The following is a 144,179-nucleotide window of genomic DNA, read 5'->3' on the forward strand; positions in this document are numbered from 1 at the left end:
GCCCAGAATTTTTTAAATTCTGGCACATTGATGGGGGCCCATTGCTGCTTTGCCAAATATTTCAGGCTTTGCAGCACGGTACTGATGGGCATATAAATTAGTTTGGGCGACAATGTTCCCCAATACATCATCACCCAGAAACACCTCCAGAAACTGTTGGGGGCTAAAACCTGCCACATCTATATTTATGCCAGCATTTGCTGTGAAGGGTGGGATATCTGGCCTCTGGAGATGAGGCGTTACCCACTCTTCAGCGGCAATGGCAGCAACACGCCTCCTTCTAGCAGGGGGGCTGGCAGGGGGGCTAGCAGCCACAGATACATCACTATCAGTTGAGACTGCATCTAATGATGTATCTGAGCATATGGCAGGGTCAAAATTGGGGTCTGAGTCAGACATAGAGGCATCTGACTCTGACGCAAGGATGGCATACGCCTCCTCAACACTATATCTTTTCTGTGACATTTTTGTATCTGTCACAGAAAACCAAAATTAATTAATTAACTAAATGGCCTTTGGGTTTTTTTTAAAAAAAGTACAGCTATGCTAATGCCAGTGATTTATAGCGATCACTGGCAAGCTAGGGGTTAAATACTCTTTAAATTAAATTAACTAAATGGCCTTTGGGTTTTTTTTAAAAAAAGTACAGCTATGCTAATGCCAGTGATTTATAGCGATCACTGGCAAGCTAGGGGTTAAATACTCTTTAAATTAAATTAACTAAATGGCCTTTGGGTTTTTTTTAAAAAAAGTACAGCTATGCTAATGCCAGTGATTTATAGCGATCACTGGCAAGCTAGGGGTTAAATACTCTTTAAATTAAATTAACTAAATGGCCTTTGGGTTTTTTTTTAAAAAAGTACAGCTATGCTAATGCCAGTGATTTATAGCGATCACTGGCAAGCTAGGGGTTAAATACTCTTTAAATCAAATTAAATTAGCTAAATGGCTCTGAAAGGAGCGTTTAGGTTTTTAAAAAATTACAACAACAAAAATTAACCCCTAAAAAAATGCACAGACAGCAAAAATGTAGAGCTATGCTAATGCCAGTGATTTATAGCGATCACTGGCAAGCTAGGGGTTAAATACTCTTTAAATTAAATTAGCTAAATGGCTCTGAAAGGAGCCTTTGGTTTTTTTAAAAATTACAACAACACAAATTAACCCCTAAAAAAATTCACAGACAGCAAAAATGTACAGCTATGCTAATGCCAGTGATGTATAGCGATCACTGGCAAGCTAGGGGTTAAATACTATTTAAATTAAATTAAATTAGCTAAATGGCTCTGAAAGGAGCGTTTAGGTTTTTAAAAAATTACAACAACAAAAATTAACCCCTAAAAAATGCACAGACAGCAAAAAATTACAGCTATGCTAATGCCAGTGATGTATAGCGATCACTGGCAAGCTAGGGGTTAAATAGTCTTTAAATTAAATTAAATTAGCTAAATGGCTCTGAAAGGAGCCTTTGAGTTTTTAAAAAAAAATACAACAACAAAAATTAACCCCTAAAAAAATGCACAGACAGCAAAAAAAAGTGCAGCTGTGCTACTGCCAGTGATTTATAGTGATCACTGGCAAGCTAGGGGTTAATGGCTCTGAAAAGAGCCTTTGGATTTTAAATTTTTCAACAAATAAAAGAAATAAATCTCTCTCTGCTAAAATACAGGTCTCTCTCTTTCTCCAACAAAATGGCAAGTGAGGAGAGGGAGGGAGATCCACACTGATCAGAGTCAATATTTACAAATATTGACATGATCAGACAAATGGGGTATTTTATTATTATTTTTTTTTTTTCTAAGAAGGCTCAGATTGGGTGACCCTAGCTTGCCCCTATGGTGAGACAGGCTAGGGACACCCCCAGATGCCCCATGATGCACCGGGCATCGCCATTTTGGAAGCCTCATGGGGGAGGGGGGGGGCGCTATATGTGGGCTTTATTATTTTATATATTATATTTTTTTTTTACATTTTTACTTTGATTTATATACTAAGTGCCTCGACCCACCGAGGCACTTAGCACACTAGCAGAGCATCGGAAGCGTGTCCGATCGCTTCCGATGCTCTGCTGCACTGCCGGGCTCCACGTGGAGCAAAACCGGAAGTGATCACTCAAGGGGGAGTGATCGCTCCGGTCCCGGCACTCCGTAACAGCACTGCAGGGATGCCCAGACATCGAGGCATCCCTGCAGTACTGTAATAGTGCCTGGAAGCGATCTTGATCGCTTCCAGCACTCACTTTAGCCGAGGACGTGCAGGGTACGTCGTCAGGCGTTAACTGCCTTTTTTTTTCAGACGTACCCTGCACGTCCTCGGTCACTAAGGGGTTAAAGGGACACTAAACCCAATTTTTTTCCTTTCATGATTCAGATAGAGCATGTCATTTTAAGCAACTTTCTAATTTACTCCTATTATCAATTTTTCTTCGTTCTCTTGCTATCTTTGTTTAAAAAGCAGAAAAGTAAAGCTTAGGAGCTGATCCATTTTAGGTTCAGCATCCAGGATAGTGCTTGCTTATTGGTGATTACATTTAACCACCAAACAGCAAGTGGTACCCATGTTCAGAACCAAAAATGGGCCGACTCTTAAGCTTTACATTCCTGCTTTTTAAATAAAGATAGCAAGAGAACGAATAAAAATTAATAATGGGAGTAAATTAGAAAGCTGCTTAAAATTGCACGTTCTATATGAATCATGAGAGAAAGAATTATGTGGGTTTATTATCCGTTTAAGACATTATTCCTGAATATATAATAAATGGTTATTTATTAGGCTTAAACACGTCTTTTGTTTTTTTTTTAGTAAATGGTAGCTCAAAAGATGGGGGAAGGTTGACATTACAACATCATGCTAATACAACAGTTGCTGCCCGTGTATATAAAGATAAAATAAGAAAAAAAATCAAAGAAAAGAAAAATAGAACAAACCCATCATCAACACAAATCCTTTATATAACAGTCTCTTGTCTTTAATTTTATGAAAACTCTTAATAATTGCTTTGCATTGACCAATTGATTACTCCCACTTGGTCCCATTGTAATTAATATCCCTGAGTACTATTTGGTTCCCAACGCTATAATCTAGTGCTTTTACTCTATATGTGCTAGGTGGTAAGTGTGTTATTCATGATCCATTAGAACCAGATTTTCTCAAATGACTCCCTAGTATTCATGATCCATGAAGCAGATTCATACATTCTAAACGTGTGGTTTATCTTATTCCTTATTTCCAACCATGATGGAACCCCCGTTTTCCAATGGTAAGCTATAGCTGTCCTAGTGATTGCACACATTATTCTAATGAAAGTGTTAATATGTTTGTTATATTTTTCATCACCTATGTGTAACAAAGCCTGTGATATGTTGAGCTCTATCTCCTCATCTAGTATCGTGCTAAGTAGTATTGAGAGGGAATGCCAGATCTGTTTGACCCCCTCACATATGCTTAAAAGGTACCTACATTCCCACATCCCCTGTAAAATAGGCTTGATTTGGCTAATGACATGTGTGAGGTTATGACTGGTATAAGATACCAGCGAAATGCTGTTTAAGGGAATTTTCACGTAGATCTGCGCTAATCAGACCTTTGCTAATCAAGCTAAATATGTTCTCCCATGTGCATTTGTCATAAGTGATGTTGATGTCTTCTTCCCACTTAAGCATCAGAGATGACTTTGGGGAATCGTTGTCCTGAATAGGTATTTATAAGATTGATATTGTGCGTTTAGGTCTAGATGCAAAGGAGTACATTTTTTCCAGTGCTGTGGGGGGGGGGGGGGGGGTGGATCCTAGTGTCGCCTATATATTTCCGTATGGATGAGGATAGCTGTAGGTATTGAAACGACCTTATCTCTATTGGTGTCAGTTTGTCCTGAATCTGAGTATAAGTCATAAGTTTGTTGTTAAGTAGAACATCCGCTACTCTGTACAGCCCTTTATTGGCCCATTTGTCTATAGTAACATGAAGTTCTCTAGGTAAAAAATTTCTAAGTGGGATCATCACTGTTTGTAGAGGTAGTACTTTGTCGTGTGTCATTATCCATTTCTTAACTTGTCTGGTGGATGCATATGTTGGAGATCTGTATGTAAGTGTACAATCTGTTTGATCACTCCACAAGATGTCATCCACCTGTGGCAGACCCTCTATCTCCGCCTCCACTTTAGGCCAGAGTATATCCCCCTGTCTTCTCCCTATCAGCATTGTTTGGGATATTCTTGCTGATTTATAATAATGTAACAGGTTTGGGATGCCCACTCCCCCCAGAGTTTTATGTGTCAGTGTATTTGATGGAATTCTCGTTTTTTTGCTACCTCTGACATAAGCTATTAGTTCTTTCTGCAGTGTGGACAATTCCAGGGTTGGGATTGGTATGGACAAAGTTCGAAATAAGTAAAGTAGTCGTGGTAAAATGTTCTTGTGCCCGTAGTACCCTGCGAACTCGTCAACTATCTCTTGAGAGGTTATTGTATTACCGTCTGCCTGTTGGATGAGAGGGATAGCCATGGCTTTATTTCTCTCGTATTTTGTGTGCTAAATATCTATCTGGCTTGTTAGCAAATATGAAGTATTGTACTTTCAATTTATGCAGTGTTCTAGTGGCATTCGTAGTCAATAAACTAGAGAACGCTGTTCTCTTCGATTATAAAGTCCGCAAGGTGCCAGTATTGTGTGTGAATCTATGTACCTTCTCTAAGTTGGCTATCTCCTGATGGAGTTCAGATATCTGTTGTTGTTTTTGTCTAGTATGTGCCACCTTTACCTGAATTAGTAAGCCCCTCAAATATGCTTTATAAGCTGCCCACGTGTATAGGGGGTTAGAAGTGGTGTTTACATTTATGTCCCAATATTCTCTAAGATGTTTTAGGATGTGTTCCTGGGCTAAGGGTTGATTGAAATATTGTGGGTCATAAGTCCACGATTTTTCTCGTTTAGTATCTTGTACCCCATCTAATAGTAGTATTATGGATCTCAGAGAATAGAAAGACTGGATGAAAAACTTGGCTGGCATAAAAATAATCAATCCTTGTGTAGATTTTATGGGCGGCAGAGTAATAGGTAGTGTCAGTTGTGGTACCATATAAGGCCTGCCAAGTGTCTATAAGAGTGTGGGATGTAAGGTGTTCTTGTATACAGGGAGTGCAGAATTATTAGGCAAGTTGTATTTTTGAGGATTAATTTTATTATTGAACAACAACCAATGAACCCAAAAAACTCATTAATATCAAAGCTGAATAGTTTTGGAAGTAGTTTTTAGTTATAGCTATTTTACTGTGCATAATTATTAGGCAACTTAACAAAAAACAAATACATACCCATTTCAATTATTTATTTTTTACCAGTGAAACCAATATAACATCTCAACATTCACAAATATACATTTCTGACATTCAAAAACAAAACAAAAACAAATCAGTGACCAATATAGCCACCTTTCTTTGCAAGGACACTCAAAAGCCTGCCATCCATGGATTCTGTCAGTGTTTTGATCTGTTCACCATCAACATTGCGTGCAACAGCAACCACAGCCTCCCAGACACTGTTCAGAGAGGTGTACTGTTTTCCCTCCTTGTAAATCTCACATTTGATGATGGACCACAGGTTCTCAATGGGGTTCAGATCAGGTGAACAAGGAGGCCATGTCATTAGATTTTCTTCTTTTATACCCTTTCTTGCCAGCCACGCTGTGGAGTACTTGGACGCGTGTGATGGAGCATTGTCCTGCATGAAAATCATGTTTTTCTTGAAGGATGCAGACTTCTTCCTGTACCACTGCTTGAAGAAGGTGTCTTCCAGAAACTGGCAGTAGGACTGGGAGTTGAGCTTGACTCCATCCTCAACCCGAAAAGGCCCCACAAGCTCATCTTTGATGATACCAGCCCAAACCAGTACTCCACCTCCACCTTGCTGGCGTCTGAGTCGGACTGGAGCTCTCTACCCTTTACCAATCCAGCCACGGCCCATCCATCTGGCCCATCAAGACTCACTCTCATTTCATCAGTCCATAAAACCTTAGAAAAATCAGTCTTGAGATATTTCTTGGCCCAGTCTTGACGTTTCAGCTTGTGTGTCTTGTTCAGTGGTGGTCGTCTTTCAGCCTTTCTTACCTTGGCCATGTCTCTGAGTATTGCACACCTTGTGCTTTTGGGCACTCCAGTGATGTTGCAGCTCTGAAATATGGCCAAACTGGTGGCAAGTGGCATCTTGGCAGCTGCACGCTTGACTTTTCTCAGTTCATGGGCAGTTATTTTGCGCCTTGGTTTTTCCACACGCTTCTTGTGACCCTGTTGACTATTTTGAATGAAACGCTTGATTGTTCGATGATCACGCTTCAGAAGCTTTGCAATTTTAAGAGTGCTGCATCCCTCTGCAAGATATCTCACTATTTTTGACTTTTCTGAGCCTGTCAAGTCCTTCTTTTGACCCATTTTGCCAAAGGAAAGGAAGTTGCCTAATAATTATGCACACCTGATATAGGGTGTTGATGTCATTAGACCACACCCCTTCTCATTACAGAGATGCACATCACCTAATATGCTTAATTGGTAGTAGGCTTTCGAGCCTATACAGCTTGGAGTAAGACAACATGCATAAAGAGGATGTGGTCAAAATACTCATTTGCCTAATAATTCTGCACTCCCTGTATATTTAACATCACGGTTAAGTTGTTGTTTCTTGTGAGATAAAGCCTCCCGATTGGGTGCTGTGATTGGAGACAGGTCAATGTTAAAATCCCCAGCCATAATGATCCTATTCTGAGACCATTGAGTCAGGAGATAAGATATCTGGGAAAAGAATTCTGCTTGTTTTTCGTTGGGTGCGTATATATTACAAAGCACTATATCGGTGTTGTCAATTTGACCGTTAACTATTAGATATCTCCCTTCCTCATCTATGATTGTGTATTCATGTATAAAGTTAAGGGTCAAATGGATTAAAATGGATACTCCCCTTTTTTTAGTAGAGGCAGTTGCATGAAAATGTTGTTGAAAGTGTCTGGACCAGTATTTAGTAACTTGATGTCTAAGAAAATGGGTCTCCTGTAAGAAAAGGATGTTAGCCTTAATATTTATATATTGGTTCATAGCCACTCGTCTTTTAACATCCGTGTTCAGACCTCTTTCATTGTGAGGAATCAGTTTAATTGTTGGGGCCATCAGGGTAAGTATTGTTTGGAGCTATAGAGCAGCTAAATAGTATCTTTATAATGCTATTACACCAGGTATCTTTCTGGCGGGAAGCATCTGCTAACCAATCAGGATCTGTGGGGAACACATGGCATGTATCAGTGACTTGTGGGTCCAAGCAGAGAATATGTTTGGTTGTGTGGGTATAGTAACAAAGTAACAAACTAACCATAACAAAAACATAGTAATTCCCCCGCGAGAGGGTTAAGTAATAGAACAGATAACATTGAAATATTAAAATAAATGTGCAAGTGCTATATCAGAAACGAACAATAACGGGTGAAACCCCCTCCATAGGCATATATCGTCTGCAGTAGACACCCATCCTACCTCTGGGTTGCCCATGAACCTGCATATATCATCATCAATAATCTGGTAGCCCATAAAGGAAGTCCCACAATGCAAATGTTCATTACAACTGTAGAACGTCTTATAGCTAACAACTCTCCAGTACAGCTCAGTGGAGAATCTCAAAAAAGGATACTCTGTTCGAGATGGTTAGGCCCTCCAAACATCTTTGGGCCTTCTTCTGTCATCTCCTCACCTTTAGAAGATTTCTGGGACATAAATCTGTATTTCATTTAATTTTGGGACGTCTTTTGCCTGTTGTTTTCCATTTGGGTAGAGTGCATGATTTCAGCTGTGCTTGAGGTTCCAGTTGCAATACTGAAACCGGCGATTCAGGCATTTTTGGTGTCTCTAGTCCCAATCTTTGACACAGATCCGGAATGTCAGTTGCCTCCTTAATGGTTATGGTCAGGTTGTCCTTTAGGATATAAAGAGCAAAGGGGAACCCCCACTTGTATTGAATCTGTTGCTTTCTCAATAATTGCGTGAGAGGGCCCAGAGAGTTCCGTCTTTGTAAAGTCCTAATGGACAGGTCTTAGTAAAATTGAACAACCGACCCTTGGAATTTGAAGGTGGGGGTATTTCTGGATGCCGAGAGTATCTTTTCCTTATCCTGGAAATGTAGTATTTTCCCTTTTATATCGCGTGGTGGAGCCTCACCCCTGGGTTTAGCTTTCAGGGCCCTGTGGGCCCTTTCCATGGTGAATTCCATATCTCCTTTGTTTCCCGTTATGCTTCTGAAGAGCTCTTGCAGGTAGGTGGGCAGGTCTTTACCGGCTACTGTCTCCAGTATACCTTTAAATCTTAGATTACTTCTTCTGCTCCTGTTCTCCAGGTCCTCTAGTTTATCTTGCATCTCTGTGAACAGGTGGTTGATGTGAGGATACAGTTTGTGAAACTCCAGCTATATCCTCAGTGATTGCTTCCGTGTGCTCTTCGAGTGTATCTATTCTGCCTCCCAGTTCAGCTATATCTGATCTGATTTCTGTCAGGCTGGTAGTGACTGCCGTGTGCATGGAGTCGATTTTGTCCCATAACTTGTCAAAGCTGGTAGAGATATATTGTTTTGAAACTAGGAATTTTAGATCTGCTGTAGTCACAGGAGTCTTGTCTGCAGAAATATCCATTTCTTCTTCCACTTCCATATCTGGTTGATCAGTCTGTTTCAATGGTTTAGACGATTTAAAATAGGTGTTCAAGGATGAAGTCTTGCTTCAAATTTTTTTTTTTAAATTCTTTTTATTAGATACAAGAAGCACATGCAAGCATACAGATAACAGAGACTTATGTTCTCCAACTCAACAATAGGAGATGTGGCATAAATACATGAGAAATGTGCACATTCATAAACAGTAAGAGATATGTCTACTAGATCATGTGTCTCCTTCCATCATTTTCATTTTTTTTAGCTTAATATTTACATTTATCAAACATTTATACTAACAATAACAAAACAAGATTGGATAAACGTGTTTCTAGCTAGTTTTTTTACCAAGTAACTGGCCCATGTCTCCCACCAAGAAGCACATGAAGGGGGTTAATGTATATTACTCCACTCGCCTCTAAGCGTTGCCTCAATAAACACCTCACTTATTTTTGTTGACTAAGAGGGAGGCTCAATATATAACTTGCCATTTACGCAAACAGTGTCTCAGCCTACGTCTGGTGTCTAGAGTAGCATCAAATTGCTCTATATACATTTGCCGCAGTATCTTATGTTTGAATTGGGTTAATGTGGGTGTGTTTTTGGAGGTCCACTGTTCTAATATACATTGTCGGGCCTGTAAGGTGCTAAGAGTAAGCATGGAATATAGTGACTTGTGTTGCCCTTCCCACAAAAATTGATTTAGAGTCAAAAAGGAGGTCAATATTGAATGTTTTCGTAACCCAGTATTGTAAGTGTCTCCAGAATTGATTTACATAAGGACATTCAAAGAAGTAATGTTTAAGTGTAGGCTCTTATAATGAGCACTTAATACATTGGTTTGGCAGGTCTTTGTTCCAGTGAAATCTACGCATTCTAATCTGCATTTCCCTAATATGTACTGCTAAGCTAGCTGTCCTTGTTCTTTCCAGGCTGGTAAATATGTCTCTAAGGGATTTGTCCCCCAATTCTTCTCTTTGTAATTTAGTCAGCATATTTCCCATGACATCCTTGGAAGCATGTGCGAGTAAAAGGCGGTAATATAGGCGATATGGAAAAATTGCCCAATTTGAATGCAACACGGATATGAGCCCAGGGAGAGGGTTGCCAGAAATCCTCAAGCGTGACATCAGTGTGTTAGTATAGTGTCGGGCCTGAAGGTATGCATAGAAGTGTGAATTTGGTAGATGGTACTGGTTCTTAAGGTCCTGATAAGTCCTGACCGTGTGCGACAAGGGGTCCAAGAGATCACCCACAGATTTGATCCCCTGTAGTTTCCAAACATGGAAGGGGGCTGTTTCATTCCCAGCTGGGAAATCCACATTTTCCATCAGTGGAATATATTTAGGAGTGGGGGATCTGTTCCCCAAGTATCTAAATGCTAGTCTCCATGCTCTCAAGGCATCTCTGTACATAAAATTATTCTTAATGTCAACGGGCAAATTTGTAAAGGGCATATATGGTAGGTAGGCTAAAGAATGTGGAGCGATAATTGCTGCTTCCAAGGACGGTTCCTGGAAATTTGTAATTTCAAGCTGCCAATCCATTACAAGCCTGAGTGGTGATGCCCAGTTGTAGAGTTTAAGATTGGGTAGCACTAGCCCCCATTAAGATATGGTTGCTGTAAGGTCGCAGCTGCTATGCGCATTTTTCTACCTCCCCAAATGAAGGTTTGAATAGCTTTGTTTAGATTGGTCATGTCTGCTTTAGTAAGCAAAAAGGGCAGCATCAAAAGCGGGTAGAGGAGCTTAGGCAAGATTGTCATTTTAAGCAGATTTATCCTACCCGTAAGACCCAGGGGTAGCTTAGCCCAGGTCTTCAGCTGGAGCTGCAACTGTGTACATTGTTTGGCAATATTAAGATCATATAGTTTTTGTGGGTTCCTGTGTAGGATGATACCTAGATATGTGAGTGTATGAGGTTGTATGGTAAAGGGGTAGCTACCTTTCTCTATGTTGTGATCAGTAAGCCACAATATCTCAGACTTGGCCATGTTTATTTTGTACCCTGAGAAATCTCTGAAGGTTTGTAAAGTATCAAAAAGTCTAGGGACATATCGGGAGGGGTTACTCACAAAGAGCAGGATCATCTGCGTATAGTGCCATGTGGAGAGTGGAATTTCCAATAGTAATACCCGGTAAGATTTGTTTCAGTTTCAGGGCAAGTGGCTCTAAGGCTAAGTCAAATAATAGGGGGACCACTCAACTCTATCGAAGGCCTTCTCTGCGTCCAATGACCGCAGGAAGGCCTCCTGAGCCCCATTTTTGGGCTTGCTAGAAGGTCTGGTCCAGAAGTGATTGAGGGCATGAAGTACCCTTCTCAAGTTGACCACAGAGGATCTGCCCTGTACAAAGCCCGATTGATCGAGGTGAACCAATAAGGGGAGGAACCCCTTTAATCGATTCGCCAGAATTTTCATCAGTATTTTGTAGTCCGTGTTTAATAAGGATATGGGACAGTATGCTTTAGGAAGTGTGTGGTCCTTACCTGGTTTTGGAATCAGGGTGATATGGGCCGTTGTGAAAGATCTCGATGGCTGCTCCTCTCTGGTAAACATATCATTAAATAGGTTGAATAAGGTTGGTGAGACCTGAGGTAGCAGTAGTCAATAAAACTCGGTAGGGAGTCCATCCAGGCCCGGTACTTTCCCCAGGGACAGGGACTTAATAGTATATTGGATTTCCTCCAGGGTGATTGGGGCGTTCAGTGTGTCTAACTGATCCTGAGTAAGGTGGGGAAGTGTGAGTGACTGCCAGAAGGTGTGAAAGGAGTCTGGGGTCTTTGGTTGTTGTTTTTTTTTTATAAAGGTTAGAAAAGTAATCTGCCAAACAGCCGGCTACCTCTAAGGGAGTCCGGAAAACCTTCCCCTCATGTTTCAAAGCGGCAATGTCTTTCTTGGCTGATCTTGCTTTTACAAGTGTGGCTAGAAGACGCCCAGACTTTCCACCGAATTGGTAAAATCAGCCTGCTGATTTGAGAAGGCCAGTGGCAGCTTGCTGTTGGACAAATGTGTCCAATTCCGTTTTAGCAGCAATATAACTGTCATATGCTGGGCGAGATTTTAAGGTGCAGTATGACAGGTACGTTTGTCCTAAGCTGGCTTGTAGGGTATTATATCTATGTTGGATTTTACGTTTTAAATTAAAATGTATGAGATAATATGTCCCGTTAGGACTGCTTCAGCAGTCTCCCAGAATAATTGTGGGTCAGAAGAATGTGAGTAATTGCCAGTATAAAAATCATTCCAAGCATGGATCAGGTATTTTTGGAAATATTCAGATGTGAGAAGGTAGGAAGGGAAACGTAGTGTGTTTCTATTGGGTTTATTCGGAAAAACACCCACTGTGAGTTCCACGGGTGCATGATCAGAAATTACAATGTTATTAATTTTATCAGACTGAACCTGGGAGACTAGGGAGTCTGAAATAAGGAAGAGGTCTAATCTAGAGAGGGATGAATTAGACTTGGAGAGACATGTAAAATCCCTATCATCAGGGTGTCATCTACGCCAAATATTGCACACAGCCAGGTTATCAGAGAGCAGGTTAAACACCCTAAGTTCAAATCTTCCCTTATAGCAGAGGATACGTTTGTTAGTCAGATCCTCTGTAGGCCATGCTCTATCCAATGTTGGGTGTGGAGTTAAATTAAAATCTCCCCCCAGAATAAGTTTGGTGCCTATGAAAGGGGATAAAGCCTGAACTAGCGATTTCCAGAAAAGTAGGGAGTTAGTGTTGGGGGCATAGATGTTGCAGAAGGTGTAGTTAACTACCTGCAGCCTACGACCTAACAAGACAGCTATTTCCCTACTACTACTCTGATATGATAAGTAAACTACGTGACCCATGCGATGTCTGCATTAAGCCTGCGGATGTGTGTTAAAATAGATTTCCTCTTAACCGGGGAGTTAATGCCTCCTACATTCCAAGTAATTAATTTAAGAGCCATTATGTTACATTATAGAGATTCAGGCATGTCAGGGGCTGAGTGATTGTTTTGAGATAGGGGAGAGTAGAGCAGAAAGAGGGGAACTTATGTGGCTTCCCTTTATATGTGAGGTAAAATATCTGCAAAGGGCTTACTGGCATGTCCCCCATGGGGTGGGGGTAGCGGAAAAATTAGGATTGCAGATCCCGGTGGAGAGATGCACCAGCCAGAGACCCTGTCAAATTAGCCCATGGTATGGTCGTGTATGAAATACTCAGACAGCTTCAAGAACAACAAAAACATAATAAATATGAATACCACAAATAACATTTTAAATATTGATATTAGATTGACATAAATGTATGAGGCATGTAAGTCCTGTACAATTTAGGGCACACATCAGCAGCAAGAGTACCTGTTGGGATAAAGATAGCACATAATTCCGTACATACAGTAAGTTATAACCAATTAGTGTGAGTGGGTGCAAGTATCCCAACCACATATAGGCCAGCTGTAGGTCTGGCCTGGGAGAGAAGGGCCAACCAAATATTTGTGTGTCAGTATCAAAATGAAATAAGAGGCCACTGGGAGCAGTAACATTTTAAGTAACAACAACATTTTAAACCTTGATACTAGATTGACATAAATATGTGTGAAACATGTAAGGCCTATATAGTCTAAGGCACATGTCAATAACGGGAGTACCCATTGGGATAAATATAGTATATCATTCCATAAATATAGTTACTTCAAACCGAATAGTGTGAGTGTATGCAAATATCCCGCCAACATGCAGATTATGTGTAGGTCCGGCATAAGAGAAAGGGACCAGTCAGTGACCAGTCCCGTTATCCACCGAGGAACCCTTAGTAGGATAGTCTAATAAGCTACAGTGCCCTCAAATTTTTTTATGTCAGCATCAGAATTAGATGAAAGGCATCCAATAAACAATAATAACAGCAACAATAACATTCTAAACATTAATACAGGAAGAGCTGGGTTACATACCATGCAACCAGTGCCAGTATAGTATTGTGTCTACCCCATTGCATCACAGAGCCTAACGTGGAAGCAGGTCCCTATCCCTTTATAGGTCAGAGGCATAAGAGATGTGCTTAATGTTGGTGAGTAAAAACTACCCATAACAAGAATGAGAGTGTAAGATGGCAGGGATGGATTATGTGTTGTTCGTGCAAGACAAATAGGCACAGATAACGCTGCAGACAGTAGTGTGACAGACCCTTCTGTCAGGACTGAAAGAGTTAACTGTGTTTAGCTTTAAGAATCTAATTTATAAAGACAGGTTTTCTGGCCTCAGCTATTGTGTGCTATAATTACATTTAAGTAATAAACAGGCCATTGTTTAATCACCCTCAGAGAACAGAGGCTAGGTGATAAGACAAGCCAAATGTGTTTAAGTTGTTATCTGCCTAAGTAAAGTATTTAAGTAATATAATTCTATTGTATCATGTCAAGGGCGCTTCTCCCTTTTATCTAATGTACAACATTCTTTCAACCCCCATCTGAGGGGGGGTCAAAAACCTGTATAAATCTGTGTGCTGCCTTTTAATAAATGTCATTCTGTTTTAAACCTGAAACTGGCTGGGTTGTGAATTGCTGATTGTCTATGCAGGACATTGTTCATCTGGGGTTAACCCTTGGTACACAGTTGGTACCGTAACATTGGTGGCAAGCGACGGAATGAACCTTATCGCCCAGAAGAGCAACTACACAAGCCAGTAACCTCAGGAAGAGGGGGATTATTACAATACTGACTAAGATGGAAAGAGTACCAGGGACAGAAGGAACCAATGGGCCCAGCATATCAGACAGAACCCCTGAAGAAGCAAGCTTTGATCGGGCGGTTAAAATAAGACTGGCATATTATGGCCCCAACCCATCTGCCGAAATTATCGACCGGGTCATAGCAGCTGTGGAGGCCAACCTACTTCGCCAAAGCGGCGCTGCAGCAGCCCAAGTGGAAAAGGGAAAAGTAAATTTTGCAGCTTTTAAAAACTTCCTGGAAACAGAAGGAGAGATTGATGGGTACCTTGCGGATTTTGAGAGGCAATGTGCACTACACAAGGTACCCGCAGAGGACTGGGTCACGATATTATCCGGAAAATTATCCGGCCGGGCCAGTGAGGCTTTTCGGGCCATTCCAGATGAGGAAGTCGGGGATTATAATACTGTAAAAGAGGCTCTGCTCTCCAGGTATGCGGTTACACCGGAGGCATACCGGAGGCGGTTCAGAGACACTGTTAAATTGGCTGGTGATTCCTACCTTGAGTGGGCATGTAAGGTGCACCGCACAGCAGCTCACTGGATAGCGGGGTGCCAAGCCGTATCTGGGGAAGAGGTGCTGCAGCTATTCCTGTTGGAACATTGCTTCGACAAGTTACCCGCAGGAGTTCGAGAGTGGGTTCGGGACCGTAAACCCTCCACCCTGCATGAAGCGGCTCGCTTGGCAGATGAGTATACGGATGCCCGCAAACTGGACACTGCTACCACTAAGCCCCCTGCCAGAGTGGAGTACAGACCCCCAGTCACCCCAGCACCTGCCAGTTACCAACCCCCAGCACACCGCTATACCACACGGTCTCGGGCCACGAACTACCCTCAGAGAGCCTGGTCCAATTCGCGGGGCTACTCGCAACCTATTCGGTGCTTTGGATGTAAGCAACTAGGGCACAAAAGACCAGAGTGTCCCCTAAACGCAGCGAACCAAGCACAGTCCTGGAGAAGACCCGCTAGCGGAATCCCACGTAATCCTCAGCCTGCGGCCCGCTATGTAGAGGCGCAAGAATGCTGGGGCATCCTACATGAGGCAGACCTTGTGCAAGCTGCCCACCGGAATAACCGGCAACTGGTTAAAGTGAATGGGAAGGAGGTCAGTGGTCTACGGGATACTGGTGCTACCATGACCTTGCTTCGAAAGAACTTGGTGTCTGAGAAACAGCACACAGGAGACACTGTGGCTGTGAGGGTAGCAGGGGGCACTGTGTTCCGCCTACCTGTTGCCAGGGTGCATTTGGATTGGGGAGGGGGCGCTAGACCTGTGAATGTGGGGGTCATGAAGGATTTACCAGCTGATGTTCTCCTTGGAAATACCTTGGTCCCCCTTGTTTCTGCCTATGCTCCCATGGGTCCCGCTGATGTTAACCCTGTGACTACCCGTGCTCAGATCCGTGCAGCAGAGACTGACCCCCCTGCTGCTAAGCCCCAGGACGCTATTGATATGTGGGAGTCACGTTACAATGCGCTGATGAAGGAGAAGAGTCACGTAGAGGATAAAATGGTCACGTTAAATAATCATGTAACAGTGCTAGCGGGAGAGAAGAGGAGTGCAGAGGAAAAAGCACGTTTAGAACAGGAATCTCTGCTAGACAAGCTGCACCGACAGACTGCAGAAAACACCAGCTTGAGAGTGGAACATGAAACATTAAGGACAAACTTAGTGACACTGGAGGAGAAGCTGACGCTGGCTCATAGGGAGGTGCAGCAACTCAAGGGCACCCTATGTCAGTATGAAGGGATTGTGGATACCTATAAAGAGCAGGTACAAAAACCACGTAAAGAAGCCGATGATATTTTGAAGGACTGTTTAGCCCTAGTCGGGGCACTGAAGAGGTTGAACCCTTATTTATACAGACAGGGATTCTCTCTCATAACGGGAATACAGATGGATTGTCCCAGCAAACTGACATGCCTACCACCTCCTAGTCCGGTCATCCCCAGGTTGACCCGCAAAAGGGTCAAGCCGGGTCTGCCGGAGTGTTCCACAAGGGGGGAGCTATGTGACAGACCCTTCTGTCAGGACTGAAAGAGTTAACTGTGTTTAGCTTTAAGAATCTAATTTATAAAGACAGGTTTTCTGGCCTCAGCTATTGTGTGCTATAATTACATTTAAGTAATAAACAGGCCATTGTTTAATCACCCTCAGAGAACAGAGGCTAGGTGATAAGACAAGCCAAATGTGTTTAAGTTGTTATCTGCCTAAGTAAAGTATTTAAGTAATATAATTCTATTGTATCATGTCAAGGGCGCTTCTCCCTTTTATCTAATGTACAACATTCTTTCAACCCCCATCTGAGGGGGGGTCAAAAACCTGTATAAATCTGTGTGCTGCCTTTTAATAAATGTCATTCTGTTTTAAACCTGAAACTGGCTGGGTTGTGAATTGCTGATTGTCTATGCAGGACATTGTTCATCTGGGGTTAACCCTTGGTACACAGTTGGTACCGTAACAAGTAGCATATAAATTAAGCATAGAAAACAAAATTAAACATATATAGCGTGTATACATTACATGTCTTCGTCTGAGATGAGACAACATTTGTGCCAGGGTACAGTCAACTAAAGCTATGAAGTTAGGCTCTCAGGGTGCATCAGCGCACTTTTCTGTGGCCAAGTACGATTCCAAGGCCTGCGGGGAATGAAAAATCTTGGGGCCGGAGGGGGGAGTCAGCTGCAATTTTGCAGGGTATAATAGGGCCACTTGCCTACCCTGCTCATGGAGTTTAGAGCAATGCGGGGCAAAATCCCTTCTTTGTTTGGTGATCTCAGCAGAGTAGTCCTGGAACATTAGCAGCCGATGATCTTCAAAAAGGATCTCTTTCTGCGATCTATATGCCCTGAGGAGGGCCACCTTCTTCCGGAGACATTTAAAAATCACTTGTCGTGGTTTATTCCGTTGGTCTGAAAGATTGTCAGGGAACACTCGGTGAGCTCTCTCTACATCAATAGGAAGATGTTCAGCTTGTATGCCTTATAATTTTGGGAAGGTAGATGCAACAAATTCCATCAAGACTTTGCCTTTAATTGACTCGGCACCCCCACATTACGGAGGTTGTTGCGGCAGCTTCTGTTCTCAAGGTCCTTGACCCGGTCCAGGAGATATTGGTTTTGCTTCGGGATTTTTTTTGAGTGAGACATCCATGTTAGCTTGTCTGTCCTCCGTATCAGAGATGCGTGTTTCTGCCGCATTTAAGCGTGTGGAAAACTGTCGCACCTCACTTGTTAGATTATCCATTTCTGCTTGAAGTGAGTCAATCTTTGGTAGAAAAAAGGATTTTAAATCCTGCATCAAGGCAGTGCCCCCCTGAGTGTGATTGTGACAGCGAATGATCAGCAATAGGTGGGTTGTTTGTATGTATCAGCCGTTTTTGATCTGCCACTCATATCTTCTGGTAAGCAGGTTGAGATCTTGGAGAAGTACTTGTCGACTTTCATGAGAGTGTTATGAGAAGAGGGGCTAATATACAGTATGTGGATAAGCTATTCACTAGTCTTGAACTGTGCTACCCTCTCAAGTTTAGTAACCAGGAGTATGCTCTTGTCATTAATAAGAAACAAAAGGTATGGGCACTGGGTAATAAAGCACAGAGTCTTTTGCAATGGTTGTATGGTTTCCCTTGTCAAAAGCAACCTTAGGGAGTCTGCAGGGTACACTTGGCTTTAATATTCAGCAGCAATCACTTTTATCTAAGTATCTGCATGGCTGTTTGTGGGGCCCCAAAGCTACGTGTGGTCTAAGCCCATAAAACTCCTTAATATGTACGTGGCATTCTTATGTCTATTCTTGGCTCAACAGTCACGTATTTCCCTGTTTGGCAGGTATCTTGTGTAGAGGAGGTATTTATAATAAGGTCCTTAGGTAGATTCAGATACTTGGCCCAGTATGATTGTTAACTGCCACGAGGTATAAATTATGCAATAGTGTTGGTGCTGTTTATACTCACGACACCATGCAGTGTCTTGCGGGCTCTTTCCTGCGTGTTTTTGTGACCCCCACTGTGTTTCTCACTTGCACGCTGCCAATATGTGCTCGATGTTCAGGAGAGGTGCGTTGCTGTATTTACACCTTCACTTTCTCCCCTCAGGCAAACTCTTGCTTCAAATTTTAGTTTTAAAGGGACATTTTTCACCAAACTACTCACTTCAGTAAGTTTCGCTTTGTGATTAATACTCTTCCCAACATAAGAACTATGTATATAATAAATATCTTTATTTTATTAATATCTCACAAAGATGACTGAACATTATGGGAGTTGATAGAAATCCTTTAGAAAAATGTATCTAATGATTTTCTATAGAAAATATTTATTAAAGTCTTTGTGGATTTTTTAAAGGATTGTGTTACCCCTATGTTTTATAAGGATCAGATGCTCTCCACCTTCTCAGCAGGAACACCATTTCTAGTCACTAGAGAGTAATGTCAGATTATAAAACACAACTTTATTTTATGAACTGACATCTCAGCAACAAAGGCAAAGCATAACAAATAAGTTGAATTATTGATTTTCTAAAAGAATCCAGTCACAATACCAGGTTTCCTGCACCAAAGAAGACACTCAAAAATAATGGCTGAGCAAATCATCCGCTGGGCATTGCTGAGGGGGGAACGTAAGGCCCAGTTGTGTCATCCTTGAGTACCATCAAAAATGTTGTATGGCACTTTTAAAGACTGTCAATTTTCTGGAAACTGAATTTATTATTTGTAGGGTCTTGTATTAATACACTGCACAAAAACTTACTGTGACCACCCTCCACAGCTGTGATGTAGTAATCTAGTCATTAAAGGGACACTGTACTGAATTGTTTTCTGTCATTGATATGAAAGTGCGTCTTTAAACATATACACATTTTCTTGAATGAAGGAAAAATAAAGTAAGTTTTCATTTTAATGTAAACTAACTTACTAGTATCAGTTGTGCAATATAGGTACTTGCTACCAATGTTCAGTAAGCAACTATCCACCAATAAGCATGAACAGAAAGTGCACCACTTATACCGGTATATCAGCCAATGAGCTTAGGAGGTAGATAACTGATACAGCTTTAAAAAAAACATGTTTTTCTGCTTTTTCATATGGTTAGCAGATATATTTTGAGTACAGTGTCTCTTTAAAGACCTTCTCAGGAAAAAGGAACTTAGCAAGGATACTGATTCATGGGAGGATAAAGGATCACTGTAGATGAACTATGAAGACTGTCGAAATCTCTAAAGGCAATTTTTACCTTGAGAACAGAGTGCCTCACATAGGGGCTTTGTTTGTAAGGCAATTTATACATTCCAATAGGATGCACAAAAAATCTTAATTTAAAATTTGTATAAAGTGAATAAATGAGATACTAAAATAAAAATGCACAGTAAAAAATGGTATTGTTTAATTACATTAAAAATTGCAGCAAGAGACAACACGATTGATGATTACCCCCTTAAATAGCGTGGTCTGTTTGAATACCTGGCATGGTGCAGTCCTGGGAGATCTACACACCCCTTGTACCAATCCCATCTGGATATTCTCCATAGTTTTCCTTGTTTTGAACTTAACCCTCTTATCTATTTTTCTCCTCTCTGAGCTAGGGACAGGGAATGTTTAAAAGGACAGTATACACCAATTTTTATATAAACTGCATGTAATAAACACTACTATAAAAAATACAATGCACAGGTACTGATATAAAAATCCAGTATAAAACTGTTTAGCTCTGTTTAAAAGGTTACTGGAACACCCACTGCAAGTGGGAAATAGCAGACCCCCCCCCCCCTTCATTTGCATACGAAAAGACCCTTTACACAAACAGAAGCAAGCTGGAGTAGGTATACGTCGGTATTCTCCTAAAACTTTGGGGCTTGGTTAGGAGTCTGAAAATCAGAGCAATGTTATTTACAAATAAGCAAAACTATAAATTTAAAAAAACAACTTTATGGGCTATATAAATATATAAGATATACAGCGCTAAAATCCAAGAAGATACCTTTGCCACTCTCCAACTATCTCCCCCAAATAGATAATATATCAAACTAATACTCTAATGAGAGGGCGCTAAAGCTAAAGTAACTTGACACACCTAATCATATGAATAATACATACAATGGAGGTTAAGAATAATCAATTTTACTCAGTATTTTAAAAGATAACAGGGACGTCTCCCTAATAAAGATACATTTCTCAATACAAAATAAAAAACAATAAAAATCGATCAAAATAACAATATTACAAAATATCTATAAGGAATACCACCCTATTAAAAATATTGCGCAAAAAATATCAAAAAATATAAAAAATAAAGATGTCAAAAAATAAAGATGTGTTCAAAAACTTGTTAAAAAATAAAATACGGGTTTGCAAGTTCCGATCATTACATATATCTTATGGTGAATCTTCAACTTATAATGTCCAGATATACGGGTGAAACGCGTAGAAGGAGGAAGTTGCTCACCTGCCAAGAACCCACTACACTAGGTACCTAGTTTTAGCCCGCGCGTGTAAAACGCTAAGAGCGGGTGTTTGCTCAAACCATTCATTCATTTGAACCGGGACACAGCGGATCATTCACACGCAAGAAACGGCCCATCCCAGGGGCCGTCAGCCGGGATCCAGCAGGACTCTCATACGCAAGGAGCGGTGAGTCTTTTTTACGGAGGACGAAAAGCCTAAGGTTGACAAGCCTCACATATGCAAAGAGCGGCGTGCTAAAGGCAATCAGACCGACACCAGCAGCAATCTGACCGTAGCTGCTGCAACATTACGTGAGTCACTGTTATAACTGTCCACATTCAGAGGTGATATACGGATACAAAAGACATAAAATAATACACTTTGGTGTACTTAAACAGATTCTGTTATATACATATAACAAATGGAACATTGTTACATATTACGGCTATAGAGTGAAAGTTACACTTACAAAATTACAAGCAAAGCTATATCGAACTAACACCTGTTGTATTATCAGAAAGGTCCATTGGACTAACTCCGGATAAAGGGACATTATAAGTTGAAGATTCACCATAAGATATATGTAATGATCGGAACTTGCAAACCCGTATTTTATTTTTTAACAAGTTTTTGAACACATCTTTATTTTTTGACATCTTTATTTTTTATATTTTTTGATATTTTTTGCGCAATATTTTTAATAGGGTGGTATTCCTTATAGATATTTTGTAATATTGTTATTTTGATCGATTTTTATTGTTTTTTATTTTGTATTGAGAAATGTATCTTTATTAGGGAGACGTCCCTGTTATCTTTTAAAATACTGAGTAAAATTGATTATTCTTAACCTCCATTGTATGTATTATTCATATGATTAGGTGTGTCAAGTTACTTTAGCTTTAGCACCCTCTCATTAGAGTATTAGTTCTATATAAATATATAATCTACAAAACATTTATTCAAAGAAAAAACAAGTGTATAATGTCCCTTTAAGTCTAGAAATCTTTGGGTTTATATGACATGCCATAAGAAAATGAGAGATAACACTATAAAAACTAAAGGAGGGTCCTAGAGACTTAACAGAGACAAAAAGTAAGCTGAAAAGAAAGCCTAAACAATTATATTGTTTGTTAGAATGGTGGCAGTCAGTGCAAATATTGGCAGGGTTTTTCCATTTCTGGCCAGGGGAAGTTTTAAACATTTACCCTTACTCTCTCTTCTCTTCATGAACTCACCAATTTTTTTAACCAAATTTTCGCCTAACACTACCATTAGTTTTTTCTGTCTTTTGTTTTTTCCCTCCTCACTTCGGGCCTGATTTTATAAAGTCCTCCACTCAGGAAATATTCTCTGAAAATTAATTAGTGATATAAGGGTCTATTACATAATTCTGTAATAGCAAGTTTTACTTTGACAGCTGGGAAAGGGGCTTAGCCTACATTTCTGTATGCAAAGGCGAAACACATACATTATAGCATAGTGCTCAATAAAATTGTCAGTTTAAAAAAACCTGATGAAAGAACGATGTAAAAATTGTATTCAAAGTGCATAAAATTGTATTAATAATACATATTGAATTTATTTTTTAAATGCACCAAATATGAATTTACAAAGTAAATTTAATTTTCACAGTAAAAATCATATATATCTAAATGTAAATATAATTTACAAAAAAAGGTAAAAGTACACAAAAAGTCAAAAATTCAAAGTGTACACACAGCCTTGTTGAGTGGGCTGAACCTAGGGTTCCTTGAGTGTGCCTGAAGTTCTCTCACAGGTTTGATCATATTCTGTAAGCATGTGACATCTGCAGTGCTTGCTGTATCTTAGGTAATGAAAGCTGGCAATTTTGTTTCAAAATATACAATGTACTGATTTATTGACAGATTGTAAGGGAATGCAAAGTAAAGTACACTGAAAACAGTGTAATTTGATTTGTATGTGCTTAAAAAAAAATGTTGCTATTAATGCCCGGTATCCCTGACCCATTTCCTCTCCCCTGTGGGATTCTGCATTCCAGATAGCTTCATTACTTTCTATAGGAAACAGCTTGCCACCCTTTGTTAGAGAATAAAGTCAAGTCTGCCCAGGCAATAGTTAGTGTGATATTAGATAATCTAGCCCTTGAAGAGAAAACATTTTTTTTATTGAAGTAAAGAGTATCATCAACAAAACAGAAAATATGTCCAGATACAAAGCAGACTTGATAAAAACATCTATACATTTCTCAACAGACTTTATCAAAAACATTAGGGTGCCAATATTGTGGTTATAATTACCATGTCTAAACTGCAGTGATACAAACTACGTACAGGTGAGGGCTTTTACTATATAATATGGCAAAATCACTAGTAGGAGAATAGTGTCTGGAATGGTTTATAAGAGTTTATATATAGATCATAATATGTGTGAACTAGTGTGTGACATTTATGAGTAGCTGGAACATATAATGGTAAAACCTCATTTTTTTTTTAAATTTAGGGGAAGGGGAAGACAGCGGGCCAGTAATATTGTTATTTTGATCGATTTTTATTGTTTTTTATTTTGTATTGAGAAATGTATCTTTATTAGGGAGACGTCCCTGTTATCTTTTAAAATACTGAGTAAAATTGATTATTCTTAACCTCCATTGTATGTATTATTCATATGATTAGGTGTGTCAAGTTACTTTAGCTTTAGCACCCTCTCATTAGAGTATTAGATCTATATAAATATATAATCTACAAAACATTTATTCAAAGAAAAAACAAGTGTATAATGTCCCTTTAAGTCTAGAAATCTTTGGGTTTATATGACATGCCATAAGAAAATGAGAGATAACACTATAAAAACTAAAGGAGGGTCCTAGAGACTTAACAGAGACAAAAAGTAAGCTGAAAAGAAAGCCTAAACAATTATATTGTTTGTTAGAATGGTGGCAGTCAGTGCAAATATTGGCAGGGTTTTTCCATTTCTGGCCAGGGGAAGTTTTAAACATTTACCCTTACTCTCTCTTCTCTTCATGAACTCACCAATTTTTTTAACCAAATTTTTGCCTAACACTACCATTAGTTTTTTCTGTCTTTTGTTTTTTCCCTCCTCACTTCGGGCCTGATTTTATAAAGTCCTCCACTCAGGAAATATTCTCTGAAAATTAATTAGTGATATAAGGGTCTATTACATAATTCTGTAATAGCAAGTTTTACTTTGACAGCTGGGAAAGGGGCTTAGCCTACATTTCTGTATGCAAAGGCGAAACACATACATTATAGCATAGTGCTCAATAAAATTGTCAGTTTAAAAAAACATGATGAAAGAACGATGTAAAAATTGTATTCAAAGTGCATAAAATTGTATTAATAATACATATTGAATTTATTTTTTAAATGCACCAAATATGAATTTACAAAGTAAATTTAATTTTCACAGTAAAAATCATATATCTCTAAATGTAAATATAATTTACAAAAAAAGGTAAAAGTACACAAAAAGTCAAAAATTCAAAGTGTACACACAGCCTTGTTGAGTGGGCTGAACCTAGGGTTCCTTGAGTGTGCCTGAAGTTCTCTCACAGGTTTGATTATATTCTGTAAGCATGTGACATCTGCAGTGCTTGCTGTATCTTAGGTAATGAAAGCTGGCAATTTTGTTTCAAAATATACAATGTACTGATTTATTGACAGATTGTAAGGGAATGCAAAGTAAAGTACACTGAAAACAGTGTAATTTGATTTGTATGTGCTTAAAAAAAAATGTTGCTATTAATGCCCGGTATCCCTGACCCATTTCCTCTCCCCTGTGGGATTCTGCATTCCAGATAGCTTCATTACTTTCTATAGGAAACAGCTTGCCACCCTTTGTTAGAGAATAAAGTCAAGTCTGCCCAGGCAATAGTTAGTGTGATATTAGATAATCTAGCCCTTGAAGAGAAAACATTTTTTTTATTGAAGTAAAGAGTATCATCAACAAAACAGAAAATATGTCCAGATACAAAGCAGACTTGATAAAAACATCTATACATTTCTCAACAGACTTTATCAAAAACATTAGGGTGCCAATATTGTGGTTATAATTACCATGTCTAAACTGCAGTGATACAAACTACGTACAGGTGAGGGCTTTTACTATATAATATGGCAAAATCACTAGTAGGAGAATAGTGTCTGGAATGGTTTATAAGAGTTTATATATAGATCATAATATGTGTGAACTAGTGTGTGACATTTATGAGTAGCTGGATCATATAATGGTAAAACCTCATTTTTTTTTTAAATTTAGGGGAAGGGGAAGACAGCGGGCCAGAGCCGCTTTAGATGAAAGGAGAGGGGGGCGGAGGGAATCAGGGTATTAGTCTAGGGTGGGGCTTGGGTCTCTGAGTATAGTACAAATTTATAGTCTAGTACGGTATAGAATACAACAGGTAATAAGAGATATGTCTATAAGAGATAGCCATTAATGCGCTTAAATACTCCATGAGGGAGGATATATATATTATTATGTGGAGTCTAACGCCTAGATTTAGAGTTTTGCGGCCAAAGGGGTGCGTTAGCTACTCATGCTTTTTTCTGGCCGCACCTTTTAAATACCGCTGGTATTTAGAGTTCACAGAATGGCTGCGTTAGGCTCCAAAAAAGGAGTGTATAGCATATTTACCGCAACTTCAACTCTCGATACCAGCGGTGCTTACGGACGCGGCCAGCTTCAAAAACGTGCTCGTGCACGATTCCCCCATAGGAAACAATGGGGCAGTTTGAGCTGAAAAAAAACCTAACACCTGCAAAAAAGCAGCGTTCAGCTCCTAACGCAGCCCCATTGTTTGCTATGCGGAAACACCTCCTAAGTCTGCACCTAACACCCTAACATGAACCCTGAGTCTAAACACCCCTAACCTTACACTTATTAACTCCTAATCTGCCGCCCCCGCTATCGCTGACCCCTGCATATTATTATTAACCCCTAATCTGCCGCTCCGTACACCGCTGCCACCTACATTATAGCTATGTACCCCTAATCTGCTGCGCCTAACACCGCCGACCCCTATATTATATTTATTAAACCCTAATCTGCCCCCCCAACGTCGCCACCACCTACCTACACTTATTAACCCCTAATCTGCCGAGCGGACTGCACCGCTACTATAATAAAGTTATTAACCCCTAATCCGCCTCACTCCCGCCTCAATAACCCTATAATAAATAGTATTAACCCCTAATCTGCCCTCCCTAACATCGCCGACACCTAACTTCAATTATTAACCCCTAATCTGCCGACAGAATCTCGCCGCTACTGTAATAAATGGATTAACCCCTAAAGCTAAGTCTAACCCTAACACTAACACCCCCCTAAGTTAAATATAATTTAAATCTAACGAAATAAATTAACTCTTATTAAATAAATTATTCCTATTTAAAGCTAAATACTTACCTGTAAAATAAACCCTAATATAGCTACAATATAAATTATAATTATATTATAGCTATTTTAGGATTTATATTTATTTTACAGGTAACTTTGTATTTATTTTAACCAGGTACAATAGCTATTAAATAGTTAATAACTATTTAATAGCTAAAATAGTTAAAATAATTACAAAATTACCTGTAAAATAAATCCTAACCTAAGTTACAATTAAACCTAACACTACACTATCAATAAATTAAATAAAATACCCACAATTATCTACAATTAAACCTAACACTACACTATCAATAAATTAATTAAATACAATATCTACAAATAAATACAATGAAATAAACTAACTAAAGTACAAAAAATAAAAAAGAACTAAGTTACAAAAAATAATTTACAAACATTAGAAAAATATTACAACAATTTTAAACTAATTACACCTACTCTAAGCCCCCTAATAAAATAACAAAGACCCCCAAAATAAAAAAATGCCCTACCCTATTCTAAATTAAAAAAGTTCAAAGCTCTTTTACCTTACCAGCCCTGAACAGGGCCCCTTGCGGGGCATGCCCCAAAGAATTCAGCTCTTTTGCCTGTAAAAAAACACATACAATTCCCCCCCCCCAACATTACAACCCACCACACACATACCCCTAATCTAACCCAAACCCCCCTTAAATAAACCTAACACTAAGCCCCTGAAGATCTTCCTACCTTATCTTCACCATGCCAGGTTCACCGATCCGTCCTCGGAAGTCTTGATCTAAGCCTCGGAAGTGTTGATCCAAGCCCAAGCGGGGGGCTGAAGAGTGACGTCCATCCTCGGGCTGAAGTCTGGATCCAAGCGGCGGCTGAAGAAATCCATCATCGGGCTGAAGTCGGAAGTCCATCATCGGGATGAAGTCTTCTATCAAGCAGCATCTTCAATCTTCTTTCTTCCGGAGCAGAGCCATCTTCTTCCCAGCCGACGCGGATCCATCCTCTTCTAACGACGCCTACTAGCCGAATGACGGTTCCTTTAAATGACGTCATTCAAGATGGCGTCCGTCGAATTCCGATTGGCTGATAGGATTCTATCAGCCAATCGGAATTAAGGTAGGAAAATTCTGATTGGCTGATGGAATTAGCCAATCAGATTGAGCTCGCATTCTATTGGCTGATCGGAACAGCCAATAGAATGCGAGCTCAATCTGATTGGCTGATCGGATCAGCCAATCGGATTGAACATGAATCTGATTGGCTGATTCCATCAGCCAATCAGAATTTTCCTACCTTAATTCCGATTGGCTGATAGAATCCTATCAGCCAATTGGAATTCGACGGACGTCATTTAAAGGAATTCGACAGACGTCATTTAAAGGAACCGTCATTCGGCTAGTAGGCGTCGTTAGAAGAGGATGGATCCGCGTCGGCTGGGAAGAAGATGGCTCCGCTCCGGAAGAAAGAAGATGCTGCTTGATAGAAGACTTCATCCCGATGATGGACTTCCGACTTCAGCCCGATGATGGATTTCTTCAGCCGCCGATTGGATCCAGACTTCAGCCCGAGGATGGACGTCACTCTTCAGCCCCCCGCTTAGGCTTGGATCAACACTTCCGAGGCTTGGATCAAGACTTCCGAGGACGGATCGGTGAACCTGGCATGGTGAAGATAAGGTAGGAAGATCTTCAGGGGCTTAGTGTTAGGTTTATTTAAGGGGGGTTTGGGTTAGATTAGGGGTATGTGGGTGGTGGGTTGTAATGTTGGGGGGGGGTATTGTATGTGTTTTTTTTTACAGGCAAAAGAGCTGAATTCTTTGGGGCATGCCCCGCAAAAGGTCCTTTTCAGGGCTGGTAAGGTAAAAGAGCTTTGAACTTTTTAATTTTAGAATAGGGTAGGGCATTTTTTTATTTTGGGGGTCTTTGTTATTTTATTAGGGGGCTTAGAGTAGGTGTAATTAGTTTAAAATTGTTGTAATATTTTTCTAATGTTTGTAAATATTTTTTTATTTTTTGTAACTTAGTTCTTTTTTATTTTTTGTACTTTAGTTAGTTTATTTCATTGTATTTATTTGTAGATATTGTATTTAATTAATTTATTGATAGTGTAGTGTTAGGTTTAATTGTAGATAATTGTAGGTATTTTATTTAATTAATTTATTGATAGTGTAGTGTTAGGTTTAATTGTAACTTAGGTTAGGATTTATTTTACAGGTAATTTTGTAATTATTTTAACTATTTTAGCTATTAAATAGTTATTAACTATTTAATAGCTATTGTACCTGATTAAAATAAATACAAAGTTGCCTGTAAAATAAATATTAATCCTAAAATAGCTAAAATATAATTATTATTTATATTGTAGCTATATTAGGGTTTATTTTACAGGTAAGTATTTAGCTTTAAATAGGAATAATTTATATAATAAGAGTTAATTTATTTCGTTAGATTTAAATTATATTTAACTTAGGGGGGTGTTAGTGTTAGGGTTAGACTTAGCTTTAGGGGTTAAAAAATTTATTAGAATAGCGGTGAGCTCCGGTCGGCAGATTAGGGGTTAATGTTTGAAGTTAGGTGTCGGCGATGTTAGGGAGGGCAGATTAGGGGTTAATACTATTTATTATAGGGTTATTGAGGCGGGAGTGAGGCGGATTAGGGGTTAATAATTTTATTATAGTAGCGGTGCGGTCCGCTCGGCAGATTAGGGGTTAATAAGTGTAGGTAGGTGGCGGCGACGTTGGGGGGGCAGATTAGGGTTTAATAAATATAATATAGGGGTCGGCGGTGTTAGGGGCAGCAGATTAGGGGTACATAGGGATAACTTAGCTGGCGTCGCTTTGCTGTCGGCAGATTAGGGGTTAATTATTGTAGGTAGCTGGCGGCGACGTTGTGGGGGGCAGGTTAGGGCTTAATAAATATAATATAGGGGTCGGCGGTGTTAGGGGCAGCAGATTAGGGGTACATAAGTATAACGTAGGTGGCGGTCGGCAGATTAGGGGTTAAATTTTTTTTATAGAGTGGTGGCGATGTGGGGGGGGGGGGGCCTCGGTTTAGGGGTACATAGGTAGTTTATGGGTGTTAGTGTACTTTAGAGCACAGTAGTTAAGAGCTTTATGAACCGGCGTTACTGACTTTTTTCTGCGGCTGGAGTTTTGTCGTTAGATTTCTAACGCTCACTTCAGCCAAGACTCTAAATACCGGCGTTAGAAAGATCCCATTGAAAAGATAGGATACGCAAATGGCGTAGGGGGATCTGCGGTATGGAAAAGTCGCGGCTGGAAAGTGAGCGTTAGACCCTTTCCTGACTGACTCCAAATACCAGAGGGCGGTAAAAACCAGCGTTAGGAGCCTCTAACGCTGGTTTTCACGGCTACCGCCCAACTCTAAATCTAGGCCTAAGTATCTTTGTTGTTTAGATCTACCTCTACAGGGGTTAATGTTATACAGAGGTGTCTACATATGGAAGAATGATCCTACTTTGTATTAAACTCACAACTGTAAGTGTGATAGGAATAGCATTGAAGTGCTATTATTAACCATGGGCCATATGCACATGCCTGACCAATAACCTGTTGAACCCCCCTTACATACAAAACTGACACCACGGACCAATAGCTATCAGAACCCATGAGTATAGGAGATTTACAGACAGCGTGGTATTATGAGCCAATAAAAAAGTAGAAGAAAATTATATATGGCAGTGCAATCTACATAGGAGAGAGTTAACACCACAGACTAACTATTAAAATGTAAATAACTTGAAAATAAAGTTTAGATATCTCCATAGTTGTGAGCTAAGTATGACATATTCCAGAAATCTACAGGACTCAGTACACACTAATATATAAATACTGGCGAACTTGCTAATGACATAAGTAACTCCACACAATGTGTTGTATAAAGGGAGGCGGGAGCAATAAGCAAAATGGTATATACCAACTTCATGAGACATATTATTAAGAAAGGTAAACACTTGTAATATATATATGTTAGTAAAATATGACTTTCAGCGCTACTTTCCAATTCATATTTGGGCCTCTGGACCATGTAGAAATATAGGGAATAAAACGTACTGGGACATTAGGGATGCCTAGTGGGGATCTCTAAATTTAAGTCTCTTATTAGCGTTGAGAACAAGAAGGGGTGTAAGTGAAGGCCTAATGGTTGGTACGTGGATATCCATTGGAATATAACTATTGTGATGACTACATTGTTGTCTCAAGGTCCTTAAAGGGACACTGAACCCAAATTTTTTCTTTTGTAATTCAGAAAAAGCATGCAATTTTAAGCAACTTTCTAATTTACTCCTATTATCAATTTTTCTTCGTTCTCTTGCTATCATTATTTGAAAAAGAAGGCATCTAAGCTTTTTTTTGGTTTCAGTACTCTGGACAGCACTTTTTTTTATTGGTGGATGAATTTATCCACCAATCAGCAAGGACAACCCAGGTTGTTCACCAAAAATGGGCCGGCATCTAAACTTACATTCTTGCATTTCAAATAAAGATACCAAGAGAATGAAGACAATTTGACAATAGGAGTAAATTAGAAAGTTGCTTAAAATTTCATGCTCAATCTGAATCACGAAATAAAATTTTTGGGTACAGTGTCCCTTTAAGGAGATTAGCAAAAATAAACAATGTTATGATACAAAACAACTTTGCACGCCCAAAAGAGCATTTTAAGGAGTGTCAACGGGTCCTGAGTAGGCTTTTCACTATAAGAGAGCTTACTGGTATATGGCAGTCTAATGGCTGCAGAGCCGTAGTTTCTAGAGTAGTGGGATTGTACGGCATAAGATGAGAACTACGACATTCCAAGGGTCCTCATGGGGTATTGGTTATGAGACAGGTAAAGATAGATTTAGAATAGATCTTCTGGGTCAATAAAATTATGCTAGATTACTGAGGGTAGTCTGAGTATAGTTATAATATTAAGGTTGGGACTCTGACAATGTTATGGGTATTATAGATGGTGGGGCAGTAGGCTATACTGCAGTATAGATAGATATCAAACTAGATAGTCCAAATCACCCACAAACTCCCTTATACCTTGTACATGGTTAAGAGGAAACACTAATGTACAGTTCAATCATATTCTGCTGGTTAGCAGCAGATTGTAGGGTAAGGTGGTGCCTATATATAACCAGGTCCAAGATGGGTATGAGATCTATTAAAACATCCCTGGTAACTGTATAGCAGGGTGAAGAAGGGTGTACTAGCACCTGAATTTGGTTGTAGTTAAAGGGACACTGTACCCAAAAAATTTCTTTTGTAATTCAGAAAGAGCATGCAATTTTAAGCAACTTTCTAATTTACTCCTATTATCAATTTTTCTTTGTTCTCTTGCTATCATTATTTGAAAAAGAAGGCATCTAAGCTTTTTTTTTAGTTTCAGTACTCTGGACAGCACTTTTTTATTGGTGGATGAATGTATCTATCAATCAGCAAGGACAACCCAGGTTGTTCACCAAAAATGGGCCGGCATCTAAACTTACATTCTTGCATTTCAAATAAAGATACCAAGAAAAAGAAGAAAATTTGATAATAGGAGTAAATTGGAAAGTTGCTTAAAATTTCATGCTCAATCTGAATCAAGAAAGAAAATTTTTGGGTACAGTGTCCCTTTAATACAGTACCTAGATTATCATCTTATAACATATTCACAGAGCGCTAAGCCGGCCACCAACAGCACCCCACAAACATGAAGCAATTTGGTATAAGCAAGTCAAATGTCACCATTCATATCAGTTAGAGACTGTCTACAGTATAAGTATTATAGCTCATCCGTGAATCAACCATATACACTAAACTTCACTATTCTTCTAGCTGCAGCACCAAAATGCTAAGTGAACATGTACTAAATTATTTAGTGAATACTAAGATTATCCATGTCTCATATAAACAGATATGTAGGATAACAGAGCTTACAAAAATGTCTAGGTTACTAAAGAGATGTTGGCATATGACTCGCTATTTTTCCTCTATGTAGGATTAATTCTGGGAGGCATAAAAATAGAGGAGTACTTCAAGGGGGGTAGGGGATAGCTGTTATGAGAGGAGACATTTCTGTTGTGTAAATCTGGGTCTCCTGCACGTTACTAAAAGGCTACGAACTGTGTGAAACGTCACAAACATTTAAAAATACACAAGGTGGGCATATGTAAAGGTAGAAGATCCTAAATGGGAAGTCTTAATTATAAGTAGGTTAGTAAGTGTTAAGCCAAAGATATAACAGGAAATCTGAAAGAACCAAACAGCAAAAACATAAACGTCCAGTACATCAAACAACAGTGTTATCATGAAAGGCCCAGACATCCCCAGCTAAGCGGCCTAATAAGGACAAAAGGATTAAGACAGATTGGGAGAGTATTCCAAAACAGAAATAGTTAAGGTGTCCTATCCATAGTAGAGTACTATGTAACTCTACCCTACTCCTGACTTGGTTATGAGTATAGCGTTCCTCTGTGTGAGCAAGGGAACGGTGCAATCCAAACCCCCAGTTCAACAATGATAGGTCCGCATAGAACCTCATCCATCCAAACCGTAAAACTTCTTCAATCAACAATTTGGGTATACAGATGTCCTGGGGTAGCGTAGATAGTCCAGATGCGCCATGTGTGTGATCTGGAAAACGCATGTCCACTAACACTGAAGTTGCCGCTATAGCCATTGATACCTCCGTAAAGCAGGCAGGCTGATGCATCTCTGTGACCAACTCCTCTTCCGCTTTGTTAGTGTCGCTATTGTCTGGCTTGATCCTGTGTGCATAGTGAAGAACGTATGAATCTTCAGAAAACAAGGCATCCGAAGGCACGTAACTTCCAGGCCTCAGCACCTCCCTGCAAACCGCATAGTGCTGATCTAGGCGAATGGACAAATCATTTAGAAGGTAAATGATGCACTCCATCATATAGGAATCACTGGTATTGGTTATGTGCTAGCTTAGTATGAGTCAGTGTGGGACCATGCGGATTCCAAAAGGAGGTCTGCGTAGCTTGGGTGGCGGCTCTCTTATCGTAAATGTGCAGCTACTGTAGCTTTTTGATTTTGGGTCGTAGGGTATCTGTCTGCTTCATGTCCTCAGGTTCCTTTAGACTTTACAGCCGAGATCGCAGCAGGGAGGATAGCAAACATCGGTCATAGTGCAGACAGGTCCTAATACGGTGATCTTCGCTCAACCGTGCTCTGGAGACAAGCTTCTCAGCTACAAATGCTCTGGGCAGTGTTGAGACCCATCTTCCACAAACTAGTGTACATTTGGAGGGGTGTTAGGCATAATTTTACCCCTAAATTTAATAAGTATGGCAGGAGCTCTGCTGAGATGCGTCCTCACTCTGCAACGGCTAGCTCCGCCCCCGAGAAAACAAAATTTATGCTTACCTGATAAATTTCTCTTGTGGTGTATCCAGTCCACGGGTTCATCCATTACTTGTGGGATATTCTCCTTCCCAACAGGAAGCTGCAAGAGGACACCCACAGCAGAGCTGTCTATATAGCTCCTCCCCTAACTGCCACCCCCAGTCATTCGACCGAAGACAAGCAAGAAAAAAGGAGAAACTATAGGGTGCAGTGGTGACTGTAGTTTAAAAACAAAAAACACCTGCCTTAAAGTGACAGGGCGGGCCGTGGACTGGATACACCACAAGAGAAAGAAATTTATCAGGTAAGCATAAATTTTGTTTTCTCTTGTAAGGTGTATCCAGTCCACGGGTTCATCCATTACTTGTGGGATACCAATACCAAAGCTTTAGGACACGGATGAAGGGAGGGACAAGGCAGGAACTTAAACGGAAGGCACCACTGCCTGCAAGACCTTTCTCCCAAAAATAGCCTCCGAGGAAGCAAAAGTATAAAACTTGTAGAATTTAGAAACAGTATGAAGCGAAGACCAAGTCGCCGCCTTATAAATCTGTTCAACAGAGGCCTCATTTTTAAAAGCCCATGTGGAAGCTACCGCTCTAGTGGAATGAGCTGTAATTCTTTTAGGAGGCTGCTGGCCAGCAGTCTCATAAGCTAAACGGATTATGCTTCTCAGCCAAAAAGAGAAGATGCCGAAGCCTTTTGGCCTCTCCTCTGTCCAGAGTAGACAACAAACAATGCAGATGTTTGACGAAAATCCTTAGTAGCTTGTAAATAAAACTTTAAAGCACGAACCACGTCAAGATTGTGTAATAGACGTTCCTTCTTTGAAGAAGGATTAGGACACAGTGACTGAACAACAATCTCCTGATTAATATTCTTATTAGATACCACCTTAGGAAGAAACCCAGGTTTGGTACGCAAAACTACCTTATCTGCATGGAAGATCAGATAAGGGGAATCACACTGTAAGGCAGATAACTCTGAAACTCTTCGAGCCGAAGAGATAGCTACCAAAAAACAGAACTTTCCAAGATAAAAGCTTGATATCTATGGAATGCAGAGGTTCAAACGGAACCCCTTTAAGAACTAAATTTAAACTCCATGGCGGAGCAACAGGTTTAAACACAGGCTTGATTCTAACTAAAGCCTGACAAAACGCCTGGAACATCTGCCAGACGCTTGTGCAGAAGAACAGACAGAGCAGAAATCTGTCCCTTTAAGGAACTAGCTGACAATCCCTTCTCCAATCCTTCTTGGAGAAAGGATAATATCTTAGGAATCCTGCCCTTACTCCATGAGTAACCCTTAGATTCACACCAATGAAGATATTTACACTATATATTATGATAGATTTTCCTGGTGACAGGCTTTCGAGCCTGAATCAAGATATCAATGACCGACTCAGAGAAACCACGTTTTGATAAAATCAAGCATTCAATCTCCAAGCAGTCAGCCGCAGAGAAATTAGATTTTGAATGGACCTTGGAGTAGAAGGTCCTGCCTCAGTGGCAGAGTCCATGGTGGAAAGGATGACATGTCCACCAGATTTGCATACCAAGTCCTGCGTGGCCACGCAGGTGCTATCAAAATCACCGAAGCTCTCTCCTGCTTGATCTTGGCAATCAGATGAGGGAGGAGAGGAAATGGTGGGAACACATAAGCCAGGCTGAAGGACCAGGGCACTGCTAGAGCATCTATCAGCGCTGCCTGGGGATCCCTTGACCTGGACCCGCAACAAGGAAGCTTGGCGTTCTGACGAGACGCCATCAGATCCAGTTCTGGTTTGCCCCATAGTTGGATGAGCTGGGCAAATACCTCCGGATGGAGCTCCCACTCCCCCGGATGAAAAGTCTGCCGACTTAGAAAATCCGCCTCCCAGTTCTCAACTCCTGAGATATGGATAGCTGAGAGATGGCAAGAGTGAACCTCTGCCCATAGAATTATCTTTGAAACCTCCAACATTGCCAGGGGGTTTCTTGTTACCCCCTGATGGTTGATATAGGCTACAGTCGTGATATTGTCCGACTGAAATCTGATTAACCTGACCGCAGCTAGTTGAGGCCAAGCCTGAAGAGCATTGAATATCACTCTCAGTTCCAGAATGTTTATCGGAAGGAGGGCTTCCTCCCGAGTCCACGAACCCTGAGCCTTCAGGGAGTTCCAGACTGCGCCCCAGCCCAGAGAATCCCTGGTCTCTTGATCCAGATTTAGCAGAGGGGACAAATCTGTGTAGTCCCCATTCCACTGATTGAGCATGCAAAGTTGCAGTGGTCTGAGATGTAGGCGGGCAAACGGAACTATGTCCATTGCCGCTACCATAAGGCCGATTACTTCCATACACTGAGCCACTGACGGCCGAGAAGTGGAATGAAGAGCACGGCAGAAAGTTAGAAGCTTTGATAACCTGACCTCTGTCCGAAAATTTTTAATTTCTACTGAATCTATCAGTGTTCCTAGGAAGGAAACTCTTGTGAGAGGGGAGAGAGAACTCTTTTCTTCGTTCACCTTCCACCCCTGAGACCTCAGAAAAACCAGAACAATGTCCGTATGGGACTTGGCAAATTGAAAAGTCGATGGCTGTATCAGAATGTCGTCTAGGTAAGGAGCCACCGCTATGCCTCGTGGCCTTAGAACCGCCAGTAGGGACCCTAGAACCTTCGTAAAGATTCTTGGTGCCGTGGCTAGCCTGAAGGGAAGAGCCACAAACTGGTAATGCCTGTCTAGGAAGGCGAACCTGAGGAACTGATGATGATCTCTGTGAATCGGAATGTGGAGATAAGCATCCTTTAAGTCCACGGTAGTCATAAATTGACCCTACTGGATCATAGGGAGGATGGTTCGGATAGTCTCCATCTTGAAGGATGGCACTCTGAGATATTTGTTTAGGATCTTGAGATCCAAGATTGGTCTGAAAGTTCCCTCTTTTTTGGGAACTATAAACAGATCTGAATAGAAGCCCTGAACTGGGTGGATCACTCCCATAACCAGTAGGTCTTGAACACAACGTAAGAATGCCCCTCTCTTTATCTGGTTTACAGATAATTGTGAGAGATGAAATCTCCCCTTTGGAGATGAAGCTTTGAAGTCCAGAAGATATCCCTGGGAAACAATCTCTAATGCCCAGGGATCCTGGACGTCTCTTGCCCAAGCCTGGGCGAAGAGAGAAAGTCTGCCCCCTACTAGATCCGGTCACGGATCGGGGGTTACTCCTTCATGCTGTCTTAGAGGCGGCAGCAGGTTTTTTGGCCTGCTTCCCCTTGTTCAAAGCCTGGTTCGGTCTGCAGACTGTTTTGAACTAGGCAAAATTTCCCTCTTGTTTTGCATTAGAGGAAGCTGAAGCTGCGCCACTCTTGAAGTTTCGAAATGAACAAATATTATTCTGTTTGGTCATTAATTTATTGGACCTTTCCTGAGGAAGGGCATGACCTTTTCCTCCAGTAATATCAGAAATGATCTCCTTCAGACCAGGCCCGAATAGGGTCTGTCCCTTGAAGGGGATGTTAAGAAGCTTAGACTTTGAAGTAACGTCTGCTGACCAGGACTTAAGCCATAGCGCCCTGCGCGTCAGAATTGCAAAACCTGAATTCTTAGCCGTTAGTTTGGTTAGATGAAAAACTGCGTCAGAAATAAAGGAATAAGCTAACTTGAGAGCTTTAATCCTGTCTAAAATATCATCTAACGGGGTCTCCACCTGTAGAGCCTCCTCAAGAGACTCGAACCAAAAAGCCGCTGCAGCAGTAACTGGGGCAATGCATGCAAGAGGCTGGAGAATAAAACCTTGATGTATAAAAATTTTCTTAAGGAGACCCTCCAATTTTTTATCCATAGGATCTAAGAAAGCACAACTGTCCTCGACGGGGATAGTTGTACGCTTAGCTAGGGTAGAGACTGCTCCCTCCACCTTAGGGACCGTCTGCCACGAGTCCCGTGTGGTGGCATCTACGGGAAACATCTTTTTAAAAGCAGGAGGGGGAGAGAACGGTACACCTGGTCTATCCCATTCCTTAGTAATAATTTCCGAAAACCTCTTAGGGACTGGAAAAACATCAGTGTAAACCAGCACTGCAAAGTATTTGTCCATTTTACACAATTTGTCTGGAACTACAATGGGGTCACAATCATCCAGAGTCGCTAAAACCTCCCTGAGCAATAAGCTGAGGTGTTCAAGCTTAAAAGGCTGTCATTTCAGAATCGGACTGAAGCAACGTTTTCCCTGAATCTGAAATCTCACCCTCAGATAGCAAATCCCTTGCCACGGCTTCGGAGCATTGTGAGGGTATATCGGACATAGCTACTAAAGCGTCAGAAAGCTCTGTATTTGTTCTAGCCCCAGAGCTGTCTCGCTTTCCTTGTAAAGTATGTGTAGTGTGATAGGAGCGCCTAAAGGTGGATTCCTGCTGCTAAAAAAGTTCTTCCCTCAAAGAGAACTAAATTGTGGATAAGAGGAAAAAATGGGTTTATTTAGCAGCGCTAATAAAAGCTTGGAAATGATGATGCCAATCTAACTAATGTATTATACAATCTTGTTTATTTAAAAATTCTTATAACACATAAAAACAACAGCAAATGCTATTCTTAATTAATAAAGGGACGTCTCCCTTATACAACACTTATATAAACAGACTAGAACCATATATTTATAAACCCTAGAATTCCAGGTATAAAAGAATTAATTCTATAGATAACATATGGTAAGCAACAAATTGGTGAATTGAATATTTAAAAGGCACAAATGTATCAATCTTAATATATTAAAAGCAAATAGATTCAGCGCTAATGTTCAAATTTATTCAACTGTAATTAGAAGGTGAGCGTAACGCCTTCGAATTTTTAAATAAACAAGATTGTATAATACATTAGTTAGATTGGCATCATCATTTCCAAGCTTTTATTAGCGCTGCTAAATAAACCCCATTTTTTCGCTTTCCTTGTTACCCTGGCAGTTTGGATAATACCTCTGTGAGGGTATGATTCATAACTGCCGCCATGTCTTGTAGGGTAAACCCATTGGACGCGCTAGATGTACTTGGCGTCACTTGAGCGGGAGTTATAGGTTCTGACATGTGGGGAGAGCTAGATGGCATAACCTCCCTTTTGTCAGTCTGAGAAACCTCTGGTGATAAATCTTTAAATGCCATAATATGGTCTTTATAACTTATAGAAATTTCAGTACATTTGGTACACATTCTAAGAGGGGGTTCCACAATGGCTTCTAAACATATTGAACAAGGAGTTCCCTCTAAGTCAGACATGTTTAACAGACTAGTAATGAGACCAGCAAACTTGTAAAACACTTTCATTAATGTGAAACAGCAATTAAATAAAAACGGTACTGTGCCTTTAAGAGAAAAAAAAACTAACACATAAACTGCAAAACAGTGTTAAAAAGTAGTAAACTCTTCGAAATTTTTACAGTGTGTATAAGGGACTAAAGCAGCATTGCACCAACTTGCAAATGGATGATTAACCCTTTAGGCCCCAAACCGGATTTGAAAAACGTTAATTAACAGTTAAACACCTTGCCACAGCTCTGCTGTGGCTCCTACCTGCCCTCAAATACGATTTAGGAAATGAATAAGCCCTCTATAGTGGTCCTCAGATGCCAGAGGACTCCTTTAGGGAAGCTGGATGTCTCAGTCTGAATAAGAACTGTGCATCTAGAGCGCAAAACTAGGCCCCTTCCACCATGCACTCGATGTCAGAGGGCCTTAAGAAAATACTCCTGGGAGTATCTGACTAGCCATGAGGAAACTAGGCCCCAAAAAAACGATTTATCACCCTCAGAGAAAAAACGTTTTTTCTATATAACATGTAAACGTTTTGTCACTAAGAAATAGGAGTATTAACATGAATATTACCCTTTTTTGTAAGCATGAACCCAGTCGTTGTTAAATCACTGCATCAGGCTTACCTCAATTATACAAGGCTCTGTCAGCATTTTCTAGATCTTATCATCTCTCTAGAAATAAATATACTGAACATACCTCAAAGCAGGTAATCTGCAAACCGTTCCCCCAACTGAAGTCTTTCCCATACTCTTCAGTTATGCGTGAGAACAGCAATGGACCTTAGTTACAAACCGCTAAGATCATCAACCTCCAGGCAGATTCTTCTTCTAATTTCTGCCTGAGAGTAAAACAGTACCACGCCGGTACCGTTTAAAAATAACAAACTCTTGATTGAAGGTAAAAACTACACTAAGTTACCACATATCTCTTGATATTTCCTATCTTGTCGAGAGCTGCAAGAGAATGACTGGGGGTGGCAGTTAGGGGAGGAGCTATATAGACAGCTCTGCTGTGGGTGTCCTCTTGCAGCTTCCTGTTGGGAAGGAGAATATCCCACAAGTAATGGATGAACCCGTGGACTGGATACACCTTACAAGAGAAAACATTAATTTTACTCATTAAAGGGACATAATACCCATATGCTAATTGTAAAAACTGACAAGAAAATATCACCTGTACATCTCTATGAAACCTCACAATTTCTTTAGCTCACTAGAGTAAGTGTTCTGTGGACAATTATCCTTTAGCTACTGTCAGCTGCATGTTGTTGAAGAAACAGTCAATCAGCTTCATCAGTGCTGATGTTACTCTTCCTTTACTGTGATCTTGCAAGATTTTTTTCTATTTTGTGAGATAGTCATGGATTCTATAAATGAGTTGTACATTATTTTAAGAATGGTGACTATGGAGCATAAAACCTGCACAACTGCTCCAGTTGCTATGCTCTCCAGATGCTCACAGTCCCACTCTCACTTCTACAGTATTCCTTTACATGTCCATATTTTCCAAACTAAAACATGGGGATGGCTTAGCCATGCTCTGGCCCAGCTTGACTTCACCCAGCCCCACCATGATTCCACTCCTGGGTTGCCATGACATGATTCTCCCTGACTCAGTCCCCAATATCCCGGTCCCATATACTATTTGTAAAATTTTGGGAGTTATATTGACATAATGAGACAGTGAATGTATTCTGGTTAGTTTATTATCATTATAGTCTTATTACTAACTTTGTTTCACTGCTTTTCCACAGATAAATATTCAACACATAATATAATTTGTACACTTATACAGCAATGGAAATCCTGTGCAGGTTGTATCATGTGATCTTGATCTTTCTCCTAATCTCATAATAAGGTCTGTGTCTCTAATACTCAGATAAGTGAACAAAGTTATTTAAAAAAATATATTAAAAAGTGATGTCAAGGTAATACATTTATTAGCTGAAAGACACCAAGGTCCCTACCTTAATGTCCTGGGAGCTTGCAGTTATTTTTTTATCCTTGTGTGGATTTATAATTTTTGAGGGGTGGGTCATACGGGGTGGGTCATACAGGGAGCAGAGCATATAGGGAAAGGAGAATAAGCACGCTGAGGGACCTAAATAAAATTGTCTTAACCAGGGCCCCACAAATGCTAAGGTTGGCCCTGGTTGCAGGGAATTAAGGCTACACATCATCCAGTTTTATAAGAAGCTACAGCCTTCCTAACCAAGAGATTAGTAAATGTACATTATGTTGTAAGGGGCACAGAAAATATGCCAAACAAGTTAATATTGCAACTATTTAGTGTTCCCATTGGCTCAAGACCCAGATCTTTTGGGTACCCTGCAACGTCTCTGACCATGAAGAAGAGTAAGCGAAATAAAAACAGATTTATAGATGCTTGCAAATACAGTCATCCTTAGAAAGCATGGAAATGCTCACTGATATTAGGCACAGTAGGTTTGTGAAAGAGAAAGACTGTCTGACTCTAGAAATAAGTGTGTCCAAAAAAATTACCGTTGAAAACGAGAGAGAATTATCTCTTAATGTTAGGCATTTATACTAAATAACTTTATTAAGAAATATATATAAATAAAAGTCCGCCTGGACTGTTAAACGTAGCTTGAACTCAATATACTGACTGAAATAAGTATGGATAATTATTACAAAAGTCAGTGTAGCACTATCTGATACTGTAAATATATACTGGTAATATGAGATACCCCTTTTATAAAGGTATTACCACTAGTCGGAGTATCAAATGTTTAGATTTATTGTTTTAGCGTGATATCTATTGTAATTATAGTTAATGGTGACTCAGTAACGGACATATTAATATTGCAAAATAGATACACATGCGAATAAAATCAGGTATAATAATGTTTGTCATCTGGTATAAGATAAATTAAGTTGCGCACAAAACATATCTATTAGTATAAACGCTTCTTTGTACCCCTCTGAAGAAGCGTTATGTGAAACGCGCGTCAGGGGCTCTCTTACAGGGTCATAGTACCTCTTGCTACTTTTAATGCGCTTACTTAATATCTGACATAACATATTTAAGTCTAATGGTACTAATTTAGTCAGTGTAACGTTAATTCACGCCTCCACTATAGAAGAGGCTTTTTTTAGCTTAGCGTTATTTCATTTCAGTGTGGTTTGACTCACCAAATATTTAACTCATACTTAATCTCTCTTCTCATACATTGCTACCTTAGTTTGATTAGGAGCCCTTAGTGGCACAATACTATTTATGGTAATATGACCTGTAATATTGTGGCCTCAAGTTAGGTTCACTTGTAGGGATATCACTCATGCTATTAAGCCGCTTTAATGACAATCTAGCTGTGGATAAATATTAAGCTAGAGTAACAGTGCATATTAAATGCATACTGCTATTTTGACAGTATTTGTACTTAACTGTTATTACCATATTTCATCACAGCTCTGACATAAGCATAATTGTTTAAAGCTGTATAGAAGACGTTAATATTCGTCCACACAGACAAACATCCAATGCCAGCTATGATTAGCCACAAGATTTAGTGATATATCAAGCTATTAGATACTAGTAGATACGTTTTGTGCGCAACTTAATCTTATCACAGGTGACAAACATTAGTATACCTGATTTTATTTGCATGTGTATCTATTTTGCAATATTAATTTGTCAACGTTACTGAGTCACCATTAAAGTGAATGTCAATTTACAAGCTACTGAAGGCTCCTAATACTTATATTAGACATGTTTATTCAAACCGTGAACTTTAAAAAAAAATAATAATAATAATTTATAATATATTTTAATTACTAACTTCGCTCCGTTTTGAGCCACAACTCCTCCCATAAGGCACTTCCTTGTTTTGCAGAGAGTGACGTATAGAGTGGTCTCACCTACTCTATACGTATCTCTGATGCGCGCACCCGTGATGCCCTTACTTTGCGCATGCGTGAAAAACATTTGTACTTAATCTGCGCATGCGTTTAAAAACTAAATACTTAATGTGCGCAAGCGTGAAAGTAGGATAGACAGGCTGCGCATGCGTTAACATCCGACCTCCTCAAAGCGCTATCTAGTATTCAATGAATGTATCCGTTAATTGAATACTATTGTGATAGCGAATGCAGCCGAAAAATATGTATTCATCTAATCACAGTATCCTTAGCAGCACTGTACAATACTAATCACATAGCCTTCACTGTATACCGCTGATAGAGTCTGAAATTGAAGGTGTTACAGAGCATGCGCGTCTCGTGGACACGCATCACTTCTGAAGCTGGGGATTAGAAGCTAACGCATGCGCAGAATAAGCGCATGACGTTGCCAAAAAGGGGTTGAACGCCACGGGGTAAAAAAACGGATTGGCAATCGCTATTGTCAATCATTTCCAAATATAGGGACCAAATGGCGGGTGGAGGAATCTCGGCTCCAAAAATGAGATACAAAGGTATATATTTGGGATTAGCAAGTAAACAGAAAAAATTGATGAATTAAGGTCCACCTAAATTGTTGAGAGTGATAATATGGCAATAAGCGACACTGTTGAGTTTACATTCACTTTAACTATAATTACAAGAGATATCACGCTAAAACAATAAATCTAAACATTTGATACTCAGATTAGTGGTAATACCTTATAAAAGGGGTATTGCATATTACCAGTATATATTTACAGTATCAGATAGTGCTACACTGACTTTTGTTATAATTATTATTTTTACTTATTTCAGTCAGTATATTGAGTTCAAGCTACTTTTAACAGTGTGTGTGCGCGCATGTGTACAAGCCCAGGCGGACTTTTATTTATTTATTTTTCTTAATAAAGTTATTTAGTATGAATGCCTAATATTAAGAGATAAATTATCTCTCGTTTTTAACGTAAATTTTTTTGGACACACATATTTTAGGCAGTCTCTCTTTCGCAAACCTACTTGCATTGTTTGTACATAAACGTGTATATTACTGTCTTAGACTTTAAAATTTTAGGGACAGCTAATACAAGCACCAATTCATAAGTACCAGAATTTTGATTTAAAACACTGTGGAATTATCCCTCGCATTTTCCTTTCTTTAAAATATTATTAGGCACAGTGTTTGGTTTTTAGACTCATATAACAACTTATTTCACTTATAATCTGCAGCTTTAATTAATTGGGTAACCTCAAAACGGCGCTGCAACACATTACAGTGTCCCACCACCCTGGGTTCACAACAGCTGCACTAAAATCCTCACATTTTTTTCTAATGAAATACTGAATGAAGACTTTGAACAAGTGATCTTCCTTTGGTACACCTTTTATTATATACACTTGCAACCTGCTTGCTCTTGGAGACAACTAAGATTAGGGAAAGGCTATTTTATTTTACTTTTTAAATACATTTGAAATGTCAGGCATTTTACCACATTTGCAAGCAAAGCACAAAAAAAACAGAATTTATGCTTACCTGATAAATTTCTCTCTCTTGTGATGTATCGAGTCCACGGATTCATCCATACTTGTGGGATATTCTCCTTCCCTACAGGAAGTGGCAAAGAGAGCACCCACAGCAGAGCCGTCTATATAGCTCCTCCCTTAGCTCCGCCCCCAGTCATTCGACCGAAGGCTAGGAAGAAAAAGGAGAAACTATAGGGTGCAGTGGTGACTGAAGTTTTTTAATTAAAAATCTACTACCTGTCTTAAACAGAAAGAGCGGGCCGTGGACTCGATACATCACAAGAGAAAGAAATTTATCAGTTAAGCATAAATTCTGTTTTCTCTTGTAAGATGTATCAAGTCCACGGATTCATCCATACTTGTGGGATACCAATACCAAAGCTTTAGGACACGGATGAAGGGAGGGACAAGACAGGTACCCTAAACGGAAGGCACCACTGCTTATAAAACCTCCCAAAAATAGCCTCCGAAGAAGCAAAAGTATCGAATTTGTAAAATTTGGAAAAAGTATGACGCGAAGACCAAGTCGCCGCCTTACAAATCTGTTCAACAGAAGCCTCATTTTTAAAAGCCCATGTGGAAGCCACTGCTCTAGTAGAATGAGCAGTAATTATTTCAGGATGCTGCTGGCCAGCAGTCTCATAAGCCAAACGGATGATGCTTTTCAGCCAAAAGGAAAGAGAGGTAGCCGTAGCCTTTTGACCTCTCCGTTTACCAGAATAAACAACAAACAATGAAGATGTTTGACGGAAATCTTTAGTTGCTTGTAAGTAGAACTTTAAAGCACGAACCACATCAAGATTGTGCAACAGATGTTCCTTCTTTGATGAAGGATTAGGACACAGAGAAGGAACAACAATCTCCTGATTGATATTCCTATTAGAAACAACCTTAGGAAGAAACCCAGGATTGGTACGCAGAACCACCTTATCTGCATGGAAAACAAGGTAAAGAGAAACTCTTCGAGCCGAAGAGATAGCTACTAAAAACAAAAAACTTTCCAAGATAGAAGCTTAATATCTATGGAATGCATAGGTTCAAAAGGAACCCCTTGAAGAACATTAAGAACCAAGTTTAGGCTCCATGGTGGAGCAACAGGTTTAAATACAGGCTTGATCCTGACCAAGGCCTGACTAAACGCTTGAACGTCTGGGACATCTGCCAGGCGTTTGTGTAAAAGAATAGACAAAGCAGATATTTGTCCTTTTAAGGAACTATCTGATAATCCCTTCTCCAATCCTTCTTGGACAAAGGACAAAATTCTAGGAATCCTAATCTTACTCCATGAGTAACCCTTGGATTCACACCAACAAAGATATCTGCGCAAAATCTTATGATAGATTTTCCTGGTGACAGGCTTTCTAGTCTGAATCAGGGTATCAATGACCGACTCAGAGAAACCACACTTTGATAGAATCAGGCGTTCAATCTCCAAGCAGTCAGACGCAGGGAAATTAGATTTGGATGCTTGAAGGTCCTGCCTCATTGGCAGAGTCCACGGTGGAACAGATGATATGTCCACCAGGTCTGCATACCAAGTCCTGCGTGGCCACGCAGGCGCTATCAGAATCACTGAAGCTCTCTACTGCTTGATTCTGGCAGCCAGACGTGGGAGGAGAGTAAACGGTGGAAATACATAAGCCAGATTGAAGGACTAGGGCACTGCTAGAGCATCTATCAGTACCGCCTGGGGATCCCGGGACCTGGACCCGTAACAAGGAAGTTTGGCGTTCTGTCGGGACGCCATCAGATCCAATTCTGGTGTGCCCCATAGCTGAGTCAGCTGGGCAAATACCTCCGGATGGAGTTCCCACTCCCCCGGATGAAAAGTCTGCCGACTTAGGAAATCCGCCTCCCAGTTCTCTACCCCTGGGATATGGATTGCTGAGAGATGGCAAGAGTGATCCTCCGCCCATCGGATTATTTTGATTACCTCCATCGCTAGAGAACTCCGTGTTCCTCCTTGAAGATTGATATAGGCTACAGTCGTGATGTTGTCCGACTGAAATCTGATGAATTTGGCCGCAGCTAGCTGAGGCCATGCCTGAAGCGCATTGAATATCACTCTCAGTTCTAGAATGTTTATCGGGAGGAGAGATTCCTCCCGAGACCATAAGCCCTGTGCTTTCAGGGATTTCCAGACTGCAAGCCAGCCTAGCAGGCTGGCATCTGTCGTTACTATGAGCCACTCTGGCCTGCGGAAACACATTCCCTGAGACAGGTGGTCCTGAGACAACCACCAGAGAAGATAATCTCTGGTCTCTTGGTCCAGATGCAGTTGAGGAGATAAATCTGCATAATCCCCATTCCACTGTTTGAGCATGCATAGTTGCAGTGGTCTGAGGTGTAGGCGGGTATAAGGAATTATGTCCATTGCCGCTACCATGAGTCCGATTACCTCTATACATTGAGCCACTGATGGCCGAGGAATGGAATGAAGAGCTCGGCAAGTGATTAAAAGTTTTGATTTTCTGACCTCCGTCAAAAATATTTTCATTTCTACCGAGTCTATCAGAGTCCCTAGGAAGTAAACTCTTGTGAGAGGGACGAGAGAACTCTTTTTTTTTTTTTATGTTCACCTTCCATCCGTGAGATCTTAGAAAAGCCAACACAATGTCCGTGTGAGACTTGGCTAGCTGGAAAGTCGATGCCTGAATTAAGATGTCGTCTAGATAAGGTGTCACTGCTATACCCCGCGGTCTTAGAACCGCCAAAAGGGACCCTAGCACCTTTGTGAAAATTCTGGGAGCCGTGGCCAACACGAAAGGAAGGGCCACAAACTGGTAATGCCTGTCCAGAAAGGCGAATCTGAGGAATTGATGATGATCTCTGTGAATAGGGATGTGTAGATACGCATCCTTTAAATCCACGGTAGTCATATATTGACCCTCCTGGATCAGAGGAAGAATAGTCCGAATAGTCTCCATCTTGAAAGATGGTACTCTTGAGGAATTTGTTTAGAATTTTGAGATCCAAGATTGGTCTGAAAGTTCCGTCTTTTTTGGGAACCACAAATAGGTTGGAGTAAAAACCTAGCCCTTGTTCCGCTCTTGGAACTGGGCGGATCACTCCCATGGTATGAGCGAAGAGAGAGAGACTGCCCCCTACTAGATCCGGTCCCGGATCAGGGGCTACCCCTTCATGCTGTCTTAGAGGCAGCAGCCGGCTTCTTGGCCTGTTTACCTTTGTTCCAAGCCTGGTTAGGTCTCCAGACTGACTTGGATTGGACAGAATTCCCCTCTTGCTTTGCTGCAGGGGAAGCTGAAGCGGGACCTTTGAAGTTCCGAAAGGAACGAAAATTATTTTGTTTGGTCCTCATCTTATTTGTTTTATCCTGAGGGAGGGCATGGCCTTTCCCTCAAGTAATGTCTGCAATAATTTCTTTCAGTGCAGGCCCGAATAGGGTCTTTCCTTTGAAAGGGATGTTCAACAATTTAGATTTTGATGACACATCAGCAGACCAGGACTTAAGCCATAACGCCCTGCGTGCTAAAATGGCAAAACCTGAATTCTTTTCCGCTAATTTTGCCATTTGGAAAGCGGTATCTGTAATGAAAGAATTAGCCAACTTAAGGGCCTTAATTCTATCCATAATATCCTCTAATGGAGTCTCCACCTAGAGAGCCTCTTCTAGAGCCTCAAACCAGAAAGCAGCTGCAGTAGTTACAGGAACAATGCATGCAATAGGTTGGAGAAGAAAACCTTGATGAACAAAAATTTTCTTTAGGAGACCCTCTAATTTTTTATCCATAGAATCTTTGAAAGCACAACTGTCTTCGATAGGTATAGTTGTACGCTTAGCTAAGAGTAGAAATGGCTCCCTCCACCTTAGGAACAGTCTGCCACGAGTCCTGTATGGTGTCAGATATGGGAAACATTTTCTTAAAAACAGGAGGGGGTGCGAACGGAATACCTGGTCTATCCCACTCCTTAGTAAAAATAGTCACGATCCTCTTAGGGACTGGAAAAACATCAGTGTAAACAGGAACCTCTAAGTATCTGTCCATTTTACACAATTTCTCCACTATAGGGTCACAATCGTCTAGAGTAGCTAATACCTCCTTGAGAAATAAGCGGAGGTGTTCAAGCTTAAATTTAAAGGCCGTCATATCAGAATCTGTCTGAGGGAGCGTCTTCCCTGAATCAGAAATCTCTCCCTCAGATAACAAATCCCTTACCCCTACTTCAAAACATTGTGAGGGTATATCGGATACGGCTACTAAAGCGTCAGACGGCTCAGCATTTGTTCTTAACCCAGAGCTGTCACGCTTTCCTTATAAACCAGGCAGTTTAGAGAAAACCTCTGAGGGTTTTATTCATAACTATGGCCATGTCTTGTAAAGTAAATTAATTCAACGCATTAGAGGTACTTTGCGTCACTTGTGCGGGCGTTACTGGTTGTGACACTTGGGGAGAGCTAGATGCTAAACCCACATTTCCTTCTAACTGAGAATCATCTAATGCCATATTTTTAAGTGCTCAAATATGCTCTTTATAATTTATAGACATATCAGTGCAAGTGGGACACATTCTAAGAGGGGTTTCCACAATGGCTTCTAAACACATAGAACAAGGATTATTTTCCTTGGTGTCAGACATGTTAAACAGGCTAGTAATGTAACAAACAAGCTTGGAAAACACTTTAATGAAAGTAAATAACACTTTAAACAAAAACGGTACTGTGCCTTTAAGAGAAAAAAAGCTGCACAAACTCTGCAAAACAGTGTAAAAAAGCAGTAAACAAAACAAAATTTTTACAGTAGCATCATAAAGCCTTAGTAACTTTGCACCACTATGCAAATAAACAATTAACCCCTTAATGTACAAACCGGATTGAAAAAACCTCAAAACCGGTAAAAACAGAATTTATGCTTACCTGATAAATTACTTTCTCTTGCGGTGTATCCAGTCCACGGCTTCATCCTTTACTTGTGGGATATTCTCATTTCCTACAGGAAGTGGCAAAGAGAGCACACAGCAGAGCTGTCAATATAGCTCCCCCTCTAGCTCCACCCCCCAGTCATTCGACCAAAGGTTAGGAAGAAAAAGGAGAAACCATAGGGTGCAGTGGTGACTGTAGTTTAAGCAAAACATTTTTTACCTGACTTAAATGCCAGGGCGGGCCGTGGACTGGATACACCGCAAGAGAAAGTAATTTTTCAGGTAAGCATAAATTCTGTTTTCTCTTGCAAGGTGTATCCAGTCCACGGCTTCATCCTTTACTTGTGGGATACCAATACCAAAGCTTTAGGACACGGATGAAGGGAGGGAACAAGACAGGTACCTTAAACAGAAGGCACCACTGCTTGCAAAACCTTTCTCCCAAAAATAGCCTCCGAAGAAGCAAATGTATTGAATTTGTAAAATTTGGCAAAAGTATGCAGTGAAGACCAAGTTGCTGCCTTACAAATCTGTTCAACAGAAGCCTCATTTTTGAAAGCCCATGTGGAAGCCACTGCTCTGGTAGAATGAGCAGTAATTCTTTCAGGAGGCTGCTGGCCAGCAGTCTCATAGGCCAAACGGATGATGCTTTTCAGCCAAAAGGAAAGAGAGGTAGCAGTCGCTTTCTGACCTCTCCTCTTACCAGAATAGATAACAAACAAGGAAGATGTTTGTCTGAAATCCTTAGTTGCTTGTAAATAGAACTTTAAAGCACGAACTACATCAAGATTGTGTAACAGACGTTCCTTCTTCGAAGAAGGATTAGGACACAGAGAAGGAACAACTATTTCCTGGTTAATATTCTTGTTAGAAACAACTTTAGGAAGAAAACCAGGCTTGGTACGCAAAACTACCTTATCTGCGTGGAACACCAGATAAGGTGAATCACACTGTAAGGCAGAAAATTCTAAAACTCTTCGAGCAGAAGAGATAGCTACTAAAAACAAAACTTTCCAAGATAACAACTTAATATCTATGAAATGTAAAGGTTCAAACGGAACCCCTTGAAGAACTGAAAGAACTAGATTTAGACTCCATGGCGGAGCCACAGGTTTATAGACAGGCTTAATTCTGACTAAAGCCTGAGCAAACGCTTGAACGTCTGGTACCTCTGCCAGACGCTTTTAAGGAACTAGCTGACAAACCTTTCTACAATCGTTCTTGGAGAAAGGACAATATCCTGGGAATCCTAATCTTACTCCATGAGTAACCCTTGGATTCACACCAAAAAAGATATTTCCGCCATATCTTATGGTAGATTTTCCTGGTGACAGGCTTTCTAGCCTGAACCAGAGTATCTATAACTGACTCAGAGAACCCACGTTTTGATAGAATTAAGCGTTCAATCTCCAAGCAGTCAAATTTAAACGCTAATGAATCTGACTCTGCCTGATGAGAAACCTTTCCTGAGTCGGAAATTTCTCCCTCAGACATCAAATCCCTCACCCCCACTTCGGAGTGTTGTGAGGGTACATCAGATAAAGCTACCAAAGCATCAGACTGCTCATAATCTGTTCTTAAAACAGAGCTATCGCGCTTTGCAGGAAAACCTGGCAGTTTGGATAGAAAGGCCGCAAGGGAATTATCCATGACTGTCGCTAGTTGTTGCAATGTAATAGGGGCAGACGCACTAGAGGTACTAGGCATCGCTTGAGCGGGCGTAACTGGTTGTGACACATGGGGAGAGGTAGGTGGACTATCCTCATTACCTTCAGTCTGAGAATCATCTAGGGCCACACTTTTAAGTGCAACAATATGATCTTTAAAGTGTATAGACATATTAGTGCAATTGGGACACATTCTGAGAGGGGGTTCCACCATGGCTTCCAAACACATTGAACAAGGATTTTCAATTTGTATGGTTGTGCGCTTAGCAAGAGAAGAAACAGCCCCCTCTACCTTAGGGACCGTCTGCCACGAGTCCCGCCTGGGGTCAGTTATGAGGAACATTTTCTTAAAGATAGGGGGGGGGGAACAAACGGGACATCTGGGCTATCCCACTCCCTAGTAACAATATCCGCAACCCTTTTAGGGATCGGAAACGCATCAGTGTATACAGGGACCTCTAGGTACTTGTCCATTTTACACAATTTCTCTGGGACCACCATAGGATCACCCGTAGAGAGACCCTAGTGCTTAGAGCCGGCAAAGAGAATGACTGGGGGGTGGGGCTAGAGGGGGAGCTATATGGACAGTTCTGCTGTGTGCTCTCTTTGTCACTTCCTGTAGGGAATGAGAATATCCCACAAGTAAAGGATGAAGCCGTGGACTGGATACACCTTGCAAGAGAAATAACGTTCAGCACCCTGCCCTTTTGGAACGATTTGTGGGGAAAAAACCTCTTTACAGCCCTCAAATACAGCAGGAACCTCTGGAGAAGTAGCTGGATGCTTCTGGAGGTAAATAAACTAGCCATGTGGGTTAATAACCCTTAAACGAGCCACAAAGACCCCTTAAAGTCCCTCAAAAAACATATTTGTAATTAAACCAAAACGTTTTTTTTTTTCCTATTAGTGTCACCAGTAACTATGAGCCCTTTATGCAAGCTTGGATTCCTCTTTTACTGAATACAGCTTACCTTTCCCTCATGGGGATCTTGCCAGCCTTTTCTAGAAATAACACAGGCTGTCTAGAAAAAAATAGACTGAACATACCTTAATGCAGTTTAGCCTCCAAACTGTTCCCCCAATTGAAGTTTTCCTGTACTCTTCAGCTCTTGTGAGAACAGCAGTGGATCTTAGTTACAAAATGCTAAGATCATTATCCTCCTTGCAGAAATCCTCATCCCTTTTCTGCCAGAGAGTAAATTAAACTTTTGCTTGAGAAAACAAAAACTAACATTTTTGTCACCACACTCACTTTACCCTTCCAAACAGTTAAGCAGGCAAAGAGAATGACTGGGGGCGGAGCTAAGGTAGGAGCTATATAGACAGCTCTGCTGTGGGTGCTCTCTTTGCCACTTCCTGTAGGGAAGGAGAATATCCCACAAGTATGGATGAATCCGTGGACTCAATACATCTTATTGTATTGTACAGCTAAACCTTCCCATATTTATAATGGCAGTATGACAGCATATAACCACTCCTAAATTAGTGAAGTTTAGATTTGATTTTATTACTTTTAAGGTTTCACTTTCAGTTTTCCTGTGTCTTTTTAACATGGATATAGATATAAAATTATTGATAATAAGAATAACTTATTTAGTGCTTTTCTCCGGGTTGGAGATGATAATACTTTGAAATTAAAAAAAAATAAGTACAGTTGAGTGAAACAGTTTAATACACTTAGAAGTCTTTTTTTTTTTTTTTTTTTATAAATATTTTTATTGAGGTTCTGAGTAGGCATACAACAAATATAAAAAGTGAAACAATGATGACGAAATACAGATATCGTATAAGTTCTATATAAAAACAAAGTACATTTCCAAAAAGAATAATTCAAAGTATAGTGTATAAGTATAATGCCAAATATTCTGTAAGCCCTCTGAATAACAGAAGAGGCCACTCTTGGACCCCAATTATGCGCTCATAACCGTAGACAGAAGGCTGCTTCTAAGAAGAGAGACCACTTTTGGATCTCCATATGGGAACCTCTATTTTATAAGCTTATAAGTCTTAAGATGTATATATCAGGGTATTATAACATCATATTAAATAAACATAATTAGAGCCTTGCCTGCTAAGTAACTAGAGTAGGAAATTTTTGTAGTTTAATATAATGTAAGGAGGAGCGCGCTATCACCTGAGAACTGTGGCTATGTGAAACAAAAGGTCCAATACATATGGGAAGCGTGATTCACTCATAGAATATAAGACTATCAAGAGAAAGGAAATTTCCAAAGCTAAAATAAGCGCATACAGTACAAATAGTAGGAAAAGAGGCCCAACCTCAGTGACCAAAGAAGGGTACAATCAGTCACTTAGTACAGTGCCCATAGGAATACTGCATTAGAATATCAGTGATAGATCAAGCTGGTAACATTAAATAAGTCTTGTCCACTTGGGGGTAGGGTTGTGCACAATAATATGTTTCTGAATGTCCTGCTATCAAGGGGTAAGGGAATTAACAGAAGTACCAGAGGTGTAAATTATAAGCTCTAAGATCTAAGATACTGGGAACAATTACCATACAAGTAGGTACAAATATAGGGAGAGAATAGTCACGCCATCCTGGCCACTGACGGCACGACCTCCTCCCCCCATAGGGAACTAAACTCTTAAGGATATAAGCAGGAACTTTTAACTGAGGAGGTGGCCCTAAGAGCCACACTTATGTGCATACATAATATAGTGATCTATAAGACTTCAGCAGTATAACTAAGTGGATAGTGGTAAATAGTACACAGGCCTTAGAAGATAATTAAATGTAAGCAATATAATTCTGTCTAAGCGCTTTAGCACTGAAGGGATTATTTCAGATTCCCAGAAGGGGCCTACAGAGAATATTGACAGACATATTGTTAAACCCAAGCGGCCAAAGCTGTACTCTCATGGTAGGAGCTATATAATTGACATATTAATACTTGCATAACGAAAATTTGCAGCAATAGTTGAGAGACCCATCCTTTAGGAAAAAATAGATAAAGTACATTTCCTCTCCCTCCTCCCCTGCGGTCGCTATCATTCCTTATGTATAATCTGCAGAATTGAAGGAACACAAAAAACATTCTCAACATGAAAAGCAAACATTTAAGAAAAAATAGAACACAAACAGGTAACTAGCAGTTAGATAATGTCACTTGCATTGCTGTTGGCACTTTCCCCAGCAGTCGCTGTACATATATAAAGGGGTCCACAGAGAGTCATCCCATCACCTTGCAGTGTTTGTAGCGTAGAGCCTAAAGCAACCCTCTAATTATGTATATGCAAGTGAAGGGTGGCAGACAATAAACAGATCATAAGGTGTTATTGAGTGTGAGACAGTTAATACGTCATAGTTAGCTGTACTCTGAAAGGTGTATTGAAAGGTCCTAAAGTGGTTCTGCTTAAACTGCTGGCATATATAGTGGTATAACCATGGAACCAAAATCACATACTCAAAATAATACAGTTACCCCCTATATAACAGAATCCTGTGTAAGATATTAGGTAAACCAGTCACTAAGCGCAAACCCCTTAGATAAGGAATGTGTTGTCCTTTAAACCTGGTAAGATGCACCTGTAGCCATAGTCTTGCTTGCGCATATAAAAGAATGTCAGTGTCCCAACTTAACTGCAGCAAGCGTGTGCGGGTATTGGTGTTGAATCGCCACAACTCATATTATAAAAGCCTCAAGGAGCGGACCGATGCCGCCCGCCAGGATCCCAGCCCAAGTCCAGCAGGGCCACATAGGAGCGGGCATCCAGTGAGTAGGGTATTATATTTGTGGGATTTGCGCTACGCTTAATGATATGGAGTTGTCGGTCTGGGCAAAGACTGCTGCTAGTAGACACTAAAGCGACTGTGGGAGCTTGTCACTGTGGACATTAACAGAGTTAGGCTGTATGCAAGGTGTGAGCATGTCCCCATGGGACACGCTTCAGAGTCTCATGCAGCGCGTTCCATGACTACCCTATCCCAGCCGGTGATATGGGCAAGGAGTTCCCTAGAGCGAGCAAGAAGCTGCTTGTCGCCCATTGAAGTTGCACAAGTTCCCTGAGGGGAGAGAATCTTAAAGGGAAGATCGCTCTTAGCCAAGTCTCTCTGAGGTCTTGGAGGTAATGTATGCTCAGGGATCTCTTGAATGCACTTGAATCAGCTGGTAAGTTTGATGAGAGGGTTTGCTGGCTACCCGCTGCAGAATTGTGAGTATTCCCTGACACGGCAATAGTGTTCACAGCAGCGCTGATATAGCCGTTAACTGTTGACCAATTTTTCAGTGCGGGCAGTGTGGTGTTAGATTCCGTTGGCCTCTCGCCATTGGTCTGTGTACAGATGGAGCGCTGAGGTCCCGACATGCTATCGCTCCGTCCTTCCATTATAACAGGCTCAATGTTAATGGCTGTATGTGGCAACTGAGTGCCATTGGGCTTGAATGCTACACGCAAAATATCTTCAAAGGCAGCGTGGTGTTTGGTTAGCATATAGTCCAGCGTCCTTAAAATATCGGTAGCGCTCTCCATAGTCCTGTATATTTTATATAAATTTGTAAGCAGGCAAATTGGATGTAGTAGATTTTCAATAAAGCACACTCAGTGCATTTTAACGACAGGGCCGAGGGCGTCCCGCCGGGGGGTATAGTGAAGGCCAAGATCTTGTTTCGGCTCCAGGCGCTGATGCCAGCAGCGATTCCATTGACTGCAGATATAAAAAGTTGTGGCTTCCAAAGTATAAGGCTATGCTAGTAGTTAGTTATATAGATTGGTCTGCAAAGAGGTAAATTTGGAAGATTTTCAAAGGAAAGCTGTAGCAGCACACAACAATGCGACCAAACATGGCCGCTGCCCGGAAGTTCCCCCCACTTAGAAGTCTTGATAGTGACATTTTATGACTATTAAATGGAATAGAATCTGGGAAAGTGTGCTTTATAGATAACAGTACTAAATATATTAGGCAAAATTATAATACAGAATGCATTTAAGCCACTTTTACTTGTATGCCAGCTCTAATGACTGACAAATATAAATGTCAGCACATATTATTTATAACTGTCACTTGTCAGAAGTGGGAGGACAACAGGTGACTTGGATACCTTCTGGAATGGCTGTTGATTATATGTATAGATTAGAAGTATACAAAGATAAATAAGCAATCAACTAGGAATAAACAATGGCTCAGTACCTGGGAGTAGCCTCTTTTAGCCCAAGTATGCTTTTCCCAGATGAGAGCTTTCCTGAAGTATATCAGTCTGATCCCCCCCATAAAGATGGTCCAACCCAAAATACCAGGCAATCCTCTCCTAAACAAGAAACAGGGCACCTGCAGACAAGGATTTCAGTCTTCTGTGGGCCTCGCCAGTGAGGTGCAGCTATATTCCTCCAGACACATTGGGTTGAGAGTCGATATCTGGGTTTCCGCATCACCCCTAGAGAGACATTCCCCAAGGTCATAATACATGAAGAAGAAAAAAAAATATGGTCAACCAGGAACAAAACAATGTCTTGGTAGCTGGTTCTTTAGGGTGTCGCCACTGGGAGCAGCCTCTTTTAGCCCACTTATGCTTTTCTCAGAGAAGTTTCCTGAAGTATATCAATCTGATCCTGCTCTAAACTACCAGTCAATCACCCTCAGAACGAGGAACATGGCAAAGAGGAAATAATTTTGGCCTTCTGCAGGTACATTTGGATGGGAGTGCACACCTGATTTCCCCATCACCAAATAGGGAGACATTTCCTTGTGTAATTCTTGCTTACTTGCAAATAATACCTCGAGAGATGTGACTGCACCTCACTGACAAAGCCTAGGGAAGACAGGAATGTACATCTGGGGTTTTCATGTATTGCAAAGGGGGATTTCTGGTATTTTGGGGCTTGACTCTTTTTAAGACCAGACTGACATACTGTCTTATGTGTGAAAAGGCTTGTTTGGGTTTTAAATGTTCTCTCACTGTGGGTGAAGCTTTGCTCCTTTCATAGTTGACTGTCTCACTCATATCAGTCTCCCTAAGGGTAATAGGGGAAACAGATGTGTCCACATAATACATAACCAGAATACCCAGATGGATGTGGCTGCTATCACTGAAAAGGATAAAACACATATCAGGGGTTGCCATGTCTCTCAGAGGGAGATTGTCTGGGACTAGGCTGAAACATTGCAGGAAGATTCTCCTTTGTAAATGGCACATGCAGGTTATGATGCTGCCTTTAGGTTTTTAACTAAGCATAGAATAAGATATATGAGCTTTTTCATCAGCTGTCTTACATAAATCAGTCATGACTTGTATTTCTAGTACATTTGAGGTAATCTACTTTCAAATATATAGTGATTTAACGGGACATTCAATTCTAAATTAAATCCATCCTAAAATGCTTAATAACGGACAATAAACAATGCACTATACATTTATTATTTATTTTAGGTGCAGTATTGCTAGTCTTAAAATTACATTCAAATTAGAGCATGTCATTTTTCAACTATAATGGTCCTTTAAATATGTAATAAAAATGCTACAATTCTAAGAAAAATGACATGTCATATTTCACTTTGTTACATCATTTACCCTGACTGTAGTATTAAGGTCATAAAGATATCAGCAGTTTCATAAATCCAACTTTAAGAACATGCCTGTACTTGCCCTGTAAATACATTCAGTGATAAGTATTACTGTTTTGTTGCAACAGGTTTCTTGCCAGATTTATGTAAGAATAATGTTTGTAACCTGAAATGCTTTTTGCAGTGTAATACCTAATATACTGACACTGCAACATACATGTACAAGTTAATAAGACTGTTGTTGGTCCTTGCTAAATTTACTATACACACTCTGCTCTAACACCTCTAGCACTTATACTGTAACCCCAGTAAGCTATGTTTACTCAGACAGTGCTGTCATTGTAAAGTGAAAATATAAGTACATTAAAATGCGTGGAGGGTAGCATGATTAACAGTGACAGGGAGAAGGCTGCAGTACTTAATGGGACATTCCAGCCAAAATTGGAAACCACATAGGTGCATTTTGGTATTGAACAGAAGCAATTTTGTTATATACATGCTTTGGCAAAAATGATTCTAATAAAAGCTATAGCTGTTTCAAAGGTGTATTTAAAAAGGGACACTGAACCCAATTTTTTTCTATCATGATTCAGATAGAGCATGCAATTTGAAGCAACTTTCTAATTTACTCCTATTATCAAATTCTTTTCATTTTCTTGGTATCTTTATTTGAAAAGCAAGAATGTAAGTTTAGATGCCGGCCCATTTTTGGTGAACACACAGTGTTGTTCTTGCTGATTGGTGGGTAAATTCCCCTACCAATAAACAAGTGCTTTCCATGATCTGAACCAAAAAAATAGCTCAGATGACTTCTTTTTCAAATATAGAAAGCAAGAGAACGAAGAAAAATTGATAATAGGAGTAAATTAGAAAGTTGTTTAAAACTGCATGCTCTATCTGAATCGCAAAAGAAAAAAATTGGGTTCAGTGTCGCTTTAAGTATGCAACGTGCACCAGCATTTTAAACACAGCACTTTCTCAGAAAGCCTAAGGTGCTTGTACCATATGGTAATGACTCAATTTGAATCCTCACTCTGACATACAAAGCTCTCAACTGCACTGCTCCCCCCTACATCTCAGAACTTGTCTCTAGATACTCTCCCTCCCGTCCCCTTCGATCAGCTAAGGATCTCCTCCTCTCCTCCACTCTTGTTACTTCCTCACATTCCCGTTTACAGGACTTCTCCAGACTGTCCCCCATCTTGTGGAACTCCCTGCCTCGCTCCATAAGACTCTCCCCTAGTTTTAACAGCTTCAAGCACTCCCTAAAAACTCTACTATTCAGGGATGCTTACAACCAACACTAACCTTTCCTAACGCCATTGCTTTCCCCTTGAACCCATTAGATTGTAAGCCTATAGGCCCAGCTGTTTACAGATCGCCTTCATAAGACCCGACTGCAACAGTGAAACTCTCGGCAGGGCCCTCTACCCACTTGACCCCTACAAAAGCTATCCTGTACACCGACTACGTTTACAGCGCTGCAGAATCTGTTGGAGCTCTACAAATACCTTATAATAATAATAATAATAATAATAGTAATAATAATGATACAAGTCCCAGTGATGATATGAGCAGCTGCATTATTTAAAATGTGGGTGCAGTTACAATATTTAGCAATGCTTCACATGCAGAGAAAAATTCTAACACTCACTTTTACTATAAGCATTTATGCCAATACATGTATATTGCAAATATGTTTCTATTCAAAGATGTAATTCATCTATGTGCATTTAAATTTTGACTGGAATGTCCCTTTAACCAGTTCTTCAGTATACACAAGAGGGGAACCAATAAGAGATACTTTGAAACAAACTAGAACATACAAGCCCATACCATTATCTGGGTTATCTCTAGAGGGCCCTTTGAAAAATCCATGACAGCGAAAAGCGTCAGTGACATTTGTGTGTTTTCTCGAACATTTTAAATAGCTTAATGGGATCGTAATAGTTAGAAACAACTTAAGAAGAACCTATGAGTAATGTTTTTGAGAACTTATGATATACCAAATATGGACATTTGTTTGGCAAATTAACCAATAAACTAGGGTTCAAGTACATTAATTCTGATACTTTATAGAAAGGGGACATAAAGGAAACCCCTTTATCTTACACACTAATGTATTGAAATTATAGTTGTAACAATTATATACAATACCATAGACAAAATCCCATAAATATTTGTAGACGATAACATTGGTTCTCAATACATGACAAACAAAATTTCTTCCCCTGTCTGATCTTACTATTAAACCCATTATAGTGTTTTTAATAATTCTCTCTCTCTGTTTTATTCATTATTTTATTAAAAGTTTTAACTATACCATGGTTAAAGGGACAGTTTAGTATAAACTAAACTTTCATTATTCAGATAGGAATTTTAATCAACTTTCCAATTTACTTTTATCATCAAATTTGCTTTTTTCGCTTGGTATTCTTAGTTTAAACTAAACATTGGTAGGCTCAAATGTAAATTTCTAAGCCTTTGAGGGCTGCCTCTTATCACATGCTTTTTAAATCTCTTTTCAACACAAAGAGATAGGAAGTACACGTGGGCCATATAGATAACACAGTGTTCAGGCACAGGGAGTTATTTAAGATCTAGCACAACACAATGCTAAATGCAAGACAATAGATAATAAACAGTCACAGTCATGTGATCAGGGGGCTGGAAGAAGGTTTCTAGATACAAGGTAATCACAGAGGTAAAAACAGAATTTATGCTTACCTGATAAATTACTTTCTCTTGCGGTGTATCCAGTCCACGGATTCATCCTTTACTTGTGGGATATTCTCCTTCCCTACAGGAAGTGGCAACGAGAGCACACAGCAGAGCTGTCCATATAGCTCCACCTCTAGCTCCACCCCCCAGTCATTCGACCAAAGGTTAGGAAGAAAAAGGAGAAACCATAGGGTGAAGTGGTGACTGTAGTTTAAACAAAAAATGTTTACCTGACTTAAATGCCAGGGCGGGCCGTGGACTGGATACACCGCAAGAGAAAGTAATTTATCAGGTAAGCATAAATTCTGTTTTCTCTTGCAAGGTGTATCCAGTCCACGGATTCATCCTTTACTTGTGGGATACCAATACCAAAGCTTTAGGACACGGATGAAGGAAGGGAACAAGACAGGTACCTTAAACAGAAGGCACCACTGCTTGCAAAACCTCTCTCCCAAAAATAGCCTCCGAAGAAGCAAAAGTATCGAATTTGTAAAATTTGAAAAATTTGGAAAAAGTATGCAGTGAAGACCAAGTCGCTGCCTTACAAATCTGTTCAACAGAAGCCTCATTTTTGAAAGCCCATGTGGAAGCCACTGCTCTAGTAGAATGAGCAGTAATTGTTTCAGGAGGCTGCTGGCCAGCAGTCTCATAGGCCAAACGGATGATGCTTTTCAGCCAAAAGGAAAGAAAGAGAGGTAGCAGTCGCTTTCTGACCTCTCCTCTTACCAGAATAGATAACAAACAAGGAGGATGTTTGTCTGAAATCCTTAGTTGCTTGTAAATAGAACTTTAAAGCACAAACTACATCAAGATTGTGTAACAGACGTTCCTTCTTCTAAGAAGGATTAGGACACAGAGAAGGAACAACTATTTCCTGGTTAATATTCTTGTTAGAAACAACTTTAGGAAGAAAACCAGGCTTGGTACGCAAAACTACCTTATCTGCGTGGAACACCAGGTAAGGTGAATCACACTGTAAGGCAGATAATTCTGAAACTCTTCGAGCAGAAGAGATAGCTACCAAAAACAAAACTTTCCAAGATAACAACTTAATATCTATGGAATGTAAAGGTTCAAACGGAACCCCTTGAAGAACTGAAAGAACTAGATTTAGACTCCATGGCGGAGCCACAGGTTTATAGACAGGCTTGATTCTGACTAAAGCCTGAGCAAACGCTTGAACGTCTGGTACCTCTGCCAGACGCTTGTGTAAAAAGGATAGACAGAGCAGGTATCTGTCCCTTTAAGGAACTAGCTGACAATCCTTTCTCCAATCCTTCTTGGAGGAAAGACAATATCCTGGGAATCCTAATCTTACTCCATGAGTAACCCTTGGATTCACACCAACCCAGATATTTCCGCCATATCTTATGGTAGATTTTCCTGGTGACAGGCTTTCTAGCCTGAATCAGAGTATCTATAACTGACTCAGAGAACCCACGCTTTGATAGAATTAAGCGTTCAATCTCCAAGCAGTCAGACGCAGAGAAACTAGATTTGGATGCTTGAACGGACCCTGTATTAGAAGATCCTGCCTCATTGGCAGTGTCCATGGTGGGACAGATGACATGTCCACTAGGTCTGCATACCAAGTCCTGCGTGGCCACGCAGGCGCTATCAGAATCACTGAAGCCTTCTCCTGCTTGATTCTGGCGACCAGACGAGGGAGAAGGGGAAACGGTGGAAAAACATAAGCCAGATTGAAGGACCAAGGCGCTGCTAGAGCATCTATCAATACCACCTTGGGGTCCCGGGACCTGTAGAGAGGAAGTTTGGTGTTCTGACGGGACGCCATCAGATCCAACTCTGGAGTGCCCCATAGCTGAGTCAGTCCCCCGGGTGAAAAGTCTGACGACTTAGGAAATCCGCCTCCCAGTTGTCTACTCCTGGGATGTGAATTGCTGAGAGCTGGCAGGAGTGATCCTCCGCCCACCTTATTATTTTGGTTACTTCCGTCATCGCTAGGGAACTCTTTGTTCCCCCCTGATGATTGACGTAAGCTACAGTCGTGATTTTGTCAGACTGAAATCTGATGAATTTGGCCGCAGCTAGTTGAGGCCATGCCTGAAGAGCGTTGAATATCACCCTCAGTTCCAGAATGTTTATCGGGAGAAGCTTTTCTTCCCGAGACCATAAGCCCTGAGCTTTCAGGGAGTCCCAGACCGCACCCCAGCCTAACAGACTGGCGTCGGTCGTTACAATGATCCACTCTGGTCTGCGGAAACATATTCCCTGAGACAGGTGATCCTGAGACAACCACCAGAGAAGAGAATCTCTGGTCTCCTGGTCCAACTGAATTTGAGGAGACAAATCTGCATAATCCCCATTCCACTGTTTGAGCATGCATAGTTGCAGTGGTCTGAGGTGTATTCGAGCAAAAGGGATTATGTCCATTGCCGCTACCATTAATCAGATTGTCTCCATGCACTGAGCCACAGATGGCCGGGGAATGGAATGAAGAACTCGGCAAGTAGTTAAGAGTTTTAATTTTCAGAAATATTTTCATTTCTACCGAGTCTATTAGAGTCCCTAGGAAGGGAACCCTTGTGAGAGGGGAAAGAGAACTCTTTTTGATGTTCACCTTCCACCCATGAGACCTCAGAAAGGCCAATACAATCTTCGTGTGAGACTTGGCTCTTTGGAAAGACAGCGCCTGAATTAAGATGTCGTCTAGGTAAGGCGCCACTGCTATGCCCCACGGTCTTAGAACCGCCAGGAGGGACCCTAGCACCTTTGTGAAAATTCTGGGAGCAGTGGCTAAGCCGAAAGGAAGAGCCACAAACTGGTAATGCTTGTCCAGAAAACCTGAGAAACTGGTGATGATCTTTGTGGATAGGAATGTGTAGGTATGCATCCTTTAGATCCACGGTAGTCATATATTGAACTTCCTGGATCATTGGTAAGATTGTCCGAATGGTCTCCATTTTGAATGATGGGACTCTGAGGAATCTGTTTAGAATTTTTAGATCCAGGATGGGTCTGAAAGTTCCCTCTTTTTTGGGAACCACAAACAGGTTTGAGTAAAAACCCAACCCTTGTTCCGCCATTGGAACTGGGTGGATCACTCCCATTGTATGTAGATCTTCTACACAGCGTAAAAACGCCTCTTTGTCTGATCTGTAGACAGACGAGAAATGTGGAACCCCCCCCTTGGAGGAGAACCCTTGAATTCTAGAAGATATCCCTGGGATACAATATCTAACGCCCAATGATCATGTACATCTCTTGCCCAGGCCTGAGCGAAGAGAGAGAGTCTGCCCCCTACTAGATCCGGTCCCGGATCAGGGGCTACCCCTTCAAGCTGTCTTGGTGGCAGCTGCAGGCTTTTTGGCCTGTTTACCCTTATTCCAGCCCTGGTAAGGTTTCCAGGTTGCCTTGGGCTGTGAAGCGTTACCCTCTTGCTTTGCAGCCGGAGAGGATGAAGCAGGGCCGTTCCTGAAATTACGAAAGGAACGAAAATTAGCTTTGTTCTTTGTCTTAAAGGGCTTGTCCTGAGGGAGAGCATGGCCTTTTCCCCCGGTGATTTCTGAAATAATTTCTTTCAATTCAGGCCCGAAGAGGGTCTTTCCTTTGAAAGGGATGTTCAAAAGCTTGGATTTAGACGACACATCAGCCGACCAGGACTTTAGCCATAGCGCCCTGCGTGCCAAATTGGCGAAACCTGAATTTTTTGCCGATAACTTAGCTATTTGGAAAGCGGCGTCAGTGATAAAAGAATTAGCTAGCTTTAGAGCCTTAATTCTATCCATAATATCCTCATATAAGGTCTCCGTCTGGAGCGAGTCTTCCAGTGCCTCAAACCAGAAAGCAGCTGCAGTAGTTACAGGAATAATGCAGGCAATAGGCTGGAGAAGAAAACCTTGTTGAACAAAAATCTTCTTAAGTAAACCCTCTAACTTCTTATCCATAGGGTCTTTAAAAGCACAACTGTCTTCAATTGGTATGGTTGAGCGTTTAGCAAGTGAAGAAACAGCCCCCTCCACGAGTCCCGCACAGGGTCAGAAATGGGGAACATTTTCTTAAAAACAGGAGGGGGAACAAAGGGAACACCTGGTCTATCCCACTCCCTAGTAACGATATCCGCAATCCTCTTAGGGACCGGAAACACATCCGTGTAAACAGGGACCTCTAGGTACTTGTCCATTTTACACAATTTCTCTGGGATCACCAAAAGGGTCGCAGTCATCCAGAGTAGCTAATACCTCCCTAAGCAAAACGCGGAGGTGTTCTAGTTTAAATTTAAAAGCCAATGTATCTGAATCTGTCTGAGGAGGAACCCTTCCTGAATCAGAGACTTCTCCCTCAGACATCAAATCCCTCGCTCCCATTTCAGAGCGTTGTGAGGGTATATCGGATACGGCTACCAAAGCGTCAGAATGCTCATAATCTGTTAAAACGGAGCTATCACGCTTTGCAGGTAACACGGGCAGTTTAGATAAGAAGGCTGTAAGAGAATTATCCATGACTGCCGCTAAGTCTTGTAATGTAAAAGGGTTAGACGCACTAGTTGTAATAGGCGTCGCTTGCACGGGCGTAACTGGTTGTGACACTTGGGGAGAGGCAGACGGGCTACCCTCGTTACCTTCAGTCTGAGAATCATCTTGGGCCACATTCTTAAGTGCAACAATATGATCTTTAAAGTGTATAGACATATCAGTACAAGTGGGACACATTCTGAGAGGGGGTTCGACCATGGCTTCTAAACACATTGAACAAGGATTTTCCTTAGTGTCAGACATGTTTAACAGACTAGTAGTATACACAAGCAGGCTTGGAAATCACTTTAATCAAATAAAAAACACAATTTGAAAAAAAGTTACTGTGCCTTTAAGAGATAAAAGGAGCACACAATTTTACAAAACAGTGAAAAATGCAGCAATCCTTTTGAAATTTTCACAGTATGTACCTAAAGCCTTAATAAGATTGCACCACAAGTTGCAAAACGATTAACCCCTTAATGCCCAAACCGGAGCAGCCTAAAGCCAACACCCGGTTAAAATTACTACAGCACCTTGCCACAGCCTTGCTGTGGCCCTACCTGCCCTTAGGGATCAGATTTGGGAAATATAGCTTCTTTAAGGCCCTCAAACAGCAGCAGGACCCTCCATGTGAAGCAGCATGAACTTCTCTGCAATTCTAACTGCGCACCTGAGGCGCAAAATTAGGCTCCTCCCACTCTATTCCGGAGCTGTGAGGCCTAAGAAATCACTCCTAAGTGAATAAAAAATAGCCATGTGGGTAATAACCCCAGAAAGAACCCAAAAGGGCTTTCAAAGTGTCTTGCAAACAATATTTTCCTTAGCTAAACAATCGATTGCCCTGAATAAGTGTCAACCAGCATAATTAGCCCTGTTATGTAAGCATTCAATTCCTTACCAAGTCTGTGAACATAGCTTACCCTCCCCTCATGGGGATATTGTCAGTCTCTTCTAGCATTATCTCAGTCTTGTCTAGAAATAAATGACTGAACATACCACATTGCAGTTCACCCTGCAAACTGTTCCCCTCAACTGAAGTTTTCTGGTACTCCTCAGTCCTGTGTGGGAACAGCAGTGGATTTTAGTTACAACATGCTAAAATCATTTTCCTCTCAGCAGAAATCTTCATCACTTTTCTGCTAGAGAGTAAATAGTACAAACCGGTACCATTTAAAATAACAAACTTTTGATTGAAGATAATAAAAACTACAATTCTAACACCACATTCATTTTACACTCCCGAGAGAGACCCTAGTGCTTAGAGCCGGCAAAGAGAATGACTGGGGGGTGGAGCTAGAGGGGGAGCTATATGGACAGCTCTGCTGTGTGTTCTCTTTGCCACTTCCTGTAGGGAAGGAGAAAATCCCACAAGTAAAGGATGAATCCGTGGACTGGATACACCTTGCAAGAGAAAAGTATATTAATATAACTGTGTTGGTTATGCAAAACTGGGGAATGGGCAATAAAGGGATAATCTATCTTTTACAACAATAACAATTCTATGGTAGACTGTCCCTTTAAATGATTAATATGTAAACCACGTCGAGAGTGCAATTCTGTGTATTCTTTTTTTATTTCTTTACTGAATCCAAATTCTCATGATGTTACAGTACACTGCACCCCATCCTTATCAACAATACATTCTTATTTAATTGACATTTTCTGATATAAGGAAGATGTTTAAAAATGAAGTAGTGCCATTGGTCTCAAACATATTTTGGTTAAAAAGAATCCACCAACTTCTATCTAACCCTGAAAAGATCATGTGATAGACATCTACACAGAATAACAGTCCTCCGGAAACAGCACATAATACAATTGGTTCCACCCCTCCAAATTCCTGCCTTCTACCAGTTTAACAACTTCATTGCAGCTACAGGGTTAATAAATGGATCTCATTATAGACTGTGCCTTTATGTTATGAAGCATCCATCATATTAAAATTTTATTATTTTTTATGTCCCCAATGTTTAGTTAATTATTATTTCTCTGTTATTGTGTGCATATGAAATACTTAAAGGGACAGTCTACACCAGAATATTTGTTTTAAAAGATAGATAATCCCTTTATTACCCATTCTCCAGTTTTGCTTAACCAACAGAGTTATATTAATACACTTTTTACCTCTGTGATTACCTTGTATCTAATGCTCTGTAGACTGCCCCCTTATTTCAGTTATTTTGAAAGACATGCATTTTAGCCAATCAGTGCTGGCTCCTAGGAACTCCACGTGTGTGAGCACAGTGTTATCTATATGAAACACATGAACTAACACCCTCTAGGGGTGAAAAACTGTAAACATGCCCTGAACTAAAAGGCGGCCTTCAAGGGCTTTGAAATTAGCATATGAACCTACTAGATCTAGCTTTCAACTAAGAATATCAAGGGAACAAAGCAAAATTGGTGATAGAAGTAAATTTGAAATTTTTTTAAAATGACATGCCCTATCTGAATGAAAGTTTTTTTTGGACTATACTGTCCCTTTAAATAGTGCTCATCACGATTTGGTAAAATGTGCGCATGATTTAGTAAATCGTGCTCACATTTTAGTAAATAGTGTGGCATGATTTATAAAAACAAATATTGTTTAGCCCCCTGGGGCTCCATACAGTATACATACAGCAGTCCTAGCACTATTCAGTGACAAATACACACAGATCTGGGCTGTCAGTAGTCACACTTAGCTATACACACACTGCATGCTCTTTACTTATATGTGCCGGTAACCACAGACAATAATAATCAGTATATTCCTAGTTTGTCCAGTCATCAGGTGCAATCATTGGACTCCATTTATGAAACAATGGGCGGACGAGGTTCAATGTCATGAACATAGTCTGCCCAGCCTTGCGGTGAGCGGGCAGCATTAGCTGCCTGCATTTAACATTGCTCAAGCCGATGCTTGTGCGATGCCACCACTATTTAGCTTACTCTCCAAGCACAGCAAATTTTAGCGTTACATCAAATAATTCCATCTTTGTAGTATTTGGCCTATATTTTTAATACATTTCTTAGAAACCTAGACATATATCAGGGCAACATAATGAATGTATTTGGAGGTATTTTTTGTTAGCTGGTTATAAAGAAAACTGCAAAAAATAGTTTGTTTTTTCATTTTTGTCCCATTTTTCAGTATTAAATTACTTGTGGAATTACATAAAAGGGTATTTTCATTTATTTTAGTTTTGATGTATGAAATATTGTTCCTATAAATTTTGTAATCAATAAAATGGTACTTTAATCCTCGTAAAACTTTAATGTTTGAATATATCACCAGACATATGACAGAGTCAACTTCTGGAATATCTTTACTTCTAACTGTCCTGATTTTACCCTCTTGTCCCATGGTGTAATTTTCCTGGGAGCCTGTGCTGATTTGTAGAAATCTGCACAGAGATGTGGACTCTGCGTGTATGTTTTACTGTGGGAATCAGCTATGAGTTTTTTGTTATTATTATGTACTAGTTGATAAGTCTGCCCAGAGGGCAGTCTAATTATTTTTTAAACTACAGATTTGCCACGAGCGAGAGGCGTGGCTTTCCACTAACATGCAGTGTTTGATTGAAACTGACATATATGTTAATTACAATCTCCGTAAAATATTTTCGGAAGTTGCGATCGGCAATTTCCGTAACTCTGCCCACACATAATTTATACTGTATCAATGCATAGTTACTTTATCAATAATGTAGACACTGACACAGAAAAAATAAGCATTAATTAAAAATGTCAGTGTCTACATTACTTATACAGTAACTATATGTATTGTGACTATATAAATAATGTTTAGACTGAGCCGCCTCCCTAAAATAAACCTAACATTTCTTAACCTATATTTCCACCTTCCCCCCAAAAAAATCACAATTAAAACTAAAATTAATAACAACTTTACCGTCAACCACCCACATCGCAATACACCTAATTACCCTATTAATCACTAAACCGCAAAACCCCCACATCGCAATAAACCTATTAACCCCGAAGCCGCAAAACCCCCACATCGCAATAAACCTATTTACCCTATTAACCCCGAAGCCGCAAAATGCCTATATCGCAATAAACCTATTTACCCCTAAACCCACACATCGCAATAAACCTATTTACCCTATTAACCCCTAAACCGCAAAACCCCTACATCGCAATAAACCTATTTAACTTATTAACCCCTAAACCCCAACATCGCAATAAACCTATTTACCCTATTAACCCCTAAACCCCAACATCGCAATAAACCTATTTACCCTATTAACCCCTAAACCCCTACATCGCAATAAACCTATTTACCCTATTAACCCTTAAACCGCAAAACCCCCACATCGCAATAAACCTATTTACCCTATTAACCCCTAAACGGCAAAATCCCCACATTGCAATAAACCTATTTACCCTATTAACCCCTAAACGGCAAAATCCCCACATCGCAATAAACCTATTTAACCTATTAACCACTAAACCGCAAAACCCCCACATCGAAATAAACCTACAGTATTTACCCAATTAACCCCTAAACCGCAAAATGCCTACATCGCAATAAACCTATTTACCCTATTAACCCCTAAACCCACACATCGCAATAAACCTATTTACCCTATTAACCCCTTAACCTGCAAAATCCCTACATCGCAATAAACCGATTTAACTTATTAACCCCTAAACCGCAAAATCCCAACATCGCAATAAACCTATTTACCCTATTAACCCCTAAACCGCAAAACCCCTACATCGCAATAAACCTATTTAACTTATTAACCCTTTAAACCGCCAAAACCCACAACGAAAATAACTATTTAAATAACTAAGTACAGTACACTAACCTAACACCCCCTAACCTAACACCCCATTAAATAAACCCAAATTACCTAAAACTAATACATTCTAAAGTTACAAAAAAAAAAGCTAACATTACAGAAAATAAAAAATAAAAAAAATTACCAAATTTACCAAGATAAGCAGCTCTTTTTTTACAAAAAAATATACAAAGTCCCACCTAACATTAAACCCCCCACCACCCAAAATAAAATAACCTAACACTAAAAAACCTAATCTACCCATTGCCCTGAAAAGGGCATTTGTTTGGGCATTGCCCTTAAAAGGGCATTTAGCTCTTTTTCTGCCCATCCCTAATCTAAATAAAACAAATCCCCCCAAAAACCCTTAAAAAATCTTAAGTCTAACCCCCAGGTTGGTACTCACGGTTCCTGAAGTCCGGTGGAGAAGGTCCTGTTCCAGGCGGTGAAGTCTTCTTCCAAGCGCAACCTCTTCTTCTTCCAGGATGAGTGCAAGTGAAATTTTATTGGCTATTTAAATCAGCCAATAGAATTTCACTTGCTCTCATGCTATTGGCTAATTTAAATAGCCAACAGGATTTGAGTAGCTTTCATCCTATTGGCTGATTTGAATTGGAAGAATCAAATCAGCCAATAGGAATTCAAGGGACACCATCTTTAATCGCGTACCTTGAATTCACTATTCAGTGTACGGTGGAAATCGTACAAAGAGGATCCTCCACGCTCCATGGCTCCGCGGTCGCCGGTCTTCAGTTCCAGGGTTGCTGGTCTTCAGTCTTCAGCACCGCTCCGAGCAGGATGTTCCTGGAAGAAGAGGTTACGCTTGGAAGAAGACTTCACCGTCTGGAACAGGACCTTCTCCGCTGGACTTCAGGAACCGTGAGTACCAACCTGGGGAGTTAGACATAGGATTTTTTAAGGTTTTTTTGGGGGGGGGGGGGGATTTGTTTTATTTAGATTAGGGATGGGCAGAAAAAGAGCTAAATGCCCTTTTAAGGGCAATGCCCAAACAAATGCCCTTTTCAGGGCAATGGGTAGTTTAGGTTTTTTAGTGTTAGGTTCTTTTATCTTGGGGGGTGGGGTTTAATGTTAGGTGGGACTTTGTATATTTTTTGTAAAAGAGCTGATTATCTTGGGGCAATGCCCTGCAAAAAGCCCTTTTAAGGGCTACTGGTAGTTTATTATTAAAGTAGGGGGTGTTTTTATTTTGGGGGGTCTTTTTTTATTTTAATAGGGATTAGGTTTAATTTTGTTAAATTTGGTAATTTGATTTTTTTTAGGGCTGCAACTAACTATTATTTTCATAATCGATTAATCAGCCGATTATTTTTTCGATTAATCGACTAATCGGATAAAAAATAAATAAATCAATTTTTTTCCTATATTTAAAAAAAAAAAAATTCCACATACTGAGTGTTATAAATATAAACTTCAGACTACAACTTTACATTAACACAACTGTTGGTCCAATGTTTAAGCAGCAGAATACATTTTTATCACAAAACAAAATCACAAACTGTTTGAAAAGAGGTAGAACTAGTAAGAGACAGACTACGATTGTTTATAAGATTCTGTTATTCACTCTTTCAGAAACTTTGCATTGAAATGCAAAAATGTCAACATGACCACATGCTCCTGGCTGAGGCCGACTCTCTTTTTTGCAAGCTATTTTGCCAGCTGCAGAGAAGAGGTGCTCAGGTGGTGTTGAGGTGCCTGAGATGCATAAGTAGTGTTTTGCCAATTTCACCAAGGTGGGCTATTTATCTTTGTTAGCTCTCCACCAATGCAAGGGGCCTCTTAACAATGAAAGCCTGGACTTCATCTTGAATATCTATATGCAATGGTAAACAACCAGCTATAAGGTTAGGGGGGAAAAATCTAGGCAACTCTTTAAAAAAACAGATATATAATTACAGAGGTTGAATTTGGTACATATTCCAAGTAATTAAAAATATAAAAAAAACAAAAAAAGGCAAAAGGGCTAAAGACTATACTGTATATCAGTAACAGGACACAGCCTTACACATTTATCTATAGAGTACATATAATCAGCAATAGCAAGTGATCCTCAAAAAAATGTGCAAACAGGTAATAGTGATCAATTCATATAACAAATGCCATCAATCTAGGGCTAGGTGTAAATAACAAGCTCAGCACTATATCATGCAAAGCATAGTCCCAAATCACCTGATTTAATATCAACAATCCAAATTATGACTCCTATTTTATTTCTGGGTTGCACATAAGCCAAGAGTTGGTTTAAACTTAAAGTGAATGTAAATTTTTCAATATTGTATTATATATAGTTGTAGAGAATCATACGCTAAAGCATACCGCCACAATCCTTTTTTAATAAAATGTATTATTGCAATGTTATTTTATATTAGTATTATCGGTCATTCACTTACCCGCTCCTCCCACTCTCAGTTTGCTTATTCTCCTCCATCTTACGGAAACAGCGGCCCCACTCCCGTGTATTCTTTCAATTGCGCATGCGTTACTCCTGTTTCCGGTTTTCATCAACATAGTATTCATTGAATGAGTCTAACTCCATTCAATGAAAACTATTTTTGCGAGTGGTGAAGGACAGGAGCGAAGTCTAACCTATTATCCAGTAATTTCTTAATTTTTTAATTATTGCGATGCCGTGTTTCGGTATAATGCGCATGCGCGAAATGTGCACGAGCTTATATTAAATTAGCTCTACACCGCAAACGAACGCATGCGCAATGAAGACGTATTACGTCATTGTAATGGGGTGGGTCCCCCTGTGGTTAGAGACGTTATTGGCTATCAAGGCGTCAATCAAAAAATTGAGGAACGGAGCGCGAATGCCGGGAGGAAGTTGATTTCAGCGAAAACAAGGCTAAAATTATGAAAATAAAGCTAACGATTGAAAAAGGTAGAATTTCATGAATTAAACTATAGTTTTTTATTGACATATGTTACACAGGTGTTTAGAACAGAGGATGACTTTACATTCACTTTAAAAATAAACTTATAGTGCCCTGAAAAAGTGAAAAGTAAATGTCTGTAGACGTCCTTTAGACTAAGGACATAACCATAAAACACAATACCATGTGCAGGAGTTAATTGGAGTGAAGCAGCTGGTTCTGTGCACAGACAACTAATTGCAAACCAACTAATCAATTATGCCGATTAGTTGTTGCAGCTCAAAATTTTTTATTTTCTGTAATGTTAGCTTTTTTTTATTTTTTGTAACTTTAGAATGTATTAGTTTAAGTAATTTGGGTTTATTTAATGGGGTGTTAGGTTAGGGGTTGTTAGATTAGGGGGTGTTAGGTTAGTGTACTGTACTTAGTTATTTAAATAGTTATTTGCGTTGCGGGTTTTGGCGGTTTAAAGGGTTAATAAGTTAAATAGGTTTATTGCAATGTAGGGGTTTTGCGGTTAATAGGGTAAATAGGTTTATTGCAATGTGGGGATTTTGCGGTTTAGGAGTTAATACTTCGTGTAGGATTTTCTTTTGTTATATTTCGTGCGGGCGGTGTTTTTTTTTTAAAATACTTTAATGTGGGCGATTAGGTGTTGCTTTTGTAATGCTCCATTTGCCTTTGCTGCATCCAGTGGATTCTGAAAATGGCAGGGTGGTGAAAGAATCTACCTTTGCAGCCAAAGCTTACCTGCAAAATGGTTCCTGTTTTAACCCCCATTAACCCCTTTAATTCAGGCATAGTTTTGTTTGCAGTAAGCTCCCCCCCCCGGGCATTTCCATATATGGAAGGTGCTATCCAGGCCATAGCTTCTGCAGAATGCACTCATGCATGTGCACGGTAGGGGGCAGAGTCACATGGTACCTGACTAAAGCAGTGCACAGTATAATGCTGAAGCTTCCACAAAGCATGTGACATTATCCACATGGAAACGAGCAAGCCTCATGGCAACAAACAATAGCAGTACATGTTGTCCCTCCTCAACCCCCCCTTGCTTGCATATGTAATTATCCTCACTTGCACACTTTGTTACATGATACCAAAAGGTTTGGAGTAGGTCATTGCTGAGGGGGTGGAGCAGGCTAGACCTGGCAACACTAAAGTGTAATTAATTTTGCAGATTTTCGGAAATTTTATTAAAATACTTATAAGCTTTTTTTAACACTTTTTTTTTCCACACAGTGTTTCACATCAGTCGACCCTTTTATAATATGCACATAACTCAAAATGTTTTACGGCACTTTAAATTGTAGGTACTTTTAGCAAGGAAGGGTCATAATACAGTATTAGTGTTTGGTTTGATAAGCACTAATAAAATCTGAAGTAAAATTTTAGGGCATATCAGAATTAATAAATTAGCTCTATTCATATACACACAATACATGTATCGTCTGGAGGGCAAAATATGCTTAATGACACAGCTGAAACATAAAAAATAAATATAATAGAATGATGATTGAGTGTTGAAATTAGCTTTGTGACTGGTCTATTTTCTACAGAACACATAGGGTTCTGTGTCTACCTACACTGATGCATGCGGCATAGTTGTCAACAAATTATGTCATGCAACACAATAAGTCATCAAAAGACATTTAAAGTCACAAGGGTCTGTTTGTATGACTTGAGAAAGTTTCCAAGTTGCAGTTTTTCTCAAAATGCAATTATCTAGTTCCCAGAAAATAACTTACTGTAAACAGAACATGTCTGCCACAAAGAATAAGAAAATGAAAACACAGTCTTATATAATATTAAGTAATCATTCTTATTATTACTAATAGTTATGGTTGCAAATTGTGACCTTACTACCAAAGTTGACCTTTAAAGGGACATTAAAATTATGGTGTATATATATATATATATATATATATATATATATATATATATATATATATATATATATATATATATATATATATATATATATATATATATATATATATATATATATATATACACACACACATTGCAAAATAAATCTTTTAATGCCTTTACTACCGGGACTTTCAGAGAAAACTTGCCCAAAATAATGTTTTTTTCTATTTACCTGTCAAAACTATATATATTTTTTTAAGTAGACAACCCAAGGTATTGATCTAGGCCCATTTTGGTATATTTCATGCCACCATTTCCCCACGACATGCGATCATTAAAAAAAAAACTTTTTCACAAACTTTGGGTTTCTCACTGAAATTTACATACCGCTTGTGCAGTCATAGCACAAATAATTGTAAAAGCTTCTCTGGATCCCTTTTGCTCAGAAATAGCAGACATGCATGGCTTTGCCATTGTTTTTTTGTTAGAAGACCGCTAACTGCAGCTGCGCACCACACTTCTATTATTCCCGGTAGTGAAGGGGTTAATCAGGTAGCTTGGAAGGTTAAAGGGACACTGAACCCAATTTTTTTCTTTCATGATTCAGATAGAGCGTGCAATTTTAAGCAACTTTCTAATTTACTCCTTTTATCAATTTTTCTTCGTTCTCTTGCTATCTTTATTTGAAAAAGAAGGCATCTAAGCAATTTTTTTATTCAGAACTCTGGACAGCACTTGTTTATTAGTGGGTGAATTTATCCACCAATCAGCAAGAACAACTGAGGTTGTTTACCAAAAATGGGCCGGCATCTAAACTTACATTCTTGCATTTCAAATAAAGATACCAAGAGAATGAAGAAAATTTGATACAAGGAGTAAATTAGAAAGTTGCTTAAAATTGCATGCTCTGAAAATGTCATGCTCAGAGGTGGTTCCGGTGGAGGAGGAGCTACACACAGGTGCTGCACAGGTGTTGCTCAGCTCGTCTCTCCAGTCACTGGGAAATTGGTGGTGGACTCCCGCACCAGCCTCAGGTCTTGGGGCTATCCCCCTGATAGCTACTATATAACCACTCTGGAACCTTTCAGTGGCACGCCATCCCACTGTTTAGAGCCTACCTTGCTGACTAATTGGCCTGCTTTTTCGGCTGAGAACTCTTTTCTTATTCCCCGCTTAGCTTTGGAAAAGGTTTTGAACTGCTGGAGCTTCAATGTCCTTAAGTTTGCCTGGATCTTCGCTATCCCTTGGAAATTTTACTCTCTCCCCCTCCGTGCGGCTCCCACCCCTGACAGGTCAACTCTAATAGTGGTCTGCAGCTCTGCCAGCTTGTCTGCTCTTCCATCGGTCCCTACGGGTCACGCCGCCTTGGGCCCGCCCCCTGCCTTCCCCCACCGGTGCTGCGTGGGAAGGAGTCGGGCCTGGACGGGCTGGTGAACCCGGTGTGTGGCTGACTTGGAGCTGCATTGCCCGCTTGGTGCGGCGCCATCCTCTCCCCCCCCACCGGTGCTGCGCGGGGGGAGTTGGTCGTGTTCCTTACCTGGAGCGGAAGATTGAGGGGGCGAGCTCCGGTTTGACTGGCCCGGATTGGTCTTGCAGCAGCCTGAAGCCGGACGTCGCGGGTGGTAAGCGGAGTAACAGCGTAGGAGGGGGTGAGTTCTGCTTAAAAAAAGGAAAAAGGGAAAAAAAAAAAAGAACACTGCACTATATCTCACATTGCAGCGGCAAACCACAAGCCTCAGTAAAAGTTACTGCTAATGCGGGGCAATATTGAACTTAATTAAAAAGAGGTTAGTTAATTTGATATACAGATTGACTGTTTAATCCTGGAAGGCATCATAGGAAAGTACTAATCAAGCCAAACAGACATATTCCATTCCTGCTTGGACATTTAAGAAAGGTGGATAACGGATTAATACAGCCATAACTTTGTTGCCAATTGCCACATCTTAGATTGAATATAACGTTACCAAAGGAGATAACAACTCCAGGTTTACAGACATTATAAGTCTTAGTCCTATAAGACTGTTTAATGGCCTAATCAAATTGCTTTGTTTTTTTTTTTTTTGTTGTTTGTTTTGTTTTTTATATGCTACTGGTTTTTCTTTTTTTTTTTTTCTTTTCTCTGTTTTTTTTTAGAACAAATTATTTCAATTTAATTCCTGTAATGTTTGAATTATGTTGGGGGCTGAAACAGTGCTCAATTGTTTATGAACTTAGAAAATCTTGTGCACCTGAGACCTGTTTTATAACCTAAATTTTGTCTACATTTTTTCACTATCTCTTTCTAAGAGACTGAAAGTCTTTGATACTATGGAAAACTAAATCTCTGAAAGGTATCATCTTATAATTTTTGTTTCTACTGCTCATAAGGTGATACATTAATTTTTACTTGTTACTATTTACTTAAATATATTAATCTCAGAGGCTAAAAACATTAAGGTCCCTGTTGTTTAAAAGAAAGAGTAAATTAATAATATGTAGGATTGTCTCAAATATATAGTATTATCTTAAACGTCTCTAGATACACTGTTACAATAAGTCACAGATTGTGAAACTATAATAACAAGTCTACTCGCTCATCTTTACAAGATAAAAGGGGAGAAGGGAAAAAGAAGAAATTCTCTTTTTTTCTCTTTTTCTTTTTTTTTCTCATTCCTATTCCTTGTTTTTCCTCCTTTTTCTTCCCCCCACTGGCATAGACCAATTCACATACACATTAATTAGGGCACCACACTCCATAGCCCCTCACATAGAACTGACACATTTTCACCACCACTCCACTGACTCCCTATTAAGGGTCCTGATTTTTTATTTTTTTTCTCTCACTACCCAACACATCCCCCTCCTTAACTATAATCACTAGCACAATAATTGCATAATTCCACACGGAAGCTACCACCTACACTGGTGCAATCACAGCACCTTCACGGTTATCCACTTTACACAGGTCACCCAATCACCCTTCACTTGGTCCTCCCCCCTCCCACTTTCTTATCCCCCTTTTCTCTTTCTCCTTTTTTTTTTTTTTTTTTTTTTTTCCTTCTTCCCCTATTGTAGTATATGGATAAATTCCTTGGTATCTCTCCAAAAACATCTCCACTAGGAATGGCAGGTAGACAAAGAGATAAGAAATCTAAGAGTATACAGGACCCAATTCCTGACATTCAATCAACCCTATCAACTGTAGCTACAACTGAACTATTAAATGTCCAAAACTTAGTTGCCAACATCTCTGATGCTCTCTCTCCTAAATTCGATGCTCTAAGGATGGAGATTAAGCAGGATATTTCCTCTCTATCACAAGAAATTAGACAATTCTCCTCAAGAATACAGGAAGTTGAGCAGAGAGTATCTGATTTGGAAGACATGGTAGCAGTGCAAGGCACTAAGTTGGACAGTATTAATAGTAGTAATCAAAAGATTTTCACGAGACTAGAAGATTTAGAAAATTATAGCAGAAGAAACAACTTTAGAATAATAGGCCTCCCAGAGGAGAAACAATATGAGGACTTAGCCCTCTTTGTTTCTGTTACATTAAAAGTAGCTCTTAAACTCCCATCCACACATAATAACATCTTGGTAGAGCGGGCTCATAGACTGGGTTCAGCACAGTCAGCCCAAAACTCCAATAGGCCTAGACCTGTTATTGTAAAACTACTAAATTATCAAGACAAAGTCTCTCTTTTCCAATCTTACCGCAAAGCACAACCTCTTATCATTAATGGAACTAAAATCCTTATGTTTCAGGATTTCTCGGCTGAGACAGCTTCCAAGAGAAGAAATTTGGCACCTATATGTACTAAATTCATAAACTCTGGAATAAACGCAACCATAATTTATCCAGCCAAACTTAAAGTAAACATCAATGGAACAGTACATTTTTTTCTGGAGGCACACACAGCCGAGAAATTCTTCTTATCCTTAGACTCAGGAGTAACAGAGAAGGCAGTCCTTACTTAGTCAGCATAAATTTAGAACTGGGAAAACCCCACAATTTGGGGTCGATGGGGCAAATGGAGTTTGTCTTAGTCTTTACTTACTTTTTTCTACATATCTTTTTTCTTTTCCTTTTTTTTTTTTTTTTTTTCTTTTTTGCTAGTGATTATGTCCACTTTTCTCGCTCTCTCTCTCTTACCTCCCCTGCAAGACAAGTTAAAGACACAAAGAAATAGAAAAACTTAGAATAGTCTCATGGAATGTGGGAGGGATTTGCACCCCAATCAAACGAAAAACCATTTTGACACAATTAAGGAAATCTCAGACAGATATAGGGCTAATTCAAGAAACCCATCTTAATTCAGAAGAATCTATCAAACTTAAATCTTCATGGGTTAGAGAGGTATACTTCTCGCCAAGTGTAGGTAAAAAAAGGGGAGTGGCAATCCTAATAGGGAAAAGAGCCCACCTTGAGGTGATTCACTGCGAACCCGATCCGGAGGGAAGGTATGTCCTGTTAAAGGTAAAAATTGCCCAGGAAATTTATACAATCTGTAATATCTATGGTCCCAACATCTTTGATCCAGAATTCTGGAACAGAATTCAAACTAAACTCCTTCTCGGTAATCCGGGGCTTTTAATCATAGGTGGCGATTTTAACATGGCACCGCATTGCCCGTTAGATAGACTTAGAGAATCTGCGAAGCAGAAAAAGCAGAAAAAGGACAATTTAGAATCTAAAATGTTTAAGAAAATAAAGCAGAACTTAGCACTATATGATATTTGGAGAAGTCAGAACCCAGACACTCAGGAATTCACGTGTCTTTCAAAAGCACACAAAACCTTGTCCCGAATAGACTTATTTCTTGTAGATGAGCGCCTTGGCTCTCTAAGAGTGCAAGCAGGTATCGCCCCTATACTGCTGTCAGATCATGCCCCTATTACCTTGGACATCAAGTTTGAACAACCAAGATTTAAATCCTCGCGTTTTTATTTTCCATACTATTTAGCGATGGATATGAAATTTAAAACTCATCTTAGATCTAAATTTGTGGAATATCTTCATTTCAATTCAGAATACATCGAATGTCCAGAATTGTTCTGGGAAGCCGCTAAAGCGGTTCTTAGGGGTGAAATCCTAGCTTACAATATAACCCTGACTAAGAAACTGAAGGTAAGGGATAGCGAGATACAAAAAGCACTGACTAACGCATACAACAAATTTATGTTACATAAGAATGCTTTAAATTGGTCTAAATATGTGCAGGCTAAAGAAGCCCGGGACACATTTATCTTAACACGACAAACACAAAAGGAACTAAAAACCCAGGCCAAACTCTACAGATTTGGAAACAAGTCTGGAAAGATGTTGGCCAGAATGGTTAACAATGAGAAAAAGCAATCTTACATAGGAGAAATTCTAGAGAAGGGTGAGCAAATCTTAAACCCAGATAAAATTACATCCACTCTGGTGAAATATTATCAGGATCTATATTCCTGTAAAGGATATGATCATGATAAGGCAGCAGAGTTTTGGAACAAGATCAAAACTCCCATATTGGCGGAGGATGATATCAGTAGCCTTAATTCCCCTATATCAGAGCAAGAACTATCCGAGGTAATTTCAGGTCTTTCTACTAATAAGGCAGCGGGTCCGGATGGCTTACCTAGTGAATTCTACAAAATATTATCTTCAGAAATCTCTCCATATTTAATAAATCTATATAATAATTATTATATGAATGGTAAACCAGTTTCACCTGCATTTTCGGCTTCACATACGACTCTGATTCTTAAGGAAGGGAAGGATCCAAGGCTTAAAGAATCTTATAGGCCAATAGCCTTACTTAATTCTGACTATAAGATCCTTACCTCTATCTTAGCACTTAGACTTCAGCAAATATTACCACAGGTGATCCACCCGGACCAAGCTGGTTTTATGAATGGTCGGAACTCCTCGGCAAAAATAAGAGAAGTAATTCTTACCTTGGAACACTTTGAAAGGGCATCTCAGACAGGAGGGGGGATAGAGGAGAGGTATGGAGGATCAGACATGGCTATTCTTTCTATTGATGCAGAAAAAGCGTTTGACTCCGTTACTTTTAAGCACCTCAATACATCTCTGATCAAATTTGGAATCAAGGGCAAGTTTCCTGAATTTGTGGAGAACCTTTATAAATGTTCAGCTACACGCTTGATTATTAACGGTGCTGTATCTTCATCGATAACCCTGGAAAGGGGAACTCGCCAGGGGTGCCCTCTCTCCCCCCTCTTGTTCAATGTGGCTATTGAACCTCTGGCAATTATGGTACGACAAAGCCTAGAAGGAATAAAGATTTCAAACTATGAGATCAAAATTGGTCTATATGCAGACGATGTGCTATTGTACATATCAAACACAAAAATTAATATTCCAAAACTTATGCATATAATTGACCACTTTGGCACTTTTTCAGGATATAAAATAAATGCATCTAAGTCAGAAATTTATTGGATCCGTAAGGATAAAGACTCATGTATAGATAATCCCTTCAAAAGAATTTTAGATTCATTTAAATATTTAGGAATAAATATTCCGGTGAACCCTGATAAATTATATGAACTTAATATACCTCCTATCATTAGACAAATTAAAGAAAAACTGAGAATTTGGCATACACTACCTCTCTCGCTCTCGGGCCGATTGGCACTGTTTAAAATGATCCTTCTCCCCAAGCTGCTATATATACTCCTGAATGTTCCAGTGATTCTCTTTGAGAGGGATGTAAGGCTGATTAATAGTTTAATCAGTCAATTTCTTTGGCAAGGGAAAAAGGCGCGAATTTCCCTTAATAAACTTTCTCTCCCATCAGAGTTTGGAGGCTTGGCACTCCCGGATATTAGAGCATATAATCTTACCTCCCTAGCACGAATAGCGAGTGGCTGGATTTTGTCTAAGGACTATGTTCTAAATAACCAACTTGAATTAAATATTTGCGATCCCTATTTACCCTTAGCACTCCTGCATTCTTCTCCAAAAGAGTTACCCCCAGAAATTAAAAGACTTAAATCTATCTCTAACCCCATAAAGGCTTGGTGGAAAATTTCAAAACTTCTGTCTTTTAATCCTGAGATTTCAAATTATCTTACCCTGATAGGGAACCCAAAGTTTCAACCTGGTCTGCAATCTGAGGTCTTCAATAGATGGCATAAGAATGGGCTTAATAAATTGACCCTTTTGATAGATGATGACAAAAAAACTATCAAAACATTTGAAAAATTAAAAGGGGAATATAATTTATCTAATAAAGACTTCTTTGCGTACCTGCAGATAAGGCACTATCTTTTGGATGCAATTAGGGAGGCAGGGTGGTGTTGGAAACTTGGTAAAATCGAAAATTGGCTTACTCTCATGACTGTGAATCGGATGTCTATATCAGTGTGCTATCACCTCCTAGGAACTAACAGGGGTAATCAGAACTTAGCAAGACTTGCTGCAACATGGTCCTCTTTATCGGGATGGAATTGGGTTGATTCAAAAACAATCCAACAATCCATAAGTAAAGTGAAAAAAATAACTCTTTCAGCCACTTGGCGGGAAGCGCATTTCAAAATTCTTCATAGGGCATACTTCACTCCGGAGATGGGTCGCAGGGTTTACAACTCAGGTTTTGATAAATGCCCCAAATGTTCACTTCTAGCAGCCAATATAGAACATATGTTTTGGTTTTGTCCAAAAGTGAGAAAAACCTGGTGCAAGTTAGAATACTGGCTAAATAAGGTGTTGGAAATCCCTCCTGTAACTTTCACCCCACATCAAATTATATTTTGTAAAGACAACCAGATTAAAGGTCACCCTAATGATAAATTAATATCTATTTCCATCTTAGCTACTAGATATCTAATCTGCAAAAAATGGAAAATGCGCTCAGTGCCCAGCGTGTCTGAAATCCAGAACTGCTTAAAAAAGCAATGCCTACTAGAACAAAAGGATACAGACATAAATAATGATGATGACATAAGGAAATTTTTTAACAAATGGATAGTATATATTAAATCACTCCCTGAAAACGAAAAGGAATATATGATCTTTCCCTTTCAAAACTCAGATTTAATGCTATTGGGCATTTGGTAGCCGAGGGAATGGGGGGAGCTGAGCGAGAGGTGGAGATATTTAAAAATTATTATTTTTTCTATTTTCTTTATTTTTTTTTTTATTTTTTTTTTTTTTTCTCTCTCTCTTTTTCTTTCTTTTTTCTTTTCTATATAAAACTAGAAAATCCCGACAGAAAATGGTACAAAGTAATAGGGTACTTTTTAGCTTTGATCCTTTGACAAAATATAAATTCCTCCAGGAGAATATGGAGGGCTAAAGATCATTCAATATATTTTGACTATTTGGTTTTCCTCTATATCTCCAGGTTGAAATCCTTTAAATTTCTAGAGAGGTGGATGAATTTTTTTATTTTTTTTTTGCTATTTGTTTTCTTTATTTATCTCTTTGATCTTGAAACAAGTCAAGACTATACTATTGTACAATATCATTTATTTCTTCTCTTACTGTTGGTTAATAAAGAGTAATTAAAAAAAAAAAAAAATTGCATGCTCTATCTGAATCACAAAAGAAAACAATTGGGTTCAGTAACCCTTTAATGTTAGATTTAGTGTAGAGATTACCCTCCCATCTGACAGTATGCCAATATGAAAATTAAAGGCATTGTAGGATCCAACCTCCCTGATCCCTCCCAAACAGCTCTTTTAACCCCCCAGCTGTCTGCCAGTACCTATAGACCCTTTTTTTTTAAAATATATATTTATATATACTGTATATATTATTATTAGTTTTTTTCTGTAGTGTAGTGGTCCCCTCACCTCCCGCGATCATTAGAAACCAACATTTTTTTTTTCCTGTAGCATAGTGCCCCTTCTCTCCCTTTATTATTTATTTTCTGCAGTGTAGGTCCCTTTCACTCCCTCCGCCCATCGCTGCCCATCCGCATATCAGATTCTCTCCCACACCTCCCACCGGCACTAGCAGAGGATTGTTACAGAGGGTGACACACAGTCTGTAACGATCTGGCATCTGCCCTCAATTGGAACTGGAGCTCTGGTTCCATATGCGGGCAGATGCCTGGAGCTCAGGAACCCCAGCTCGGGGCTGTAACTTAACAGCCGAGACTGCTGGAGCTTCCTGAAGCTCATACATATATATACATTGTGCGGTACGGTAGCCAAAGTACAGTACAATGTATATATATATATATATGTCAGATTGGGCGAAGAGGTTAAAATATTTGAAAAGGACATTAAATACTCCTTGGCTTTGTATAAAATGTTGCTTGTCCCCACTCCTCAGAGATGCCAAAAGCAAATTCTGTAACCTGCAAATTAAATAACTAGAATATGCAACAAGCGGCATTTTGAAATACAAGGTTAAAGAATTTGCTTTTCTGCCTCTTTAGGGAGCGTGGGAAAAAGTACAATTTTGTTTTGCAAACTCCAACATTTAATTTGTAGGTTTTACTGTGGTGTGGCATTGTCAAGACTAAAGTTTGTCACTGGAGGGCTTTGAGCTTAGAACACTGGTTTTCAAACCTGTCCTCGTGCCTCCCTAACAGGCCAGATTTGCAGGATTGCCTTGGTTGAGAGCAGGTTAATAACCATGTTTAACAATCATCTGATTATTTCACCTGTGCTCCAGTTCAGATATCTAGAAAATCTGGCCTGTTAGGGAGGCCTGAGGACAGGTTTACAAACCAGTGGCTTAGGGTATAGGAATCTGATAGAGGCTGGGCAGTGGTTATGCTTTACTGCAGTGGCGGGTGGGTACTTATTAATGTAAAAGATAATTCATTGGCATTGAGCTTCGGGTACGGATTTTACACCAGTCAAGGCATTTATAAGGAAAGGGGAGGTTTGCAATGTTTGCAAGAGCATTGCAACCAGACACAAAACAAGAATGGACATAGTATACTGTCACTGCCATGGTATAACAGGGGCATTTCTTTTTCGGTTGTCAGACACGGCAATACAGGCGATCACTACAGGTAATGGTATTCACCTGTTCCATTGGAAACAAGGAGGATTTCTGTAAAGAGGTCTAATACATAACACTTATCTCAATCATGCTGTAAAAGGATTTGAAAGAGGGGGAATTCCACTTCTGAATGAGTTTTTTGTTTTGTTTAACACTTCTAAAATTCAAGTGATCCCTTGCACCACTAGCCCTTACTGCCTACCATGAACCATACAAAGAAACATGAAACCCACTTTGTAAACGGGAGCATCCCCTATTTCTAGTGACAGATCACATGCCCCAATTAGCATTGATGCTAAAATGGATCCTCTATAATAAAAACCATATGACAAAACACACCACATTTGAAGAGAGTATCCAATTTAAATGGCTTCTTGTAGGTGAATGTTATGATGTTCTGTGCGCTAAAATAAAGCCTAGCACACCCACCTAAAAACAAAAAAGGTACAGGGTTACACACTCATGCAGTGTTAATTTTGGCAGCAAGTTTCTATTTAGTCTTAGTTTTAGTCTTTTGACTAAAATTCCATTTTAGTTTTAGTCGTATTTTAGTCATCTGAATTGTTTTAGTTTTAGTCTAGTTTTAGTTGACTGAATCTCCAGTAGATTTTAGTCGACTAAAATCTTAGGGGTGTAGTTAAAGTGTAATGCATTATTTAAGCATTTCTCTATAATTTGCAAACTGATTATATACTCCAGGAGTAAACATAACACCTGTTAATATTTATGATATTAAGGTTTAAACATGCAATACAGGCACAGATTTAGCCGTTGTGATATGTAACATCTTTATTAAGCTTAAAATTAAATAAAACCAAGTTTCATAAACAAACAGAAGTTTAACTTTAAAATATAAAAAAAAAAAAAAACCTGTAAACTGTATTGGCTGTATTGAACAAATTACCCATAATAAAAACTTTAACAGTTCTCTGTTACTAATTAAAACAAGTATTAAAGGGGTTTCCGGTGGAGGAGGAGCAAGGAATTGCTGCTGTGCTCTCACCTCCAGTCCCAACGGCTGCTGGCGGTAACTTTCTCGCGCCTCACCCCAAAATAGGGGTTGCTACCGGGATATACAGCTACAGCGTTCTGGGAACCTAGCAGTGCCCTTCCATTGCACTGTTCCTTTTACAAAGCCCCGGCGGACATGGCTCTGGCTCGGGGATCAGCCCGCTAACTATCCTCAGGAAAAGTTATATCTAAAGAACACTTTAAAAATCCCCCCCGCACTGTTCTTTTTCTCTCTACCCTCTCTTGGAGCTCTAATGAAAATCGAGCCATAAGGAGTTAAGATCCTGCAAACGTCTCCTGTCCCCCCCCCCTCCTCCCCTCTGGGACTTACCGCCTCCTGACCGCAGGGCTCCTCACCATCTGGCCGCACCTGCACCCACCTGTCTACCTTCACGCCCCCTTGTGGGACTCCGCTGGACGGCGGTGAGCTGCCGCCTGACTGACCTGTTGGCGTTCTCTGCCCTGTTGCCTGCTGGGGCTCCATCCCCCTGTATCTGACTCCCCCCTCTCCCACCGGTGCTGCGAGAGAGGGGGTGAGTGTTTGCTTGGCATCCTGCGGCGGGATTTCTTGCAGCCTGGTCTGCGATCCTGCCTCTTTCTTCGCTCCTGGAACTAGCGCCTCTCACTCCTCTCCCACCGGTGCTGCGAGAGAGGAGGAGGGGTTGTGAACGCTGCACCGAGCCTAAGCAGTTGCAAGAGGGGTAGGCAAAAGGCGGCTGCACCACATGGATCATCGCCCCTAAGGGCCTCATACTAAATCATCAGGTGGCGAACCAAAGACGGCTGGAGAGGGTAAGCTCTGCAGGTACTGTGTTTCCTATTGTCTGCCCGCTTGAGGAGGGGGGTTATTCCTGGACTCTGACTCACACCTGTAAAATTTGTTGGGGATAAATACATACCTGTACTCACTGTTTATCTGCTAATGAAATACCCCCATCTTAACAAGAAGTTTATAAAGAGGCCCTGCAGGAGCTACAGGCATAGAGTGGCCTGAGAGGAGAGGGGGTAAAGAGTATACCAACTGATTACTGTGGAAGGAAAAGGGGAACAGCCGTGAGGATGAGAATAAATGAGGGGGAAGAAAAACTCAGGACTAAATCTATAAAAGACTAAACATAACGCTAAGAAATAGCAGAACTATATCACTATTTCCAATTACTGGTTACTAAAAGTCTACTCTGCCCAGTACGGTGGAACCGCCTTAGTAATTGTAACCTTAATCATTGTACCCCCTGGAAAGGGTTTTTCTTTCTGTTTTCTCTTTGCACGACTAAAGTAGTTTTTCTTTTCTAGGAAGTGTAATTTTAAAGCTGCCAAATAGTAACATTATTGCAACATTGTAATATCAAGTGTTATACTGTCTCTTCTTGCTTAAATAGGTTTGCCTAAGTGTTACATCTTTTATTGGGGAATTTAGTTCTCCCCCCTCTTTATTAAGCCACCTCGCTTTGATTGTTTTTTCTTTCTCTCTCTGTCTTGGGTTAACCCTAGAAAGTTAGGATAACTCTACATATTCAAACTGCTGTATTTTGAGAGGTTAAAACATTGTAATTCCTAAGTAACATAGAAACAATACATTTATAGGGATTCATAATCTTACTTCTCTGGCACCCATTGACACCTATGGGTAACTCTGGAACACTCTTAGAAACTTAGAGGACTAGTGCATAATATTTAAATCCCTCTCTTTTTTTAAAAAAAAGGAAAAAAAAGGAGAATATATAAAACAGTGTGGGTAAGACTAAATCTTTCCCCTTTCAAGTCTTTCCCTAGTGGATGCCTCTCCTTTTAGATAAGCTTTAGCATTATTTCTTTTTTTTTTTTTTTTTTGAGGACTCAGTTTATCCATTAAAGCACTGTCCTTCTATATTTCCTCTTAACTAATATAGAGGAATAATTTAGGTAAGGGAGTTTTTTGCTCCTCTTTTTTTTTTTTTTTCCTCTCACTGGCTGCCCAGCGTCTCCTTTATAGCTGTTTAGGAGAATTTATATCACTTACAATCACCTTTTTTTTTACACATTATGTCATAATCTCACAGCGTAAACCGCTAACACTTTGCTCCTTTTTTTTTTTTTTTCCCTTTCTTCCCCCCCCCCCCCTTTTTTCACACTAATTTTAGTGGGTATATATTACCCCCTTTTTCTAATTAAAATCACGTATATTTCACTTTCTTCTTTTTTTTTTTTTTTTCTTCTTTCTCTTCACGTCACTCCACATTTTGGAGAATCACTCTAGAAGTTTTCCTAATTCACCCTTTTTTAGATGGATAAATTTCTTCACGGGCACTCCACAACTTCTCCTGCAGCTATGGCGGGGAGGCAAAGAGATAAGAGGAACAAAGCTGCTCCTGAAATCTCAACGGATGTACATCCACCTACTTCCTCATTACCTGGCACACCTGACTCGCTGGACATACATACATTAGTTTTGAAAATTTCAGAGGCACTAACCCCTAAACTTGATCTATTAAAAGTAGAAATCAAACAAGATATTGCCTCTCTATCCAATGAAGTGAAGCAGTTCGCCTCTAGATTATCCGAGGCTGAACAGAGAATTTCTGATCTGGAGGATCTGACTGCAAATTACACAGCAAATCGTGAGTCCACAAATGGTATTCTGTTGAAAATGCAAAACAAAATTGAAGATCTGGAGGACAGGTCAAGGAGGAACAACCTCAGGATTATAGGGGTTCCGGAGGATAGGCAATTTGAGGACCTAGACAAGTTAATAACTGTCACACTTCCTCGTTTACTTCAGATTCCAGAAAGCTATCCATCTATTATTATTGAAAGAATCCATAGGATAGGTACACTCGACACACATAGAACTAACACAAAGACAAGACCAATTATAGCAAAGTTTTTGCATTTTCAACAGAAAGTCATTTTTCTTCAGGCCTTTCGCAAACATCAACCTATTTTTCTAGGTGATGCAAAAATCTATCTGTTTCAAGATTACTCAGCTGGCACTGCCACTAAAAGGAGGGAGCTAGCTCCACATTGCACAAACTTTATCAAGAAAGGAATCCAAGCAACCTTGCTGTATCCAGCCAGGTTGAAAATTACGATAGATGGACACTCACACTTCTTTGATACAGCACGAGAGGCAGCCAAATTTTACTTAGAATCCTTCAAGATCAAGCTGGTTTTATCTTGAAGCGAAACTCTTCAGCTAAGATAAGAGAGGTTTTCTTGACTATAGAATATTTTAAGAAGACGGAGGAATCAGGAGGGCTGGGGGGGGAGGACACCTCTGACAGGGCAATCATTTCTATAGATGCTGAAAAGGCATTTGACTCGGTACATCATGATCATTTGTCCTTTACACTACAGCAGTTTGGTATAGGAGGTAATATGCTCCGTTTATTTAATAACTTATATAGGAATGCCTCCACAAAAATCTTAGTAAATGGTGATATGACTCAAGATATAAGACTCGAGAGGGGAACCAGGCAGGGGTGTCCTCTCTCTCCTCTCCTCTTCGATATGGCCATTGAGCCTCTTGCTATACAGATTCGACATCAATTGCAAGGGATTAAAATAAAAAAAAAAGAACTGCAAATCGCATTATACGCAGATGACGTATTGGTATATATATCGGATACAGCTAGAAACATCCCTAAACTTCTTGAAATTGTGGAGCAGTTTGGCTCATTTTCTGGCTATAAGGTGAACATCTTAAAGTCTGAGTTATGTTGGCTTAAACAAACCAAAGACTCTTGTGAAAATATTCCGTTTTCTATAGTTCAGAATGCATTCAGATACTTAGGTATCTGGATCTCTCCTAATCCCAATGCCTGGTATGACCTTAATATTGTACCCGTTCTTAATAAAGTTAAGCAAGCCTTTAAAAACTGGCAGAATCTCCCTCTGTCTCTATCAGGACGAATAGCACTCTATAAAATGTCTCTGTTACCTAAAATCTTATATGTGCTTCAGAACACTCCACTTGTCTTGAAAATGAAAGATATACTATCCTTTAACTCCGCTCTTTCATCTGGCAGAATAGGAAACCAAGGATCTCATTGTCTAAGTTAGTGCTCTCCACAGAATTTGGGGGATTCTCCTTACCAGATATTAGACTATACAACGTAGTGTTTCAGGCCAGAGTAGCTATGGATTGGCTAGCTAATTCTAACTATGTAACAAGTTTTGATCTGGAAAGTAACATAGCCTCTCCATGCTCCCTGATAGCCTTATTACACTGTAATAATAGCATACTTCCGCCTGAAATAAAAAAGATAAAATCTATCTATAATCCAATTCAGATGTGGAAGAAGTTATGTTCTTTGTCGCACACTGAATTTAGGATCTCAAGGTATTTACCACTTTTAAACAACCCACAATTTCAACCTGGGATACAATCTGCTCTCTTCACTAAGTGGAAATCGCTGGGCCTTATAAATATTTCTCAGCTGTTAGACTTCGAAAGAAGGTGCATTAAAACATTTAATTCTCTTAAAGAGGAATATCACCTTTCTAACAAAAATTTTTATGCTTACCTCCAAGCGAGACACTTTGCTCTTCAATTAACAAATGACTTTGGCTGGGATTGGTCTTTAGGTCTTCTTGAAAACTGGCTTACGTTAGTTAAAAGTGGTATAACTTCGATTTCATATATCTATCAAAAACTTATCTCACTTAAAGGTCCAGATATAATAGAAAAGTTGCAGGCCAAGTGGGCAGCAGCTCTACTGGAAACTTCATTGCAGGCAAATGTTGTAACCTCATCATGTCAAGCAATCTCGCGTGCTACTCACTCTGCCTCATGGCGTGAGGCACATGTAAAACTAGTCCACATGACATATTTTACTCCAGAAAAAGGGACTAAATGCCGAAATCCCAGCTTTAACAAATGCCCAAAATGTTCATATATATCGGCTAGCCTTATTCATATGTTTTGGCATTGTCCAAAAATTAGAAACTTTTGGCTAAAGATACAGTACTGGTTAAGAAACATGGTGGGTGTCCCCTCTTTGACATTATCTCCTTCAAACATAATCTTTCCTCTCACAGATCTAGGCCTGCCTCAGGATAAACTTAAAACAGTTACCTTGGTAATACTTGCGGTTAGATATTTAATCTTGAAAAAATGGAAGCTGAAAGCAACCCCGAGTATTTCAGAGGTAAAAAATTGTTTAAAAAAGCAATGCATTATCGAACAATTTGATACCGATCTACATAGTGACCTAGATGTGAAGAGTTTTTTCTCTAAGTGGTCGAATTTTATTAAAGCTTTATCCCCCAGCGAGATTGAATATTTAATATATCCATTCAAAGATACGGAACTGGTCCTTTTGGGATTATGGTGACCCTCCCCAGCCAAAAGCTACAGCCATGGAAGGGGAGGGGAGAGGGAGGGAGAAAAGAGAAATATTATTATTTTTTTGTTTGTTTGTTTTTCATCTTTTTTTTTTTTTTTATTATTATTATTTTTATTTTTGTCTATTTAATTTAATGAGTGTTCAATTGGTTCTCTATCTATTTAAAATTAGAAAAATCCCAACTAGGTGTACAAATACTTCATATAAGTAATTTGGTATGTGAAATGTGAAATTTTCAATTTAAAATTGTCTTGCTTTGCAATATATTATGTTTTACCTGGCCCTGCGAGGCATAAGAGGTTGAATTCATTTGATTGTACACCTTGTTGGTTATAAATAAACAATTAAAAAAAAAAAAAACAAGTATTAACCCTTTAAGGACACAGCTTTCAGTTTGCTCAATTGTTTTATGACGGAAAAATTCCGTCATATGTCCTTAAGAGGTTAAAGGGACACTGTACCCAAATTTTTTTCTTTCATGATTTAGATAGAGCATGACATTTTAAGAAACTTTCTAATTTACTCCTATTATCAATTTTTCTTTATTCTCAAAGTATCTTTATTTTAAATGCAAGAATGTAAGTTTAGATGCCGGCCCATTTTTGGTGAACAACCTGGATTGTCCTTGCTGATTGGTGGATAAATTCATCCACCAATAAAAAAAAGTGCTGTCCAGAGTCCTGAACCCCAAAAAAAGCTTAGATGCCTTCTCTTTCAAATAAAGATAGCAAGAAAACGAAGAAAAATTGATAATAGGAGTAAATTAGAAAGTTGCTTAAAATTGCATGCTCTATCTAAATCACGAAAGAAAAAATTTGGGTACAGTGTCCCTTTAAGTAACTCAACACAACAAAAAGTTTCTGCAGCTAGCACAGGCACAGCATAACAAACCCATATTCGTGGGATATGCTTATTTCTATAGGAAGAATCAATTCATTGTTCACAGATTCTAAAACAATTTGGCAACGATAATAGCACTGCTCTAGAACTTACAAACTCATTATATACTCCTGGAGTAAAGGTTTATTAACCTGTTTCTATTTATGGCATTAAGGTTTGAACATGCAATACAGATTTAACAGATTTAACTGTTGTGGTATATAACATGTCTTTATTTATCTTAAAATTTAATAAAATTAAGTTTTGTAAAATTTACAAAAAAACAGTAATTGGATATGGATTGATTATAACACCTTGCATAAAATGTTTTTGTCAGCAAATTTTGATTTAGTTTTAGTCATAGTCTTTTGACTAAAATGCCATTTTAGTTTTAGTCGTATTTTAGTCACCAGAATTTCATTAGTTTTATAGTCATTTTAGTCTAGTTTTAGTCTACGAAATTAACACTGCACTCATGTGGTTATAGCAATCACCTGCCAGATCCATGAGCATATGGAACAGCATCATGTAGAGTAGTATACCTTCTATATCAGCCGGCAAAATAACCAGAGAAATGTAATCTCTTATTCCTGCTCTTTTAACTGAGTTGGTCTATGCCCATCCAGCTAGTCCTAATTTGGATGAGTTTAGTAACTCTAGAGAAACCCTTATCATCCTGATCCCATCTAATTAAAGGGATAGTCAACACCAGAATTGTTGTTGTTTAAAAAGATAGATAATCCCTTAATTACCAATTGCCCAGTTTTGCATAACCAACACAGTTATAATTATACACGTTTTACCTCTGTAATTACCTTGTATCTAAGCCTCAGCAGACTGCCCCCTTATTTCAGTTCTTTTGACAGACTTGCATTTTAGCCAATCAGAGCTGTCTCCATGGTAAATTCACGTGCATGAGCTCAATGTTATCTATATGAAACACATGAACTAATGCCCTCTAGTGGTGAAAAACTATAAAAAAAGGAATTTAGATTAGAGGTGGCCTTTAAGGTCTAAGAAATTAGCATATGAACCTCCTAGGTTTAGCTTTCAACTAAGAATACCAAGAGAACAAAGCAAAATTAGTGATAAAACTAAATTGGAAAGTTGTTTAAAATTACATGCCCTATCTGAATCATGAAAAAAAAATTGGACTTGACTGTCCCTTTAAATAAGGGGGTCTCACAATTTAAATAATTGGGATTATGTCCCTATTGTTATCATGTATTGTAATAATGATCACCTGAAACAACCAGTTAATAGTCGTATGTTGATTTGCTGTTGGTTCTCTCAGTAAATGCATGTGTAGGGGCATATTAAGTGGCAGGAAAGGGGGGGGGGGGTTGAGAAAAAAAATGGCGACATGTTTATGTACCGAAATAGGATGATTAATTGTTGCAAGTATTTTGTGTTTCATTTTTGATATGAGAAAAAGGAGTTTGGGAAAGTCAAGAATACATTGTCAAAATGTGTTAAAGCACTCCTCTATGAAATCTGTTGCCACTATATGTTATAAATATGGTTTTACACACGTGTTTATACACACACACACGTTTATCTCGTGTCATTGGCTCACCAGATGTGTTCAGCTAACTCCTAGTATTGCTATTCTGGAGCTGACTTTAACTATGTGTTTAATCTTTTTTTGTAGGGGTTAAACAGTTAAATGCAAGTAATGGTGCAATAATAAAATGCTCTAACATATTACACCATTTTATATCCCTTTAAAGGGACATGAAACCACAAACTCTTCTTTCAGGACTCTAATTTACTTCTATTATCAAGTTTGCTTTGTTCTCATGTTATACTTTGTTGAAGAGATATCTAGATTGGTAGTGTGCACGTTTGGAGCACTACATGACAGGCAATAGTGCTGCAGACACATGCACACTCCTGAATTTACTTTCCTGCTTTTCAACAAAAAATAAGAACATTTGATAATAGAAGTAAATTGGAAAGTTCTATCCAAATCATGAAAATGTTTTTGGGGTTTTATGTCTTCTGCTCTGCCAGTAATTGTTTTATGCTGTCACGTTTAGTATTCCCACAATAGTATGAAACACATTCTGTAAAGAAAACATGAGGAACTAAAACTAAAAGGATGATTCTAATTTTATAAACTAAGTTTTAATCAAACGTTTTCCTGTTCAGTTTCTGTGTTGATGCATTTTTGCATATTTACAGGGATATCATGAAAATGAGTGAAATATATACCAGGGTGCAATTCCCTTTCACTTTCTCATCAGAATAGGTCACTGTTCCTTTTTAATTTAATTATGTAGGAATAATAATTTGATTTATTGCACATCCGTTAGCAGCTTGCTAGGGTCTGGTGTTATATAGATTATTAAAGGTAATAAAGGGTAACAATAAAAGAACCAGGGTTAATAACATTGCTAATTAGACAATAGCAAACTATTAATTATAAGCAAACCAGGAAAAGTGCAAAATTCCTGGCTGCGGTTTTACTATATCGAGATTTCATTAAATCTGTCAAAATTACCATCAGTGCATAGTCCCATCGGACAGTTAATTGGTGAAATAAGTATAAACCTAGAGATATTTCCGTAATCGTTTCCCCAATGAGCCGGAAATTCTATGGCTTTCGGTCTCCTGATCTTTCTGAACAATATTCCCGTAAACAGAGCCGTGTGGTAGAGATTCATTATTCAGCGCGCTTTCACCTCTCGCCTCATTTCACGATGACGCGCAGCCTAGGCAACTAGCAGCAACAATAACATACAGCAGCAGCTCCCGATTACCCGGCAATTACATCATCCTGAAACGCCTTCTATAATTATCCAGCTACAGTTGTGAGAGAGAATGGGGCTGGTCCTCTGATGATGAGTCACTGCTAGGGAGTCCCCACCTCCATTTTGCTAGATAATCTTCACAAGTGCTGTATCTGTCCCGCTGAAATCCTAGAAGGAAAGCGATTTAGTATAGAACATTTGCAGGGTATGAGCATCAAATGCCAATTTGGTCCTTCGTCACTTCTATTTCTCTAGGGTAGCAGATATTATATTTGCAGCAGCTCCGTGTCCCTCTCTGTCTTACACCAGCATTCAGTTGGAAATCTCTCCCCCCCCTTACCACAGATTCTCCCCCACTCTTCACTTAAGGTGGCTAAGCACAGTTACTGTTCATGGACAAAATGAAGTAGGTTATTCAAGTGCAAACTGTTTTACTTCTAAATACTTACATTCAATCAATCATTAAATATAGCAAATAGTTTGCAATAAACATGATACAAAGGCAGCTTAAAGGGACAGTCTAGTCAAAAATAAACTTTCATGATTCAGATAGGGCATGTCATTTTAAACAACTTTCCAATTTACTTTTATCATCAAATTTGCTTTGTTCTCTTGCTATTCTTAGTTGAAAGCTAAACCTAGGTAGGCTCATATGCTAATATCTAATCCCTGGATGGCCGCCTCTTATCTGAATGCATTTGACAGTTTTTCACAGCTAGACAGTGCTAGTTCATTTGTGCCATATAGATAACATTGTACTCATGCCAGTGGAGTTACTTGTAAGAGGTCACTGATTGGCTAGACTGCAAGTCTGTCAAAAAAACTGAAATAAGGCGGCAATCTGCAGAGGCTTAGATGCAAGGTAATCACAGAGGTAAAAAAGTATATTATTATAACAGTGTTGGTTATGCAAAACTGGGGAATGAGTGATGAAGGATTGTCTATCTTTTTAAACAATAAACATTTGAGAGTAGACTGTCCTTTGAGAAACACAGATTGAACCAGAAGCTTAAAAATCGGCCTATTTACAAGTTTGTGGCAAAACTGATAAATGTGTTTAACCCCTTTAATGACCACAGCACTTTTCCATTTTCTGACCATTTGGGACCAAGGCTATTTTTACATTTTTGCAGTGTTTGTGTTTAGCTGTAATTTTCCTCTTACTCATTTACTGTACCCACACATATTATATACCGTTTTTCTCGCCATTAAATGGACTTTCTAAAGATACCATTATTTTAATCATATCTTATAATGTACTATAAAAAATGATAAAATATGAGGAAAAAATGGAAAAAAACACACTTTTTCTAACTTAGACCTCCAAAATCTGTTGCACATCTACAACTACCAAAAAAAAAACATGCTAAATAGTTTCTAAATATTGTCCTGAGTTTAGAAATACCCAATGTTTGTTATGTTTGCTTTTTTTTGCAAGTTATAGGGGAATAAATACAAGTAGCAATTTGCTATTTCCAAACCACTTTTTTTTTTCAAAATTAGCGCTAGTTACATTGGGACACTGATATCTTTTAGGAATCCCTGAATATCCCTTGACATGTATATATATTTTTTTTTAGAAGACACCCCAAAGTATTGATCAAGGCCCTTTTTGGTATATTTCATGCCACCATTTCACAGCCAAATGCGATCAAATAAAAAAAAAATGTTCACTTTTTCACAAACTTTAGGTTTCTCACTGAAATTATTTACAAACAGCTTGTGCAATTATGGCATAAATGGTTGTAAATTCTTCTTTGGGATCCCCTTTGTTTATATTTTTTTTTAGAAGACATCCCAAAGTATTGATCTAGGCCCTTTTTGGTATATTTCATGCCACCATTTCACCGCCAAATGCGATCAAATAAAAAAAATGTTCACTTTTTCACAAACTTTAGGTTTCTCACTGAAATTACAGCTTGTGCAATTATGGCATAAATAGTTGTAAATTCTTCTCTGGGATCCCCTTTGTTCAGAAATAGCAGACATATATGGCTTTGGCATTGCTTTTTGGTAATTAGAAGGCAGCTTAATGCTGCTGTGCATCACACGTGTATTATGGCTAGCAGTGAAGGGGTTAATTAGGTAGCTTGCAGGGTTAATTTTAGCTTTAGTGTAGAGATCAGCCTCTCACCTGACACATCAGACCCCCTGATCCCTCCCAAACAGCTCTCTTCCCTCCCCCACCCCACAATTGTCCCCGCCATCTTAAGTATTGGCAGAAAGTCTGCCAGTACTAAAGTAAAAGGTGTAATTTTTTAAATGTTTTTTGAGCATATTTACATATGCTGCTGTGTAGGATCCCACCTTAGCCCCCAACCTCCCTGATCCCCTCCAAACAGCTCTCTAACCTTCCCCCTCTACCTTAATGGGCGCCATCTTGGGTACTGGCAGCTGTCTGCCAGTACCTAGTTTAGAATAAAATTGTGTTTTTTTTATTTATGTTTTCCCTGTTCTGTAGTGTAGCTTCCCCCCCAAAGACCGACCCCCTCCCAGATCCCTTAGATTTTTTTTTTTAAATATTGTATGCCCCCTTTCTCCCACTTATATTATTAATTTTTTTCTGTAGTGTAGCGGTTCCCACCCTCTCCCGCCCCGTGCACGCGTCGTTACGCGCACCCGTCAATCCTGCCCCTGATCCTGCCCCTCCTCATCACACGGCCCATCGATGGCTGCCCACCCGCCTCCCACGTCGACTCCCACCCACCGATACCGGCCATCGATGTCCGGTGCAGAGAGGGCCACAGAGTGGCTCTCTCTGCATCGGATGGCCAAGGACTGTTATTGCAGGATGCCTCGATATCGAGGCATCACTGCAATAACCGGAAAGTGGCTGGAAGCGATCAGGATCGCTTCCACCTCTTTCCAATACCAACAACGTCTTTCATGATTCAGACAGAGGATGCAATTTTAAGCAACTTTCTAATTTACTCTTATTATCAATTTGTATTCGTTCTATTGGTATCTTTATTTGAAAAAACAGGAATGTAAGCTTAGGAGCCTGCCTATTCTTGGTTCAGCACCCTGGGTAGCGTTTACTGATTGGTGGCTACATTTAGCACGGAAGATGGCGGCCACATGCGACATTTGGCTCTTTTTGTGGCCGGATTTCTTCTTGTGAAAGTGCAACAATCCAGATATTAGCTTGTTGCACTTTCACAAGAAGAAATCCGTCTCTGAAAAGAGCTGAATACCACGAGCAGCCACCGCCTTCCGCATTCGACTGCTAACAAAACTGACAAATGCACATGCCTTTTATATATATATATCACTAACAATTACTGTATATAACGTTTATTGTGCACAGTATTAAAGGATATTATTGGTTTTGGTTAAGCGAAAAAAACTGTATTCATTAGAAAAATCATCAATACTGATTTAATTAGTCAGCAAGATTTACATTTGCATTGACTGTATATCTTCTGCTTCTGGAAATGTCTGTGAAAACCCCTGCAAAAAATAACTTGAAAAGACGTGAAATATCTGTTTTTGTAATTTTTTTTGTCTGTTTAATCCATTTTTTTTTCTGTGATATGGAACACAGAATTTAGACAGCTTATCAGCTATTCAAATAGGTTTGAATGGCTTTTATGGATTGTAATGGAGGCCATTATTTGCAAACAGTTCTATTTTAACTTGTATTTGTATGGAAACAATGATTTATATGTTTAGTGAAACAGATAGGTGGAGATATAGACAGATGGCGTTTACTGTCATTGGTTTTTGCCAATTACTCCTACTTCATTTTATGCCTCCAATTGATCTAATCTAATAAATGTAGAAGACAACAAACTTTTTCCATTTAACAATAACAAGTACCAAAGGGGCAGAACCCAGAACTACTCTAACACAGGTTCACCCTACAATCAGCTCCACAAGGATTGGCTCACCACTTCCTCTGCCTGATATCTGGCACCTATCAGAGCTGATACACTTTCTCCTTGACCACAACCTGTCTGTGGATGTAATTACCTTGGCTTAGGTAATTAAAGGGACATAAAAAAAGAGTAAACAAATTGCTATATATAATGATGCACTCAAAGCAAACTATAGCCTGAGATTCATACAAAGATGTATATTTTACAGTTCTCTTAAGTGTTTAAAGGGACATAAAACCCATATTTTCTTTTATGACTCAGAGCGTACCATTTTAACCCCTAGACACCATTAGTATGTTCCATGCCGTCCTAAAAACACTGGGCATAAACTCCTTTAGGACGGCATGGAACGTCCTAACTTTTGAGGCGTCCTGCTCCATTCTGGAAACAAACGGCAGTTGATCTGACTGGGGTATGTGCCTAGCAATGCAGGCTGTCTCCAGGAGCCAATCAGTGCAGTTTTTGAAGCACATGATCACAGCCACGATCATGTGCTTCATTTTCCTTTCTTTTTTTGTTTACGATCAGAACTTGGACGGATAGGTCCTTCCTGAAGGTGTTAAACAACTTTTTATATTATTATTATTACAATCATTTATTTGTATAGCACCAAAACAATCTAACTTACCTCTATTATCAAATTTTCTTAAAGTCAAAATTTAATTTTCATAATTCAGATAAAGTATGCAACTTTAAAAAAAACTTTCCAATATACCTCCATTATCAAAATGTGCACATTCTTTTTATATGCACACTTTCTGAGGCTCCAGCTCCTAATGAGCAAGTACAAAAGTACTTGGTATATATGTATGTGCATTTTGTGATTGGCTAATAGCTGTCTCATGATGAAGGGGGATGGGAAATTGGATTAACTTTGAAATGTGCCAGAAAATATTCTACTGCTCATTTCAAATTCAAAGTAAGTGCTATTGCATTGTATTTTATTATGTATTGTTAAATGGTCAATGGTATCCTTTGTTGCGGGAGCAGCAATTCACTACTGGGAAGTAGCTAAACACATCTGGTGAGGTAATGGCAAATGGCATATATGTGCAGCCACCAATCAGCAGCTAGCTCCCAGTACTGCATTGTTACTTCTGAGCTTACCAAGGTATTTTTTAACAAAGGATACCAAAAGAACAAAGCAAATAAAATAAGTAATTTGAAAAATTGTTTAAAATAGCATTCTACATCGGAATGATGAGTTTGCTTTTGATTTTACTGTCCCTTAAAATACTAAAAACTAAGTGTAAGGTTCTAGTTTCTGTAAAGTATTTGACACCACAATGTTGTAACCAAGGTTTTTCTAGATTGTCTTATGTATTCCATTTAGGAACAGTTATAAAATAACTGAGAAAGTAGCAATCTCACAATGTCCATTTAACATCAGTTCATTTAAAATGCCTTCTCTGTAATCCTACATGCAGAGTGCTTATATAAAATTTGCAGTAGCAATGATACTTAGGACAGTTTCTTTAACACTTTAATAAAAAATGGTATGTTCCTATCCAAATGCATTAATACCATGCTTAACATGTATTATACATACAAGCCAGGGTGGCTTTGTACTGCTTCGGGAAGAGACAACACAATTAGGGGGTTGACGTTGATGTCTTATGCTAAATTTTATGAGATTAAATCTGTATTCATTTTGACGGTCGCAGGATAAGCATTTGATCACACCAATTAGCAGTTTTTAAAGGCTACATTAGAAGACTTCGGGTTCAACCCCAAATTGATCTTCCAAATTTTCAGTCTTTACTAACAACCCTATGCCAAAGTGAAGGCTAGCGGAATGCTATCTCACTCCTTACACATCTGGAATGGCACTCGTCAAGGCTGCCCCTTATCGTCTATTCTATTTATTTTAACCATGGAGGGCTTGTCACATATCCATAAAAATAAGTGTATTGATGGTATAAGACTTGGTCCTCATAACTTTAAGATAGTGATGTATGCAGATGGCATTCTGTTATCCTCTCCTTTTCAATCTATCCCGGCTGTTCTGGCAGAGTTACATAAATTAGGGCAATTCTCCAATTTTCTTGTGACAAAATAAAAATCAGAAATTTTAAACATTTCTTTGCCTTCTGCCAAATTCCATTCTCTGAATTCTATCTGTTGGCTATAGTTACAGTCAAATATCTCAGGATTTATATTTCTTCTACGCCATCAATACTTTTTGATAACAACTACACCTCCCTCATTCATAATTGGGATCTAAAATCTTGGTCTGGAAAGCCTATCTCATGGTGGTGTCGGGTCCAATCTATAAAAATGACCACTCTTCCCAGAATTGTATGCATCTTACAAGCCCTGCAAATTCATTCACCTAACTGGTTTAATGGCCAATTACAAGGGCATATCAGCTCATTTATTTTAGGGAAATGTAAACCTAGTTTCAGTAGGGTCAGAGACAACCTTTAGAGATCCACCACATGTGGGACTCTGGGTCTCCCAAACATCAGCGGCTATTATGAGGTTGTGACCCTCCAATGGGTTATAGTTTGAAATGGCTCAGGTGAGTTTAAGGCATGGGTTACCATAGATTTTCATGTTCTAAAAGTCCCTAATATAGGGGTGTATGCTGGGTGTCCAGAAATCTCAGACCCCCACAGTGTTTACATCTAGAAATTCATAAACACCTATTTAGCATATGGGGCTCAATGATATAATCTTAAAAATATATATCTTCTCAGAGACCTTCCCTATTCTCATTTTCTCTGAATGATGGTGGCCTTAATATTGGCTATAAAAGACTCATTGAATTTGATTTTACAGTCCCTCTTTTTAAAGTCATTGATAAGGGAAAGCTTTTAGAGAGAAACAAATTAACTGGTGTAATGGAAGGTAAATTCGCAGGGTGGCTCAAATATGCACAACTACATCACTTTATCCACACATCAACATATAAATTAGATATTCTGAGAGCACTAATACCTTTTGAAAGTTTGTGTGCTAGGAGTGAAATGGTAAAGAGCCCTTTGTCACTATCACATACATTTCTCCAATCTAGCCATAGAACACAATTGCCATTATATATGTACAGATGACATTACACTCTAGACACAAATCTGGAAGTGGAAGACTGGGAAATGGTTTTATAACACACCCCAAGGACCTCTACGTCTTCACAGATGTTTGAACTGAATTTCAAAATCTTGCTCCTTTGGTATCGCACCAATGTGGGAGTGTGGAATTCTAATTCACATGTTGGTGGCACTATGGTCAGGTACAATCCCTGTTGTAGGTGGTGGAAACCCATTTATTGTTATATTGGGAAGAATCCACCCAATAATTAATTAGAGCTTCAGCTCTTAACACACTGTCTAACCTTGACCAAAAGTTCACGCAAGGAAATAGCACCATGCATCTGAGACAGCTGTGCCTGGATTTTCATGGAATTGTAGAGGCCCCCATGTCCTTCCCCCCCTACACCTATCTCTCCTTTCCTTTTCCCTTCCCATACTTATATACCCCTTTTCCTTTCTGACTCGTTCATGGCACTCTTTTCCACTTTAATAGTTTCTGACATGATGACTTCTTCAATGTTCCATAGTTTAGCAATATAGGGCCAGATTAAAAGGGGAGTGGTATTTAACGCTCCCGTTGAAGCACTAACTCAGATAGAACTCAGATAGAAATTAAATTAGGTTTTTGGTTGCGCAACAATTCGATGCACTTAAAAAGCCAAACCTAAATGATCACGCAGGCAATAACATATTCCCCCATAGAAGTCAATAGAGCAAAAAAAGTGGAAAAAAAACTAAAACCTTACTCGCCCGTAAACCTGATCACATATTCTCAAGTGTGCCAACCTGACATGAAAATAGGAATATTTAACATTCCAATGTTCTTCACATAGCAGAATGTATTCTATTTATTTATAAATATATATTTCTACATATATCTGATGGTATTTTGGTGCAATCTATACCTATGTGTGTGTGTGTATATATATATATATATATATATATATATATATATATATATATATAAAGAACACAGAACAAAACTGAAGTTCAAAGCTGGGTATAGCTCAGTTTATTTGGATAAATAAACACCTGACACGTTTTGCTCATGCGCACATGCGCTTCATCAGAGGCTAAGGATTCTATAAACAAGGAGAGGCTTAAGTAGGTTGTAATGGGCAATCAACACAGCAGATAATCTTAACCAATAGTGGTATACTCAATCAGGCTCAGCTGTGTAAAGTGGCAGGCACTCTAATGGCCTCCTGTTCATATTTTTTTTTTTTTTTAAAGTATTTTTTTATCGAGGTAGCATGACAAACAAACAAATCGTTACAGTTATCATGGCAACACACCTGCCAATATACATCAGTACATATGCCGCTAGTACAAAAGGTATGTCCCAGTGACTATGAACAGTTTTAAACACTAATCAATAGGGGAATATACGTAGCCATGAGCAGCACCTCTTTTAACATATATACATTTTCAATTGGACATCCAATTTTTTAAAATAACATATGCTAACTGTGTGGCCTAATTTCCATAAATGAATGTCAAGTGGAAAAAAGGTAGGCCTTCATACGTCTAGAATATTCACAACCAAACATGAAGCTAAACCTTAAACCACGGTATAAAATACCTATCTCCCAGTCAACCCGTAGCCCCCGCTGGACTTCTGGCCATAATTATGCAATTCAGTTCAATTCAATACAGCGGGGGGGGGGGGGGGCGGGTGGAAGGGGGATATTATGCAGAAAACATGGGCCTTTTAGTTTAGCATTTACAGGTAAAAACAAATATATATCAGGGTTGCATGGTCGTTTGGTGTTCTGAACAAATAACAGCATATCTATAAGATCTTCATACTACTAAAGTGGTAACCTGTATACTATTAGCTTTGCTAACCTCCTAACTGCATTAGGGTCTCTCCTGGACCTTAAGTGTCTAATGTGTGTAACATAGAAGGCAATTAGACAGCTGTATAAATAACATTAACCCGTAACAAATCAAATTCCCCCCAACAATATATTTTCATATATGAGTCAAACTTAAGAGATATCCTCTAATGTTACTTTGTGGCAAAGTATGGGAATTAAGTATATTGTTGAGTCTAGGTGTCCAATCCCCATGAAGGCTTATAATGGTAACAGACTACCCCATCTCGGCCGCTGACAGGGCCTATCTGAACCACTACTAGGAATCTCCAATGGGGTCCAAAATATTATAAGATACTATGGCACAGCAGCAGGTAGTTGGGTAACTATTGCATTAGTACATACATCATTCTCACTAAAGTACCTGGCTGCGGTAGCACTCATATTCAGCATTCAGCTATAAGTTGGGGGAAATCATGTTCATAATAAATATACCACAAAGCTTCTTTATTAACCCAAGGGATGGGTCAGATACTATAGTCCCTAACTGGAGTATGTATAATTTCCAGAGTAGTAGATAGAATCTGGAATGAAATATTTAGTTAGCTTGGTTAACAGCTTATCTGGAGCACCCAACATCAGTAAGGAAAGGGTATAGAAGATAAACTCAGCAGTGTACATATAACAAATTACCCAATCATATAAATTACATCAACTATGCAGGCGATGCAGGTAAGATATATACAATTCAGGGAAACAGGTAATCGGGTATTCTTGTCGCTTACTCTGCAGTGGTCCTATATACTTTGAAACTGAATGGCATGGTATCAAATAGTCCACGAAATGTTCCAACTCTTACCCCTATATGGGAAAAAATAATTCCAAAGCGATCTCAATAAGTCCCCATGAGCCAAAGTTAAGTTAGAGTAGAATAGGGGCAATAGGTCTCCCTCCACAGTCTAGCCCACGCCAGTCCTATTTTGTCTGTAAATATTCACTCCCCTGAGAATGGCAAGCCATATCACTGCCGCTAGATCACATCTGACACTGGAGGCTCCCCGACCTTCACTGTTAGGCCTAAATGTGGGTGAAGCATAATCTTCTAGGCCATCCCACGGCACCTCTGTCTGTACTCTCGGACCATATAGCGTCCCCGGAGCTCCTTTCTGGACCAGCACCTCTAGCTGTCTATATATCTCAACGTATAGGCTCCTGCGTTTCACAAGAGCAGTGCGGTCCCTCAGGCCCACCCCAGCGACCTCATCCGGGATGCCAGGTTCTTCTCTCTCATCATGGAAGGTAGGCTGTATCGGGAGGCAAGTCTGATCTTCTATGGAATGCTGCTCACCTGTCGCTGAATTAGGTTGTCGCGGTCCTGCAGTGTCTGCTTCATTTTCTAATGGGGCTGCAGGGGCGACTCTCGCCGTGATCACCCTTTCCACCATCAGCTGGAGCCGGTCAAATCTGGCAGCGAACTTAAGCTCCTGAGTCTTCAGAAGGGACTGTATAGTTAGATATGCTTCCTCCATGTCTGGTAAGTGTTGCAACGCACCTTTGGCGTTGCTTAACGACAGAAGTGACAAGCACTCTGCCGGGGGGTAGATAGAAGGCCGCAGCCTCAATATTTGCTCCGGTGTCCTCGTGCTTGCAACCAGCTCCAAAATTTTAGGATCATCAGCTGCAGAATGGATAGCTTGTTTGGGAGAGATAGACATTTGTGCTAAATGGCACCTTAATGAGGAATTTTATCAAGCCAAATCTTCTAAGAGCAGGAGCAGCACCTGAATCTGCGACCTGTCATGGCCGCTGCCTGGAAGTTCCCCCCCCTGTTCATATTTTATTCTGATAGAAGTCTATAATTAATAAATCATTAAATTTATATGCACATAATAGTAATAGTAATCCTTCACAGTATGAGTCAATTATACATAAAAAAATATATACTTAAAAATTAAACAAGTTTTAACATCAAAATGAAAACAGTTCATAATGTCATATATAAAAAAAAAATATGTTAAAAAATACATAAAGGATAAAAACATTTTTTTGCAACATAATAAATACACAAATTAATAAAGGTATTAATTAATGTGAAATAAAATATGAATTTATAACTCAAATGATATTAAAATCGTCATAGGGGGATTGGTCCTTAACTGTAATAAAGGCTTCTATTTTATTCATAACCTAGAACCTATACCTGCTATATATAAGTAATTAAACATTATTAAGATTGTTATCTATTGATATGTAAATGGAAGCAGATATGTAGTACTCTAGTACATGTAAAGTCTAGTGTGAACTATATCATATACGCCTGTCGATTCTAAAAGTATTACTACCAGAAATTGCTATAATTCAAAACAAAGAAGGGCCCTCGCTAATTTACAACAAAGTGAGGATATAGTCATCACCCAAGCAGATAAGGGAGGAGCAGTGGTGATATTGAACAAAATTAACTATACATCAGAAATATTTTCACAATTAAATGATATTCATTAATATACTAAACTTTCGTTCAATCCCACTTCATCCTTAAAAAACAAATTGTCACATTTATTAGATCATGCAACTGAACAGCATTTTATAAACAAAGTTCTAGCCATATATTTATCAATTGATGAACCTACAACCCCATACTTTTGCGCAGTGCCAAAAATTCATAAAAGCTTAATGAAACCACCAGGCAGGCCCATTGTGGCCATCAATGGTTCACTGTGCGAGAGGCTAGGAGGTTGGCTTGACCATATACTTCAGCCAATAATGTTAGCATTACCAGACTACATTAGAGATAGTGCCCACTTGATTACCCAACTTAAGGAAATTAATTGGAAAGATAATTACAAATGGGTCAGCTTTTTATTCCAACATACCTCATTAAAAAAGGCTTGGAGGCCATCAATTATATGCTACACAGACATTCTGACTATATCCTGTTTATTGTACAAATCACAGAATTTTTGTTGAATCATAACTTTTTCATGTACCAAGGCGAATATTTTTTACAGAAATGCGGCACGACGATGGAGGCAAAATTGCCCCAGCCTATGCTAACATTTACATGGGATGGCTTGAATACAACCACATTTTTGCAGAAAATTTTCCCTTTAAAAACAACATGATTTATTAATGATATTGTGATTATTTGGCAAGAAAATGACCTACATACAGTAGAATTATTTATGAAATTCATGAATGACAATGAGTTTAACCTTACTTTCATGGCTCAACAGGATAATAAAAGTATAGATTTTCTAGATCTCAAATTAGACACTATAGATAATAAAATAGTAACATCCACATATTGAAAACCTCTGACCACAACTTCAATATTAAGAGCAGATTCTTGTCATATACCACATCTGAATATCATGAACAAGCTAAAGAGTTAACCTTAAGGTTATCGGATAGAGGGTAACATTGAAATCCCTTAAAAAATTAGAGATAGAGGTTGCTCAAATGGACAGACAGTATCTTTTTACTAAAAATTCAAGATCAAGATCAAAAAACAAAAATAAATTTGGCAATAATATCTTGTTCATTACAAAATTTAACAGACAATACCAACAAGTCTGCAATATAATTAAGAAAAAATTAACAATCCTTAAAGGTGATGATACGTTATCTAAAATTATTTCAAAAGGAATTAAATGTATAGCAAAGAAAGCACCCACTATAGGAGACATCATGAGAAAGAATTTTGTTGGCAAAATACCTCACAATTCAAATTCACAATTCAAATTGGTTAAATTCCAAAACAGTTTTTTTCAGATGTGGCCATGTTCCGTGTAAAGGTTGTCATTATACTACTATGTCATTATACTACGAAAACTAGAACATTCCCTTCACACACTACAGGACAAATATTCAATTTAAGAAATAGAATGGGTTGCACATCCAAATATGTAATTTATCTGATAAATATGTGGGGGTTACTACACGACTTCTCAAAGACCGAATACGAGAACATTAATTGTCCCTAGATGAGAAAGAACCCAGAACTCCAGTGGCGAAGCATTTTCGGTCACATAGACTAGGCACAAAATATTACTCATTTATTGCTATTGATTGTATAAAGAGACACCCAAGAGGGGGAGACGGATTACAAAAACTCCTCAAGAAGGAGGTCTTTTGGATACTGAAATTACAGACTAGATATCCAGAAGGCATGAATAGAAGGCTAGATGTGGACCTCTTTGTAGAATGAATACTGAGCCCCCCCCCCCCCTTAGATTCTTAAATGTTGCCTACAGTTATATATACTCTTGAAAATCCTCCTTATATATTTTTGAATTTTAACAATTTTTGGTAGTAATACTTTTAGAATCTACAGGGGTATATGATATAGTTCATACTAGACTTTACTTGTACTAGGGTACTACATATCTGCTACCATTTACATATCAATAGATACCAGTCTTAATAATGTTTTATTACTTGTATATAGCAGGTATAGGTTCTAGGTTATGAACAAAATAGATGCCTTTATTACAGTTAAGGACCATTCCCCCTATGACGATTTCAATATCATTTGCATTGAGTTATAATTTCATATTTTATTTCATATTACTAAATACCTTTATTAATTTGTTTATTTATTATTTATGTTGCAATATTATTTTTTTATATATGACATTATGAAAGGTATTAATTTTGATGTTAAAACTTGTTTAATTTTTAAGTATATATTTTTATTTATTAATGACTCAGTACGCATACTGTGAAGGATTACTATTACTACTATTATTATGTGCATATAAATTCAATGATTTATTAATTGTAAACTTCTACCAGAAAAAATATGAACAGGAGGCCATTAGAGTGCCTGCCCACTTTACACAGCTGAGCCTGATTGAGTATACCACTATTGGTTAAGAGTATCTGCTGTGGCGATTGGCCATTACAGCCTACTTAAGCCTCCTTGTTCATAGAATTATTAGCCTCTGATGAAGCGCATGTGCACATGCGTGAAATGCGTCAGGTGTTGTTTGACTGTCTACCCAAACTTGTTTGGCATGTCCAAATAAACTGAGCTATACGCAGCTTTCTTTTTTTGTTCTGTGTTCTTTGGATATATTTGCTGATTGAGTGGTTGCGAATACCGCTATTCGCATTACTGTCATAAGTCATAAGCCCTGCCCAAGGCTGATTGGAGCTGCCTATCTCTAGCCACCACCTCCCTCAGCATTTGCAGCCTATCATAGGCATGGATGTACTGACGTCAGATCCCGGAGTCAAGGAGGAGGGTGACACGCCCACCGAGACAGAAGGATCCTGACTTTGCACTGAGGACATTCCCTACAACCGTGACTGGAGGGCCTAATCGCTAGACCAGGATCGCTTACAAAAGTTGTCCATTACAACAGGTCATACCATATGAAAGGTGTTTCCAATGTGATTGGCTATTCTTACCTACTACTGCATAGCAGAAATATACAAGCGCTATTATGGATTGTTTGAACCCAGCCTAAGGAATCAAGAATAAGTACTGTTACTTACCAACTTTAAGATTGGGACGTTGTCTCAATACTAGAGACTAATATTCTCTTGATTTGCTGCATAAGAGGTCCTAAATTGATTGATTCAATTCCAATTTAACTTATGTAGCAAGGACAGTGCAGCAATTACAAACACGCAAATTACTTGTGTATGCTACCTAGAGGAGATATTTTGGTTTTGTTTCACAACTTTTATTGAGGCCATTTCTTGATATTGTTAATTGTATAGTACATGATTATATAAAGCTATAGATATATACACACATATGTATAGGAATATTTATTTATGAATACATAGAACATATTCTGCTATGTTTAGAAAATTGGAATGTGAAATATTTACAGTAAATACACAGTATAACACTTTATTAAAAAATAATATTGCATAAATATGCTTTTTTCATGTTCTCATCTACTTAACTGCAAAGAGCTCCAATGCACATATATATATATATATATATATATATATATATATATATATATATATACACAGTGTGTATATATATATATAGGTCTATATGTGTTTACTTATGTATTTATGTGTTTATATGTGTATTAAAAAAAAGAAGTTGATACCCTGCGCTATGCCTCAAGGGAAAGAAAACTTTAAAATTAGAGTATGTAATTAAGAGATAATGTGCACCTATGATCAGACAGTATATTAAAAAATAATAATACTATTATATATGTGTAAAATCAAAGATGAGATAAAAAAAAATATTATTATTGTTAATAACAACAAAAATAATATCTAAGCCTAGTAAGGGAGGCAAATATAATCAAATACAATGAGATAATAAAATAAAAGTCCCACTATAAACAGGCAGCCGAAAAGTAAAAGAAGAGGATTCCTACCATATGTGTATATATGTCTGCAAATATACAGTATATATATATATATACACATATAAATACATATGTACATATATATATATATAATATGCAACAAAAATATCCGCACTCACTGGACTTATATGAAAAAACTTTATAGAAGTGACGTTTTGTACCCTGAAACGTCCCTTCTATAAAGTTTTTTCATATAAGTCCAGTGAGTACGGATATTTTTGTTGCATTTGAATTGAATCCACATTTCCTGACACCCTGGCAGTTACCTGTATAAAGTGAGAGTGCTAGTCCATTTTGGGACGTTATATATATATATATATATATATATATATACATACATCTTTAGACATGTATCTGTATTTATCTCTATGTTAAAACCCTTTGCAGCCTTTTTTTTTTTTTTTCTTACCTTCCTACCCCTTAGACCTCATGGGCGAGATTACATATGCTGAGCAGGCTTCAGCGTAACTTCTGAAACTCGTGCCGCCCGTAATTTCACCTCGCACATCAGGGTATCACATATACGGCGCCGTAAGATGATAGACTGGCGTAAGTAGGACAAACTGGCGATCTTCAGAAATGTGCGCAAATACACATTTCTGTCGTCGCAAATATCTTACACCAGTATTATGTCCGCGTAAAGTGTCAATAAAGAGTAGCTTTATGCAAATGAGGATAACGCACGTAAAAACGAAACCGGCATTAAACTAAAAAAGCAACACGTTTTTACGCTATTCAAAATCCCTATATAAACCCCTGTGCAGCCACCATTTTCTTGCATGTGTTTGGATTGTTCGTTGAGCTACAACATACGGCCCAGGAGTGGAGGATTAGTGAGAGAACTGAGAGAGGCGCAAACAGAATAAATAGGTCGCATTGGTGGATTGAGTAAACTTGTATACTTACACATATTCTGACATATTGCACACATTGCATACATACATATACAAATACACCACACTTTTTTTTCTAACACCTCACATATTTTATTTATACAGTGTGATAGGCTGAGTGTTTGGTTGTGATTGTGTGTGACTGGACTGGGAGTGAGTGGAAGTGTGTGTAGTGTGTTTAGTGTGAGGTTGACAGGGAGAGATAGGGATGAGGGGAGGAGACAGAGGAGTGGCAGGGAGAGGAGGATAGGAGAAGACAGGAGGAGCAGTGGGCCCCTGACAGGGAGTAAGTGGGGAGAGGGAGAGCCAGAAGGGATGATGGGAGGAGAGATGCCAGAGAGCCCCATATACCAGGCACATCCAGGAGAGGGACAGAGGGTGCACATGGGGACAGAAGGGGGAGGAGGAGAGAATAGGGAGGAACTCACACTGCCAGGGACATCACAGGGAGGGAGCCAAGTGGCCATGGAGGATGAGAGGCTGAGATATTCCAACTTCTCATTTGATGAAAATGTTGCCCTAGCCCAGGCCATCATGGACAACTACAGTGACCTCTTCGGGCAGGAGAAGGGCAAAGGCAGTGTGAAAAAAAGGAGTGCATGGATGGCGGTAGAGGATGCCGTCAACAGTGTGGTCCCGCAGAGGAGGACTGTAGAGGGCCTGAAAAAGAGGTAGAATGATTGTAAGAGGCGGGTCAAAGAGAAGATGGGGCAGGAAGCAGTCCACCAGAAGGGAACAGGTGGTGGGCCATCCCTGGAAATGGAGTACAACACCTGGCAGGAGATGATATGCAGATCTCTGAGTATCACAGCAGTCCCTGGACTTCCAGGGGCTCGTGACTCAGGGATTGCAACCACAGCACATCATGCTGGTGAGTAATATCCCACACACCTGTATTATATTTAATTGCAATACGACATCCTTTAATATCACACATTCATGTACATGATGAAGAGCATGGTATTATGAGTACCAACAAAAACATCTACAATTATACTTGACATTACTGCTACATAACACAATGTAATTCCTGATGTGAGGTGGAATAGTGCAATACTAACATGTCTCAGAGTAACACAGGCCACAAACCACATGTAGAGTTTTCATTAAATGGACACTATAGCCATCCCAATACATTTATCTCAATAAAGCAGGTTCTGTGCCTAGATCAAGCTAAAATAAATTGTGTGACCATAGTGTCACTTAAAGAACACATTATTTCATCATTGACATGTACACATAACTATTGTATAAAACACATCCCTGTATACTGCTCTTATTCAAATCCCTCATAGACCAACTCACAATGTGCACATGCATGTTTTAGAGTTTGACATGGGAATCAGTATAGGCCCTAGCATGTATCAATGTACATTGTATGCCCACATGGACATATAACTGACTGTACTAGTCCCTCTCATCCTTTAACTTCTCAACAGAACCTCCTGTCACAAGGATAGAAACAGCCATGCCACCACCACTACCAGTCTTTAGGCAACCGCAGTGTCAGGGTGCCAGGAATCAGACTGAGACGAGAAGTGCAAAAATAATCAAACCTTTATTAATAGCAAAAAATAATAAAAAGTCCACAAGTCAAATATCAAGCCAGGAGTCAAAGCCAGAGCTGGTAGTCAGACGAGCCGAGTCAGGAGCCAAAGCGAATAGTCAGATGAGCCGTAATCAGGAACAAGGAAAACAGCAGAGTCAGGAACAAGCCAGGGATCAGTAACCAGGAAGGATGTCAGGCAGCCAGGTAATACACAGGAACTCTCACTAACAGGTCTGAGACAACGCAAAGGCAAAGCATACTGAACAGAGGCCCTTTAAATAAGTGATGACATCACAATTCTGAGACTGCATCCTGTCTCAGATGGATGATGCACACCAGTCTGGCCATAAAAGGAAGTGCAGGAAATGAGCAGCATCCCCCACAATGCACCATAGTCAGCAAGAGAGGTGAGTAAAATGGCTGCCAGCAGCACATGGCAAACAAAACAGGGAAAAAACCCTGACACGCATGAACAGTGGGCTCCCAGGCATGAGCATGTTTGGATGGCTTCAGTTGAGGACCTGGGAGTGATGCCACCGACATTGCCATATGACCCCTGGCAACATTCCTGGCCAGAGGAATATCCTCCCTTTGGTTTTGAGGTGGAGCCAAGACAGGCACAAAGGGTCCATGTATTTACACCCCCCCACAACACAATCACAGTCTCATGTCAGTCATTGATTTTACCCACAGACTGGATATGCCTATTGTAGAGGCTGAGTGGTCACACACTGGTCATCTGTGGGAATACCAATCATCTATGAGAGCTCCACCATATTATTCACTGGGACGAACTCCACCATATTATTCACTAGGACAAGCTCCACCATCCTCTTCCCTTGGACGAGCTCCACCATCCTGTTCCCTGGGATGAGCTTCAACATCTGCAGATGAAAATACAGCAGAAACTACAGCTGCCCCTCAAGCAGCAGAAACTACAACTGCCCCTCAAGCAGCAGAAACTACAGCTGCCCCTCGAGCCCCAGACACTACAGCTGCCCCTCAAGCATCAGAAACTACAGATGCCCCTCAAGCAATATCGTGGCCCTCAAGCAACTGCCAGCCCTGTTGATCAAGAGCCTGTGTATGGGGGAGGAATACATTACACTTCAGAGGATGCTTGTCACAAGCACGGAGAGCATACAAAGAGGCCAAGAGAGGTTCTTCAGGGGCCAAGAGAGGTTACACAAAAGTAGCATAGAGCTGCAGAGGGACATTGCATCATCGTTAAGTGCAAGTGTTCAAAACCAGTCACAGATGATGCGAATTCTGTCTGATATGCAGATGCAGATGGAGAGAACAAAATCAACTTTTGGGTGTGTTGGTTGAGCACTTTACAGACCATCAGAAATACCAGAATCGGCTAGAACAAGGAGAACAAGGCAATCCACTACAGGAACCTCAGCTCCCTCATCCAAGAAGCCAAAAAAAAATATTATAGTTCACCATAAACCTTGTCCTCTGTTATTTACCATGTAATTGTCATACACATCCATGTGAGGTGGGTTTTATTACACTAATGTTGTTAAAACATATAATATGACCTGTGTTGAAATGGTAATAAAAAACAGGTAATCATGTTTATGACATATTCTTGTACTATAACTCACATCCACATAGTTGTGTATGAAGGGTACATATAGTAATATTCACTTATATAAGATGTAAACCAATGTATCTCACATCCAATATAAATTGACACATGGGTATATATATAATACTGATGTTACTGATAGGGTGTGCATTGTCAGGTGTTTTAAGGCTGCAGGTGAGAGGTTGTGTTGTTTGTGATTGGTTTGACACAATTGCAGAGGAGGAATATTGATTTTAATAATTAAGTTGGCAGCAAGGTTTAAAGGGACCATTTATTCAAAAAAAAAATTCCCCTTTAATTTGTTCTCAATGATCCACTTTATCTGCTGGAGTGTATTAAATTGTTTACAAATATTTCCTTTACCCTTATGATTGCATTTTAAATATTGTATTTAGCCTGTGGTATCCCCACCCATCCTTATATATTTTGGCCTCAAGGCCAAGCTGTGTTAACACAGCCAGTAGAATAAATTACACTCCCAGTGGGTTATAGAGGAGATAAGATAATAAAATGTTAATTTTCCACTGTTCTCTCCAAGTATTGGTGATTGGTTTATGAACAGATATAAAATAATGAAGCAAGTATATGAACAGACTGTGATAAAGTAATGAGATCTGATTATACCTACAAGCTCAATCCATTTTATTAGGTTGTGACTTCAAAACACAAAATCAGCTATTTCATATAAACAAATAAACCTTAAAAAAGCATTTTATACTCTGCAGCTAGTAAAAAAAAAAGTAATTGGAAAGAGAAAAACTATTTTATAGTATACTGTCCCTTTAACTATTTGAGATGCTGCGTAAATGTATGTGTTTGTTAAGGCTTCCAGGGAGTTACGTTGCATTTGTAGTCAGTGCAAGGGTTGCTGTGCTTGCCTATTTGTGGCAAGATGAAAATGGAGTAGATTTTCTCAATTCTGCGCATGTAAGTCCAGCTTTTCTTGGAGTGTGTTCTGTGAAATTCATAACCCTGACCCTTCTACATGCTGAGCTTACATATCTGTCCCTAATTGGCCACAGCAGATACACAGCACTTAGGGGGCTTTTTAAGGAATGTGTTCCTAGACTGCAAAATAAAAGTTTTTCTAAAGAAATTACAGCTTACATGCTTTGAAAACCTTTATTTTTTATGGAGACTTTTTGCAGTTCATACATTTATTTATGATCCTTTTAAGGTTTGACCTCTAGCACAGGTAGTAATAGAAGGATACCCAGAAACGTTTTTGCTCTTTGTGCAATTCTAAAAATACAAAAACTTTCCATAGTGTTGAGACATAACTAAAGACAAAATAAAGAATGATTGATATATTAGATCAATAGATAGATCTAATGGCTCAGCATGCTAATGCACTGTGGCTGAGCTCTGTAGCAACCCGATGGTTGCAGGTTCGATCCCCGGCAAGGTTCACTCAGCCTTTCATCCTTCTAAAGTCGATAAAAATGAGCAGCGCCTTGAGACCCTTACGGGTGATTAGCCGTGCTTTACAAGTACCCAATACATACATACATACATACATAATAGATATTTAGATAGATAGATAGACAATACATAGACAGATTAGATAGATACTAGACAGATAAATAAATAGATGATTGATAAATAGATAGATGGATAGATAGATAGATAGATAGATAGATAGATAGATAGATAGACAGACACACTAGTTCTATTTTACATATAGGAAAAAAAACATTTTGTGCTTGTGTATTTTGGTCTGCTTATTTATTACCTGGATGACAGTTTTGCTCAATCTCTAAACATACAATATCATAACCAGTTTACATTTAGCTAATTAACATTCGTGGATTGAAACTGTATCTAATCCCTGTGATTTTTCATGAGCAAGAACTCTACAAAACCTCCTTAAGCACAGAAATAGGGGAGAGGCTGTGACAGAGGAGGAGTTGGCAGCTGAAAGCCTGAGAAAGAGCTACGAGACCTACTGTGGTTTAGGAGCCAGTTAAATATTCTGGCCTGTGTCTGAACCCCTTAATATACACCGTGACATCACAGACATTGTCCCTGCTGTCTACTCTCGTTACGCATGCGCTCTAGTCCCTCTTTACTTCCCTAGTTGTTTTTGTGCCAAAGAACGCGTGACGTGTCCATTTCCCGGAAAGTGACGTGTCAGAGCTGTGTATGTGTGGATCAAGGCATAGAATATTCTCTGAGTTTCTCCTTCTACTAACCCTTTCAGTCACACACTCCCAGCCTTGATTCATCAGTGAACTTGCAAAGTTTCATATATAGTAATATATTTAGTTCACTCAAAAAGAAACAAGCATCTTATAATATTAATTGGAAAAGCCATTTTTTGTGTTAAGATATTGTATGTTAAAAGTATTTAAAATATGTCACCATTGTTATTTAAAGCTAAGATTAAAATGGAATAGGACATTTTTAAAGAAGAAGAGTCGAGCAATATAATTATGGCAAAACGAGGGAGAAAATGGTCCAGATATGGTGCAGGATTATCTATAGAAAAACAGGCATATTTTATTCAGGCAGTAATCGAGTTAAAGCACCAAAGAAGTTGATATTATAAATAATTATTATAATAATATACATAGTTTTGATGTCAGCCTCAATTTAATATTTCAGCATCTTTGAATTTAGCCATTTGTTATAGGAAACAGCAACATATTACAGAGCTATACTCGCACGCTTACTCCGCTAGAAGTAAGCTTTTTGCGCACATCAGGTAGTACGCGTATTACAGGTTGAAAGTAAAAAAAAAATTATTGCGCTAACCCGATGGACGCAAAAAGTCAAAGTTATAGAATATTGCGATCGCATTACCGTATTCCCCTATAGAAGTCAATGGAGCAAAAAAAGTGGAAAAAAACACCCTACTCGTGTGAAAACCTGATTACACATTCTCAAATGCGCTAACCCAACATGAAAATAACAATATTTCACATTCCAATGTTCTTCACATTACATATACAAACAATTATATATATACTGTATATATATATATATATATATATATATATAGTACATATTCATATTTAGACATGTATATGTATGTATCTCAATGTTAAAGCTCTTTGGCTGCCTTTTTTTCGAACACCAGAGACCTAATTTCTTTGAGCTCTTATAACTTTTTTGTGCAATTTCTTTGAATAGTTTTTACTAGATAGTGTTAATATGAGTGTTACTGTACTTTTCAAGGTATTTTTGATGCTATCCCGATGCACGTTAATTTCAATTGCGCTCAAACGATTTTATTTTACTATTAAGTTGTAATATGAGTGCTACATCCGACTTGCGCAAACAGCCACAATAAATTCCTTTTCGCTCACGAAGAACTGTTAGCGCACCACTCGTAATCTGACCCTTTGACAGGCTATGGGTTAACCACACCTATAAATATTTCTATGTATTGGGAGCTGTATCACTGAAAGCATTTTGTAAATGGACCTTAGCTCTCATACTATATATTTAAAGAGTTATGTAATACTTAATGACTCAGTACTGAGGTTAAATAAGGATCATATATCCATTTTTAGAAGCTTATTCTTAAACAGTGAGAATAATGAGAGAGTATATATAAAAGTGGAAATCTAATTAACAATTCGCTAGATTATGAGTTTTGCATTATGAGGGGTGCGGTGCTAATTTGCGCGTTATTGTCACCGCTCACTTACCTGCAGCGCTGGTATTACAGGTTTTTATAAGCCCGGCGTTAAAAGACAAGAAGTGAGCGTAGAGCAAAATTGAGTCCATACCGCACTCCAATACCAGCGCTGCTTAAGTCAGCGGTGAGCTAGTTTTACGTGCTCGTGCATGATTTCCCCATATCAATGGGGAGAGCCGGCTGATAAAAAGTCTAACACCTGCAATAAAGCAGCGTAAAGCTCCGTAACGCAGCCCCATTGATTCCTATGGGGAAACAAAATTTATGTTTACACCTAACACCCTAACATTAACCCCGAGTCTAAACACCCCTAATCTTACACTTATTAACCCCTAATCTGCCATCGCCGACACCTATATTATACTTATTAACCCCTAATCTGCCGCTCCGGACATCGCTGCCACTATAATAAACATATTTACCCCTAAACCGCCGCACTCCCGCATCACAAACATTAGTTAAATATTATTAACCTCTAATCTGCCGCCCCTAAACATCGCCACCACCCCACCTACATTTATTAACCCCTAATCTGCCGCCCCAACATCGCCGCCACTATACTAAATTTATTAACCCCTAAACCTAAGTCTAACCCTAACACCCACTAACTTAAATATAATTAAAATAAATCTAAAGAAAACCTACTATTAATAACTAAATAATACATATTTAAAGCTAAATGCTTACCTGTAAGATATACCCTAAGATAGCTACAATATAACTAATAGTTACATTGTAGCTAGCTTAGGGTTTATTTTTATTTTACAGGCAAGTTTGTATTTATTTTTACTAGGTAGAATAGTTAGTAAATAGTTATTAACTATTTACTAACTACCTAGCTAAAATAAATACAACTTTAACTCTAAAATAAAACCTAACCTGTCTTACACTAACACCTAACCTTACACTACAATTAAATACATTACCTAAATTAAATACATATAACTAAATTAAATACAATTACCTACATTTCATCCAAAAGACGTTTAATGTTGCTGCAATGCGTTTCTCGACCACACAACACAGTCGTTTCATCAGGCATAAAAATACGTTCTTATTTTTATGCCTGATGAAACGACCGTGTTGTGTGGTCGAGAAACACGTTGCAGCAACATTAAACTTGTCTTTTAACATTTATATACGGAGAAGTCTTTCTGCCTGATTATTCAGATTGAATTTGCTCTATCGGCTCAGATAACTTTACAAACCATTACATCACAATTGGTTTGCCTGCACCATATCTTCAGCCTGTTGTTTGATACTTGGTTTCAAACTTCCCTGTGATCTTACCTGTGACCTGAGATCTGGTCTCTACCTTGATACAGAATCAGTATCCAGTTAGCTGACTACTGCAAGTGTCAGCCTGCCTGTTTGCACTATCTAGTGCCTTCAAAAATTGTGAGTTTTACCATTTACCTTCTTTATTATATATCACATATGGATTTCACTATGAGGCCCCTATTTTCTTTCTAACCTAATATTTAACTAGTGTTTGCGATGTGGGAGTGCGGCGGTTTAGGGGTTAATATGTTTATTATAGTGGCGGCGATGTCCAGAGCGGCAGATTAGGGGTTAATAATTTTATTTTAGTGTTTGCGATGCAGGAGGGCCTCGGTTTAGGGGTTAATAGATAGTTTATGGGTGTTAGTGTACTTTTTAGCACTTTAGTTTTGAGTTTTATGTTACAGCGTTGTAGCATAAAACCCATAACTACTGACTTTAGAATGCGTTACAAAGCAAATTGCGTAAAGTCTTTTTTCAATGGGATTTTCATAGCGTCGATATTACAAGCTTTTCCTGGGAGGCCAAAAAGTGAGTGGTACACCCTATACCGTCAAGATTCGTAACGCATTCTAAAGTCAGTAGTTATGGGTTTTATGCTACAACGCTGTAACATAAAACTCAAAACTAAAGTGCTAAAAAGTACACTAACACCCATAAACTACCTATTAACCACTAAACCGAGGCCCTCCCGCATCGCAAACACTAAAATAAAATTATTAACCCCTAATCTGCCGCTCCGGACATCGCCGCCACTATAATAAACATATTAACCCCTAAACCGCCGCACTTTAAGAGTTTATTCTTAAAAAAATATTGCACACAAAAACTTATAAAGGTTTAGAGATTTGAGATCTCATGTGCTAGAAAAAAAATGCAGGCAAAGAGCTTTAACATAGAGATACATACATATACATGTCTAAAGATGTATTTGCATGAATATATATATATATATATACACAGTATCTCACATAAGTGAGTACACCCCTCACATTTTTGTAAATATTTTGCTATATCTTTTCATGTGACAACACTGGAGAAATGACATTTTGCTACAATGTAAATTAGTGAGTGTACAGCCTGTATAACAGTGTAAATTTGCTGTCCCCTCATAATAACTCAACACACAGCCATTAATGTCTAAACCGTTGACAATAAAACTGAGTATACCCCTTTGTCCAAATTGGGCCCAATAAGCCATTTTTCCTCCCTGGTGTCATGTGACTTGTTAGTGTTACAAGGTCTCAGGTGTGAATGGGGAGCAAGTGTGTTAAATTTGGTGTTATCGCTCTCACACTCTCTCATACTGGTCACTGGAAGTTCAACATGCCACCTCATGGCAAAGAACTCTCTGAGGATCTGAAAAAAACAATTGTTGCTCTACATAAAGATGGCCTAAGTGGAAATCTCCAAATTGGGCCCAATAAGCCATATTTCCTCCCTGGTTTCATGTGACTTGTTAGTGTTACAAGGTCTCAGGTGTGAATGGGGAGCAAGTGTGTTAAATTTGGTGTTATCGCTCTCACACTCTCTCATACTGGTCACTGGAAGTTCAACATGCCACCTCATGGCAAAGAACTCTCTGAGGATCTGAAAAAAACAATTGTTGCTCTACATAAAGATGGCCTAAGTGGAAATATCCAAATTGGGCCCAATAAGCCATATTTCCTCCCTGGTTTCATGTGACTTGTTAGTGTTACAAGGTCTCAGGTGTGAATGGGGAGCAGGTGTATTAAATTTGGTGTTATCGCTCTCTTACTCTCTCATACTGGTCTCTGGAAGTTCAACATGGCACCTCATAGCAAAGAACTCTCTGAGGATCTGAAAAAAAACAATTGTTGCTCTACATAAAGATGGCCTAGGCTATAAGAAGATTGCCAAGACCCTGAAACTGAGCTGCAACACGGTGGGCAAGACCATACAGCGGTTTCACAGGACAGGTTCCACTCAGAACATGCTTTGCCATGATCGACCAAATAAGTTAAGTGCACATGCTCAGTGTCATATCCAGAGGTTGTCTTTAGGAAATTGACGTATGAGAGCTGCCAGCATTGCTGCAGAGGTTGAAGGGGTGGGGGGTCAGCCTATCAGTGCTCAGACCATACGCTGCACACTGCATCAAATTGGTCTGCATGGCTGTCGTCCCAGAAGGAAGCCTCTTATAAAGATGATGCGCAAGAAATACCACAAACAGTTTGCTGAAGACAAGCAGACTAAGGACATGGATTACTGGAACCATGTCCTGTGGTCCGATGAGACCAAGATAAACGTATTTGGTTCAGATGGTGTCAAGTGTGTGTGGCAGCAACCAGGTGAGGAGTACAAAGACAAGTGTGTCTTACCTACAGTCAAGCATGATGGTGGGAGTGTCATGGTCTGGGCCTGCATGAGTGCTGCCGGCACTTGGGAGCTACAGTTCATTGAGAGAACCATGAATGCCAACATGTACTGTGACATACTGAAGCAGAGCATGATCCCCTCCCTTCGGAGAATGTGCCGCAGGGCAGTATTACAACATAATAACAACCTCAAATACACCTCCACTGCGTTGCTAAAGAAGCTGAGGGTAAAAGTTATGGACTGGCCAAGCATGTCTCCAGACCTAAACCCTATTGAGCATCTGTGGGGCATCCTCAAGCAGAAGGTGGGGGAGCGCAAGGTCTCTAACATCCACCAGCTCCGTGATGTTGTCATGGAGGAGTGGAAGAGGACTCCAGTGACAACCTGTGAAGCTCTGGTGAACTCCATGCCCAAGAGGGTTAAGGCATCGCTGGAAAATAATAGTGACCACACAAAATATTGACACTTTGGGCCCAATTTGGACATTTCCACTTAGGGGTGTACTCACTTTTGTTGCCAACGGTTTATACATTAATGGCTGTGTGTTGAGTTATTTTGAGGGGACAGCAAATGTACACTATAATACAGGCTGTACACTCACTACTTAACATTGTAGCAAAGTTTAATTTCTTCAGTGTTGTCAAATGAAAAGATATAATAAAATATTTACAAAAATGTGAGGGGTGTACTCACTTTTGTGAGATAATGTGTATATATATATATATATATATATATATATACATATACATATGTATTTATATGTGTATATATGGATTTACAGACATATATACACAATTATAACCACATAAATACATATGTATACATATATAGACATATATAGAAGTGCATTGGAGCCCTTTGCTGTCAAGTAGAGTAAAACATGTAAAATCATATTTATGCAATATTCATATTTAATAAAGTGTTATACTGTGTATTTACTGTAAATATTTCACATTCCAATGTTCTGCACCTAGCATACTATGTTCTATGTATTTCTAAATATATATTCATATATATATCTGTATATATCTATACCTATATATTAGCATAAATATATATATATATATATATATATATATATATATATATATATATATATATATATATTGTACACACACACATATAGGTATAAATATATTGTACCAAAATACCATCAGATATATGTAGAAATATGTATTTAGGAATAAATAGAACATATTCGGCTATGTAAAGAACATTGGAATATGAACTATTAATATTTTTATGTCAGGTTAACGCACTCAAGAATATGCGTTTCGGTTAGTTTGAGAGTGGGATATTAGGTTTGTTTTCCACCTTTTTTTTACCATTGACTTCTATGGGGTAATAGGTTATCGCGCACACAATATTCTAACATCAAGTTAGCTCGTGAGGGATAACTTTTTACTTTCAACTTGTAATACGAGCACAATCCGAAATGCACAAAACGTTTACTTCTTGTGCAGTTAGTGTGGAAGCGAAAGTGCTAAATAGTGCTGCACTCGTAATCTGGCACTTTATTGTGGAATTTAAAATTTGAGATTTTTTTACAAAACCCAGTTAGATGTGACTGACCTAAAATAACCTTTTTTTCTGTTTTTAAAAACTGAATTTTGGACACCCCACTTTAGAACTATAAATGAAATAGGCACTTCTTTTTATGCCTGCTTGAATAAAGGATTACTTTTAAACTTTCAGAACTTTTTGGGAACAATGAAGACTCTCCTTGTTTGTTGAATTTTAAGTGCTTTGTGGTAAGTGGCCACAGAAACAGAGAACAATGTGGCTTTTTACATGAGGTCTATATCAAGGATTACTCATCCCACAAGCACAACAAAGAACTTTTTTTTCTTCTCACGTTTTTATCAAGGAGCTGGAAAGTACAGCCCAGCTTTCTATTGCTATTGTAGCGTTAGAGGAGTCAATAATTGGCCCTTTGGGTTATGACTCATTGTAACTCATGCTTGTCTATTATTTAAAAATATGATCCCAGTTAAACTGGTGCATTTATTCTTAAAGCTAAGTTTTCTTGCTCTCTTCAGATATCCTCATATCTCTACTATACATTACTGGAGAGATGAGTGTTCAGTCATCAATGTGACTTTTCCATTACACAAACTCCCGTGAAATGATGTCACTTTCTATGGCACTGAAAAAAAATGGTTAAGGCATACGGAAAGAATGAGATCTAGTAAAATACTAATTACCAGCACAGCTGTACGGCTCAAATCCACACATGTTGTGCTTAAATTTTGCGAGCATAAGCATCTCTTCAAATCATACGTTATTATGAGAACACTGCTTCATGTGCTGATGATCTGAAGGGCATTTGCTAGAAAGTTCATTTAGTCATGGTTTTTATTACATCATAGTCAATCTTAAATTTAGTGACAGCAGTTGGTCGAACAGAAAAAAAAGATGTGTAATGTAGTAAGTAATACACTTTTCACAAGCATAAGTACCCTGTGTGCGCAGAGAGAAAGTCTGCAGCAAAGGGACTAAAAAAATAAAGAAGATCAACTCATGTAAGTTATCTGTTTGCTAATTTCTTCTTCTGATTTAAACAATGTTTTCTTTTATTATAAGTTAGAAGTAAATCCACATATTTAGTGTTGGAAAAATACTGATCAAACTATTTTATTCATGTTCCAAAAATTATTATTTCATGTTTTTAAAGGTGTAATATTTAATCATAGATATACATTCCATAAACTGTATCCGGCTTAATATGTTTCTGAATTCATTACTATCAATAAGGAGATGGAACATTTCAGTAACTCAGGGTGACAAAATGTGGTTACTACTAGTTAGAAAAGGAAAAAACACTAGTTTAGTCAATAAATGATAGGTTAAAACTAGTGAATATGTTTAGCCATATACAGGTATACCTCGCTATATTGCTCTTTTTACAAATTGAACTTTTGTCGCAGCAAATCTATCAGCTCCATTTTTATATATATATATATATATATATATATATATATATATATATATATATATATATATATATATATATATATATATATATATATATAAACACAAAAAATACACATATATGCACACCTATGTATACAAACCACCAGCAAAAATATTATGGCTTACTGAAGGCTCAGATGATGGTTAGTATTTTTTAGCAATAATGTATTTTTTAATTAAGGTATGTACATTGTTTTTTTTAGAGATAATGATATTGCACACTTTATAGACTATAGTATAGTATAAACATAACTTTTGTTGGCACTGGGAAACCAAAAACAAATAGTGTGACTCACTTTATTGCTATATTCGCTTTATTGCGGTGGTCTGGAACCAAACCCGCAAAATATCTCGAGGTATGCATGTATAAATTATTTCCACTAATATATATTATCCAATGAATTTTTAGAATTTGTAACTAAACTTTAGAATACATACACCCAAAATACATCCTTTTTAGTCAAAGTGATCCCTTAAAAGTTTTGATGTTGCTTTACCCTTTTCAGAATTTTGTAAGAGGCACATTTTCCAGTGATTTTAAATAAAACTTTACCAGGAATATAAACATCTTTGTTTTCATATTTAATAAATAAATAATTGATCATGTAGATTCACTAAGGATGAATAGGATTAGGGTGACCAGATCTAAAGGGAAAAAAAAACGGACACTTAATTGATAACATGCAGCATACTTTGTAGCATTTCAAGCCAATTATTTTAAATTAAATAATAAATGAAAATATTTACTGTTAATGAATGAATTAATTAACAACTTCACATGCAGCATTGCTTAAAACATACAGATAACAATATATATCAGGCATAGGGCTTTATTAAGAGTGGAGCACTATTTATCGCTTCTGCTCGCACTTTCACTTTGCTAGAAGTAAGATTTTTGTGAGCGTTGGGTAGCGTATGTATTACAAGTTGAAAATAAAATGTTTTTACACGAGCACTAACCCGATGTGCGCAAAAAGCCGAACTCCGAAACCTCGCTTTAAATGTTTTCCCCCATATACTTTAATGGAGCACGGAAAGTGGGAAAAAAACTAACACCCAACAAGTTGCGCAAACCCGATCGTGTTTTCTTAAGTGTGCTAACTGGACATGAAATATTAATATTTCACTCACATTCCAATGTTCTTCACATAGCAGAATATATTCTATTTATTCTTAAATAAATATTTCTATATATTTATGATGTTTTTTTGGTAAAATATATATCTATACCTATATATATATATATATATATATATATATATATATATATATATATATATATATATACACAGATAAATATAGGAATATCTATTTAAAAATACTTAGAACATCTTCCCTTATGTGAAGTACATTGCAATATGGAATATTTACAGCAAATACATAGTTAAGCACTTTATTAATTGCATAAATATGATTTCTCCTACATTGGTGTATCCGGTCCACGGCTTCATCCTTACTTGTGGGATATTCTCAATCCCTACAGGAAGTGGCAAAGAGAGCACACAGCAGAGCTGTCCATATAGCTCCCCTCAGGCTCCGCCCCCCCCCAGTCATTCTCTTTGCCGCTCTAACTAGTAGCATCTCCACGGGGGTGGTAAAGAGTATGTGGTGTTAGTTGTAGTTTTTTATTTCTTCTATCAAGAGTTTGTTATTTTAAAATAGTGCCGGCTTGTACTATTTACTCTGCAGCAGAAAGTGATGAAGATTTCTGCTGAGAGGAATATGATTTTAGCACCAGTAACTAAAATCCATTGCTGTTCCCACGCAGGACTGTTGAAACCAGAGAACTTCAGTTGGGGGGGAACAGTTTGTAGGCTTAACTGCTTCAGGTATGATCAGTCATTTTTCTAACAAGACCAAGTAATGTTAGAAGACTGTCAGAAATCCCCTCTGGGATAGGTAAGCCATTTTTCTTAGACTCTGTATAAAATTATGGCTTATATTAAGGGCTCTATGCTGGTTGACACTATTGTGGGCTAAATCGATTGCTTTTTGGCATGTTTGAAGTATAAATAAGGTGTTTTTTCAGACTTTGAAACAATTATGGGGTTTAATATTACGCCTGGCAGTTACTTAAACACCTAATCTAGTCTGAAAGGCCCCTCCACTCTGGAATGTAGAGGGAGGAGGCCTCATTTTTGCGCCTCAATTGCGCAGTTGTTTTCACTAGGCAGTTCATGCAGCTTCACGTGGGGAGTCCAGAGGCATCAGAAAGGACTTCAGAGAGGCTTATTTCTTACTTAAATAATCCCTAAGGAAGGTAAAGGCCACAGTAGAGACTGTGGCATGGGACTGTAGTGTTTTTAACTGGTTAACTGCTGTTATTAGCTCCGGTTTGGGCATTAAGGGGTTAATTGGTTTGAAAATTTGTGTGCAATCTTCTCAAAGCATTAAGACACTGTGGTGAAAATTTCATTAAAATCGGATGTTTATTTGATGGTTTTCTGATGTTTCAGTAATAAAGTGTGCACTTTTATTATTTAAAGAGACAGTAACGTTTGTGTCAAAAATAATTTTTATTGCATTGAAGTTCTGTCTAAGTCTGTCAAACATGTCTGACCCTTCAGATAGCCTATGTTCTGTATGTTTAAAGGCCAAGGTGGTTCCCCCATTAAATTTATGTGTGAAGTGTGCCATAGCATCCAAACAGCTTAAGGACCGTACAATCACGCTTAAAGATGAAGCCCAAGATGATTCTTTAGCTGAAGGTAGTGAGGATAGCTCGCTATCCCCTCCTTCTGTGTCAACACCAGCTATGCCCGCTCAAGCAATGCCCAGTACATCTAGCGCTCCAATTGCTATTACTATGCAGCAGTTAGCAGCAGTAATGGATAATTCTCTCGCAGCATTTTTATCCAAACTGCCAGCTTTTCCAAGGAAGCGTGATTGCTCAGTTTTAAATACAGAAAATGAGCAAGCAGACGCAGAGGATAATTTATCGGTAGTGCCCTCACATCAATCTGACTTGGCGGTGAGGGAGGGCCTGTCTGAGGGAGAAATTTCTGACACAGGAAAAATTTCTCAGCAGGCAGAGCCTGATACCATAGCATTTAAATTTAAGCTAGAACACCTCCGCGCCCTACTTAAGGAGGTCCTAGCTACGCTTGATGATTGTGACCCCTTGGTGGTCCCAGAAAAATTGTGTAAAATGGATAAATTCTTAGAGGTCCCAGTACACACTGATGCGTTTCCGATACCTAAGAGGGTGGCGGATATAGTGAATTAGGAGTGGGAGAAGCCAGGTGTACCTTTTGTTCCCCCTCCTATATTTAAGAAAATGTTCCCAATTGTTGACCCCAGAAGGGACACGTGGCAGACGGTCCCCAAGGTAGAGGGGGCAGTTTCAACGCTAGCTAAGCGCACGACTATACCAATAGAAGACAGTTGCACTTTCAAAGATCCTATGGATAAAAAATTAGAAGGTTTACTTAAGAACATTTTTGTTCAACAAGGTTTTCTTCAACCAATTTCTTGCATTATTCCTGTAACCACTGCAGCGGCTTTTTGGTTTGAGGAACTAGAAAACTCGCTCCAGAAGGAGACTTCTTATGATGAAGTCATGGACAGAATTCACGCCCTGAAGTTGGCTAATTCTTTCATTACAGATGCCGCTTTTCAGTTAGCTAAATTAGCGGCGAAAAATTCTGGTTTTGCAATCGTGGCGCGCAGAGCGCTTTGGCTAAAATCTTGGTCGGCGGACGTGTCGTCCAAAACAAAATTGCTTAATATTCTTTTCAAGGGTAAGACCCTATTCGGGCCAGAGTTGAAAGAAATTATTTCAGATATCACCGGGGGAAAGGGCCATGCCCTTCCACAGCATAGACCTTTCAAAGCTAAAATTAAGTCTAATTTTCGTTCCTTTCGCAATTTCAGGAATGGACCAGCTTCTACCTCTACAGCCTCTAGGCAAGAGGGTAACGCATCCCAGCCCAAACCAGCATGGAAACCATTGCAAGGCTGGAACAAGGGTAAACAGGCCAAGAAGCCTGCTGCTGCTACCAGCATGAAGGGGTAGCCCCCGATCCGGGACCGGATCTAGTAGGGGGCAGACTTTCTCTATTTGCTCAGGCTTGGGCAAGAGATGTTCCGGACCCCTGGGCTCTAGAAATTGTCTCTCAGGGGTATCTTCTAGAATTCAAGGACCTTCCTCCAAAGGGAAGGTTCCACATGTCTCGCTTGTCTTTAGACCAGATAAAGAGACGGGCATTCTTACATTGCGTAGAAGACCTTTTAAAAATGGGAGTGATACACCCAGTTCCAACAGCAGAACAAGGACTGGGTTTTTACTCAAACCTGTTTGTAGTTCCCAAAAAGGAAGGAACTTTCAGGCCAATTCTGGACTTAAAAATCCTAAACAAATTCCTCAGAGTTCCATCATTCAAAATGGAAACCATTCGGACAATTTTACCAATGATTCAGGAGGATCAATATATGACTACCGTGGACTTAAAGGATGCGTACCTGCATATTCCTATCCACAAAGATCACCATCAGTTCCTAAGCAGGAGAAGGCTTCGGTAATTCTAATAGCTCCTGCGTGGCCACACAGGACTTGGTATGCAGACCTGGTGAATATGTCATCAGTTCCACCATGGAAGCTACCTTTAAGGCAGGACCTTCTAATCCAAGGTCCATTCGAACATCCAAACCTAGTTTCTCTGCAACTGACTGCTTGGAGATTGAACGCTTGATTCTAGCTAAGCGTGGGTTTTCGGAATCAGTTATAGATACTCTGATTCAGGCTAGAAAGCCTGTCACCAGGAAGATTTACCATAAGATATGGCGGAAATATCTTTGCTGGTGCGAATCCAAGGGTTACTCATGGAGTAAGATTAGGATTCCAAGGATACTATTTTTTCTCCAAGAAGGATTGGAGAAAGGTCTGTCAGCTAGTTCCCTAAAAGGACAGATATCTGCTCTGTCTGTTTTGTTGCACAAGCGTCTGGCAGCCGTGCCAGATGTTCAGGTGTTCTTACAGGCTTTAGTCAGACTCAAGCCTGTCTACAGACCTGTGGCTCCTCCATGGAGTCAAAATTTAGTTCTTTCAGTTCTTAAAGGGGTTCCGTTTGAACCTCTACATTCCATAGATATTAAGTTACTATCTTGGAAAGTTTTGTTTTTGGTTGCTATTTCTTCTGCTAGAAGAGTTTCTGAATTGTTTGCTTTGCAGTGTAATTCACCCTATCTTGTGTTTCATACAGATAAGGTCGTTTTTTTTTGTTTGTTTTTTTTGTTTTTTTTTTATTGAGAATTACTTTGAATATATTTTCACACACAGAATAATGCATCCAGTGTTAGATATCCAAATATGTTTCAGCATTTTCTTAACAAAAATCAATTATTCACTTATTAACATAAATTACATCATAGCATTTCTCTCTTTTTCTTTTTTTTTTTTTCCATTTATGTAATATTTGGTTATTTCTCTAAATAAATCAAAGCGAGTACACACTACATATCACATTTTCTTTGTTACATGTAGTTAGTAAATAACCTTTATCGTTTCATGGGGGGGGGGGGGGAGGAAAGGAAAAAAAAAAAAAGGGAAAAAATAATAATAGATGCCCCTACCTCCTACCCTCTCTCCGCCAGCATCCTCCAGCTCTAAGTTGTTCCTCTTGAATGTATAATGAGTTTTCAAATGGTTTAATAATAATTAGTTGCATTGAAGGATCTAGTGATCTAATGTAAAACTCCCATTTAGTCATAAATTTTGCAATTTGTTTTTCCGATTGGTTATTTGTATCAAATTGCTTGAGGGTCATTTGTTTCTGTATTCGTCTTAGAAAAACCTTCATGCTCAAGCTCTTTTTAGAGTTCCATTCACATAGTATCATATTCCTACCAATTAATATTATGGTGTTTAATAAACGGGTAACCGACCCATATTCTAAACCTTTTGCTAAGAATAAAACTTCCTTCAAAGTAATACTCATCTTAATTTTACATTTTTTTTTTCTAACCAGTACCTTATTTTTAGCCAAAAGGTATTAATCTTAGGGCATGAATACATACAATGTACTATGTCTGCTTTTTCAAAGCTGCATTTCTTGCAAAAAATTGTTTTGTGTATTGCCCCACTTAGCCAGAACATAGGGGGTTAGATATACATGGTGCAGTATTTTAGCTTGTGACTCTCTCCAGCTAGATAGTAAAGTAGCTTTTTTTACTCTATTTATACTTTCTCTTATATCCTCCTTAGTTATTTCAAGCTCTGGGGAGATTCTCAGCCATTTATTGATTGATTCATATATATATTTTATCCTACTCTGATCGTTGAGTTTATTATATAGTGCTGAGCATCTAGTATTCCCTTGAGAGAATAATTTCATTACTAAGCTTAAGTTATCCCAATTATCCTTCATATAGATCACTTTACCAAGTGAGTTACAATAATGCCTCAACTGTAAATATATAAAAAAGTGTGATTTCTCCCAGCCATACGAGGCCTTCAAGTAGTTAAAATCCCAAATGCATTTATTTTCATTATCAATTATCTGATATAAGTAAGTAAGGCCTCTATCTTGCCAAGAATGGCATATTTCTTCATTGATCATTACTTCCGGGTTCCCTACCAAAGGTAAGAAGTTTGAAAAATGAAAGTCTATTTTTGCCAAGCTATTATAAGATTTTTTTATATTATCTAATTTTTTAACACTATCTGGTAGCTTTTTATAGTCCATATGTATTAAGGATTTTAATCTGAAAGGTTTTACCATATTTTCTTCTAGTTCTAGATCTAGGAATTTATTATTATTGGAGATCCAAGCCAAGACTATTTTAGCCAAAAACACCTGATTATATAAATTTAAGTCAGGTAGGCCCAATCCTCCCCATTCATTTGATATGGACAATTTTGCATATGATATTCTAGCTTTTTTACCTTTCCAGCATAATTGAATTAATGCTTTTTTAATGCATAGTAAATCTTTATTTTTTATTTTTAATGGTAAATTTTGCATTAAGTATAGAATTTTAGGTGTTGTTATCATCTTAAACATATTAATTTTCCCCGCCAGAGTTATGGGTAAATGTGTCCATCTCTTAATCTCTTCTATGATTTTGAGAAGCAATGGCTCATAATTTAACTTATACCAATCACCTGGAATATTTGAAAAGTTTATGCCCAAGTATTTTATACATGTGTCCGCTACCTTGAACTTAGGATTTCTAATAGAGACTTTCTGTTTTAGTAACCATAAGATCTCTGATTTTTGTATATTGACTCTGTACCCAGAGAATGACCCAAATATTTCTATTAAGTCCGATATTATTGGAATCTGTTCTTTTGAATTTCTTAAAAAAATTAACATATCATCCGCATATGCTGCTACTTTTATTTCAGTATTTCCAATTCTTATACCTTTAATTGACTCTCTAATTTGAATCATTAATGGCTCAAGTGCTAAGTCAAATAATATTGGTGAGAGGGGGCACCCTTGTCGGGTACCTCTAAACATTTCTATATATTCTGATTGTTGGCCATTTATACAAAAGGCGGTCTTTGGGGAGGAGTACAAATTTTTTATAGATTCCAAGATGTTTCCCTTAAACCCGAACATACTTAAAGACTGAAAAAGATGATCCCATTCTATCGAGTCAAATGCTTTTTGTGCGTCCAAGGTTAGTAGAAGTAAATCTTCTCTTTTTTAAATAAATTTATCCTTGTTAGCCCAAACATATGAAATAACATTTATCACTCTCCTAATATTATAGAAAGATGCTCTACCATTTATGAATCTTGATTGATCTGGATGTATTAGAGTCGGGATCGTTCTTTGTAACCTGTCAGCTATTATACTCGTTAATATTTTTAAATCCGAATTCAATAGTGAAATGGGTCTGTAAGATGCCATATCCTGATGTTCTTTCCCTGGTTTAAGTAGAAATATAGTAATAGAATCCATAAACCTATCTGTCCTAGGCTTCTGAAGAGGAGAAAATATGAAATTATAAACTCTTTCCAGTATTGGTGCTATTTCTGTGCTCATTAATCTGTAGAACTCATTTGGGAGGTTATCTGGCCCACTCACTTTATTTGCTGGAAGAGATTTAATCTTCCCAACTATTTCCTCCAATTCTATCGGGCGATTCACCCAATCCAGCTGAGCTTCAGAGATTTGAGGGACTCTAATATTATCCCAAAAATTCTTCTTCTTTTCCCAATTTATTCCCTGTGTTCTGTATATGTCAGAATAATATTCTTTAAAAGCTTTTAAAATCCCTTCTTGAGAGGATATATTAATATCCTCTCTTTTTATGCTGGCAATGACTGTTTTTTTTTTATGTATTTTATTTAGGGCTGCCAAATATCTACCAGACTTATTACCAAATCTTTGGAATCTACTTCTACCCCTAACCTCCTCTTGCGTAGCTCTTTGCATTATAAATAGATTTCTTTTATTGTTAGCCAATATATATTTATTCCAATTGTTTATAGAGGCATCTCTTAGATACTTATTATATGCATTATTTAAGGTATTTAGCAGCTGTATTTCTAGGTTACCTAATTTCCTTTTTTTTTTGGCCATAAAAGTAATCATCTCTGATTTTAAAACTGCTTTTGTTGTTTCCCAGAACAATAATGGTTCCCTTATGTGTTGACTATTAGTTTTCTTAAAATCTTCCATTTTATTTTTAAGGAAATTAAAGAATTCTGTATTTTCTGCCAGGTATTTGGGGAAAAAAGTTATTCCCTTTCTTAATTTGGTGCCCGTACACTAAACCTACAGGTGCATGGTCCGACAATGTTATAGGGTAGATAGATATGTCTGTAATTTTTGGTATTAAATTTTTTGGGACCAAAAGTAAATCTATCCTTGAATATGACCTGTGAGTTTTTGAGACACAAGTGTATTCCTGAACTCCTGGGTTCCTATATCTCCATAGGTCACATAAACCTATGTTATCAAATATATCTTTAAATATCTTAGTCTCTCTTCGAGAATTCCTACCTATCTTCCTTTTATTTCCAGCTTGGCACCTATCTATTGGCATTATAGGAGCCATATTAAAATCGCCTCCTAAGATTACTTTTGTATCTAAATATCCCAGTAGTTTATATTGTACCTCCTCCCAAAAATCTTTGTCAAACTCATTGGGGCCATATACATTGCAAATTGTAAAAACTTCGGAATTAATTTCTATTTTAATAATAACTATACGCTCATTATCATCAGATAAGGTCGTTTTACGTACCAAGCCTGGTTTTCTTCCAAAAGTGGTTTCCAATAAGAATATTAACCAGGAAATAGTTGTTCCTTCTCTGTGTTAACCCAGTTTCTAACAAGGAACATCTGTTACACAATCTTGATGTGGTTCGTGCTTTGAAGTTTTATCTAAAAGCAACTAAAGACTTCAGACAAACATCGTCCTTGTTTGTCATCTATTCTGGCAAGAGGAGAGGTCAAAAGGCGACTTGCGACCTCTCTGTCTTTCTGGCTGAAAAGCATCATCCGGTTGGCTTATGAGACTGCTGGAAGGCAGCCTCCTGAACGAATTACAGCTCACTCTACTAGAGCTGTGGCTTCCACATGGGCTTTGAAGAATGAGGCTTCTGTTGAACAGATCTGTAAGTCAGGGACTTGGTCTTCACTGCATACATTTGCCAAATTTTACAAATTCGATACTTATGCTTCTTCGGAGGCTAATTTTGGGAGAAAGGTTTTACAAGCAGTGGTGCCTTCCGTTTAGGTTACCTGACTTGTTCCCTCCCTTCATCCGTGTCCTAAAGCTTTGGTATTGGTTCCCACAAGTAAGGATGAAGCCGTGGACCGGATACACCGTAGGAGAAAGAAATTTATCAGGTAAACATAAATTCTGTTTTTTCATGTTTTCAGCTACTTGACTGCAAAGGGCTCCAATGCATTTATATTTATGTCTATATATGTATACATATATATTTATATGTTTAAATGTGTATATATGTCTGTAAATACATATATACACATATAAATACATATGTACACACAGATATATAAATATGTTAAAGCCGTTTGCATGCCTTTTTCTTAAACACCAGAGACCTCATATCTTTGAGCCCTTATAACTTTTTTATGCAATATTGTTTTTTTAATAATCTTTATTAGATAGTGTTATTATGAGTTTAATTATACTTTTAAATTTATTTTTGATGGTTTGTGCAAGTTTTTTGACTCGCGTAACAAATAACCAGAGCTTTGAGGTTGTGCTATCCGGACACACATTAAATTAGATTGCATTTACTTTCAACCTGTAATAAATGCACTACTTTCAACGGGTTCAAAGAGCCGTGATAAACCCTGTTTAGCTTGAGCGCAACATTCCTAATCAGGCACATAATCAACTGTAATTCCTACAAGTCGTAACGGGCTCTTTTTATTTTAAATTTTGAAAGGCGTTTCTTCTACCTCTCACACCCCCTGCACATTTGGTAATTTTAATATAATATATATTGGTATCACTTCACAATAAAGTATAAAGTAGTTATTAACCATAACCTCACAGAGTAATCTCTCTGCTGTTCAACTTTCTCTCTCCCTCTGCTATTCAGCTTTGTCTCTGCTTTTCAACCCTCTCTCTGATATTTAACTGTTCTCTGATGTTCAATTGTTCTCTCTCTGCAGAAAAACTCTGTCTCTTTTACAGCTTATCTCTTTGTTCACAAGCCTCCTGCCCCCACCCCCAGACACCACAAACAAGGTGTGCAGACTTCTCCCGAATCCTTTTATAAATTTCCAGTCCACCAGCATGCAGGGAACTGTGGTTCCCTTGGTTGCAGAGCCTCTAACAGCTGCAGATATTGCATGCTATAGCACTGCGATGGACATAAAAACAAAACCAGCACAAACATTGTACAAATATAAAAAAATAATAATAAAGAAACAGTCATGATAAAATAAAAAAAACAACAAAAAGCGGGAAGTTTTGGCGTCAGGGGACAAAGGGCAGTCTGTTAAAAAAATGGACAATCCACTCAAAAACTGGACGTCTGGTCAACCTAGGCCAATCTCACATTTTACAACCTGCTCAAAATCACAAAATATATGGGCTGACCTGACAATTTACTGGGCACATTGAAAATGTTTTGAAATGCTACTCTTTACCTTACCTGAAACTTACATCTGCAAATTGTTTATTTTACCTCTTTAGCTGTTGGATAGGGATTGGGATTGCAGCTCCTGGCAGTACTTTAAGTGTCTATTTGAAACACAAGCTATCTATTTATTTTATTTTTAATTAAATAATCTGTTTTTCTCCTTGTGTACTATGAGACATATTTAAGAAATGTCTTGCGGACCTGAGAGCGTATTGCTCTCCGCATTTAACATTGCACCAGCAGCGCACAAGAGCTGCTGGTGCAACTCCGCCCCCTGCTGACTCAAGGCCAATGGGCCGCCAGCAGGGAGGTGTCAATCAACCCGATCGTACTCGATCGGGTTGATTTCCGGTGATGTCTGTCCGCCTGCTCAGAGCAGGCGGACAGGTTATGGAGCAGCGGTCTTTGTGACCACTGCTTCATAACTGCTGTTTCTGGCGAGTCTGAAGACTCGCCAGAAACACGGGCCGTCAAGCTCCTTTCGGAGCTTGATAGATAGGCCCCTATATGTTATTTTGTTGCTCATTGTTTATAAGTGCTTGTGAATGATATGCACAAAACACATTTAACTGTAAAATGGCATACAAAACTACATTTTAGGGTATCAACAAAGTATCAGCATATTATGTCATGCCAAAACAATTGTAGATAATATATATATATATATATATATATATATATATATATATATATATATATATATATATATATATATATATATATATATATATATATAGAGAGAGAGAGAGAGAGAGAGAGAGAGAGTAGCCAGCATTTACATAATTTAAAGGAACATTTTAGTGCTCTAATTTGTTAGAACATGTCATTTTACAGTTAGTGACCCTGTAACTCTATACAACCCCTGCAAATTAGGTTAAACACATAGTTAAAGTACCGCTTGGAAACTGCACAAGCAGAGACATCTGGTAAGCAAATCAGCAGCAGTAATGACACAGCTCAGCTCTGTTATTGCCACTGTTGATTGGCTCAATGGCCTTTTTGGAGGTTAAACAAACAGTTCTGTTCAGTAAATAGTGGAATACGAACATGCTCTAAAACATTAGATTAGAACATTATATTTTTGCTCTTTGTGTAGCGTTAAGTTGCATTTATTTAACATGATATTGAAATTTGCAAGAACTTTATTTAGATAAGGAACACCCAATAAACAAAAAACTGTAATACATTTTATAATGTGAATTTTTGTATGTAACAAAGTAAACAGTTGCCTTTAATGAGCCTTGATTCTCAGACACAAAACAGCAATTCCGAGACTTGTTGATAATGTCCTAGATGGTACCACACGTCCCAAATATCCTGTTCTCGGCAATTATATTTAAAGATATAATAAAACATGGTTTCTTTCCTAAGATATGGTGAGTCCAAGGCTTCATCAATTACTGTTGGGAATATCACTCCTGGCCAGCAGGAGGAGGCAAATAGCACCAGAGTCAAACTGTTAAGTATCACTTCCTTCCCACAACCCCAGTCATTCTCTTTGCCTTATGTGCATGGAGTAGGTGAAGTTTTGGTGTCTGAAGAAGAATTGTATTTTTTTCACTGCAAGCAAGATTTTAACTACTTTAGAAAGCCAGAGTAGGTTTACTCTGTTCTTTCCCCTTTGTCAAGGATTGGGTCTAGCCGTACTCCATTTTAATCTCTTCAGTAGGGTAGTGGTGGCTTTAAAGCAGTTAGGAACTTGTGAGGTGGGCCTCACTGCGTTTTCCTAACATGTTGCTGCCCTCGTATAGAAAGCCAGAGTAGGTTTACTCTGATCTTTCTTTTTTCTACAGGTCTCTGGGAGAAGTGGCATCCTCTCACACCGGGTAGGCTGCCTTTTATCTTCTAAGTATTGGAGATTGTGTACTTGAAACCGCAGACATTATTTGGGACATTATATATCCTATTTATGATATTTATTAAGGCAGCGTGCAGGCACTCAGGGTGACACGGTTATGTGAGAGTGAGTGTTTACCCTATTGGTAATGAAGGGGTTAAACAAGTATATTGGGGCTCATTTTATTGGTACTAATTGGCGGCAGACTTTTATATGTTCAGTGTAAATTTACATTAGATTTCAGAAGTCTTTCAAACTTGACTTGTTCTTTTGACTTGTAAAGACAAACATGACTTGTGCAACAACGTGCCGTTTGTATTGTCTATCGGTCCCTGCAAGGGGCGATTTTGTGGCACAGCTATAGAGTACAGCGAGTGCTCTGTTTGCATAACCATGATGTTTTGCAAGGTTATAGCGAAAATTATAGCAGATGTGTATCTGTCTCTCTGGAAGCACGCGCTTTGTTAAAGCGTAGCTCTCTCCTCAGGCCGATTTTTTTTGTATATCTCTAATGCCTTCACCTCCTTGCTGGAGAGGTGTTGTGGTGTTTTATTCTGACTAGCTTGCATTTCGGGAGGTTTTAATCTGAGCTCACTGTTTGCGCGCCTGTGGGATGACTCTGCCTTCTTCTTCTTAGTTTGCATAACAGGGCGGCGCCATTTTCAGCATGTTGCTAAAAGTTCAGTCATGTGACACCGCCTTATCCGTCAAAGTACGGAGCGGGGAGTTTGACTTCTGTTCCCGATGTCAGAGTTTCAAGTGCTCTGAGGGGTTGTGGTCCAAGGGTGATTTGGGACATAAAGTGTGTTTCAACGGTTATATAGATCCTTTTGAAGCTGCATGAGGTTTATAGCTTTCACAGGACTTTCATAAAGTGACAGTACATATAATATTAAAGATATTTTATCTTAATTTTAGAACAGGGGTCTGTTCTTGTGATTCAGCAATCATTTAAAGTGATAGCACAACTTTTTCAAATGTTTCAATTGTTGTGGTTGTTTTCTGTGAATTTTATCCACCGAGTGGGAGCTTCTGCTCCTATAAACATACCTCTGCTCGGCCTTGAATTTTCAGATTTTGTTTCTCCTATTGTTATGAGAACTGTTTAAATTAAAGGAATATTCCTTTTTTTTTGGTTTTCTGAGCCCCATGTCTCTCAGGATGATGCTGTTTAGGCAATGCTACAGCTTTCTCCTTCAGCTTCTGAAGCCTTCATGGCGTCACATGCAGTGCCCTACGGTTCCTCTCAATCTCCTGGAGGCAGTGGTGTATTTAGTTTTTGTGCTGCCCGAGGCATTCAAAATTCTGCTGCCCCCCCCCAAAGGTTTTAGGCCTTTTTTCCCCATAATATTTTTTTAGGGTCGATGTGTAAAATGTTTTTTGTTTTTTATTTTATAACAATTCAAAAGAACATGGGCTAGCAAAACACTTGCATACAAGTAGGTTGAATTGCATGCATCTCATACCATTTTCTCCCTGAGAGAAAAGAAGGAGAGGAGAGAAAAGGGAGGGAAAGGAAAAAAGGAAGGGAGGAAGAGAGAGAGAAAAGAGAAAAGTGGGGAGGGAGAGGAGAAAAGGGTGGAGGGAAAGAAGGCAGGGAAAGAAAGGAGTGAAAGAATGGAGCAAGGGAGGGAGAAAGGGAGTGAGTGAGTTGAGGGAGGAAAGGAGTTGAGGGAGGAATGGAGGGAGAAAGGGAAAGAAGAATACACTTTGAAACAATCACTGCCCTTCACATGCAACAACATACAATAATTACCATCATTCAAGTAATGAAACTTTTTAAGTGTCTGTTTACTATTTACTCCATGGGTTCATGAATGCAGAGAATGCTAGCTATTAGTAGCTAACATGCATTAGTGCTGAGAGTTTATTAGACTAGACATCACAAGCTGATCTAAGCAGTGCACAGATGCATCCAGTCTGTTAGTTACTAAGACCTGCAATAAGCACTGCGCTCGCAGACCCACCACAGCCGACAAGAGGAGGCAGCATATCGGCACAAGGTCTTCTCCTCCAGCCTCACCTTGTAAGCATATCCCTGGGCAAGTTTCTCAACAAGAACGCTTCCACTGCAAAAATGCCGGCGGCTCTAAATGAAGCAATGGTTTAAAGGACCACTGCCTGTGAAGAGCGACCTTAATCAGCGCACGTGCCTTGTCTTCTCTGTAAAAGCCTGCACTTTATCGCTCACTGTACTGTGTGCTGGCTTTTAGAGAGAGGATAGGGCAGATGTCCCTCCAAAATCTGCCTCCCTAGGCACCGGCCTTGTTGGCCTAGACCATAATACGCCCCTGCCTGGAGGAGTTTTTTTGCCGGCAGATTTTGCAGCTCATGTATCCTCTGTGGTATCTGTAGCTTTATCTGCTTTTCCTTTCATACAGGGAAAACGCAAGAGGACATTTGAAGATTCAGATAGTATGGTTTCTGTTCCACTTACTGCTACACAGGTTGTTTTCTCTCCTACGTCTGGTGAGGAGGTTTTGCCGGTAGCTTCTGAGGGTGAAATCTTAGATTAGGACAGTATAATTCCTTCATCTAATGCTGAAGTGGTCTCCTTCAGATATATGCTTGAACACCTCGTGTATTGTTAAAGGAGGTTTTAGCTACTTGGATGACATTGATAACCCTGTCGTTCTCAACCCTTGGAAGTTTTTATTTTGTAAACTTTATCATTCTATAATGTTCCTTCCTATGAGGAAGTTTTTCATAGACGTGCTATGGAAATTTTCACACAAATAGGAGAAGCTAGGAATACCTTTCTCTCTGTCTCGCGTCCATTTAAGGATTTTCCTGTTGTTGACTCCATTGAAATGCACGGTGCCTTAAGTAGAAGGGAACATTTCTACTATGGCTCAGAGAACTTCGATCCCTATAAAGGATAGTTGCTCCTTTATGGATCTAAGGATAGAAGCTGGAGGTTTATTTAATCATCTAGAGCAATGTCTTTGTATAATTAGGCTTGCTGTGCTAGCCCGTGGGGTGTTGTGGCTGAAATCTTGGTCAGCTGAGAAGCCTACTTGTGACTTAGATGCACAGCCTAGGCTTTATAACTTTGCAGGTTCAATATCCAATTAGACCAAAACATCTGACAACTTTGGCCATAATTAGAATCTATTTTTATATTTACTCCAAGTCCAAGCTTCTGTCGCTTTCTTACAAGGGTGAGACTTTGTTGGGACCTGGATTGCCAGACTTAACAGCTGACTTTTGGGTGAAAAAAGGTCTTTTCTACCACACATCATGTGGAATAGACTTAAGGAAAATATTCCTTTTCCTCTTGCTGCAGGAACAATCCAGTCTCTTGGAATCCTGATTGCTGGAGATCAATCAGTCCGGGTCCAGGGGGTAGCAATCTAAGATTTCCTCCCAGGGACAGATTTCTCCTTTCTAGAGTATCTGCAAACCAGGTATAATGAGAGGCATTTTTGAACGGGGTTCAAGACCTTCCTCTCTGGGAGTGATAGTTCCAGTCCCAGTCTGGGAACGGGATATAGGTTTCTCCTTAAGTTTCTCAGTGTACAGGCATTCAAAGTAGTATCCATTCTCCTTTGATTCAAGGAGGTCTGCTCATGGCGAACATAGACCTGAAGGATATGTATCTTATTGTTCCCATTATCCGGAATCTTCTCAAGTTTCTGAAATTCGTCACCTTAGGAAGACTCTTTTTGGTCTTGGGGAATTGCAAGGGTGCCATCCTGGACAATTTTTGGTTCAGATGTCATCCTTCCTCGAGCAATCTCTTTTTCAAGAGATCTTGTCCCCTTTACGTTCGCATGGATGGGAAGTGAATCTGAGGAAAAGTTCCCTTGTTTCACCTTCAAGGGTGATTGTTTAGGGACCTTAATAGATTCTCTATCTATGAGAATATTTCTATCAGAGGTCAGATAATCTCAGATTTCTTTCTCTTACCTCTTTCTGCAGTCTACTGTTCGGCCCTCAACTAGCTCTAGTGGTTCGGTAGATAGCTTAGCCATCTTGTAACCAGATGGTTGGGAGTTTGAATCCAGCTGTGGCTGATTTTCCTTCACTTTCCAGTGGCTCAATTTATAGAGCTAATTGGTATGAGGGTTCCAGAGATGTCATCCCTTTTCTAAAGACCATTTGAGAGCTCTGCAGTTATGCATGCTTAATCAATGGAGCGGTGACCATTCGGATAATTCTCAGAGGATAGATCTGGTTCAGCTTTCAGACTTTCTCAGGAGTATCTGTCTCAGGGCACATGTTTCTGGAGACATTCCTGGGTGATTGTTAAAACGGACGCCAGCCTGCTGGGCTGGGGAGCAGTCTGAAACTTTTTAAAGGCGCTAGGACTTTGGACTCAAGAGGAGTCTGTTCTCCCAATCAACATCTTGGAGTGGAGATCGATTTTCCCTGCTCTGAGGGCTTGTCCTCAGTTGTCCTTAGCCGGCTTATCAGGTTCCAGTCAGACTTTTTCCCCTCAGTGTCCCAGGGAGGAACTTGGGGTTCCTTAGCCATGAAGGAGGTGGTTCGGCTTGTTCAATGGGCAATAGTTCACAATGGCTGTTTATCTGCCATTCACATTCTAGGAGTGAACATCTGGGAAGAGGACTTCCTGAGTAAACAGAATTTTCATCCTGGGGAGTGGATTCTCCATCTGGAGGTGTTCTCCAGGTTAACCCTCAAATGGGGGTGGTGGTTGGAGTTGGATTTGATGGCATTTCGGCAGAACGCCAAGCTTCCAAGTCACAGTTCAAGGTCAAGAGATCCGCAGGCCACCCTGATAGTTGATCTAGCGGTTCCTTGGGATTGTAGACCTAGTGAAGATGTCATCTCTTCCACCTTGGTGGTTTCCTCTGAGGAAGGACTTTTCTTTTCTCAGGGTCCATTCCTTCAGCCAGATCTTGTTGCTCTGAAGCTGATTGCTTGGAGATTGAACGCTTACTTCTATCTAAGCGTGTTTTTTCTGATTCAGGTTTGGAAGTCTGTTTCTAGAAATATTTCCATAGGTTATGGTGTACATACCTTTATTGGTTTGAATCCAAGGACTTCTCTTGGAGTCAGGTCAGGATTCCTAAGATTTTGTCCTTTATCCAGGACTGGAGAAGGAATTGGTTTCTCTAACCTCTGGCGGATGTGCCAGATGTTCTATCTTTTTGTAAGGTTCTAGTCAGTATCAAGCCTGTGTTTAAGTCTGTGCTCCCCTTTGGAGCCGTTAAACCTTGTTCAAAGATTTTTGCACAGGCTCGGTGTGAGCCTTTTTATCTTGGAAGGCTTTGTTTCTCTTTGTTATCTCTTCTGCTCTGAGAGTTTTGGAGCTCTCATTTTTGCAGTGTGATCGCCTTATCTTATCTTTCCTGAGTTTCTGAAATTTGTCACCTTAGGAAGACTCTTTTTGGTCTTGGGGAATTGCAAGAATCGTTCAAAGTTGGATTTTCTTCCTTAAGTGGTTTCAGATAGAAAATAGTTTTTCCTTATCTGTATCCCGAGCCTTCTTCTCATAAGGAACGTTTGTTGCACAATCTGGATGTTGTGCGTGCTCTGAATTCTAATTTCAGGCAACTAAGGATTTTCGCCAGTCCTCTGCCCTGTTTGTGTGTTTCTCTGGAAGAAGTAGGGCAAGAAAGCTACTGATACTTCTCCTTTTTATGGTTGAGTAGTATAATTTGTTTTGTTTTTGAATCTGCTGGTTAGCAGTCTCTTGAGAGAATTTCAGCTTATTCCATGAGGACTGTTTCTTCAATGAAGCTTCTGTAGAACAGATTGCAAGGCTGCAACTTAGTCTTCTATACATGCTTTTCCAATTTTTTTAAATTTGATACTTTTACCTCGGCTGAGGCTTCTTTTGGGAGAAAGGTTCGTCAAGCGGTGGTGCCTTCTGTTTAGTTCTGCCTGTCTTCTCCCTCCCTATTCATCTGCGTCTTCTAGCTTGGGTATTGTTTCCCAACAGTAATTAATGAAGCCGTGGACTCACCATATCTTAGGAAAGAAAAGAAAATGTATGCTTACCTAGTAAATTTGTTTCTTTCCGGATATGGTGAGTCCACGGTCCCGCCCTTTATTTCAGTTATTTTTTACTAAACCTCAGGCTCCTCTACACCTTGTGTTACTCCTTTTTTCTCCATTTCCTTTTGGTCGAATGACTGGGGGTTGTGGGAAGGAAGTGATACTTAACAGTTTGACTGTGGTGCTCTTTGCCTCCTCCTGCTGGAGTGGTATTCCCAACAGTAATTGATGAAGCCGTGGACTCACCATATCCGGAAAGAAATAAAGTTATCAGGTAAGCAAACATTTTCTTTTTATGGCTACATGGGTCATTTTCATTTTATATATTGGCCAGGGCAATGCAATTATTTTAGAAACTTGAAAATGTATAGTACTAGTTTTTAGTAATACCACACACCCATTGTATCATAACCACAGCTTCCTTGTCTTATGTTAGCAAAAATAGTTTTATTTTTCTCTCAGCAATAATATCAGCCCATCGCAAAGTACTGTCAACTATCTAATTGTTATAAGTAAAGGTATGATCTCATCAGTAGTCCTACTATACACAATACAGTTCACATGGGTTTCATGCCAGTATTAAATACTGAAGGCAAAATTAACTAATTGCCTTTTAATCTCTCTATCTTTTCAATGTCTACTAAAACAGGACTTAAAGGGACATGAAACTCAAAATTTGACCTTAATGATTCAGACCATATAAATGTAAAGAATTATCTAATTGACTTCTATTATCCAATTTGCTTTGTTCTCTTTGTGTCTGTTGTTGGAAAGTATATCTAGGTATGCTCAGGAGCCGCAATGCACTACTGGAAGCTAGCTGCTGATTGAAGGCTGCACATATAACCTTGGTGTTATTGGTCCACCCAATGTGTTCAGCTAGCTTCCAGTAGTGCATTGGTGATCCCTCAATAAAGGATACCAAAAGAATAAAGAAAATTTGATAATAGTAAATTAGAAAGTTGTTTAAGACGGTATGCTCTATCTGAATGATGAATTCATTTTTATGTCCCTTTAAATTTTGTATAGACGCACAAGATATTTTCAAAGGAAACTCGTTTATTTAAAGGGACATTCTATTCAACATTTAAGTGCACATAGATAAATTACATCTGTGAATATAAACAGATTTACAATATACTTGTATTGGAAAAAATGCTTATAGTAATAGTTATAACTGTTTAAGCATTTTTCTCTGCATGTGCATGTGAAGCATAGCTAGATATTCTCAGTGCACCAGCTGCTCTGAGAGCAAGTGGGGTTTGTATCATTTCAGCAATTGACAAATTGAGTCATTGCCAGGTGGCACCTTAGGTTCTCTAAGCAAGTGTTGTGTTTCAAATGCTAATGCATGGTGCACACTTAAATACTCTTGAAACAGCTATAGCTTTTATTAAAAGCATTTTTGCTATTACATATATATTACAAAAATGCTTCTATTATTATTATTTTAGAAACTTGAAAATGTATAGTACTAATTTTGAGTAATACCACACACCCATTGTATCATAACCACAGCTTCCTTGTCTTATGTTAGCAAAATAGTTTTATTTTTCTCTCAGCAATAATTTCAGCCCATCGCAAAGTACTGTCAACTATCTAATTGTTATAAGTAAAGGTATGATCTCATCAGTAGTCTTACTATACACAATACAGTTCAAAAGGGTTTCATGCCAGTATTAAATACTGAAGGCAAAATTAACTAATTGCCTTTTAATCTTTCTATCTTTTCAATATCTACTAAAACAGGACTTAAAGGGACATGAAACTCAAAATTTGACTTTAATGATTTAGACCATACAAATGTAAAGTGTCACGGATACCAGGCTGCAAGGGTTAAACCTCCACCCCCTACTACCTAGTTCCCTCCTGTTTCTCAGCGGATCTGAACTTTTGAGAGCATACGCGATCTCCCAGACCGTTGGTTTGCTTTGTTTTGTGCTTTGA

The sequence above is a fragment of the Bombina bombina genome, chromosome 4 (genome assembly GCF_027579735.1).
Source record: "Bombina bombina isolate aBomBom1 chromosome 4, aBomBom1.pri, whole genome shotgun sequence".
NCBI classification, from domain to species: domain Eukaryota; kingdom Metazoa; phylum Chordata; class Amphibia; order Anura; family Bombinatoridae; genus Bombina; species Bombina bombina.